The sequence below is a fragment of the Aphis gossypii genome, chromosome 2, assembly GCF_020184175.1.
Source record: "Aphis gossypii isolate Hap1 chromosome 2, ASM2018417v2, whole genome shotgun sequence".
NCBI classification, from domain to species: Eukaryota; Metazoa; Arthropoda; class Insecta; order Hemiptera; family Aphididae; genus Aphis; species Aphis gossypii.
Genome location: NC_065531.1, coordinates 71,745,806 through 71,865,658, shown reverse-complemented (window position 1 = coordinate 71,865,658; position 119,853 = coordinate 71,745,806). Strand labels below are relative to the sequence as shown.

The window sequence follows — 119,853 nt, the reverse complement described above, 5'->3', positions numbered from 1 at the left end:
TGAAAACTGAAATAATTAAACTTAATTTTATATTCGGAGCTAAGCTACAAGCGATATGGAAATATGTATTATTAATTATTTAATATTTACATTAGCGTTTGTTTTAATATACAATGGTATTATTTTTAAATATTATTATGTACTTCAAAAACTTCATGTAGCCACATTTATAAATTGGAAATATTACCTAGGTAGTCCAGAGGTATGCATATTACTTTCACATGGGTTAGAGGTCAGATTTGCGGAATAAAACCTATAGACTTACGTATTAAAAAATAGTATAACCCGTACTTTTTGTCAATAGGTACAAACTTTTCCTTCGAGAGTCAACAGTTCAACATTCTCCCTCACCGCAATTTTAAACCTACGTCTTTAAATTACATAAATTACCTATAAACTTTTAACTTTTAATTGTAACAATTATTAACTTCCTATACACTGAATTATAATGAATAACAAAATGTATAGTAATATTATTTATTTGATATAGGTACATATTATGTTAAAATGTAATGTTATTTATGAAAACTGCATTTTATTAGTAAACACTACACATTAGCATTTTATATTTTTCTCTAACAGGTTAGTTGCATTAATAACTTATCTATTAACATAGCCATAGGTAGTATATACAAAATTCTTAGGGAAGTGGAACTTTCATCTTCCGTCATCATGGAGTAGGTACTATATTATTGATACATGTCATTAAAAAATGAATACAAATTTTCATTATATATTTCAGTCTAGCTTAAATTTAAAATATTAACATTGGTAAATAAGTACTTTGAAGACAAAATTTAATTTATTCAGAATATTTAAAATGATCTAATTCACTATTTTAATAACAAAGACAATGCTTGATTTAATTAGGTACAACTGAAATTTTAAACATTAAATAATAAATATTGAGGCACATAATAACGGGAGGATTGATTTAATTTAGTGTTAACGCTTCATTTTATACATCATTGTGATATATAATATATATTTTTATTGTATATATTTTATTTATATAATGCTATTTGCCTATATTATGTTAATTGTTTAGATAGGCATATGATAAAAATAATATATTTTTCTTAAGTTTTAAACATACTTTAATTTTTCTATTATTTATCAAAATATTATGGTATGTACTTAATGCAATACGTACATGATCATCTTATTATTATAAGTTCGACAAACTTAGTGACGACCCACACACGGCTACACGTCTTGGTAAATGTAAATTACGTTCCGATAACAACATACGTAAGTTATGTAAGTCTATGTTTCTGGCATGTTGTATACGTGAATTACAGCTTCTGTGACGGAAAATGTTTATATTTATGAAGCAAGTCTTACTTTCATTTCAAAATATAGAATATCCGGTAAATTTTACTATTATTGTTTTTAATTAAAATAGACTGTCTACAGCTGTAGAGCGCATATTGCATAACAAACACATGTTAGTTTTCGATAACCGTGCTATACAAGTGTACGTCTAAGTAGGTGATTTTTTTTCATTTAAAATTAACGTAATGAGAAGTAAAATATTATACAATACAATGAAAAGTGACGAAAATAAAACATTAAAATTTATTGGCAGTCATAAATTTCGTTTCAATAAGTTTTAAAAAATAATATTGAACGTTGATATTGTACCGTCAAAACGTAAAAGTGCTTTGTAAAATTAATTAGTCTTAATTCTGTAATCAAAAGTTTTAATGAACATAATCATATACTGCTCGTAATTATAAAATATTTTAACTAGACAAAAATTTAGTAATAATTTAGAAAAGTATAGTTGATGATATGAGAGTTACAAATAATTCTACGTGTATATCAACCCTCCCACTTAACATTAAAAAAGAGTGGTCAAGTGAGTAACGCTCTGCTGTATAGTAGGTCACTATAATTGAAATATTAAATTTGAATCCAATGATAGGTATCATTGTTTATGAAAAATAATTCTGAACAGAGAAGATTTGTCAGCTTAGGATATAATTTTATTTCCAGTGGTTGGTATAAAAGGTGGTTTATGTTTTAATGGCCTGAATACACCAAAATTTAAGTTATTTTATAATTATTGTTACCCAAACTTATGGAAAATCTTGTATTGAATTTTCAACTCTTAGCTACTTATACAACACTTTTTATGAATTATACCAACAAAATAATTTGCAAATATCATGATTTTGACGAATGTTTGTCAATATTTGAACATCAAATGTTAATAAAAAAAAAATTGTGTTAATATATTCTAATAACTTTTTAATCTCTATAAGACTAACTTATGAGGAACTTTGTATTAAATTTTCAAATTTAACTCAGCCAAAAATATTTTATCGATATTTATAAAAAAAAAAACTAAACAAAAACTAATATTTTAAATACTCATGAATAGCATTATTATAAGCAAAATATTTTGAAATTAAAACATGTAAAGAAAATGTCAGTCTAAATAACTGGTGAAATTTTAAAATATGTACGATTTATACTTTTTGAATAATAATAAATATTTAAAATCATTTGTAGATAAATCGTTATCGTTACGCAATTTCGTAAAAAATTTAAAATTCAAATTCTCAATGATGGACACTTTAAAAATAAGTTCTTAGAAAAATCTATAAGAAGTCTATAAATAGCTCAAAAAAATTCAAAATATTTTGAAAATAACATTTAACCGTGTATTGATACCGCTAATATAAACATGTGGTGAAAATTTAAAATATTTACAGTGATTAGTTTTTGAATTGCTATCATTTAAAAAAATTGATTTAGTCGAAAGCTGGTTTTGCGTAAAAATTCCCGTTTTTCCATCACTGTTTTGTTGTTTTTCTCGATTTTTTTAAAAACAGTTGGAAAATGTTTACTTTTGACCTCTATAATATACCTAGGATTGAATGATATTCAATCTGCTATTGGAAACCACCCCCGAAGTTTAAAATTGAAGCATTATTTCGACAAATTATGCTGTATACAGACACAAAAAAAAAACACTCATCATTGTAAAATCAATACATTCATCACTTTCAGAATCTATAATAAATATCTTAATTGTACCTATTCCAACAACGTGCTTTCCCTGTATTAAATCCTATAATTAACAACGTCAGAAAAAGTCAATTCCGGTTTAGAAGTTGGTATCTGAATGAATTAAGAAAAAAATAAAACAAAACATGAGATCATTATATTTATACTAAAAGTAGATAGGAATTACAAACATTTTAGAAATCGATTTTTATTTAGGTGATATATTCGAGTAGATGTAGAAATTATTTTATTTTATAGCCATAATAACTAATAAAATTCATCAATAACTTCCTCCTTCCAAAAAAAAAAAAAAAAAACATTAACGTTTAGATAATTGTGTAAATGTACCTATTGCCACCATCTTAAAAGTACGTAAAATAGTAAATTTACGGTCAGCAGATCACGTTTAGCTCTGTTATTTTAATTACAGTGCCGGCGAAAGGCATGTGCGATCTGTGCGACCGCACAGGGCAGCGAAAAACCTAGCACCAGCACTAGGTTTAAAAATTAGAGTTAACCCTAAACATGAATAATGAATTAATGAATAATGATTTCTTTTGTGAAATATTACATTTAATATAGATAATATTACATTAATAACATTATATATATAAATGGTAACCCCCCCCCCCATACATTAATTCTTTATACGCTACTGAGTCGACCTATTATGAAACCTGATGGGAAGAACACTAAGCACATTATTTGTGTCCATATGTTGATTTTTTACGACAATTCAATTTTTAATTTTTTAAGTTATATACTTATGTGTATATGTACAGCGTAAATTAAAAATAATACTAACAACTCACTTGAAAACTGAATAGAATGTACTATATATTATTTAGGTACCTATCAATATATAGTTATTAATTGAGTATGCCTATTATAATTATTAGATAGGTATTTTATTAATATTAACATTTTTATCCTTATAAAATATAATTTTCTTTTGGCAAGTGAAAAATTTTCAAAACCAGCTTGATTGAACAATTTGGCACTTGACAAGCCAAAAAAGGTTCACCACCCCTGTTAGGTATAGACCATTCAACTTAGTTGAAATGTTTGTCGCAACGGCCAGCGACATTTCAAAGAATATTATAATCTAAATATAATATAATATATATGTAGTTATTTCTATCATATTATTTATTTTTGTGTTAATTATTTTAATACAGGCAATACAACCATAGATAGGTACTTTAAATAAAATTTTTTTTTGCTGTATATTTTAATATAGGTATTATTATCTATTATTTTATATTTACAAATGGAATTGAAAAATAAAAGCATTGGTAAGGATCTAAGGATATGCCTAAGCTTCCGTGTTCATAATTCCGGTTCTGTCTATAGGTACCTATTTACATAATACTACCAACTATAATAAGAATGACTATTGTATTAACTTTTTATCAAATTTAAAGTTTGAATAAGTCTAAAATATATAGGTATCTGGTATAGGTTACTCTGCACATTTTGTTCAGAACTAAAACATTAAACAGGTAGCAATTTTAATATTTTTAGTCAATTTACGATTGTGATTTAACACAATATTCATGTGTCTATGTCTACTATTTCTATTTAATTTAGATTTATTTAATCGTGTAAAACAATACGAATGAAATTCCTAGGTAGGTACCTACCTACCTGTCCTATGTAGATACAATCACACAACATAACAAAATTTGTTGCATTTAATGCTATTCTCATTGAATACATACCTCCCTATCTGAGATTCGATTTTCATTAGTTCCGTAAATCCATGATAGAAATAATAAAATTACAAGAGATAAAAAATTTACTAAATTTAAATAACTATATTTAAGATTATAATAGGTATTATGATTCATTTTATTATTTTATTTTCTATCTATTGTCATTTGTCGTTAACATTTTGAGAACCAATGTCGTAATCAATTTTCTAATGTTCGTTAGTAACTTCCCGGTTATATACATATCACAGTGATAGTGTCATACTGTCATATCGTGATAGCAGCATTTAAGGAGTTTGTCGAGTTTGAGCTAAAACTTAAAAGTAAAAACTAATAGTGCCGAAAAGTTAAAATAAAAATATAATAAAAGAATTTATAAGTTATTAAATTAATAAATTATTTCTACAGTATTCAACTGTTTTGAGCTGTATGAATTTCTTATTATGATTGATTTGCATTTTGCCTAAACAAACGATTGTATCACAAAGTATGCACATAAGTTACATTTATAATATCTTCACAATCAAGCATTGAACAACGGATAAATCATGTTTTTGATAGATTATATGTAATTTACGGTTTGCACTATAAAAACATACACCTAATACTTCTGAGAAAACATTTAATTCAACTGTCAGTGCTGTATTTAAAATTGTGCGTTAATATATTATTTTACATTTGTACATGTCTTTATGCTGTTTTGATGTATGTGATTTATCAATGTTCAAAATATGATTGTTTCAGGCTATGGCTGCTGAAAGGGAACGTCGTTCAAATGCCGGCAATAAACTAGCACGTTTATTGGATGAAGAAGAAGCAGATGATGACTTTTATAAGACTACATATGGTGGTTTTAATGAAGATGAAGAAGACAATGATTTTCATTTTGTCGATGAAGAAGCACCAGATGAAGTTGATTCAGATTTTAGTATTGATGAAAATGATGAAGTGATATCAGACGTAGAAGATGAAGAATTAACTCAAAAAAAAACAAATAGGTGGGTGCACTACAATTACACATTGTTTAATTTTTTGGTACAAATATGTTTGAAAAACTTTTAATTACCTATAAATATTGTAGTATACTCAGCAATAATATACTAGTATTTAGTTTTTGGAAAGCATAAATTAAATGCAAACACTTAAATTGAAAAATTAAAAATTTTAATACCTATTATTCTTTAAATGTTTAAAATTATAAATTATTGAACACATTCATTATTTTAATATAGGCACCTACACTATATTAAAGTATAAAACATTCAGTTATTTTTAACAAATCACAATATACATTTTCTATTTAATTAGTATTCATTAAGTAGTTATCGTAAAACGTTAATGAAAATTAAGTTTTAAAATTATTGTTAATATATGCCTATCTAATAATAATATACATACTAAGTATAATCACTGATATTAGTTTTTACTTATTAGATAATTATTATAATAACAGTATATACTATGTGTACAGTAACTGTATCTAAGTAAATTATTATATATATATTTTATTTTTCACTTTATTTGGTAATGTGATCTATATGATCAAAAATGTTATTTATCTGCTTAGGTTTTAATCAAAAGTATATTTTTATTCTATGATATTTACAAAAAAAAAAAATGCTGAACAATATTTTGGATAAAAGTAAATTAGATGCATAATTCATATAGTTGCATAAATGGTTATGTTGAGTGCTACTAAACATTATATAATGTATGATTATTGCTTTTTAAATTATGAAAATGACAATAGTATTGAAGTTGTGTATAATAGTAGTAATGAAGATTTGGATTTTCTTTCAAGTTATAAGTAAACTATAAAAATATTAAAAGTTTATTGGTCATATGTCATATTGGTATATAAAAATGTTGAGAATCACTGCACTATAGACTTTTTTAATCTATTTTTTTTTATTATTATTATTATTATTCTAACTAATTCATAATTTATCAAATTTATTTTAGATATCAAGAGCCAAAGGCGCCAAAACCTGTTGAACAAAGAGAAGCTCCTAAAAGAAAACGTTCTATCACGGAAAAGGTGGTGGCTGAGACTTCATATGAACGGAAGTCAATACGACAATCAACAGCAGTTAAATCTCAAGAGACAATTGAGCGTATTAAAGAACGTGTTAGTAAAATCAAACGAAATAAACCACTGCCTCCAGAGGAAATGCCTTCACAGCAACAATTGTTGGAAGAAGCAAAACTTACTGAAGAAGAGAATTTAAAATCATTAGAAAAATTTGAAAAATTAGAATTGGCTAGAAAACAGACAAGAGCTAAACCTCGTGTCACATACTTAACTTCTGTAAAATTCCTTAGTAAAGCATATCCATTGTTAGCTGAAGATGATACTGTAAATATCGAAGGTGAAGAACATGACGTGAAACGTGAACGCAGTGAGTATTGTGAGCGAACTACCATCACAGTGAATGAACCTCATGAGTTTGAACGAATGTTCCCCAAGAAAGTAGCCAAACCAATCAAACCACACAGACAGTGTGTATTTACTGAAGATTATGCCAGATACAGAGATCCTTTAACTGGCCACCCTTATAAAAATCAAAAAATATTTTCAATATTAAGATCTGTATACTCAATGCATTTAGATGAAGCATTTGCTAATAAATAAAATAAAATAAATTTACTTTTAGAATTGATCTTAAAATTGTATTTAATAATAAGGTATTAATTAATTATTTTTATACTTAAAAGATAACTTATTGATCATTGGACATTCAAATTTTTTTTGATTGTAATATATTTATAAATTATAATTTGACTTTTTTAAATTCAAATTGTATTTAAAAATTGGTAATTTGTAATAAATAAAAAGTTAATAAACATTTTATAATGTCTAATATTTTGAAGTTGAACTCCATAGTTGGTGTATTTGATAGTTGGCGTTATAGTTGTTTCTCCTAAATAGTGATGAATATGATCCTAATAGTGAATATGTAGTAGAAATTATGTTAATAATTTGAAAAACATGTTAAAAATTAAGTTTATTAGTTATCTGGTATACACATAGGCATACTTAGACTTTGGTCAAAGGATATACAACTAATGAAATGTTTTTTCCCAAAACTATAAATGTTCATTCTAATGTTTTTAAATTAATAATAATAACAAAGTGCTTATTGAAAAATGGTAGGATTTTCAGATTTTTTTATACATATTTTTATGAAAATATATTTATTGAAAAGAACATAATTCTATTAATTCTTGTCATGTATTAATAATAAGCCAATACTGGCAATGCTTATCATATACCTATCTATCTACCAGGGCCCCCACAAGAGGGGGGGGGATTGATGGACCTTGATTACAGAGGCCTGGCTATTTTAAAGGCCTGTGGGACTGTTGACATTTTAGCAGAAATACTTATTTTATATTAAATAATATTGTAAAATAACATTTTATGAAATATGTACATAGTCATTGATTAATGATAGTTAATTTAATATTTAACCATTGATGACGCTGAGCTCAAAGCCTGCAAAATAAAATTTCAACTTAAAAAAAATATACTAAATATAAATTAAAATATACTTGTTTTTTTTCTTTTTTAATTTAGACATTATTGTAATAAAAAAATAGAAGACATTATTAATGTTAAAATGCTTATGACTTGATTTTTTATAATTTACTAACTGACCTGACAGATGTTATCCCATCTTAACAGTAAATATTGAATTTGAATTGGTATAATTAAAAAACAAATATTATTCCAAAAATTGTTGTATAAATGGTAAATTGTATTTTTGGAAATTTTATAAAGGACCCGGACAAACATTTATTATAGGGGCCCTGCTATCTATTTTTTTTTCAGTTTTTTTCTTTTAAAAACTATTATTTTAAGACATTGTTCATATTATGATCTCTAAAGAAAATGTCTTCCTTTAATCTATAGTATATACAAGCCTGTTGTATACCATCTTAGAATACCTATGAATACTCACAATATTACATTATAATATATTATTCTGTATATTATATGATATAGCATATTAAAATAACACAAGGCATGTTTTTTCAAATTATTACCAAAATTAATGAAACAAATGGTTAGATTTGATTAAATATTATTTACTAAAGCTATACTTTAAGACTTAAAGTAAGTAAATATTATTTAACATTTTATAGTGTCAATAATTAAATTAATATTCACATAGTGTTTATCTAAATTTGCAAAAATACTTAAATGCTAATATTTTTATTTATTTTACTATTAAATTTAGATAAAACAATTTGATAATGAGTAAAGTTAACCTATCAACATACTTCATAACCTGTATACTGTATACTGTATAATTTATAACATTGTATATAAAATATAAATGATATATTTTTTGTATTTTAAATTAAAAAAATGTATCTATTGTGTGATATGTAAAAAAAGGTACAATTTTGTGTACCTATACAATTAATATTGAAATATTTAATGATTTGATAAATTATTTCCTTTTTAAAAATTCAAAATCTTTTCAATCTAGTAACTAAAGCTAGAAAAATTATTACTGGATTCCTTTAAAGTTTTTCTCAAAACAATTAAAAAATAATTTATAATTATATAATACAAAAGTATTTATATTATAGTTGTAACTTTTATGTTCAAATGTGGACAAAATGTACATTACAATTTCTAACATAAAATAACAATTTCATCTCAAAAAATTTTAAAACTTGAAACATTTTACTTTTAGATTAATATTTTGAAGTATTAACATCACAATCCCACTAGTCCAGAAACCTATTGTTACTATTCTACGACCTAGGTACCATGTAATAATAAAATTAATATCTAACATTTGTTTAAATGTATTTCATTGAATTCAAATTGAACTCAACTAGCTATTGATGTAGTGATATAGGTACTCAATACCGAGTACTCTAAACCCAATAACCTACTGCAACATACTAAGTTCTACAGATTTTTTTTTTTTTTCAAAAATTATTACCTACTGAATTTTATGATTATTTTACAATAAATTTTATCTACAAGAATATTATTAGAAGTTAGAATCAAAACTCAAGTAATTATAATTAATATTGTATTACAATGATAAAATATTTGAAATTAAGATTTTATTATATTAAGCAAAATTATTTATTGTTATTATTATTATCATTTTTTTTTTGCCTAATATCTGGTACTTTAACTTATACTGGTATAAATTGATATACCTAAGTTATAAAATATATAAGATATATAAGATTCGCTTATATGATAGGCTATTCGTTTGGCATTATTAATTATTTAGCGTCTAATTTTTATATACATTTTCAATGTAACATACTTAGGTTACATACTTATAATTTAATTTATACAACTATTTCTATGCTGTATTTCAATAATAAATAATAATATTAATATACTATTATTATTATACACGCCTAAATTTAATATAATACTTAAATATTGTACGATTGACAAGGCGCCTCAAATAGGCCATTTAATTACACTAATACCATATAGTTGCATTTTCTTCATGGACCATAATAAGTATTATTAATTACACATTAGGTTTTTATTTACTTATCATAATACACTTATTTTAGAAAATAAACTTCAAAATAAATACGAAGAAATATTTAAATTTTATCGGAGTACTGAGTAGATTGGTTGTTGAAGCAAATACCATATTGTGTATTCTGTAAATTCTAACTGTTTTCCCTCACAAGTAAAGCTTTGCTGATAAGTATTGGAAAAATACTTTTAATAAAAAATTAAATTTTTTTTTTATATACGAATTAGAAAAATATTTTCTGTGCTTAATTTAGAAGTACCGACATAATATGTTTTTGTTTCTGTATTCTGGTATCAAATTTAATTATTCGAGTCATAATAAACTCATAAATTATTTACTCTCTTGAAGATATTATATTAGTTTTAAGTATTCACACATAAGCATAACTACCTACTTATTATTGAAGTATAAAAATATTCTTCGGTGGTAATTTTTTTGTGTACTTAATAATAATTATAATACTGCATTGTTACACTAAGATCTACAATGTCTATAAAATCCATGTATAAAGACCATATCGCATCATTAGTCATTAAATAGTGAATAATAATATTACCTGTTCGTGCTATTCGAAAAAAACATTTTAAACAATAAACATAAATCAAAAATTCTTAATTCATTTTGTTAGTTATAGTTTAAAAGTATAATACTCTAGTATATGTTCTCGTATTTATAAAAAAAATAAAAATATTTTTAACTAACAAACATATTTTTAATAGTAAAATCATTAAAACAGAAGATTAAGTTGTTGATTTAAAATGTGTATAAATTATGTATATTATTGTAATAGCTTCTAGGAAAACGTTAGAAATAATAATTATCATATTAATGGTTAAAGGTTTATTTTTATAGGAATAAAATATTTAAAAACGTTTTGGGTTATTTTAAAACATATTAGGAATATATTATAGTATAGGTACTCAAAGTGGGTAATTTATTTGCAATACTACCGATATGTCTGCAGTTATGATTAATAAAAAAAAAACCGTTAAACAGGATTGGGATATGACAAAACACATAGAACAAGACGTGTAGGTACATGAATAAAATATTTATGCATTTTCAACTAATTATTGATTACATTATAATAACAGTATTTGATTAAAAATATATATAATAATATAATATAACACAAGAGTAGAGTGGTCGTACAATCATCCTTCGTAAACAAAACTAAAATCGGTATAACTAGCTCAATAATTATATATTATATTATATATAATATAATACAATAATAATAATAATATAAAGAGCCAATAAAAAAATTTGTTCAAATTTTTATGTTTTTAAAAATTTGGCAAATTATTTTATTATTTAATGTAAATAACGATTTACGTTTCACGTCTGTTTGAACTACCATTCCAGACTCTTATTTGATTGATGATAATAATAATAAAATAATAATATATCCCGTGTACCTTCAATATACATAAAATACAATAAAAAAAAAAAAATAATAATAATAATAATAATAATAATAGAAGATACGAATAGTATCTTTATATAAATTTGTAAATTATTTTACGTACAAAAATCTATCAAACAGCGAAATAATAATGATAATAATTATATTATACATAATATGCGATTATAATATATTATATAGATTGTATAGACTATAATAATATGTACCTATAAGGCTATAAGTACACATAGAAAATGTTCTGATTGTATAGACACCAAAATAAAAAGTGTTTAGAGAAATTTGAAGTTTTTAAATATTACCGATATTTATAATATTAGGTAGGTGGTACATATAGTTTTGATAAATATAACATATAATACTGTTATTGTTCGAATAACAAACATAAAATTAATACCGATCTTAATATTAATGTATAGTGTTACCTATCATACAATGTAATAAGCTGTATAGTATAAAATGGTTATTCGATATTTACAGACTAAAATTAAAAACAGAAAACAAACGCGCACATAAGACATTGATACGAATAATACGTATAACGATATACGCATAACGGTTAGGACTCGAATAATTATTCGATTGGTCGAATAGTACGGAATCGGGATTCAAATTTATTGTTTTTAAAAAAAAATTTAAACGACTATAATAGTAGACTTGTCGGGACGAGATACTACTAAATGCATAATGTAGCCTGCAGTAGGCCACGTGTTAAAGTGCACATTTATTTACTCGTATAAAATATATATTGTACAAAGTCGCGTCGAAATAAAAAAAAACAATTTGGACCCAAAGTTCTTCGTATGCGGCGGTGACGCGGTGACGACGGAATGGAATTTGAAATCGGTAAACGCTGTACGTGTGATATACATAATATTATAATGATAAGTATAGGATCTCCATACACACACCAGCTATTATATATATGCACACGGTTGCGTAATGGGCACAACGATTTTGGCGATGTTACGATTGAAACGTTACGTCACCACAAATGATACATATTATTATTATAATGGGTATACAGATCAGAGTCATATTATATATACGACTCTATACATAGTGTGTATAGAATATAATAATAATATCTATACCGATTCGATAATATTATATGATATAATAATACGAAAATATTATAGACATATTATCTGTATAATATATATTGCATGTATGTATATCTCGGGCGGTAATCATTTTTCATGATATATTATCGAGTCCACATTATACTTAATAGCTATAGTTTATGTATTATATAATAATAAATGGTATATGTGCGCGCGCGTAAACTTTACCTTAAAGACGTTACTTTACGCCCGTAAAGTACCTATATGATGCCCCGCCTACCTACATATTATTATACGACGTATATCGTAATAATATAATAATAATACGTTCGATACGGACGGAACGCAAGAATAATACCTATAATATAAAATATAGTTCAATATTATAACACGTTGTATAAAACAAATAAAAATTTATGAAAAAAAAAAAAATAAAAATAAAAAATCGCCGGACCCTACGCGTGAAAAAATAATAATCGTAACACAATGTTATACACGTACGCCTTTATAAAGTTACGTTTGAAATATCCTTTTACTATATTATTAAAGTGTCAAAGAAATAATAATTGGCTAAAACGACTCGTGTCAACGTATTATCGTTGTTATTATTCACTAATAATATAATACCTATATCGTGTGCGAGTAATATTAACGTATACGCTGTCCGAGTATAACGTATTATTGATAAGTTTTGCAACAGACATAATTTAATTTTACGTATTATCTATTCTACATAATAATATCTACCTACTTATATGTGTATGACGTATATCTACCGAAGAAAGCGAACTGAAAAATAAAAAAACGTAATCGTAATAACATATAATATAATAATAGTAGTACATATCATTTACGATCGGTGGTGGTCTGGCCTGATTGTTGGTAAAAAAAAGAAAAAACCAAATTACAATCGCGTAACCTCACATACATAGAATACATGTTATGATGAATACTTAAAATGTTGCACACCTAATAGATATACCTCAATAACTGTTCACATTTTCAACAACGGTAGTGTACACATAGAGTTCGGACGCTATTAGATTAGTTGAGCAATGTTCGGCCTGCATATGTTGAGTATATACAGTGTTTTTTTTTTTTTTTTTTGGTATGTAAAAACGACTATAACTATATAATATAACAATAATTATTAAAAGTATGTTATGATAAAATATTTTGAAGAAAATCGTTCACTTTTAAATGATAGCGTGAATCGTGAAAAAAAATTATAAAATATCATGCTACATAGGCATGTATATTTTCTATGATTAATAATAATAATATACTATATTATATATTGATCTTCGGCGCTGACCGGTCGTTGGTGTTGGTTTTACGTAGTTTGATTGTCGCGAACACATTCGTCCTGAAATACAAAAATGCACTCATTAGGATACGATACCTATTAATAAAAAGTACAAATATTATATTATAACTATACTAGCTGATCATGCACGGCATTGCCTTTGATAAACTAAACACCCGTAGTCAATTTATCACTTATTTTTGAACTCCATTAATTAATGTGAACTGCAATGCAGATTTTTACCACATTTAAATTAATTGAAATGATTCAAAATGAACGATTCAAATGAATCGTTATGACTCCAAATATAAAATTATATTCAATCATAACAGTTCTTTTATTTTCTGTAACCAATGGCAATAATATATTATAAACAAAAAAATTATTCGTTTTTCGTGAGCTTATCAATCCTTGCTATGAAACCCTTTTTAAGTTATAATATTTTAAAATTTAGCTTTGAGATGCGTATCCGCGAGGTATAGTATAATATAGCTTATGATATTATCCATACGTACTACTAAACTACAGAAACACAAGTACGATAAATTCGACAGTTTATCGCTTACACACACATAAACATTGACTTTTATTAATATTGATAGATCTATAGTATTATGTTATTAGTCACTTAATACATATATATCGTATTTTCGTGAGATCGAAACACAGTACATACACACAGCAGTAGACAGTAGCATTGTTATAGCAGCTTGAAATAAGGTACATTATTATACGGCAGTTAGCGAAATTAAAACACCCACAGCTTTTTCTTATTCTTCTCTTTGCCTTTGTCTCATGCAACGGGGGTACGCTGCACTCTTAATAACAACATTTAATTTCTACACATATATCTGTATATAACCATCATATATATATATATATATATATAATATTCACTTCACATGCCTTCACGTCCTTTTTAAACGGGAGACCACTAATAATCACTTTTACTATGGCCTATTCTTACTATAATTTTCTTCAGAACGTATTTAACTATCACTTTTCTACCTCCTTACCTCCATTCCTTCGCTGAACATGCCGGAAACCCTCTCTTCCCACTACTTATCAATAATTTTCCCCGTTATATGTAGTATTAAGTCGTTTTAATACGCATATAACACGAATAATAAATATGTTTAATAGTAAATAATAATATAATAATATATGCATCGTGAATTATAAATTGTCCACGTTGATCGCGAGAGGAATAATTTAAGATGGGAAATAGTGGAAAAAGTAATATGTATTTTTTTTTCTTTTCGTTTCGAACCATTAACTTTACTCTGATGAAAAAACTAAGCTCAACAAAATTTAAAATATTATTCATGTTCAAAATATATACATTCGAAAGTCATCTATGTGTATATTGTATAATATTATATATATTATATTATATACGACGTTCATTTTACGTATACGTATATCATAGCTATAGAATTTTGAGTCGTTGACGAGTTTTTTTATCTTGTGTGTATTTTTGTTTTGTTAACTTGTACTATATGTATATATTATACATGTATGTAGGTATAATGAATATGCTTTATTTACATTTAAAGTTTAAACATAAAAAGGAAATACTTTCTAAGAACAACAAACGATTGTCGTATGTCATGTACAATGTACGTATAGCAACCGTTAAAATAAAATATTGATTTTCGTTTCAATGATACAAAACACCATTCAAGGCAACTCGACTACAGTAAAAAAAAAAAAAAAAAATGTACACTTAATTGTTTTAATAGGTTTTAACGTTTAAAACACAGTGATGCAATTTTTAGTTGTTTTTACAACGCTGTTATTGTGTAGCTTTATTTGCGGACCACTTTGTCCTGTTCAAATATACCAAAACAAAACAAACTAACTCGAAACAGTATAATGCGTCTTTTTATTATCAATAGAACAGCTAGTAGCTCCATGTCAGTTCAAAATAAAAAAATAAATAAATAAAGCAAAAATAACATTGAATAAAACAGACCATTATGCGCACTGAATAAATATCGGGCACAGTGCCACAGTATATTATCATTTTTATGACGTACAAATAGTAAGTAACTGCATTACTATATAGTTATTTCCTACTGTTACTATACCTACTACTACTATTACTAAGTATATTGCTAACTATTACTAGAACACTACTGCTACTTTAACTATTATACTAAGACTCATAAAATGTTTGCTCCGTTCGCTAAGAATTAATTGATAACAGTAATTACGTTAAAGTTCGCTGTTTGATCGTAAGTCAGAATTTATATCGGATAAAATAGGTCTGTCGGGTCTTGCCACTGTATACGTACAAATGCATAGATACCAGTGTAGAACTACATCATCTGCTTTATACGAGGAGCACCTTAACCGAATTATAAAGACCATTTGTTTACCAACTCTCCTCCGCCAACACCGACGCCGTCTATAATTCGACTGTGCAAATTTACGACGTCGCTTGGTTGTTTATATAATAAACGATGATAAACAGCGTAATAAATAATAATATAGATAGGTATCTCGTATTTAGCTAGTAATAATTTTATAGGTCTGTCGAATTCTCAAATTATACGCGCATGTATAACAAAAATAAATAAACATTACTGCTATACTGCAGTTTCACTCTATCCTATAATAATATGTATATATTATTCAGATTGTAAAAAAATACTGAAAACTTTTTAGTATTTTTCTAAAAAAAGATTATTAAATGGATAATTTCATGAATTATAAAATTGTACCTGATATAAAATATTTGATAAGACTAGTAACGAGAAAAAAAATAATAAAAATAAGCAGATAAGAATAATTGAAAAACGAGATATTTAGGATTTGATTAAAAATACACAAAAGATCGAGCCTGTAAAGAAAAATAAAATAATAATTTTATACAATAGAAAATTCCGAAAATAGTAAAATATGATAAAACTATGTAAAAATGTAGAATTTTAATAATTTTTAATTTAAATAATCATTATATTATACTTTCAAAGAATATGTGATTTAATGAATGTAAACAAAAGTAGGAAGTTTGTTCGTTGTTCAATGCGGGCAATCATTTGTTAATTTCATTTTACAGTAATCGATTTTAATAATTAAATTTGAATGATTCATTTAAAAACAAGATCTAAAGTAAACCGAGTAAACATTGTTTAACTCGACTTATTTTTCGGCATTTCATCAAAACGAGTGACAATATTGTAATAATAATCCGCTTCAGATGCATGTTATATGGTAGAAAATAATTACACGAATCGTTAAATTTTCGAATGTAGATTCGGACTATATTTAGACATTACATGTATTTAAACCGTAACCTTATGCATCTGGACGTATAATGCCGGAAAAGATTATTCATTTTATTGTGATTTGTATAAATTATTATCACAGACTGTAGAATTCAGGAATTTAAATCGATAAAAATAATATTTTGCAGTAGAATGGTCGTTTAAGGTAGGTACCGCTATTACAGTGCACAATGTTTCGGTCACTAAATTTTGCAAGTACAACAATAAAACTGACGGTTTCGCCGGTACTTAACAATCATTATATAATAATATAATATATTACTAGCTTATCTTGTATGGCATTACCCGTGGATCTATATCTTTTTAAACTCCGTTAATTGTAAACTGCATAGATTTTTAACAAAATTATGTGGGTTGTTTTGATAAAATATATGTCTACAATTATATCTCATCATAAAAACTAGGTATAAATTATTCCTGTAATCGAAAATTAAAAAAATTGAAAGTTTTTCATTACACAACTATATTCAACATGTTTGTGTTGAAAGGAAAAAGTAGTGTACGGGTTTTGCTGAAAGTGATGTTGACAAAAGTCTATGAAAATAGATCGAAAACTGTGAATTTGCACGAGGGTCATCCATTTATATATTTGATATATTTATATTTTATTAATTATGGTTATTTTGTACAGCGTTGCCCGTGACAAATTAAGTAACGCCAGTGGATTTAATCCATCTTAAATTCCGTTAAATATAAACTACAGTGTTTTTAACACATTAATTTGAGTGGTTTGGACAAAAGTATAAATTATAATTCTAAAACTAAATCCAATCGAAACGATGTTCGTTTTTCGTGAGCCAACAGATCCTCTAGCGAACCACTCCATAAAATGGAAAATCAAAAAAAAAAAAATCACAGGCTCCGAGGCGCACATTCTCGATTATATATTATTGGATTACCCACGCACCAAATTTCCGTGGCACGAATAGTCTCTGCCGTGGATCGCTTATACACGCGCACCCACACGCAAGCGTATAGTTATGTATTACATAGACGTATTATTATCTCGTAGATGATAATAAGTCACACGAACGCTTTGTTTTTTTTTTTTTTTTTACCTTTAACGCATCCTACTTCTTTCGCTTCTCTCCCCACGAGTCGTACCATCCGTCGTTGTGTGTCGCGTTGATGTACTTGAACGTCTGCAGCTTGGAGCTCTCGAACCGGATGTCCGCGTCCGAGTCGTGTTGCGCGTATCCGTCGTCCGCCGTGGCGGTACGGACTGCGGGCGGCGGAGGCGGCGGGGGTGGCATCGTCATGGAAGTCTGATGGTGGTGACCGGCCGACTGCGACTGACCGTTGGCGCCGCCGATCGCCTGGCCGTTGGCCGTCTGCTTGATCAATCGGGTCCTGGGCAACAGGCTGGCGGGCGCCGGTGCCGAACGGACGTTCTTCAAGTGGTCGTCCACAACGATGCACGACTCGGAGTCGTCGCCGCCGCCGAAACTCGACGAGGACGATCTCCTGCTCCGATGCTGCATCGGTTGCTGTTTGTTGCGGTTGTCGTAAGTCGCGCGCCGCAGCATCGTCGACGACCCGCCGCCGCCGCCGCCGTTCATTATCGTCTGGGTGTCGTCGTCGTCGCCGCCGCCGCCGGCTATGTCGATGTCCCGGCACGAGGCCACCGTAAACTTCTTGTTGGCCACGGGCGTGCCCGCCGTCGACTTGTTGTTACTGTTGTTGTTGTTGTTGTTGTTGTAGTTGTTGTGCTGTTGCAGCTGTTGCTGTTCTTCCGCTTCCGCGGCGTTCACGTCCACCAGCGACCTGTGCTTCCACATGGACATGCCGGTCAACAGCCCTTCGTCGGCCCCTCCCGACTTCTTAAACTTCCACATGGACTTTGTCCTCTTGATCTTCTTGCCCTGAGCGGTGAACCCGTCGTCGTCGTCGTCGTTGTACGCCGAATTCGCTTGCCTGGACTGCTGCAGACCGTCGCCGAACGACGACAGGTGTCCGACGCTAGTGCTCTGCCGCATCATCGTCGACGTGCCCGTATTCCGCCTTCCGGTGTTCATCCCTCCGCCGCCGCCGTTGTACGACGATTTCAGCGTGCCCGTCGACTGTCTGCTGCCGCCGCCGCCAGTCGTCATCGTCATCGTCTGGTTCTGATGATGACCCTGACGGTGGTAACCGCGGTCCTCTTCGGACGACCTGTAATTCGCCGCCGCTTGCTGTTTGGAACCTTTCTTCGGATCTTTGACCATCGTTCTGGTTTAAACATCATACTCGGTTACATTAACGTGCGCTAATATTATATTAGCACCACCAACACCACAACCAACACCATCATCACCATCACCATATATCACAGACACCACGGAAAACCATTTACTGTAACCGTGGTTAGGTAACCAGTCACGTGTTTATAGCTACGAGTTCAAGCCCTCGTATAAAATAGCATAAAATTAGAGGCGCCTTCACCCATCACCGCGCGGGTTAATTTGTGTTATTGCTGCGTTATTACAATATTAAACATGGTATTATTATAAAATAGTACGCCCATTCGTCGAAATTTGACCAGAAAAACAGTCTTATTAGTTCTAACATCAACGTGCTTTAAAATATCACAATTTTTGGCGTTAACACTGCTGTTTGCAGGTACCTATGGCGTTTGTGTTTCTTCTCTCTTTTATATTTATATGACGTCGGCTTTTGATTAACAATGATTTTCTTTAGTAAAGTTATATAAATTAGTTAGGTTACTGCTTTTCATATTCCATATTAATATATTATACAGCTTTACGGTAAAAATTTTTTTAATGCTGATGCAGTATCCCTGTATATATTTTTTTTACTTGACTTGACAATACATTTTCAATGATAATCTATTTCCCCATACTATGTGTACAAGTAAAGTCATTGGTACGATGAAAAAAAATTGCGTATTAGTATAAATTAATATAATATAGATAATAATATCTATTATTGATTTATTTTTTTGTTAGGTTGTGATTAATAAATTTTGTTTGTTAGATTATCCCACCTGTATTTGGTTTGTTAAAGACGATTAAAAACAGGTACGGTTTCTTTTAATCGTGTTATTGTAATTCTACATATGGTACCGATAATTTATATAAATATATTTTACTATTTATAAAATATGAATGTCAACAGCAAATAACGAACACGTGGGTATTATTCTAGTTTATAACAACGGATTTATTTACAATCACGAATATTGATAAATCGTCATGGGGAATACATTAGCTCAAAGCTCGAACAGACTATACATACTATATAAAGCTACATAAAGCAATATGTGAAAATGAGGTTATTGGTTCGCGTCTATATAATTCGCATGACAAAATTATTCTAAATAGTTTTAATAAGCTTAATACACAAACACCAAATAGCTTGATTATAATTGGATTTGATTTGAATAACGAAGTGTTAATTGTTGTTTTTTTTTTTTTAAACTAAAAATATCAAAGAAAAAGAAAAATACTGAGAAAATAGTTAAAATATATTAATTTATTTGCCAATTAGGTATACGCGTGTAAACATCGCCAAGCTGTAGGTATATCAATAAATATTTTAAATATAATATAATACAATTATTGTTAATCGCTTAAAAATGTATTCAATTTAAATTAAATCTAAGAAATTCTACAGATAAACCAATGTGTACCTACAAATAATTTATGATCAAATGAAAAATTTCGATTTGTAATATACCATATACATACTAGCACAGTTTTGAATTATCAAATAACATATTAAAAAAATATTTTTAAATTTTAATAAATGATACCTGAATTTGTTATTAAAATTTACTACCTTTGTAATATTTAAAATTTCATATTGCGTAGTAAACACTAAATATTATTTTTTCATCACTTTTTGGAAGTAATACAAATAATTTAATCTTCAAAGTTTTCAATGATTTCTAGCAATAAATTAATATACTTTGGTATATCAAAAGTAAAAATTAAAATAAAGTAAAATTTCCAGTATTTTTAAGAATTATCAAGAAAAACAGAGTAATAATTAAAGAAACACTGGAATATTCATGAAAAATATAAATAAATAATTTATGATACATTGATACTTGACATTTTCACAAAATTTTTATATTTCTTAGGTTTTAATATAAGTAAGTACTATAGAGTTTTCAAAATATTTTAGATTTCCATAAATATTTATTAAGTTTTTTTCCATGGCCAAAAGCTAGGAAATATAATTAAAGATTCTTTGTAAGTAATTCAGATAGGATTTTAAAAACATAAAAAAAAATTATTTTTTTACACCTTATGATTAAATTAAATTTCGATGACATTGCAACGATTTTTCATTCAATGGTTATACGAGTAGTTATTATGTTATAATTTAAGATTTATTATTAAACATAATAAACATATTTTGAAAATATTATGTTTAATTTTTTGATATTTTGTTTAGCATAATGGACCTATTTAAACTAGATTACGTTAGATTCATCGATGCTGACTTAGATTAATAAAAGCTGGTAATATTATTATGAGATATTGTTGAAAAAACTAAATAAACCTATATCAACTATATATTATATAATAGTAATATAGAAAATTGTATTTCTAATGATAATATAAATAACTTATAAATATCATTAGAAATAGTTAGAGCCTATCGGAAAACTGTCACCGCTTAGAATAAAATTATTTAATAGACCTACTCAATAACCAAGGTATATACTATATAACTTCACTAGGATCATACTATGCGTTTTGTCAGTTATCGATAATACGTAACCGTTCGGTAACTGATCGGTAAACGACCGCAACATCTATAATTATTAATAATATATAAAACGCGTCGTCGGGGCCAGACTAGATCGATTTACGGAACCGTATAAAACTGTCGGTTCCCAACCGCAACATGTTTTTTTATGCGGTCAAACCGACAAAACGCATAACGTGATCCGGTACCTAGTACCTACTATGAACAGTAGAGACTTTTAAGTTTTTTTCTAAAAATTATTTTATTGGTTGTTAACAATTTTGAGATAATATATTATATATTATGTATTCTTTAAAGTAGATCAGTTATTAATGTTTGAATTTTGTTTAATTATTAATTAATCGTTTTTATAGCTGATATTATATTACATAATATTAGGTTCATGCTGTTCTACTTTGTATAAATAAAAATTATATTAATATAATTTTTTTATTCAGTTTTCATTGGACTTTTTTAATCCAAAGTTAGATGTATAGTACACTAGTTTCATGCATGTGTTAAGCGATACACTGAAGTTATTGTGATAATAGCTACGATACTTTGGTTAACAATTATAATAATATTATATTGTATCTACCTTGCGTTTTCATCATCCGAATAGTCGATTTCGGGTGCCGGCGGTGGATCGTTACTGAAACCACTATCGTTGCTGCTGTGCAAGCTCGCGTTTCCGTGTTGGTGATGGACTCCACCGGTCCTCTTATCGACCGCACTTGGTTTACCGGGTGCTGGTGGCAATGTCTGCGGTGGTGGTGGGAAAAATGCGACTGGTGGTGGTATGTGCCCTCCGTACTGTCGGGGCACTACTGGAGCCGGAACCGACGGAGGTGGAGGCCCGTGAGGGTTGATCCCGTAACCATTCGATCTACTGTTTGCCCTGGACCGTGCCTAAGTGAAAAAACGATCTCGTCATGATAGGTATAAAGTAGGTATAGAATTATTTTATAATAATGAGTAATTGAAAAATGCGCATTTTTATAGTAATCAATACTTATTTAAAACTCTACGCGATCGTTATAGTTATCTATCAATAATTTAAATACATTGAAAAATATCATAATTTCCACGGGACGACATTTTTTTAAGTTTTTTGTGTAATAACTTAAACAATTGTTTTAATGGTTTACGAAAGACATAATATATTTGTCTGTCTTAAATGCGATAGGATTTCAAAATAAATTTAGTTGGCATTTTAAACACAACCGTTGGAATTGAATTCGAAGAGGTGCCAAAATAAATACGAGTATAGAAAATAATAATAATAATAATAAAATATACGTTGCTATAAAAGTATGTATTTTTTAGGGTTTTGGCTAATACTATAAAATTATGAAAAATGATAGAAATCGTCTGGAAATAAACTTACTGGATATGGATTCCTGTGAGATAGAGAATCTCCGAATCTTGTAAGTGTCGTCGTTTGATAACGGTTTTGTTTGCCGATCGTTGCTGATTCACTTCTGTTATGGTTCGAGACGGTTGACTGGCCCATGGAGTCCTTTCGTCGATATGACGATGGCGAGTCACTGTACACACACATATACAAATAAAATAATAATATAGTAATATTATGTCATAATATCATAATATAATTATTAATGCATCTGTAGAATGTTTTCATTTTAATGAACTTACGAAAATACCGAGTCGTCCAGTACCGGTTCGGTATATGTTAACGGGAACCAACCACTGCACTGAGTACGTAAATTCTCTCCAAATTGCCATCCTTTGTTCCGTTCTCCTGAAACGTGTAGCGTGACATTATTAATAACCTACAAAACACGAGTTTTTCAACGTTACACTTACCTGATATAGCGATTGTGTCTCCTTCGTGGAAGCTCAGTTGATTGTCACCGCTCGATAGATAAGCATGTGTTGCTTGCACAAGATTTGCACCCTGAGATTCCCATCCGTTATCGACTACAGCCATCGACTTTGGTCTGGATCCATTATTTCCGGGACTCGACCCGTTCTCCACTAAAATTTAACAATAGTTTGATTAATGAAATTCGACATGCGTGACAATGTAACCTAATGAGAAATAAATTCACATGGCTTCATTCGAAATTCATAATGGAATGTTGTGAATTAATATTGAAATATTAATAAGTTTTTGAGCATGATGCTGTGTGAAAAATCAATAAATGTAAATATTGTAAGTCAGCAATAACAACTCAACAACTGAATCCTTAATCGTGGAATAATTTAAATTTTAGAACCATGATGAGTTGAAACAATGCTTAGGGGTGTTTAAATTAATATGTATATTATATGTCATACAAATACCCGGGGTGATCAATAAATATGAATAGGTGTATTAGGTGTAATACATAATTTAAATTATTAACACTTAACCAATTTCAACACCATCCATATTATATGCATAAACACCCTTATAATATTATAATAATATATATTTTTACATATCATAATAATATATATTTTGTACATATCATAAATAGTTATATACTTCTGTTCAGAGACTGCGATGATGCGTTTAAATTGAAATCTGATTTGGCTCTAGAAAGTGGATAATTTAAAACCGGGCTGGATATATCATTCAGGGCTCGAACATCCAAGCAAGACGCGTCCATTGATTTCGTTTTTCTCAATTGAGATGACAGCGAAATCCTATCGTCATCGATTCTTGGAGAACTAATATCGTCATCCAGCCAGAAGCTTACTTGCTATAATATTCATATTGATAATATAAATGTAGGTAACAATCAAAACTTACAGTAAATCGATTTTTTCTACAAATAAGTCTTAATATTTACTCGTAGTTTTGTTGCGAACATGGTTTCAACAGATTCTGGCAATCGTTCACGAGACTTAGCCACGTCGAGCCAGTCATTAAGATGTTCATCGTACATTGACTGAGTGTTGGTATGATACGCTAAACAGTGTTTAACCAACGAACACTGTCTTTCTAATACAAAACCATATCTACGCCTCTCCTGTGTCATGGCCTTGTAAAAAAAAATACACAGTATTTCAACATGTTTTTTTTCAATTCTGTATATACAATTTAAAAATTTTACTATACAATATAATACTAACATTTTTCAAACTTTGTTCGCAAAAGTTATCCAATTTATTTTTTTCTTCTTCTAGGATTTGCATAGTCTGTATACAAAAAAAAAAAAGATTAAAATCCATTGTGATAATGTTTATCAAATATAACAACGACGAGTACTATTCGAAGGTATTATATAGAGGATTTGATTTTGTTTTGTTTATGTAAATCCGTTACAAACAAAACATTTTGCACGTTGTATGATATTTTTGCATAGTAATAATGTGAAAATAGCCCATGATGGTATTTTATAAAACGAAGTGTGTACTTTTCAAACAATGAGCATCTTCAATGGGCTGGTAATAATTTTTATCCCCCGACACATTCGGGCTTTACGGTGCCAAACAAATAAAAACTCAGCAATAATACATTTGAATAATCATAGTTTAACCTCGCCAATGCGTACATCTGTATAACTATGTATAGTGACCGTTGTACACATTTCACATTAAAAAGAAGTGAATATAACAACCCCTAATCGAAATCCGCGACATTTATTGGGCGCTATATTTTACGACAGATGTTTGGTCAAGCATTATCTTGGTATCAAAAACGTGATATTTATTTATTCAGCTGCACCATGCCAAGAATGAAAATAAAATATAGATTCTCATACACATACTATAGAGCGTATCAAGTTTTTAGTTTACAGAGAAATTAAATATACCTCCGTTGGTAGATATTTTACAATACTATTTTTGTTTACCAATTCATTAAAAACAAAAAGTTAAATAGTGTTGAACTGAGTTAAACTAAGTTCAACTATACATAACTTAAGGGTCTTAAGTCGTTTAGCCAAAAATAATAAGTGCATAACTATAGTTTAATATCTTAAAAAACATGAGTATAAAGTTTTTAATAAGTAGGTAAATATTAAATAATCATTATATTACTAATAAGCTAAAATGATAAATGTTACCTTAATTTCTTTATCCATGGCCAATCCTGCTTTGGGTCCAACCTTATGCTTTTTACGGCATTTTTTCATAGCTGATGCAGCCTTGCTATAACTTTCGGATCTTTGTTTATGCTGTTGTAAAAATCGTTTTTGTTCAGACTGAAAATAAAATGATAATATTAATAGAAAATAAAAGTAAAGTTGTCATTTAAATTTCATCTGATAACAACAAAATGGTACCAAGGGGTTAATCAGCGGTCTAAACTAAACCAAAGGGTTGGGTTATTTATTGGACAAAGCCATTTTATTTGCTCTACGCACCTCGTAATATAGAAAAAGTGTATAGTATTATAATATTATATACATATTATATACAATATACATGTTATATACGGCCATATACTATACTATATATATATTCGTTATTCCATCCCAAATATCAGATATGCATTATTATAATAATATGCATTTTTCCACTTTTACTTTTAATGGCTCACATGAATTATAGTAATCGAAACAGAGAAGAGAGGACAAGGGAAACGAATTAACCAAATACTGATACTAATATTACTCATTTTTGTCCGCAGAGATTCGGATGGTAAAAAAATTACACATAGTAACATAAACCAAAAGTAAAAATCCATCCATAACATTATTAAAATAATTGACGCATGTTCATGATAGGCACTATTTTCATCAATATTTATATATTTTATATGTGTAATGCTGTAGCATATTATTTTTTACCTGCACTACTTTGGTATCTTTTTCAAGATTTGTCTCCAATGGCACTAGTAAATCCACGTAGAACGCTTTCAACTGAAAAAAATAACAATAATAAAACAATATTAGTAAGTTGTGTGGATAATGACTATCAAAATATTATTATTTGAACACTTTCCTAACAATATCATAAGCATATTTTTGATTTAATACATTGCAAATTGTATATATTGTTTTCACATAAAATATACATGACAGTAACGCCTTTTACAAATTACTTCCAATATATTATTTAATTTTATATTAACGAAAAACGTATGTGTGACTGATTTTTCAATTAAAAAAAAAAAAAAAAAAAAACAGTAACAATGTTAATACAAATACAAATGCAAATCCCCATATTATATACCATTGTATTGTTTTCCGTTAGTCGTTTGTCATTATTATGGTACAGCAATTATCACTAAAATCAAAATTGTAAAACGTGTATTTTTTTTTTATGATTTGATCGACTATTTTTGAAGTATCTAATTTTTACTATAAAAAAAAAACATATTTTTTTTGTACACAATATGACCATTGAAACATTGTGTACACAATATTGACGACAAATCAGACTTATATTTCAAATAGTATATCGTTACTTATTCATTGATGCATTAAAATTCATTACACAATAGGAATGGTTTAATAAATATTGATCCACGATTCATGATATAGCTAGATTGACAAATATAATATACATGAGTGGTTTTATTTTTATATTTCAGCGTATATTACAAAGATTGATTGGTTAATAATTATTAATTTTATACGAAAGTTGCATATTTGTTTATCATCGAACATTATTGTGGTTTAGTAATCTGTACAAACATAATTGATTATTTAATATATAGTAATATACATACATACCTAAATATAATTTATTATATATATTATATACACATATATTAATTTTAATCATATTATAATTATGAACTTATTCAAGACAAGTTAAATCGCACATAACTAAAATTGTTTTTTTTTTAATCAATCATCTATTAAATAAGTTAGTGTCAAAACTTTACTGCAATTTTAATAATTTAATATACAAAAGTTTAGTAATTGTTTTGTATGGGAGAAATTATGCATTTGTATTTTGTACACCTAACTTATATATTTTATTTTATTATGTAAGTTTTACAGAATTAAATAATAACAAAATACAAGTTAATATAATATTTGTTAAACTAATATAACTGTCTATGTCAAAATAAGAACCTCGCCATGAAATAAACAAACTATGACATTTTTAATGGTTGGCTTGGACATAGTTTTGAAACAATTTTATACGTTTGTAAGTTTTTTACCTTTTTAAATTTGCTCGATTTACTAAGATTCAAATCAATGTAACATTAATATTATCTGTTCTATAATTATGACACTTCGCTAAGTTTAGATACACATATAATAGACGACTAGATTATTATAAAATACTATTATAATTAACAATAAAAGGACTGTGATCGTATTTTAGCTTTATTACGAGGATGCTCATTGGATGCAAATATTTTGATCGATGAGAATACGAAATTTCAAAACCGAGTGAATTGTTTGAAGGGTTTCGTGGTTGACTAATGCGCAATTGTATGGTACTTATTGTAGATATATGGTAAACCCAAAATCGTTTAGTGTGATATAATAATATTATGTTTATGCAATAAGTATTGTAAATATTATTTTATTTAGAACAATCGAATTTATAATCATCATAAATTCATGAATATATGAGGATTTTATCTGTAACATAGTTTTCAATTTAATGCAACATAATAATAGTAAGAATAAATTTTAGATTCTGAGCGGAGCGATAAATGTATTGATTTTACAATGATGTGAGTTATTTATTTATTTATTATTATTTTTAAATGATTTTTTTCTTTGAGTTTCAAAGATGATTTGTGGTAGTTGGTCATTTAGGCGATAAAAAGTAAAAAATTTCAAAAAAATAAACTTTATAAACGGTAATAAAAAGTTAAGTAAAACTGGAGATTACCACGCAAATCAAATTTACGATAAAATGAATATTGATTTTTCGGTATAACTCGAAAACGAATAAGTATAGTAAATACTTGACATTTTCACCAAATATTTATATTATCATTTTTTGTTTAGTTTCAAAATAATATTTTGATTATTTTTTAGCTATTAACAGGTATGGTAATTTTTTTTTATTTATTTTGTATAAATGTTTATAAAAAATTATTCATTGGGTCAGCACTCTTAAAATTTTAATACAATATCCCACAAAAGTTATTTTTATATCTGCATAAAAATATTAAAATCCACAAGCACAATTTTTTGCTATGTGTATTTGAAATTCAACAAAATCGTAAAATATTTTATGCAGTTAAAAATGCATAAAAACATTTTTTTATCTCTAAATTTTGAAAATTTAAAACAAGACTTCTATAAAATATTTTATATTGAAGTAATATTTTAAGTCAATTATTATTTATATACATTTTAAGTTCAAATTTGGACAAAATAACTTACATTTTTAAACAAAGAATATTGATTATTTCGTTATACTTTAAAAATATTATTGATGGCAACTTAAAACTTTTATATACATTGTAAATAACGAACTTGACCAAAATAATTAATCTAATTTTTGCTGTTTTACGGTATTTACAGAAAAATGATATTATGATTTTGAATTATTTTAAGTTGATATATTAATATGATATAAATATATATTTATATAATTAAATACTAATAATATAATAAAAACAATGTTTTTGGAAAAAATGATATCAACCAATTATTATTTATAATAATAATAATAATAAAAAAAAAAAACAAACATTGAAATAAAATGTTTAACTGTATTATTGTTATTAAAATCGTCTGTTTTGAAGTATGATAGTACAATGTCTGGATAAAAACAACCGATGCCCGATGAAGGATTTCGAGAAAGAAATTATGTCCCTCTTAGTTTTTTCTAGCCAACATGTATCGCACATTAAATCGAAATATATTGACCATGGATAAAGAAAGAAAGATAGACGCGTATACCTATACAGACGCTCACATACTCAGATGTAGAGAAATCGGAAAAGTTTAGTACAATCCGAACGTGCTTATATATATATATATATATATATATAATCATTTAATAATAAATTAAATGAACAAGGTTCAGACTGTTGCCATATTGTGTTTTTACCCTCGCAGCGCCATCATTTCCGGATGTACAGGGTAGATTACTACGCCGTTTTTTCCGTGTTGGCTAAAAACTATGAAACCCGTCGAATCGCCCTGTATATAATGCACACAACGTATATCCTCCTCTTGAGCGAGTGCATTATCAAGGAAAAAATAATAGAAAACGTGCATAGCGTCGGACGGAAATTTGAAAAAATAAAACTTTCGACGACTATTTTTCCCCTCCGCTACGCCAAACACCGCCTCCGTCGCCGCAATGGCGGCGGCGTTCGAAGCATAAAAACCACGACGATGCCACGTGGGCCACAGCCTTGTGACGTTATACATGTAATATATATAGTAGTGACAAATAGATTATATATCGAAAAACTTTGTATGATCGATAAAAGTTTTTCATCCCGCGGAAGTTCGAACAGCGTATAGAATATATATGTATAAAATATACGTGATGTTGGACGGAAAGTCGATATGATACGAAAAACTCAAAGTCCAATCATATGATATGACCTATAGGTGATAGGACTCGAGCGTAATACTACATGATATAATAATATACTGCAGTTGTATGTCCCAAAAGCATCATATATCTATGCGTGTATCTTCGTAGAAAATCAATATGTGTTCTATCGTACATGTTCCATCAATAATCTATGTGAAAATATTTTGTCTTCTCTTTTTAAAAAAAACAAAATACTCGTCCGTTATTACTATCACGCTTATTATGCTACTATATGCGATATAGACTGTATGACTCAAATGCACAATGAAAAACAAAGAATGAAATTTTATTTTAAATAGTAGTTTTTCTGTATTATTAAAAAACAAAAAAATAAAATAAAATGTTTTATAAAAATAAATCCTTTAGATATACGTATTTTATCGAGTCACAAAAAAAATATCATTAAGATACCATCAATCGAATATACAGGTAAAGCGTTTTAGATTTTATTTGGTTTGACAATATAATATGTCGATTTACTCAAATATTATTGTATAATACCAGTAATACCACATGACGATATTGATTGAATCGGAACTTAAATATGGTAATTATATTATGTGTCCAAAACAAGTTTGGTGGTCTATAACCAGAATTATATGAACCTGGTTTTATAGACATTTAAAACAAGAAAATATTAATACCTATAGATTCATACTAGAAATCTAAAATATTTAAATACAATTTGATTTTTGACTCTCTGAACAAAAATAACCATTTTACGTTTTCATATTAAAAAAAAAAAAAAGATAATAAAAAATACTACAAACAATGTATAAAGTCAGCATATTTTTCGGGGGTGATTCGGTAAGGTACGCTTTTAACGATGTTTTATAATTCTTAATAAACATTATCTACTCAATCAAAATAATATACGTATTTATGCACACATAACTCTGCGAGCGAGCTTATTAATTAGAAAAGTTTGAATATTGATGTATTATTAATTTTGTTTACTGTTTTGAAATTATATATTGTTAGCGTAATATACGAAAACTTAAATCAAACATTTAAAGTTAAGTTCGTATTTATATAACCATCACTAATCACTTATTAAATGATAAGTTTAATGGTGTTCATTAACGTAGTTATAACTTATAGTAAAATATCAAAGTTGCATTGTTATTTGTAAGTTTTCTTTATAAATACGAGTAAACCGTAGATGTGAATTATACGTTATAGATCCTAAAATCGTTTATTTGGTAATAAAATACATTATTTTTTGAACATTTCATTTACGAGGTCAAAAGTTATAAATTATGATTTAAGTATATACTATTAAGATATGAGTATTATTCGTAATATGAGGTGTGACTTTTTTTTTTATAGTTTCAATATAATTTAAAATTCTTGCGTGTAATATACACATAAATCAGGTATACACCTTGTTATAACAATTTAACACTTTTTAGTCTAGGCAATTTCATGAGTAATATGTACCTATTGTACCTACAATTATTTTACGTACTATTGTGCGTTTAAAATTTGTATCTGAAAAGAAATGAGCAAAAACGGTTTAATTAGCGTTGTTCGCATGACGGTAGGCGGTAAAAAATAAGACTAATAATAGCTATTTACCTACTATATTATTAAATGTTTTATACCAGTCAAACGATTAAATGTTATACTACGATAGTTATCAGATATTGCTTTGATCGTTATAAAAATGAATGATTATATACCATTAGCCAAAATACAGCTACCTATACTATTAACTTTCTACGATTTTTGTTTATACGCGTAATATTGATTCTGTTTATTTACGTCTACTTAGACCAGTTTCTCGACGACGGTTGACATTATACCGAACGCAGAAAGTGCCAATGTTACGAAAGTACACGCTGTGTAATGCGTATATTATATTGTGCATTTAATGCTATATTTTTATAGTTCTATGATGTAGGTACTATTACCAATATTAATAATATATAATGGAAAATAACGTTTGAGTACGATTATTATATCGTTAGAGCGAAAATTATCCATTTATTTTTAAATAAATATAATAATAAGCGAATTGTCGTAATGTCAAATTAGACGGTCAAACATAATAACATATACCTATTATGTGCGCGCAAATTAAGTGACCTATCGGCAATGGCATTGAAACAAATGAAACACCAATTTAATTAAGTATACCGACGCCGCCGATGCTGATCAATAGTTAAAATATCGGCGGAAAGAGTAGTTTCAGAGTGGTAAAGAGACGACAGGATATATTATTATGTTAATGACTGTAACGACGAGTGCAAAAACGAGGGTGACCTATGATCTGTAGTTAGGCCTGAAATTATTACTGTTGTGTGTGTGTGTGTGAGTGTGATAGAGGGAGCGGGATAAATGCCAGAACCCTCGCATGACTATGATAATTCTCTCACTGGACGATTTACTAAACCTGAGGCTGAAATCGAAATGCTTTGTGCATTATTGCATAATGTTGGTCATATTTTTTTTTTTTACTTCTCCGTTGGATTCGTTTTAAATTTCCGTTGAGAGCATTTGCGAAAAAAAGGAATACAAAAAGATAAAAATGCTGCAAGATAGCCACTATTTGAAGGCAATATTAAACTACTGACACAGCAGCTACTGAGTGCAATATAATAAGCGACCCATTGAATAAATATAAATGATATTATTTTTGTTAAAATGACAATCGAAAAATAAAGATGTAGATATTTTAATATATTTGTAGAATATTATAATCGAATTCACACACGCAAGATTTAAATGTCTTCGGAACATGATATGAATAGATCGAATAATTTACATAATATAATAATATAGGTTCACAAAAACGTTATTTTTGCTATGGTTCATGATTGGATAAATATATTTTTTAAATAAAAATAGGATATTAATACGCATCACATGCTGTTCGGTATCGGAAAAGTTTTATTGAATTTTAATTAAATATTATAGTAATATAAACCATATTATTATAGTTATTCCTTAGATAAATAATGCAGCCATCTGCGTGGATATTGAATACACTTTTTTAAATTTATTTATAGGTGACTTTTTTTTCATTCGTATACCACTGTTTTCATTATATTTATTACAGAATTCAATGTAATTTTTCTAACTTCGGTTCATGATGAAATATTAATTAAGGGGCGGATGCAAAACTAATCAATTATTCATAATAAAAGTTTATATTAACAGGTCATCGTAGTAGGATACTAATTTCCTTTTTTGATTACTCGTAAGCATTTCTCTCGATATTCTCATTTTTTTTAATATACTCTTTGAATTCACTTAAAAAGGCTATTTGAATCTTTTAATCTGTTATAATTTATACATTTTACTGGAGGCAAATAAAATAAAATCATTTTTACTATAATGTGACCTCAACAATATCAAAAATTCATGAATTAAACAACTTTACTCCGTTAATTTTACTTTTCCTGAATGCTAAATGTATGATAATATTATTATCTAATAATTTAACCAAAATAGAACTTTGACTAAAAATATAATAAAATAACATAGAATATATCGTATTTATAAACTATTTACTAATATTAACTAATTTGTGTGTTTTAACTTACGATATTTAGCTGTTGCGATTGGATTTCTTTGTAAACCTCAACGATCTGCATAAGTGCTGAACCTGAAACGTAATTAAAAAATATTTCGTTATAGGTAGGTACTACATTTTACCATGACAAACGATACCCTAAAGAGTACGGTATCACGGATAATAATTTAAACTAAAGATTTACAAAGTAGGTACATAACATATATAATATAGACTATAGAACACTCCTGTGTGATGTCATCAATTTGTTTATTACTTAACGTAATAAAACGTGAAATTAAAAATGACGAGGTATCTAATTTATACTGTCGAACTACTTTTATTAATTATTTATATTCTATTAACTACCCTTTTATTTTCATTGTACCAGATTGTGATGGATATTATTGATACATTTATCATATTCGACAAATGCATTAATAGCAATGGGATGTAGATACACAGATTAGTAATTATTAAATAGTTTTAGTTTAAGTGTTGAGTATATAATATTATTTTAGATTAATTAGTGAATGTGAAGTATGTAAATTTATGTTTGAATAATTTAATTACATATATTATTATGAATTTGTTTTATTTTGGTTAATATTTTTATTTGAAAAAAAAAATAATAGTGTTACTTTTAATACATAATACGCCTTTTTATCGCAATTCCAGTTAAATGTATGTAATCAAATATAAATACCTAATTCAAATACACACGATAATAAATAATATTAAATTTAATTCCATTAGTTATTATAAATTAAAGAAAAAAAACAAATATGTGAATAAAAGTAATTTTTTTATAAAATTAAAATTTAATCCAAGTTCAATTGATTATGCGTGAATAAACGTATGTACCGAGTACCTAAAAACTCATGAAATAAAATAACACTCTATTCCGTGTTCCGTGTATTATAATTTATTATTTACTGCAATAATAATAATATAATTTATCGCGTTTCTTCATTTAATTTATTCGTTCGTTTAAAAAAAAATATCTTTTCCTTTGCCAAATCAAAAATATAATTATATTTTATTGTATCTATGTAATCATTTATTTTACATCCATATTTACGACACGAATTTTAAATAGTTAAATCATTCTGTAAATTATTATTAAAAGCTTACAAATGACTAATGAGTCTATATTGATTCAGAAAAATAATACATTTATTATACAATATACATTATACAATATACATATATAATAATTGTTTAGGTACATCACAAACTTCAATAGTTTCATAAAATATAATAACTATAAGTGTTAGAAATATGACACAGATATCACAAAATTTGAACTGAACGTTTTTGGAAGTTTAAAAGGAATTGGACTATCTTAAAAATTACAAAGTTAACATGTGTGATTTATGTACGTTTCATATCAATTTTAAAAATCCCAAAAATTCAAAATATCTATTCAAAAACTATTTAGTTTAATTTTAACTATCTATTTTTTTTTTTTTTTATGTTAATAACGAATTTTCAATAAAACGAGCAAATAATCAGAGTTCTAAATACACATAAATAATTTAATGTATGTCTATATAGTGTCTACTAGAGAGCCTATATAATATATTATTATATGTTTAATATAATATTATATTATTATATATATTACTATAATAGTGTCTACTATACTCTATTAATACTGATTTTATGTTTCTAAAATTTATAAGTATTCCAAAGATTAATGTACATCAACGTTCACGAAATATATAATCATTTTCCTGCTTTTTAATGTGTTATTTATTGACCATTTAATCATGTCAATCGATATCTATTAACCAATTATTAATGAACCATAAAACCATAAATGGGTATTCTAAAAAAAAAAACTCGTAATTCCTACATTTTATTCTCTTTAAATTTTTGCTTATTGCTTATTATAACGAAAACTAATATTATATTTTTTGATAAATATTAACAATTTCTTCAAATATTGTTTATAATAATTCTTTAAACTATAGTCGGATTAGTATTATACAATGTCTCTGTAGAAATAATAATGCTGGCCAATAGTGAAATTTATAATTAAGTTCAAGTATTATTAAAAAATAAATTATTATTTCAAAATTTTTTCCATTAGTAAATCAAATAGTACTCACTTTAAAGTTTAAAGCATATGTTTATTTAAAATATGAATTGGTTGTCAAACGTTAATTAAGCGAACGGATTCGATTGAAAGCTCTAAAATGCGACCAAGCAAAATGGATTATCACAACTCCCTCCCTCAATCTATATCATCCCTTCCTTCAACCATCTGATCGCTTCTTTGGGATAGAACTTAATTACTTTACCAAAACGACGCATGTTTTAATCCTCTTTGAGTGTGTAAGGTGTAAGTAGAGTGGTAAACACACATACCAAAAAAATATCTTACAACTTTAAAGTGTTAAGCTCTTAAGATGTGTCTGCCACAATTATGGCAACATTAATATACTATAATATAGTTTAACACGCATTTACTTCCTACAACGTATCGATAATAATCGATACAAAATATTGAAAAGCATTTTAAAGATATTCCATAATTTAAAAAAAAAAAAATGAAAAATAAAACTCTAATTCAATATGAACGATGTGAAATTAATGTGCAATCCTAAATTTCAAAAATAACAAAATTATATATTTTTTTTTAAACAAGGAAAATGATATTTTTATTTTTCATAATATTTCATCTCACAAACATCTAATATTTTATAAAATAAACAGATACATTTGTGAATCAAATTTAATATTAAATTTAAAAACAAAATCCATTTAAAAACAAAATAATAATATTTGTATAGAAAGACATTTATTATTAATTATTCTTTATTGATTCAGGAAAGTTGTTAATAAGTATTATACACACGCTTTACTAATTCAAAATATTTCATAAAGGTCAGTTGAAGTTTAGAAACGTGTTGTATAACTGGTAACTAAAAATTATAATATAATATATTAAATGATAAGTGAAATCAAAATAAAAAAATAATGACATTTTCTATACTTTCGCGTATATAAATGTAATTTTACACAAACATAATTTAGTGATAAAACACAACAAAAATTACGACAGTACTATATGGCATAAACCTTTCTAATTTCACTTACTTTGTGGTTTACATACTAAACAAAAATATAACAAATGTCATAAGTTCTTTAAAATTTACATATTCCTACAACAAAATATCTAGTTTAAAATATATTTTAAATTGCAATGACCCATTTTTTTTTTAAAGAAAAAGAAAAATATATTATATATCATGCATTTTAATTTTCTGTTAAATATGCACAGAATTTAAAAAATACACATCTCCTATATTTACTTCATAATATGTAAAAATTATTTTTAATATTTTTTCCGAAACTTGCAGTCCTATACAGATATATATTATAAACCTCGTTTGTAATATTATGTTTAATTTGTTCACAAATTTATATTCATCAAATTATTAAAATAATAAATACAGTATTTGACATTTATTTTGTATACAAAAATAAGATAGTCTTGACATCGTATGTATTAAATGAAAATAATATGACTTTTGAGTAATAATAATATATTCAACAATTGTAAATATTCATATCGAAACAATGTACCCACGAATATATTATAATTTATAAGTATTATATTATAATGTCTGGTAAGACAACTTTCAAAATATGTATCTGTTACTGAATAAAAGTCAAACGTTTTGAAAAAAAAAACGAATTCAAAGCTACAAAAATCAATTCTGGTGTCGAACAATGTTCGTGCAGAGTGGGTGCACGAAAAACCGGAAAAAACTACATAATATTGTATTACTCGCGTACATTATTATTATAGAGGCATCGTGCGATAATCAAAGTTCTTTTTCGAAAAAAGCACGTTCATCCGAATTCATAACGTCATGAAAATAATCGCAGACTTTACTCACAGTCATACCTATAGAGAACATTTTTCTATGAATATTTGTTGTAAGTTTAATTTATTTTCCTTGACGAGATTTGTGAGTGTTTTTTTTTATATCGGTATAGGGTGTTAGACTTTTTTATTACACCCCGCACGGCTATGCACGCAACTAAACATGACAAACTTCATAAATACATGTCAGTCGAGAGAGCATATACCTTATGTTGTTCAAAACTTTTAAGTGTTAAAACATATTACGTAGGTATATGATATCATATTTGACAACTCGACAACCATCGTACTGCGCAAAAAGACGAATAGGCCGTTTTATTTGAGGAAGAAAATAATATATTCTGTTATATTATAATGTATGCGCCACAGTTTATATGCACACCACTCGTTAGTTATTTTGTATTGCGTCTATACATCAAAACAAAACAAACAAAAAAACTTTATTATTTTCGTTGTTTATACGGTAGTTAAATATTAAGGACTGTGACTGTTACAGCTGTAAAGCACACTGCATTTGTATGATGCGTTTTTCTGATAATTTTAACGTAACACATTCAGGCGACGGATACAAATAGAGAGAGTAGAAAAAAGAATACGCAAAGGAGAAGATTTACAAATGGGTCGAGACAAATGTCCAACGATCGGGTGCAAAACGATTTGTCCGATTTAGGTCCGGAGACGACAGCGATGACGACGATTACTCAAACCGGACGAACCGCAATTCGCCGACGCCGCCGGAACGGAATTTCGCACACCAACCTCTTCATCATGTCGCTGCCCTCCTCTCCTCACTGTCCGTATCTCTAACGTCGAGACGTCGTCCTGGGGCCAAATATAAAAACTAGACCGGCTCGGAACGTTTGTATCTATTTGTTATAATTTTCGGGCCATTTGCCTTTTGACCGCATACGTATATAGCGTATAAAATTGTGTGTGTGTATGTGTGTCTAGATTCAATCCGGGCTTAGATATATGTACCTTCACCGACGGATGACCGCAGTGAGGATGAAGATTTACATCAATATAAATGGTTTTACGTCTTACCTCTGCGCTGGTGGCTTTAAAACTAAAAAATATTATAGCCACAGGCAACAGCGATGACCGAAGTGTGATTTTCAAAAATCAGTTGTGTTTTTATAATAATTATTTTGTTTTTGTTAAAGAACTTTTCTATTTACAGATCTAATTAAATGAATATTATTTAGAACATTAAAATGACTGATTATTAACTGATGTTTAAAGACACTACTTATAAACTATAATTCTATATGCAATCTTAAATAAACTGGTATCTACCTAGTGATTGATACAAAAGTGACATTCACACATTCATAATATATCATAGTATTATACTATATACACACAATACACATATTATATAAACAATTGTTATAAAAATAAAACTAGGTAACGATAAGAAGGACAGTTAATCTAATAAATTATTTATATTACCTTCTCCTACAGGAGGAATAATTATCAAGGAGTATGAAAATTTCTATAAAAAAATAAGTAGTCTTTCTATAGAGCAAACATTGTTAATCATATATATAGCTGTAGAGGTATTCATTTTCTGGTAGAGACAAATGATTTGATTATGTAACTTCTTAGCTGTCAACTGTCGTGAACTTCCAATTTCTTTACTTGTACTGCAGTATACTGACTATTGAGTCTCAGAAATATATGAGAATGGAAATGATATATTCGTAATATATAAAAACTTCTTGTTTAATAAAAATTATTAACACTGACGTAGATACGATTTGAACTTACAGACCAAGTATGGCCTACCAAATATGACAAGTCTGAGCGAGCTGGCGACCGATGTACACACGAGTTGATACTAAAAACGCCCCGAGTAGATGATCAGTTTAAAGGGACGTTTATGCTATTTTTCGAAGGTCAAAAAATCGTATATAATGTAGTAATATGTTATATATTTATTAAAAACAATTTTTACAGTTATTAATAAAATTACATATTGTTTTAGTGTAAATATTAAATTGATGCAATATGTGAATGATACTTTGTCTAGATACTTTTTACGTTTGTTATTTACACATTCAGTGCGATGATAATTCTAATGCTACTTATAATTTAATATTTAATACGGCTATTTGATTAAAATATGCAAAGTAAATATATACAGTTTATTTGTAAAGGACGGTTAACATCCTTACAAGATTATTTTAATGTAAATAGTGTAACCGTGAAAATATAATATTTAATATTACTTCTTATATACTAGCATAATTATATTATGGTATATCAATATATCGAGAGATATATTGGAATCGTGACAAAACACAGATTTATAGACTAAAATAGAATACAATCAAAATAATTTTTATTATGTAGTGTTATTTAAACGAAAAGTTTTTTTCATGACTATACCTAATTATCTAGATTGAATATGAAACGACTCCGTTAAGAGAAAAATGGTCAGACCGTTATCAAAATTATTAGCTATGTGGACTTCGGGATTACTGTATAAATATTACTTAGTATTATGTATTAATAATTGATATTTTTATATAATATGCAATATTATATTATTATATTCATCGTTTCCAATTCGTAATAAAAAATTTAATCATCTGTCGTATGCAGTATTCGATTTAAGAGCTTCGACAATACACATATTTATAAATTTATAAATAGGTTTTCGACACTTAATAAAATGTCAGCAATAATGACGTTATTTTTATGCAATAGTCTGCATTTTCATTTTATGTTTAGTTATATTCCCCCAATAATTTCGTTTTCACACACGCGATGTTCTATGAAATACACATTCGATTTTAGGTAATATAATATATAATATGTAGAATATAAATTAATATAATAAATATATATATTTAGATATTTAGATAATATACATTTTTTATACCTCTAAATCATGAACATTTAACTATTGTATAATTTTTAGGGAGGATGTTCAATATTTTGATGTTTTACGACCTGCACGACGCGGAGGCTTAATCCTGCACGTTTATTATCTTATAAACAAAAACACCCGAAGGAATATTAATACAATTTAAGAAGGAGTGATTGAACACGCATTCCAATACTAAATAACACAATAATGTTCTAAATTCGTTTACTAGTTAATTATGTATATTGTATTATTTTTTTTAAAAAAATGTTTCATTTCAGTGTTGGCACTTACTATACAAATTAATATTATTTGTTTTTTTTTCAAATGCTAAGCAAATCATTGCATTTAAAACAAATACGGATAACTTTGGTTATTCATTGATCATAAATAAAGCGGCGTACCTATTTTTCTTGTTTTATATTTATTAATTAAGTTAATGGACGTCGATGATCGTAGACTATAGTTTCCATTCGTTAGTTCCACTTGTGTAACTGCTATAAATTATGCGTCCTTGAAGTAATGCGTTTCACACAAAACAAAATGCAGGTATTATATGATTTTTAAATGAATATAAACCCGCGCTTATTTCGTAAATAAAATATTAATCATGTCCGATAATGTCTATGTAACTAATATAATTATAAATCATGCAAATGTATATGTTACGTTTCTTAGTCGAACGATATTATAATATAGTGATACTCAAACCCACATTTACACACATACATAGAAATACATATTAATATGTTTATAGAACTGTGTTATCAACGAGAATAATACTTAATATAGGTATGTATAATATTGAAAACGATTGAAAATGTGATACGCGTGTAGAGTTGTAGACAAGTTGCGATTCTCGGTGTTTATTATAACATTGAGCCTGAAAGGTCTATGCAATTATAATGGCTTAACAAGTATATGTTCCAATAATCTTATGCAAATTTAATTTGGCCGCAAGGTGTCCGACTAGCATATGGGTCAAGTTAAACGGAAAATTTTGAATCTACATTAATGAGTAATCGTCAAAGATTGATTGTAAAGATAATAAACGACATTTTCATTTAAAGCGTAAAACAACAATATTATATTGTATACAATATACAATATACATGCTATTAATACTGCATACGCATAAATAACAAATAGGCCCATAAAATGTTTCTTTACGTTAAATTACATATTGTTGCGTGTTGCGTGAAAAAAAAAATTAAAAATTAAAAAAAAGATAATATGCCTCTATAATATGATAAATGCGTATAATAAAATACACGTATATATCATAATAATATTCTTGACCATAAGAATTATATAACTATGATGAATATGTATATACTAAAATATATATATCATAATAAATGTTTAGTTTTGATGATAATACTTACAGTAATCAGTAATAATCTTTAAATAATTAAATAGTATTAGAAGCCAGTTGGAAGGTAAATCTACTAATATAAAACATTATATATTAGTCTGCTGAACTACAAAATACCTAATATGCTATACATTCATAGTCATAGACTACAGTAAGTTGATGATGACAATATTTCTTCATAAGTTAAATTTTATAATTTAGAAAACACGTTTGTTTTTCAAAAAAAATATTAACTAACTGAACAATCTTTCAACTCTAAACCTTTATCGTGTCCTATCTGTTTGATACAACGTTTACATAATAATTAGTTAGTTTACATATGATATTAAGTATTAACTATTATTTATAATACATAGTAATTATATAAATTATTGTGTAATAGTATATTATCATCTCACGTTTTTGTAATTTTATAAGATGCCTATACAGATAGTAGATACGAAAAAATTCTAAATTTTTAAATATTATGAAACATAGTAACATACAAAACTACTAACAGATAATCGATAAAATTGTATATTTAAAATAGATATAGTTTGGCGATCATTTAAATAACATGATATTTTTTTTGTTTGTCACTCAAGTTACAATTTTTAAGTTTTATGCCACTTTTATACATGTACATAACACACAATTTATTCATAAAATATATTCAAATTAACGGTTTTTTATAATTAGCCACTGGGCGTTAAATAATTTGTAAATCTTACAAACTTCTAGGTTTGACATTTTAATTCCTGTATTTTAAATTTAATTTGAAAATTCAAATAAATTACAATACAGATAGGTATACTTTCTTTAATGCCCTGAAGTCGTGTTGCAACAAAAATAAAAACAAAACTTCAAAGAGTATACATAGTTCCTCATATTAATTATTAAAGTAATGTAAACAAAAAAAAAGGAATAGCATTAATTGGTACTTTGAAATGTTAAACATATTAAAATTAGATATACATTGATGACGAAAAACAGTAACACGGATTGTAGCGAGTAGCAGGTACCCATACCACGCAATAATACTATATTATTGGCAGTTACTATATATTTCGTGCGTTTTATTTCCATCTCATTGACGCTGTATATATAATATAATATGCATTGAATAACCTACGACTATTACGGTCGCAGTTTTAGTACATTCACTTTTAACCCTCGACTTCATTAGGAAAAAAAAAACATTAGCGATGGGAATACGAATTAGCAGAATAATCTAAGCCGTGAATAGGGACGACCTACATATCGCCCGGCTTCGAAGACATTCTTTCTCCGGATTCCGCCAGTCACGTATTGAACTCTGACAATTACAACTAGTTCAGGCGAACGATGGGTATTATAGGTAGGTAATAACAATATTATAATGCATTATAATACAGCTTATGCGATGTTTCGTGTAGGTCGTTATATATTATAAAATGAATGCGTTCAGCACAAATCGGTCTGAGAGTGAACTGTTTGAGTTATCGGTTACACGCGTCGAGACGAATGGGGGCCACCTATATAGAAAATATCGTCAAAAATTCGAAATCAATTTATCGCAAAACGGTAGTGTCTTTCGATAGGTACCGATAGGTTGGTAGGGTATATAACGATAATATAATATTTTAAGAGGTGCAGTTACGCCTGCCGCAGCTGTTGCCACCGAACACAAATAACAATATTATAATGCTGCGTGTATACGTCATAATATATATTGTAATATATTATTATGACTATTATTATAACGTTGAAAACTGATATTTCACGTGTTACCCACTCGTAAATACGGTGGAAATAAAACAATATATATATATCGAATACGCGTCTAAAGCACCAGCCGATTTCTCTCGCATCGTAGTATTGTGTTTTACTCGCGCGGAATATTTTCTCGACGTGGCTCAGCGGAATAATATATTACTTTGTTTTTTGTATTATTACAGGAATAAGGAATATACCTCGACGGCCGCCGCGACGGCGAAACGAAAGATTTTAGCTACACCGAGTAAATAACACTCGACTTGAAACGTTTGTTTAATTCTTTCAGATTCGCACAAGTGATTTATATTTGTTGCGCGGTAAGTCAGATAAGTACTGCACTGCACTTCGCGGAATAATAATATAACTGGAGATTTGGGTAAGATTTCAGGAGCGGATAAAGTTTGTCAAAAATATTCTAGATACGGCTTACTGGACATTTGCATTTAAATATAAGCAAACAACCTCAAACAACCATACACCCTCTACCGACATTTTAAACATTTAGAATTTTTAACAACAAGCAATTCAAATGTTTTATGGTTAGAAGTTTTTATTGAATAGTCCGGAATGGGGCGGGACAAGTTATTGATATAAGCTATAAACTCTAAAATAAAATACCAAAATAGAGTAGATTTTTTTTAATGGAGAAATTGAGAATTAATTTTTAAGTGTGAACAAAGCCCTCGTAAGTTATTTTCCGATGTGTATAAATACTATAAATACTACTTGTGCATTTCAGATAGATGTTATGCACGATCAATAATAATAACCTGATATTACCAACAGTATAAATGAGCCGTAAAGTTTTTTTTTTTTTTTTGTATCTTTATAAAATAATATAATATTTCCATTTTAAATTATAAATATTGTAATTTTTAGCCTGTTAAACATCACTATTTTGATTTACATAATTTATTCTGTTTAAATTTAAATTTGCTGATTTGTTATAATAGCCAATTCATTAGAATATTGTTAATTCAATTGCTTAGTGTAGTATAATCATAAATGTATAATTGGTAAACACTTCATTGTAGTATTTTCATGCTATGTATAACATGACCGGTCGATCATCTGTGCATAATTTATTATATTCTTCACTTAACCATGCTTTTAAATCTGAATGAACTCCAAAGTCAATATAATATTATATACATATTATTGTAGAGTAATAATATGATGTTTATGAGGCTATAGAGGAAAAATGCCAAACACAACAGATCTTTATTTTATTTTTTTGTTTTTATTTTCATAGTTGTTGTTCCCGAGGGAGAAACGCATATTTTGGACATCTAAAGAACTATATTATAGTCGTCTCGACCAGGCGCTAAAAACAATACGGATAAGTCGTGTTCTTCCGTGTAACATCAACAGAATAATACGTTGACGCCGTGCCGCCTCTAGCTGTTGTCTCATTGCCAAAACTCTGACACGACTACCATTTCAGACCATTTGGCCGTTAGTTCGAAGAACGTAAAGTAATCCATTTTTCATTAAAACGCAGCTATTGTGGCAGACGCGTGGTCAAAATTTGAAATGGTCTACAACGATCTATTGGTCGACGCTTAAAGCTCGATGTGTAATGTTGTTTATTCTAATTCAGAACTCATATAAATCACCAGCAAGCCGAATTTTCACAATAAACGACAGTTGGACCGTCGTATTTTTTTATTATTATTAAGATTGTCTTCTAAAAAAAAATGACTGTCGTCAATCTTGTCTAAAAAAAAAATAAACGTCGGTCCACATCTCCTCCCTTTGTGAGTAAACAGCGAAATAGCAAATCCATTATGTCGTCGCAGGATACAACGCTCGTAAAAAGGAAGCTCTTTTAATTATTTTTATGCGCGTGAAAAGTTGATTTTATATAATTTTCTCTTGTAAATAAATACTCTCGCAGCATATATTTTTTTTCACTAAAGTCAATTTTAATAAACTTTTTTTAACTACGAAATAAAATATTTTTATTTGATCTAAATTTTTATGAGAATATTGTGTGATGAGATCCAAGTCTTCGAAAAACGTTTGTTAGTAATACTCCTCACATAATATTATTATAAACTGAAAAATATATTTTCGTCGTTTTATTTGACTTTTGTTGACAAAAATATTATAATAATAAAACTTACATTAAAAATAAAAAAAACATATAACGCTTACTGTAAATACATTTTGTATTGTTGTAGTAATACAATATATACTTTTGATTTCGGATCAGGGTTGTAAATGGGAAAATGTAGTCAATGTACATTATTTAAACAAACGTCAAAACCCGTTGCCACGTGCCCACTACTCGTAGCCGTATCGTGTTGGTCTGACAGACGACGACACAGAAACAGTTATAATATATATATATATATATTATATGACTAGTATATAGAGCGGGCAATGCAATCGCAGAATTTCTGGACAGGATTATAAACTATTGTTTATTAAGGGCTAATGGTTCAACGCCTGCCGTAATGACGTTTCCACGGAATCTCTGGGGAGAGGCGAAAAATATTCCATTTGGAATCCTCTACCCCGATACCCTGACACCTCTTCACCCACGTAAACACGTATCCATACCACACACACTGACACACACACAACGGTATCACCCACTACCAGGCGACCGTTTGCACACACACATACAGTCTTCACATTATTATATATTATATTATATATAATACCTATACGTGTTTGTATGTGTGTGTAGCACCTATATATAGACGATACGAGATGCTGCGGCTCCGGTGGTTTTAATTAAAACAGTTGTACCGAGTAGAGGTACGTATACGACCACGACGCGATCGGGATTTGCCAGGTCGAAAACCACTCCGAGGGTGTTTCGCAAATTCAAGAACATAATATTCGATCGGCTGCGGTTTTTTATCGTCCGCAGTCCAAGCGACGCATTCCGTTCGTCATCCCGCAATAACCATAATTTATTGTAGTAAAACAGCTCGAACAAACATCATTGACAGCGAATAACGCGGCTTCGTAGCACATAATATACGAACTGTGGTGAAAACATTTTTATTAATGGTATAATAATTTATTTATACCAAAATCGAAATCAAAACCTAATTGTTTGTTTTAACAAAAGTCTTATTAAAATTCATTTTATGCATTTAAATTTGAAATCAAATCGTAGACATCCAAAGTGCGTAAAAGTTCACACAAATTGTGTCATACGTATTTGTTTGAAACAATATTTTCAACCCAAATAATGCGATAACGTTGAAAATGCGTTTATACATTATACAACAGGAGAAATGTGAAATAAAGTTCTTATACGCAATAATTTAATGAAAAAAAATTTTAATTCACAAATATATTGCTTTTATCCATTATTTTAGAAGATTCGAAAATTAATATTGTTAGCATATCTGAAGGAAAAGGAGATAAAAATGATACCTTTACTTTTTCACTAAAAATTCAAAGGTGCACGTACCTTTTTTTCCTTTAAAATTAAGTGAAAGGCATTTACGTTGTATGCTTAGGTTATGTATATATATGTTATGCCGTTATGGTGGCTAAAGGTTCAAACTTAATTGAAATCACTTAATTTATTTCCGTCAAAATGTATATAGCGATTGGTTGGAGATAGATCGACTATTTCAATTAAAATCGTTTTATTAAAACACTAAGGGTCACGGTAGCATGTTTTATATCGATAGCTATACACCGAAAAAGTGGTTGTTAATATTGAAGGTAAAATAAGTAATATTATGCGAACGTCGTGATCCTATATTATAGTGTTGTTAATCATTGAAGGTTAGTTAACCTAACCCTGCACTTTTAACGTACTTGAAATAATTATACAGTGATTTTAAAACGTAAAATTCTGTTGACTTTGATCTTACTTGATTTAAAAATGTATTTTCCGTCTTATGATAAAACTATTTACAACCCAAACACATTTATTCTTTCATTTAAACCTAAGGCCAAATACATTTATATGGATAAATTTCTATTCTGGAGAGCTTTTGTAGACAGCCATATAGTAACTTGTACGAATTTTTAAGTATTTTTAAATTATTTTCCCGTGAGTAAGGCATATATCAACTTTCGAGTGGTCGTTTATATAAACGTCTAGGCGTCGTTTGGCTTACACGTGTGGAAAAAGTTAAATCACGATCGCCTGTGTAACATAGCCTATTATTACGTATATACGCGTCCTCACGATCGGTTCTCGACACAGAATAGAATATATTGAATTTATTGACGAGTATAAACAACAACAACAACAATAACAGCAAGACGTGTTCGACACCCGTTCGTTGTTTCCGGTGATTAACGCGCGAATTGTTATTACCCGCGATATTATATAATAGTCACGCGACGTACATAAACCATTCGTATAAAATAATATAGTATCCGAGCAGGTCGGCGCAAGTTACAAACAACCGGAAGAGATTTCCCAAGAGGGTTTTCAGATTCAGCAGGATGTTCGACTAATCCACGCGCATATTATATTATACGTACCTCCTAACTCGCTACAGCCACCGCGTTCTTTGATATCATACGATATTATAATCATAAATCCTTTTAATCGAGAAACGGTCGTCGTCCTTTTTGAAACGAGCGGAGGACCGGTGGACCGTGCGAAAAACGTTCGTTAACACGGTTTGTTAGCGCGGCAACTACGTGACGCGAACGGTACATAATCTCGCCGTAGGTATACATATATGTGCATATGGCGGAGACATGTAGTCCCAGGAAATTTCCGGGATAACTTCATGTTTTGAACGGCGTCTGGACAGCGGGTTGACGGTGTGTTAAGCACAGTTGTACCTATATATAGATATTCTACGTATTTGCACATTTATCCAAATGAAAACTACTTCATCTTAATCACGTCCATATAATAATATAAACAAGGAAATCGTTGCCAATTATTACTGAAGATAAATTATGGACATCCCCTTTTAAATAAATAACATTAAATTATACTCTACTATTATCTCTTATTTTCATTAATTTATAATTTTTTTTTCATTTTATGAATTTTGTGCAATATCATTAGTATACTAGATTAGTTAAAATATTATATATTTATGTATATTATCTAGACATATTTTTTATGTCTCTCTATTCAAAAGTAGTCTTCGGAGGGTTGTAATGGATTATAACAGTGTTCTATATGCAGTTTGCGTCAACTACAAATACAACATTTAACAGTTTCACACAATACAATATAATTTATAATACCTATATAATATATGTATATATACCTCGTGAAATTTAACTGTCTTAGCTACAATGCTTTGCGAGTAGTTTTCGATTCATTGCTACAGAAAAACTCAGCCTTTGATCAACTGAAATCCTCTATGTTCTGTCATAAAACGAAATATTTACTTCATCGACCGAGTACAGCAAATTAACATAATATTATTACTTATTACGTTATCGTGAAGCACACATGGAGCGCGTAGCGTGCGTATTGCATTCTATATAATCGCATCCAAAGGGATCCTTAGCAACTATCGAAGCTATCACGATATTCTACTGGCTTTAATATTTTAATCAACCGATTGATTTCGAGTGTAATATAAAATCCATAAAAATTCCGATTCCATCTTCTCAAACTTGTCCCCTGCCGAGCCGAGGTCTCTGCGTATAATGGCGTTTTAGTGTTATCGAGTGCTCCCTCCTACGTGAGTGTTTGGACATGCGTAAGTATATATAAATTAACCGGATAGGTATATAATATAATGCATGGGGGAACATAAATAAAATGTGCGATCGGAAGAAAACAAAGTTTTATAGACTTTTACTTATATATAATATAATATATAAAAATACAAATAATTCTGCATCCCGAACGCTCGATCGAAAGAGAAACGGCTTTTTATGCTAAAGTAATATCGGCTGTCGTTTACAGAATTAATACGTAGCTATATAAATTTTGCACACAAAAAAAGTTAGATTAAAGTTTTCCATAGTCTGGAAACCTTATTTTGCTTTAATAACTAGCACGTCTACAAGTTTAAAAACGAAGTTTTTGTATAAATGATAATTTTATTTTTATTTTTTTTAATCCTTTTAACCAAAGTAATATAACATACATTACAATTGACCATTGTAATAACTAGGACAGTGAAGTGCGTTCTTTTTAATTCATTGTATAACGTAGCTTTCTAAACAAAAAGTTTGAATTTTGTTACAGCGAATTTATAAATTTGAAACTTTTATTTAGCATTTATCATATTATTTCGATTCTCTAGATTATTTATACGTTTATGATTATTTTTTAAACTGCATTTTTAGGCATTGTAATTAATGTTTTTATAAGATTATATTATAGTGTGTTAAAATTATAGCTCATGTTAAATGTAAGATACATTTTTGCAATATACCGAAGAAATATAAACATATATACATAAATGCGTACGTTTATTATTTTATGGTTACTGTTTTACATTCATACTACACTGCGTTCATTCAGACCTTATTAGTAGGTATGCTAATTTTATGAGAGTATTTTGTATTTACTTTAAAAACAATATTATACCGTTGTAAACCTATTTTATTATTCTTCTATAATTATATACATATCACAAAAATATTGTGTCTATACGAGTATAATTAATATATAAATGTTTTCGATAACAACACTTATAAGTTAAAACTTATTATTTTTATCAAACAAATTTTAAATATTTGATAAATATTTGATATTCATAAAAATAATATTACGACAATAGTTATATTATTTAAGTTTTATACGTTGTTCCTCATTGATGTCATTTTTCGCATAAAATTCACAGACCAAGTTTCTTGTCGCTGTTGTACGATATTCCGTGATTAACAAAACTTATTTCCATAATAACACGTTATGGTATAGAAGAAAGTGACAATTAAAACTTTCCCGTCTTATTCCATACCAAACCTAACCTGGGATTTCATTTTGAAGTTTTAGTGTACGGTAATACCTATACAGGTTCTTTTATCCACTGATTGTGAACCAGGCCACTTATTTAAATGTTTTTTAACCGTACTCAAAATGCAAATTTCTTAAGGGCGCCACATCGTTGATTGTTTTCTCTCAAACTGCAAACGCCTGCAACCACCGGAGACACTGCTAATCCCATTATACACTACAGTACACTACAGTACTACAACACAGAAGAAGTCCATCCGAGAGATCCTTGTCAACAACAGTAGGCCTTTCTTTTAACATTCAGTGCGCTTTGGTTTAGAAACTAAGTAAAAACCATAAATCCGATACCTTTTAGGTGAAAAAAGGTCGACGGGGTCGAGTGGGCGATTCCATATAAACGTTGTGTTTACTCCACTTGAGAGTCCTTTTTAAAAACTAAAACCACAATAGCCTCGTTTTCTTCCCTCATCTTGCACTTACAAAAGCATAAAAGCAAATAAATTGCTACCGACAGTTTGTGAATTTTAAACGTACTAAATGAAAGTAAGCACTTCAGGAAGTAAAAATGTTCTATAAGTGAGAAATCTAGTACCGGCTCACGTGCACCGTTTCTTTTGTCCTACCATATCATTTTGACTGTTTAATCTAACTCGTAGGTGTAATAAAATTTAACTCGAGTTTAGTTCCACTATTTAATACCTACCCCCAACATCAGGGCCGAGTTAAAACTATTTGTGCAATTTAAATTTATTGTTATACATAAAAAATATTTGTTATTATATCCATAATTACATTTGTGTTGTTAATATTGTTACTATTATAGTTATATGTTTCTTTCGAGGAAATATTTAGTTCCTACATCTTTGATCTTGTTTCAGTTTTACTATAAGGATTCCTTAACATGTTTAACTTGTGTGGAAATGCTTATTGCTTTGCATAATGCAATAATATATTCCTCCGTATTCTCGTATTCTCCATATAGCATCCATTATAATATTTTATTTCTTTATACTATTGGCGAGGCAATGTATTTGCTCCGTTTACACAGGATATTCATTTTTTATTAGGCATTCATTTATTTTTATGTTTTAATAATCTTAAATGACTATTTACTTATTTTTTTTTCCAATTACAATGGAAGTGTATTTGCTTTTATTTTTATTATTGATTTAATTTGTACAATTTACCTAACCAAAAGCTGAAACAGACGTTGTTAGTATTGTTATAAGTCTTAGTGCAGATCTGTCGAGTTAGTTTTTTTTTTTTAAATGTTGTTTATTTTGGAAAGTAATTTTCTTTGGTATTTAAAAAATGTATTTAAATTCTATAGTATTTTAGTCCATAAGTATATCGATTTAAAGTAACTAGTTATTTAATTGCAGTAGACTTGATATTGTAAAATACAGTAGTTTTTTTCGCGGTCGGTTAAATGGGAAATTCTGATACAATTATTACTAACGTAAAATTACAATCGGATACTAAGTTTGTTGTTGTTATATTTTATTTCATTGTAAAACTTGTAATTCAATTAGGTATTTTTTTTTTTAACTTGAAATATTATAATAAGTACTCGTACTTATGTTATTAAATATATTTATTTTTATTGTTAAATCATTGTATTGTATATTTTAAACATCATCATATCTCGGATATTTTAGAGCAAAGAATATTTTGTTTATAAGTATTTGGGCGTAGTACAAAACGCTTAATTATGTATTTTTTTTCTGTAAAATATTAAAGCCTTGTAATCATAATGATAAATTACTAAATACATAGCTCACAAAAGTTCGAGTCGTTGTGCAATATAGTTCTACTTTATATTGTTTCGTTCTTAGATTTTTTTCTTCAATCATATGTTTAACATGCGAAAAACTTTAACGGTAATATTATACAGAAGATACGTGACCTACATCACAATTATTTACTAATAGTTTTTTGTTTTCTTCGCTTATATACTTTTCATACGTTTGATATGTCGTTATATTTCGTTCATGTGTACGCCAAAAAGACAAAGGATCAAATAAAACTACGGACCGATGCTTTCTAAGGGACTATGCGGTGATATAATATACTATAATTTCAACAAATAACGTCTTACAATGTCTTCTTTCAAAGTATGAGTAAGTAACCTCAGATATATGTATACACCAAAATATTCAAGTAAAATTACAGTTAAATCCGAACTCTATGTCCCTTATACCTACCCCGCTCCGCGAGGATTCAAAACATTTAGACGGAGTTAGTTACAATAAAAATAAAAAATATACAAATATAATGATTAAATTAATATTAATACTATGTTCAATCAATATGAGTACTACAATTTACAAGGAATCACATACAACACAATAAAATGTCCATTTAATAATTATATAAAGGTAGGTACAATAATAAGGAAAATAATATGAATAGGACGGTATTTGAAAATAAAATATTCATCTAAAAATTAATTTAAATTACTTTAGGCAATTACGTTTCATACAATATAATGTAAGATTTTTTTTTTTTTTGATTATTAAAAACGTATAGAACATAATATTAAGATTGATTTTTGCATAAAGATAACTTTTTTTTATTCAACTTTTGACTTGTAGGTTTTATCTCGACAAAAGTTTATTATTGTACACGGTAAGTAATTTAATAAATGCCGCTTTAAATACTACAAACATTTGAAAATCAAAGTACGCTTTACACAATTAAAAGTGCACGGTTTTAAATCGCAATAACGTAATGAAAACTAATTAAAATTTATGAATATGATTTCTATATTTCTACAATAATTTTTATTTTTATTAAGTTGAATATTTTTTTAATTACTTAAATGAATTTAAAAGTTTATATAAGAAATAAAAAAAATAAATGTTTATAATTATTTGTTTGTTATAACTTATAAGCATTCATAAAATGTATACAATAATATAAGGTACTTACTAAATATTTTTTTATAACTATTGTATAAAAAATGTTAAAGAAAAAAAATATTTGAGTTGTTTATTAAAACGAAAACCCCAAATTTGGATGAATATTATTTCATTCTATATGGTTTTTTTTTCGTATAATAAATTAATAAATAATAAAATATTACATAATTTAGGAATACCAACAAGTAGAAAGTGAATAAATATAAAATATGCAAGTAGTTTTTTTGTGTAATGATTAAAATTTCTAATATTTAAACAGTTTTAAGATAGTACCTACATTTAATATTAATTTTGTTGACAAATTTTTACACAACGTTACATACATAATTTTACTACTTTTACTATTACATATTGCCTACTATGAGTGTAAGCAAAATGTTTGTTAAAAAAAAAAAATAAGATTCGTTTATAAAATACGATAGATAACTACATAATATCCTATTCCTGAATTACTTTATTTCAGATTAATTTATTATAATGTGTATGTAAATTTTTTTTATTGAAAGTATTTTTTTTTATTTATTTGTATATTTATTTGTATTTGTATAAAAATTGACAAGATTTTTACGAATTGGCTCGTAGAACAAAAATTGGATTAACAGATAAAATAGTTGAATGCTTATAAGTTACAAATACATTGAAACATGTTTCCACTGAACATGGGGCTTCTTTAAAGTGCACGACGTAATTGGTATCAGTTTTAATACAGGTCGATAGTAAAGTCTCATTTAAGAAGCCGAATGAAATGCGAGTGAGCTATAGGCTTTCAATTCTGTGGTTATTGTTGAAAGCACTTTTTAGATATCCAAGTAAAAATATCAAGAAACTTTAATATTCAGTATCTCTATATTTGGTAATTATTAAGGTCAATAATTATTTTTAATTTCAGTTAATTTTTTTCAATTATTACAAAATAATATAACAGATGAAATAATATAAATATGAGGTTAATAAATAATGTGTTATACAATATCATAATAATGAAAATAAGGTATCTATATAGTATAATATATATTATAATAAATATCAAATTTATATTTGATTCTGCAGATGCAGTGTAAACCTACTCTTATAATTCTAGGTTTTTGTTTTTAGGTAAGAAAAATATTTGCATAAACATTAGTAATACAAATAAGTTAAGAAACTATTCATAATGTTGACTTAATTTAACGTTTGATAATATTTAAGTAGTATTTTTAGGAAAAATCGTATGTAATGTAAATACTACATTCGTACATAATAATATGTTCATTTACTATACTAAAACATAGTAAGCTAACACTGAAATTTAATAAAAAATGGTATTCCAGATTTTTAATGAAAAAAAAGGGTGCGACAATATAATAAATTGGTGTGTTATCTTTTATCTTTATGGGATATTTTATACAAATAAAATTAAATGAACGTAAAATCAACTTGCATATTATTAACAAATGGATTATAATAATTTTTTCAATAAACAAAACTATTAAACTTCATAAAATCATAAATTATATTTGTGTATGCATAAATGTGTTTTAAAAATACCTCTTGTGTAAAAAGTCAAATTAATATTATTATACTAATAAAGATATTTAACAGAAATTTAAAGTTTAAACTAATGATTGTACAAAAAGGAAATCTGTGAACTCCTATCAAAACTAAACAAAACCAACAACCTTTCTAATAACTGTTTTCAAACTTGGTACAATAATTTCTCGTCAAACATTATAATACGTATCTAATACAATATAAATTCTATAGGAATATTGAATAATGCTTCATTGCATCGTTCGTCAAATTAATGTTAATTCAACAATATTTCACGGGATTGTTTTCGTTATGGTTTTAGGCTTTTAGACAAATGTTTACCTATGTGCAACCGCAATTCATCGAATATTGATTGTCAAACCAGACCACCACAGACATTACTGTATAGACCAAGACCAATATAATTACTAAATAATTTTAAAATATATTTTGATATTTAATATCGGTCTGCTATTCTAAAAAATAACAATAATAATAATAATAATATTCAATTGCGGTCCCCAGCCGATTTTGTTCAGTGACTAAAAACCCGCATTCACGGTGAAAGCAAAAGTATAGTTTTCCATTGGTAAATATAACTAATACCTATTATAGTTATCGATTTTTATATTTTCGCCAAAAAACAAGTGGGTACTCGTTCAACATCAACGTTCACGAGTTGTCTAATTTCCAACCGACTAATCTTCCGTAAGACGACACTAACAATTTCACATTTCAGAGTTATTACAACACTACACGATTGTTGTCACATTCACATATAATAGCCGTACATTTGCCAAGTGTAATCAACTATAAACTGATAAAGAGTTTAAAAGCATATCTTTGTGGTCTAACCCTAAAATACACGTGTTCAGCTGTCACATTCACATATGCGTAGTGCGTACAGAATGACGATAAATGCAACTTCCCCATAGTCCAGTAGTCCCCTCAACGAATCTAATAGCCATCGTGATTTTTCACTGTTCGATAAAAACGCCATTTTTTTTCCAATTTCACTTCTTTTTTACAAATCGAATGACTTGCTGGATACACAATACAATGTAAACCGATGGCCTAGAGGATCTATTCAGACACCACAGTGAACTTTTAAAAAAGTATGTTTACTTTATGTTTAGATAAAACGAAAAGAACGCAAAAAAATAGAAGAAGCAGTTAAAAAGTTAAATTTTAAACGTACACAATGATATATTATGGGTTCAAATAAATATAATTATTTTCGTTTACATTTTACAAAACGAAATACTAAGCAATAAAAATTTTCCTCATTTAGTATAATATGTATATAAAAATAAATAATCGTAATCATTCATATTTTTCTCAGTAATTGAACAATAAAATAAATTGTTCACATTTTGAAATTCAAAATTGTACACTTCAATTTGTATAAACTATATTTGACGTATTATATAAAATAATCAAAAATAAACACAAACCTTTATAAAATAAGTTGAAGAATACAATTATTATTTATTTATATTAATGTAGACAATAATCTAACCTTGCATTTCTACGGGTATGTTAAACTATTGGTTAAATAAATGTAGGTATATAATTGTATAGGTACCTGGTACAAGGTATATATTTGTATACATATCGAATGGGATAATATAAGTAATGTATTATACTAGTAAACTTTATACTCTTGAGTACATAGATTATCAAATGTATGCATATTCACAACCGCTTGAATCTAGATAGTCGGCAGTCTGCAATTTCTATTTACATAAGTTTGATTTATCTCTACTCATCACTTACTTTCTTTAGCTGAATTAACTTACCAAATTTACATTTAAGGATTCAAATTTAACATTATAACATAAATATCCAATATTCCAGTGAAATGTATACTTAAATATGAATATATTATTATTTATTATCAAAAGGTAAATGTTATAATTTATGTCGGAAAACTTTTGGAAATTTCAGTTGAGTATGATAAATAAACAACCCTAGAAGATAATTTATACTCAATAATTTCCCAAAATATTAATATATGTTTAATGAAATAATATTAAAAAAAATAATGAATTAATAATAATTTTAGTTGATAATATTATTATACTACGAACAGTATGAACTTCATCCATATTTATATTTAATAATATTATGATGTATGTTGCAAAAAGGAACGTTTCATCTCATAATAATTCAAATTTTGTTTAATGGCCATACAAAGAACAGAATAAATAAAGCCGCTGAGATAAAAGTAATTTGGCTATGGTCGCTACCATCCAGTTAAAATAAATAAAACTGAGTTCATGACTTTGCAACTTATATACTTTTGAATTTTTACCAAATGTTTTTTCATCATTGTTTACATAATTCAAAACTTCTTCATTGCAATTAAAACAGTCAACAGAAGTTCTTGGTATTAAAAGAAATGGCAAACAAGTTGAACTGTGCTATTTGGGCTGTGTATCTAACCTTTGGCCACACTAACCCTACGACGGGTGGTGCGGCGGTGTCACAAAAACTCTATACCCAAAATGTGTTTTTTCATCGCCTGCCCTCACGTCCATTACGCACAGGGACTCTTTGTGAATTTACGACCTTTTCAGCCCATATTACTGTACAGGATCGTATATTTCACGACAATAAGGTAAAAACTGTCCGACATTTTTTTTCTTCTTCATTCTCCATACTCGCGCGCGCATTGTCAACGGCAGATGTCACACCCGTTCTGCTTTATGGGCCCGGGGATTTGCAATTTAATCTTCTCACGTCTTCTTCACGGCTACCTATATCCTACAGTCTAAGCACCCCTTCACCCGAATAACCGTAGAATAGTGACGAAGTGAGGATTTAACTTTTTTCTGATCATATCTGTCAGGATGGCTGATAATACGGGAGGAGTTTTTCTTATTCATTCTATCAACCAACCCTCCCCCAGCGGCCACTTGATATCTGGGTTTTCTCGGCTGGGTGTGAAAATGGAATAATAATAACATTTGCCTGGGGGAGCTACCCCAGTGAACAAGACGCGTAATAAGCTCTATTGCAGGAAATTTTTTTATAAGCCTTACCCGAGGACGAACCATATAATAATATAATATATTAAAAACCGCAAGTAAACGTTGCACAATCATGGTTGAGAGGTAAAAGATATATTTTTATTATAAAATGTAAATTATTCATACAAATTACACTAGGTCGACCTAACTTGTTATAATTTCTATCGATAATAGTCTACGTAGTTAATTCTATCAAAAGTTATTTTAATTAAGTACAAATAAAGTAATAATTTTTAGTAACACAAATAAAATGTGTATTAAATTTTTTTTATTTAAATAAAAGAAGAACATTTTTATTATTTAAAAATATAATGTGTTATAAAAAATTGGAAAATTGATTTTAATTATTCCACTGCATCAATAAATATTTACAATGGAATAAGAAATGTTCATATAAAAAAATCTTAATAAAATAAAATGTTTTCTCGGTAATACGATAATGATTTATATTTTAATATGCAAAGATGTTTAAGTAAATAATTATTTACTTATACATTTAGTTATACCTATAAACGTATAATCATTTTTATAGGAAGTAAATTAGCAATATCCTATTTTGAAATTTCATGTAGTACCAGTAAATTTTAAAAGGCATTTTAAATAATTGTGTACAAATATTATAAATTATTATAGATTTATTAAATAGTAGTTATTGGCCATATTTTTAATCAAAAATTATATCATAGATTTAATTAAATTCATTTTTAACATATTAATTTGTTTTAAATGAATAAAAAGTAATAATATTATTATTTAAACTTGACTGAAAAAAAAATATATATACATAAAAGTTACAGACAAAAACAACTTTTTAATATAAACGTTGGTAGTTTTTTACAATTGTATAACTTTTATAAAAAAAAAAATGTTATAATATCATTAGTATCCTGTAACACATTTATTTATTTATTTATTTATTTGCGTTTGTTTACATCATAGAAAAAATGTCCAGTAAAAACTCTATCGAATCATCTATAGAATTTTTGGTTACTTTTTTTACAAAACAGATTAGATACAATTTTATGAAATCATAAAAATTACTCAGCAAAATCTAACTATTTTCTCTAATACAAATCAATGTGATGTATCGGATAGAAGAGGAAACACAATATAGAAAAATAAGTCCACATTTTGAAACGCAAAAGTTAATGTTCGTCGAACTTGGGATCGAAAGTTTACACATGGTGTTTTCCCTAGGGGAATAAAAACACAACATGCAGTCATTAAACGACAAAAGCAAACTTTTTATTTTTTCTTCAACAATTTTCACATCAATAGAGAAGAAACTCAGATGTCTAGATCACGATTTTTTCTATTGAACAAATATACATACATATATATAAATCAAATTAATACATTTATTGTCAACAGTTGTTGGTTAAGAATATCTAGTTAATTATTTATTTTTAATGGTTCAAGTTCGAAAAAGAAGTGTATACCACTGGCCGCAATTGTTGGGAACGATTTGGTATGGGTATTTCAGTACTTGTATTAAAAAATTATAAAAAAAACCTTTTTACCAGTTATTCACGATTACGGCTGTTCAATTTTGTTTGGGCAACGACGTTTTATTACCTTCCGCCATATCACAGTGCCTATGTATATCGCTGTAAATGTAATATTTCACGGAAAGTATATAATGTATTCTTTATTCTCTTGTCGCAAGCGATAACGTGTCGCCATAAAACGGTAAATGACTTATTCAACTTGAAACGAAATAAAAAGTACGAGCGTACAATAGTGCATACTTATACAATCATGTACCGACCACATATTATTTAAATATTTTTACTCAGCGGTTTAATGTGAGAATAAAAGAAATGTTTTTGTATTATTGTAACACCAGAATGATTTGAATTTTATTACTCTCCAAAAATGTAATTTATATTGTTTTACTTAATTAAAAAAATAATAATAACAAATAAACAATTACTATACAATATAACCAAAATGTTAAATCAAATATGTTGCATAAGTCATAAATTATTGAAAAATGAATAAATTAAACAATTGAGGAATGACAATAATGATTTTTATTTTATTTATTATTTATTAATATGGGCTAATTATTAGTATTATATTATTAATAAGGTTAATATTTTGTCAAATATTTTAAACTGTAATGAATTATAATAAATAATTAACAACTATGTAAGATAAAAAATTAAAACGTACTCTAAACGTTAAAATTTAACTTTTGTAGCAACTAATAATAATAAACAGATACTTATTTAATTATATTAATATCTAAATGATTATGTTTCATTATATGCATAGCTATAAAAAAATAAATATAAGTACTACGAATCTCATAATTTTTGTAATTTTCAAAATAATTATCATCTCAATTATATAAATTATGAGGAATTATATTATTTTACATATTACGCTAAAAAAGTTTTGAAAGAACTAAATAAATGCTCTGAACTTTATATCTAACAAATAATTTAGAATTACTTCTTAATTTACACATGAAAATAAATTTAATTAATCATATTTAAGCAGTGAAAAAGTATGATATCAATCATTTGTTTGTTTTTATGAATATTATTATTTTTATAATTCCATAACTGATATAGGTAATAATTAATAATTCATAATGTGCCATTGTGAAATAAAAGTTACAAGAATCCTTAAATTGTTGTACATTTTTCTCGAACACATAGGTGTTGTTAAATAAATCCAACCAGTCGTATCCTATTGTATTATATCATATGACATTTATCAGTTAACTTAATGATATCATATTTCTATACTCACTATAACGAGGGACGGTAAGAGCCGTTTACCCCTAGTTGACGAATAGGTATTGGTATAATATGTGTTAGAGTCACGGCGAAACCTGAACTCAGAAATCCCTTAAGTAGTTGTAAGTCTTCGTTTACTACAAGTCGACTACTTACTCCGCTGTTGTTAGTCGCTGTATTTAATTTCGAAACGTTTGGGAGTAAACTGAGAAAAAACCAACCAACTCCCTGGAACTAGCTTATCTTCAGGGTTTCAGGCTTTTATACGGCCTTTGACTCGAAATCACTGCTCTTTCATTATTTGAAAAACACTGTTAGTATGATGGCGCCACAATAAATTTCAAGCTGTTAGGATGGGAAGGGTTGGGGGACCTTTTATCGGTAGAACACCCCAACCAAACAATACATTTGACAGAATTATGGGTGTACGAGATTTTTTTCATTTCACTCCCTCGTATACGCCGATTTCCACAGGAAAACGACGTTTACCCAAGTTGTTACCAGTATATAATATTATTGGAAATAATAATAATAAATATTTCTATTATTAATAATAGGTAATAAAAACAGAAATATTGTTTATATAACTAATTAAGAAAAACGAGTTTATTTTAAGAAACATTTAGGTATCATAATTTAATTATTTTAATGTTAATTAAGAAAAATTTTATAAAAAAAATGTAATATGAATTAATAAGTTTATTGTTAAGTATTATAAAAGTCGATGTTTAACTAAATTTATAAAATTCAAATAGGTTTAATAAAAACAGATAGTAGCAGTACCCATACCGCTTACTGTATTACATACATATCTTATCCATATAATATATATATGACTAAAGCAAACGATATTTTTTATCAAATAAAGTTTTTGTATAGAAAAGGGAAAATAATCTTTACAATCACAAAAACTGACAGCAATACAGTGAAATATTAGATTTTCAAATCTAATCTTATACAGACAATTTCCTCTATTTTTGGTTTATACAGACTATACCAATATACAAAACGATCAAAACTGTAAGATTGTAACGAAATTCTATATCCTTGCACTCGTTAGGTATAAAATAGTTAAATAATAATTTAAGCCATAATTTAATATTATTGTATTTCCCTTGTTTACTCTAAATACAATAATGTGCGCATGCATAGAGAAATTCATTATGGATTAATTGTAAAATATAGCCGTGTTTTAATAATAATAATATACCAATGTCCTTTTTTAACGTACATATTATCAATTATGTATACAAATAATTTCTGACTTAGATTAGACGATCCATTCGAATGGTTTTCATACTAACAGAAACAATATTATTACCTAACAATATAAAGTATATATGACATTTTGAAATTAATTCTATTCTTATCCCATTACGTTTAGTCTCATTTTTTTTTTTTTTTTTAACTATGAAATATAATAAGATAGTATGAAATAATAATAATAATATATTTTTTATTGAACCTTTTATAACATAAAAACATTTAACTATATATACATTTAGATATTTTTTGGGATCGTTAGTGATTGTGTATTTATACTTTTGTTTACAACCCATATAGTATAGAATTAAAGTGGGATACGCAATAGGTAAATTTGTTAATTTTTTTTTTTTTTATATATGAAATTTGTAAATAAAAATATGATTAGCGGAAATATAAATTAATAAAACTTCATTTTAATACCACTTTGTAACAGATTTAATAATAATTTTAATAACCTATACGTCATTTATTTAGCAAAATTCCTACTGCTATCTAATTTTTTTCGTTTTATTTCTATATGTTGTTTAGTATATTATTATACATAATATAAGCACAACTATATTAAATTGTTGAATGATTTTTAAAAACTGTGTACCTACTGTGTCTACAATAATTATAATAAGGAAGTATAACAAAATTAACAAAATTAAAGCAAACTTTACTTGTAAATTATAACGCTGATTTTTAAATTAAATCATTTTAGAATTCAGTAACGATATTATTAGAATTTAAATTATATCACAATCATACAGAACCCATGAGTTGTGCTTTTGAAGTAAAATAGTTTTAAATATAATATAATGCTATTTAAACATTTGAAAATCATTTATTTTACAATTTATGTAAACAAGGATTTCTAAATCAAGAAATCTAATAATGATTAGATCATATTCAATGTGTTGATAACACATTAGATCTACTTATGTCTATTACCTATACAGGGCTATATGGACATCAGTTAATATTTTTTCTGAGGCTTGTACACAAATAAAAATATATTATGCTGTTTTATCGCTTCCACCAAATGATATTATCATTTCGTAAGTTTACATGTAGTGGCAGATAGTACCCAACTATCATATTATAAATTTCATATGAATAAACTCGATAATCCGTCGCATTACTGATTTTTTTTTTTTTTTTGGTATTATGGACAAAAACTTGAAATGAGATTTCAAAAATACGGTCATGTAATGCTACCTATATTACATATTATACTGATTTATTTCAAAACATAGAAAAGTATAATAATTTTATTAATGGAAATAATATATTATATTAATTCTAATATATTTTATACACTTAAAACTTTATTTCATCGCATACTTTTTTATTATCGTTTTTAATGTTTTTAATTTTATTTTCTAAGTTTACTGCATTAACGATTCAATAAATGACAATATATTTTTATTGCTTCAGCTCAAATACTGTTGCAATAAATATTAAACAAGATCGGAACTAGATGACAGAATCGTATACTAGTACAATGTATGTACAATATATATATATATACATATAATATATATATATATGTGTGTACATTTATATACAATATATCTAATACAACTATACACTTCATGCCAATGTGGCCGACAGAACAATATGTTGTGTAAAATTGTGATCCATCGAAGGAATAGAATACAAATAAATTGTCTGAAATTCAATTCTTTTATTCTTTAATTTATTTTTATATTTTTAACATTTATTTTTATTTTTAATGTCACATTCGATAAACAAAAAAAAAAGCAGCCAATATTTGAACAATAGTTGTCGTTGGTTGATTGTTAATTCGACACAGAAACAAGGATTAGGGGTAGAGAAATACGAGTAGAAAATGCAATATTTATCTCTTGTATTTGCATAGCCTTTCGGGAGGAAAACGACAGAAATTAGCCGGTTGCCATTTTCTCGACAAATCGATTTGTTTGCACAAAAACACGTGACGTGTTGTTGGGTGAAAAAATAAAATAATAATAACGTGAACAAATTGTTTCTGGGTGTAAACGATTTATCAATTTGAATATATAGTTAAATGCAATTAAAAATACGTGTGATTAAATATAAAAATGTATATAACTATGTGCTGTAGTGATAAAATGTAATTGGACGTTATCCCTACAATCTCTTATCTCACTCATGTCATCATCGTTTATATCAAAAAAGATAATATTTTATGATAACTTACCAATATCGGCTGATCCTCCCCAAGTTCCTTGCTGAGATTGTTTTGCCAATCTCATTATAGCGTCCGTATATACTTTGGAAGCTGTAGCAGCTCCTGCAGGCAAAACAAAAAGAAAACTCTAATAAGTACAAGGTTTAATTTAATATTGGATATTTAATATTTTTTCTATTTAATTAAAAAGAAGTTAACATATATTTTGCGTAAAAAAAAATCATTACGTCTTAGTTATAAAACATTTACAATGTTAATAATATTTAAATATATATTATTTATTGTTTTGTATTAATATATTAAACAAATTAAATATTTTTTACACAAAATATGAAATCTTAATCATTTTATAATACTACAAATAAGTTAAGGCTGCTTAAAATAAATAATAATTTAAGTTGTTCAGTAAGAGTATTATTATTAATTTAACTATCTATTTTTTGTTAACGAGTCACTATGTCAGCAGTAATATTTTATTGTAAAATAATTTCATATTCTTGGAAAAAAATTCTGCTGATACTAAAATTAACAAATCGTTCAATATAAAGATTCAGCTATTATGTGTGATAGGATATATAATTACATAAAAACCAATATACGACGTTTATACGTTGTATGCATCATATACGTTTTTTTTAACGATTGTTATGTAGTTTTTATAAATATCCTTCTGGGATATTATTTTAGCACCATATACGACGTACAAAACATTATATGTATAATATAAATGATGCAACTACATTATTAATCAGTCACACCCATAAGGTTATCCGAGTCATCTTAAACGTCACGAAGGATATATTATGGAATACAATATGATTGTGTACAACTATACGACGACAACGAAACGCAGTATTTGCACTTGACAGTTTCCTATTTCACAAAAGTGTACGGAACCGAATTTGATTTGTGCGCAAAGGTCGCGTTCATCGAACATGTATACATTAATATTAAAAGGTATGAATAATATACACGATATAATTATAATATGTGTTGTAAGTCAGTGTTAGTGTGTGGTTGTGTGTGTGTGTATGTGTATGTGACATGTGCCTACTATGGGTCGGAGGAAACTGGCGGTTAAGAGAGACCCGCGGCGGTTTATCGTCGTAGAATATTACTATTATAGTGTAAATTATGTATGTAATGCGTGTTAAGACGTTGTCGGAGTTGAAACGCGTTCCCGCAACTTCGGTAGTCGTGTCCCTTTGTACCTATTAAAACTAATTTTTTATCCAAAAGTTTTATGAAATACGACTGAGTGCGTGCGCAATTCGAGACACTGGCGAAACCATTGGTACTTAAACAATACGCGTACATCAGTGAATCGGATAACCACAGAAGTTTTATATTTTGCGTGTGCGAGAGATTCGTAACTGTAATCATATTATACAATAATATATTATGTTGGGCACAGTATCATTGCTCCTGGGCATCGTATTGTGTTTCTAAGAAATCCGGCCATTACAATGTTTGTGTCGGAGTTAGTCGAATCGTCTATTGCGCACGACTAGAAAATCTAAAGTATGATTTTTATTTCTTATTATTTACCCGCGATCATTTTAACTCAAGTTTTTTCTCCGGCATAGTAGTTGTATTAATAGTTGATCTTCGGTAAAAAAAAAAATTATATATATATATATATTCTATATAATCATCGATATTGGCCATAATGAAATCTAGTTCTCCTGCTCTATTCCCGAAATATTTATTATTCGTGAGTGATTTATACCGGACACGTATACCGATTTAGATTTTTGCACCTGATTTGAATTCCTTTCAATTTGTGAAAAATTCACTATGGTTGACTACACTATATGCATGTGAATCAGACCCAACAACCTACTTAGTTACGGTATGGAGATTAAAATATTATAAACGAATAGTAATTTCCGTAACAATAAATGACCTTTCGATACGCCAAAATGGAGTGCTACGTGATTTAATTACCATCAAGGGGTTCTCTGTTTAAAATGCAAGTCTCTGGTATTTTTTATGATTATAACCAAACCTCAGGATTACCACGCATATGAAACGCGATGACTGCCAACGTAATTCCATTTTAAACCCTGCGGTGTTTGTAAAATCACGAGTTCCTTTAATAAGCCTAATAAAAAACAAGGGGTGGTTGCTAAAAAAAAGAAATATATATATATTTATAGCGACCGCGTATACTTATAACAAGAAAAGAAAAATAACAAATTAATATAAGGCCTGCCATTTCAGTAGAACATTGTATTACTACATAACAAACCAGGAAACTTGAAACGACATTGTGCAAATGCAGGGGTGCTTGGGTAAAAACAGGAAAACGCGTAGGACCAAAATGGATTCACCCAACTACTGCTGATGTAATGACACATTTTCATGCATTATAATCTGAATTTTGTGTGTTATATTCATGCACACAAAATCTTCGAAACAATCCAGCCACCCATCCTCCCAGAAAAACTTTACTTATTCTTGACGGTATTATCTAGACTCCATTGTGTACGATAAACAGTTTCCCGCTGAAATCTGACTGCCGATGACAGTTAATTTCAAACACGTATATTGCAACATATATTGCAAATTAATAAATTTTATGACTAAACCCGTGCACTTAACGTTATTGGCTTTTAAAAATTGATATCTTGTCACAATTTCAATTTTGCACTTGTGGGGGAAAAGTAACCCTTATGTTTTGGAAATCATCAGCTATCCGTGACTTTGCTATTTCCTCCCTAGCTTAAAATGTCATCAAAAAATGTTTAGCGTTTCGACAGTTTAAATTTATGGTTATACCATTAATACCAATGGTTTTTGAAGTGAGTGTGTTGAAAATGTCGAAATATTTTGCATAGTTTGATGAAGTAATATTTTTATAAATATTTCAGTGACTTTAAAAGTGAAACTCTAGATGTTAAACTATTTTTATTTTATAAAAAAATATATATTATCTTTTATTTAATTGTGTTTTTAGGAACATAAAACAAGATCAATAATTTTTATTTAACTTCATTGTGTGTTAAGTAAAATCCATCTAGTCATTCAGTAAAATATATTTTATACTTAGATAATGAGCAAATTGTTCATGAACATAAATCAAATTATACTCAAATTATACTAGAAAAAATTATATAATAGTTTTTAATTGTCCAAAAAACAAAAAAATACATTTTCAAACGAATATGAGTGAATATGTAATAAGAATTTGTAAAAATAACATAGCAATGTACTTACTAGAAATATGTATATACCTTTTCTATTAAAAATATAAATGTCTTTATAAATATCAGTTTAAGAGGAAAAATTATAGTAAGTACTTAAATCGAAATGATAAAAATCAAGTGATCATGATACTTATATATTTTTCTATCTATATTAACTTGATACTTATAATATTCATTAAAATAGTGTTATTTGTTACAAAGAGCTTAATAGTAAATAATGACTATAAAACAAATTGCTGACTTTTTATGCTAATACATTTATGTGTTATCCTATAAAAAATTATTAGAAAATATCATGAATTTTTTTATAATAATTTATTTAGTTTTAATATAACACGTGTATATATTATAAAATATTATGTTTTCATCATTATTATCATATAGTTAAATATTCCAATTAATAATTTAGACAATCTCCCTGCATACACAATAGGCAGATACACAACACGTATATGTATGATGTACGCCTTGTTTGAATAGGCATTTTTATTTTTAACGATATTTTAAGTCTAAGTCAATATTGTAAATCGTTTTCGCTAAGGAATAACTATATGTTACTCTTGGTAGGTATAGCCAATCGTTTTTCCATACGCTAAATTGACATTGACACGGGTGTAGTTGAATTACCTATACGATACGCCGCATTGTCGGGGTCCGACATACACGATGCATTAAAATTGATCGATTCACTTTAAAAATACAATCTGATGAAAATAAATATAAAAACGAACAATGATAATAAAATACAATTTTTTTTTCTAATTTATTTCAATACATTTATAATAACACGGAAATTTAGTATGTAATATAACGATAAGATCATTGGAAGACAAATAATATATAAATAAACGCTATCGAGGATTAATACTGTTAACGACTAAATATTTAACACATCAAACAAATTATTTACTATGATAAAAAAATATAAAAACTGATATTATCTTAAAGTAAAGAAAAATATTAATTTTCACCAAACTTGGTAAAAGGTAAACATTTTTCTATTATTGCCCTATAAAAAAGATTATTTGCTACAAAAATAGAATTATATAAATGCGCGAACATTTATAATCGGAAACCACGTTTGTGAAAACGGTCTGATAAATATAAATGTTTATAAAAACAGGACAGAAATTTTATTTCTTACGAAATTTGCGTGACGGCAGCGAACTGCAAGTGACAAATGAATCATCGTAATATGAGAAGAAAACGAAGAGTGATAGAAAAATGAGAGTGAGAGAGAGTGAGAGAGAGATACAAAGAGGGAATGACGTTATTGAAGAGAATAATAAAGCACTCCCCCGCGAATCCATAACGTTTACCTCGGGGGAAATGCAAAAACGTACACATCCGGTGCAAATGAGAACAAATTGAAGTTTCCAAAGTGCATCTCAGAATATATCCTGCTCGGCGATTGCAACAACGACACGATAGTGTAATACTTGAGTATATATATATATATATTATAAATACGCAAGTTTGTCCGGTTTCCTCAGTCGTGTTCAAATTAAATACAAAACCGAAGACTAAAGACAACGACGACGACGAAAACGACTATAGTAGTTATAGTAGACAGAAGCTGATTCCGCCGACTACGACGACGACGACGACGCCCGTAATCGAGTTACCGCCGCGCGTACGAGTGCACCGCCGACACCACTTCGCTACCGTCCGTCGCCGCGAAACGCCGAACCACCCACCGTAACCCGTCACGCCGTTTTCAAATCGCATTACTATTATCATTCCGGTAGGCAGCGGCGGCGTCGGAAATGCACGAGACACGGTGATGTACTCTCTTCGTTTGCATGATTAAATACATAATATCATGTATACATAATACAGGGTGATTCAGCGAGCACGCTCGTTCTTATTTTTCCTCACACAATGAATTTGTTCAAATTTTGTTTTTTGAGATTTTTGTACTACTCGAGGAGTGTCTTGTGGAGATGAAAAATTCTGGTTTTCAAACGATGACTTCTCTCCATTCCAAATTTAAATTATTTAGCAGACACATTTTCTGAAAACGTTGATGTACTCAATATAAGACTCTAACAAGTGATTTTTGAGTTATTTAAATTTGTCTACTAAGAATGGTAATAATAATAATAATACGTTCATAATAGTGAACTTGAAAGATTTGAATTTGAATTGAACTTGCGACTTTTGTAAGTAATTAGAGAATTCTAGTAACCCTATATTAATCTATCAACATTTATAATTTGTAAGAGTTCCCCAAGTATAATAAATACTATATCCGATATTACAAATATTTTATACTTTTTAAAAACTATTACACCCAATATAAACATTTCAATAATTGATAATTTACTCGTTTGAATTTTGAATTAGATAGAAATTAACCACTAAATAATTTACAGTAAAAAGAAAGATTCTCATTTGAAAAGCAATGCTCCATAATAAAAAAATCCCAAGAATTTTAAAATATTAAATTTGAGTGTATTTATAATTCAAAATTAAAATATTAAAGAAAAAATAAGGGTAAAAATACATGATGAATTACCCTGTATATATTTTTGATATACTGTCACAATGCTACATCTATATTATTTTAAGGCACGTTTAATCGACAAGAGAACGTCGCATAAAATTATACATTGTTTGACCGAGTCTTTATTCACAGACTTATTACACAATAACAATAATAATGATGATGATGATGATTATTAAGAAGTACGATCGATTACAAACACCAATTATTCATTTAAACACTCGAAATCCGTATCTGTATATTGTATTGTTATGGTACGGCTTGCGTTTTATTGTTGTTGTATTATTATTTATCGAAAATCATTTCGTTTAAGTGCGACATACAAAACGCGTTCTAACAGTTTGTGCAAGTTTATTTTCATTATCCTTATCCTTTTGGTGATATTTAATTATTTCCGTATATTATGTGTTAATCGAAACGCGTAATATAAATACTAGTGGAAATTCGTTATGATCGCTTGAACGTTTTCGACAAAGCGTGCATAATGAGCCATGACGATGGAAAGAATTATTATGTCGTTTACGAAAAAAATTAAGCCAATTATTTTTTTGAATTTCTAGTTCGTCAAATTGGTGTCATTCAGCTATTAATTTTACTCATAGTAAAATAACTATCAAACAGAAAATTGAAAAACAAATTGAACTCCTTTCGTGAATATATCGATTATTATTAATACTTGGTTACGATACACTTATATGGAATAAAGTATAATGAAGTATTACTCAAAGGTCAAAGAAGCGTTTACAGACATATAGCTTTCAAAAGTAAACATTAAATAATATTTTTTAGGTTACTGTTATTTGTATAAAAATTATTGAAAAATGGTTTAAAACAACAAAAATCTTTAAATACTTTAATATAATACAAAATATAATATTTTTATTTTTTTGAACATCGTTTTGTAAATATTTAAATAATAATTTACTTTGAAATGCAAATCAAATGACATAAAAATAAATGTTTATGGCGTACATTAAAGTTCAATAAATTTCATTGACACTTAGAATATTGTATTTAAACACCATAAATAATAACTCAAAATAAAATGTTAGGAAATATTATATCTAAAAAACTAATCACTATATTTAAGTTTAATATTGCAACATAAAATTATTGCCTGTATAATTACTTATAATTGATTTGAAATTTAAAAGCGTAGGTTAATATAAAATTGAAAAGTTTTCATATATTCTACATTCTATGTTTGATTAAAACGAAATAATGTTAAATATGCTTGAAATATTAAAATATCAACAATATAATATTATATTATTTTTCCATATAAGAACTTTAAGATAGTGATTATGTATAATATTACTAATCAAAAAAATATTTCATATCCTCTATTGATAAAATAGTATTATAACCTTTTGGCCTAGAAGTATTATATTTCAAAAAATAAAGTTGAGAATGTTCCTTGTTTAATTTAAAAACAAAAACATGTTTAACATTTTTCAATAAAAATATGATGACTTTGATAAACATATTGTTAAGTTTATTATTATTATTAGGTAACCATATAATTTGTATATTATAATCATTATAATGTGGTAACAATTAACACCCAATTATTCTACAATATAAAACCTCTATCATCCGTAATATTATTATTTATTTCTTAATAACTGTGTTTATGCCAAACAAATAACGAGTCAATTTTGTAACAAACTATTATAATTAATTTAATAATAATTATCGATAAACATCAAAACTGAAAAATTAAAAAAAAATGTAAATGAATGAAATTCCTTGCACAAAGTTCTAAAATTTTAACAGAAAGGATTATCTGTAGAATATAAACTCCACGTATGGATACTATATTTATGAATGAAATAATAGTTCATTTTAAAAATGTAGATGAATATCTCGTGACTGATTATAAGAAAAAAAATTGATCAAATAAGGGAATATTTGAATACCTACCTAAAATAACGTGAACATTATACATATTCGTTAGAAATATCATATTATATTAAAATAAATCAATAAGTTGATAATTCATTTATTTTATGTGTTCAAAGTATAAATAAAAAGTAATGAATAGTTTAAAAATAAACATTGCAGATTATAGTGTTCCAAGTTCAAAAATAAACTTAACAATTGAAGCGGTTTGTGTGTATTTAAATCTAGACACATTTATGAACTCGGTAATAATGTACCTATTACGTGATCTTATTCTCGTCCATGGACGGGACCATTAAAGGAACCTCTAAAAATATTGATTCAAGTGGTATAACTAGAGAAAACATATTGATATTATGTTTTATAATATGCATGAAAATTGAATAGTGACTGTTAAGGGACTAGAATGCAAATAGTGTACAGAACACGATGCAGGTGGTACGATCCACTCAGCTAAAATGGATTTGTACGAAAATGGTTACAGAAACTCGAGGATTCTTGAGGAAACTCCTATCTTCAAACAGAACTATATACATACGCGACAATAGCTTAGAGTACCTAAAGTGAACTCTTCACATTTTTACACCATTAGAGTTTACAATCGGTAAATACTTGGCATTCTTTTAAGTTTTTATATAATGTAATTTTCGGTTTCGTATATTGTTTGTATTACATAGATACATTATTTTTATTATTTTGAAATATAGTTTTGAAGGTACACGTAAATTTCATGATATTTTAGTTTAAGGGTTTAAAATTAAATGTAGTACGATACTAATAGTAATGCGGTAAGAATTTTACGATAATATAACAAGAATTAATTTAAAACCTTAGTTTTGTTTTAATCTTAAGCTTATTTAATTTCAATTAATGTATTCATATTTATAAAATAATTATAAAAGTATATCATAAATAATAAATATGTTTAAACTTATTTCATATAAAAACAATACATAAATCTAACAAAATATTAACTCTGCCAAAAGCAGTTTGAATCCAATTTAATCATTATTAAATCGTTTAGTTTATATACTGCAAACTATTCGACTGGAATTTAACTATCTATCGATTATGGCTGACACATAATATAATACATTTAAGCTGTAGTACAAAAGAATAGTAGATTATCTGACATACGTTTATTTGAAGCTAGTCACAAAATATATATTTATGTAATAATAACATTCAATTTCAAATTCAAATATCTAAACGCATTTACAGTGAAAGTTTATAGAATTTTTTGGTTTCCATACTAAATTAAAACTATTAATATAATAAAAAAACATTTCCATAATGATTTTAATAGGAAAATAAAAACCGTGTGACCCAATAATTTTTTAATAGATATCAAAACACTGGTAGATAAATATGTCAAATATTATATTTAATCAGCATATCGTTGGGAGTTTCTAAATAAAAATAAACAATAAAAACAATGCTTGTTGGTACATAAATACATGTATGCCTATATACATAAACAGTACATCCATATTTTCAAGTGGGTACAACGCCTACGTGTTAGGTATAATAATAATTGCTCATAGGTTAGCGTGTACCTATTTTTGAGAAACTGTGTCGGTGATGGCTATCAAGAAAAAAGCGAACGTAGCATGTGGGTGTGTTCGTAAAGCTAATTTCTTATCCCTGACAAGATCAACATCTGTACTGATGAAATATGAATGTCACTTAAAATGCCACACCAATGGGAACGTCACGCCCAATCGTCTTCAAAGAAATATTCAAAAAGGGCCGAACAGTCGATTTTCAATGAACAAATGATGGGTGTTTTTTATAAAAAAAGAAATATAACCGTTAATAGCGAGCATTTTTATACAATATATTATATCTATAGGCTGTCTACTAAACGTGTTTGTCTCATCAATAACTATATTTCTTATCAATATTTTAAAAATAAAATTTTTTTATTTTCACACTTATTCAAAATCTGAGATGATTAACGTATATAGAACTTATTTATGTCAATATGTTATTAGTTTGTTTATATAATACGTATTCGCCAACTAGTTATTCACATTTTTGAATGTAGATAAGATGCAATTATTGGTGGGACAAAATGTATGAGTCTACACATGATTGTATTTCATAGACTTTATTCATTTTATTTTTTTAAGTTTCTTTACCTTATTAAAAAAATATAAAATGTTTCATTTATTTTCTAAATCACGACCATTATAATCAATAGAAATATATAGTAATTTTTTTAAAACACTAAGTAAAGTTTATTTAATAAGTAAAATTTATTTAATCATAAATCATTTTTTATAAATTATCAAAATTTCTGCTTTGAAATCGTGACATTATTACAACCTTTTCTGATTTAAAGTGTTAACATTTTATGCAAATTGCAAAAACTCCCAATAAATAATAAATAAATAAGAAAATTATCTTAAAGATATTAAATTTGTCATAAAATTATTTGTTGAAGTGTAAAAATTCTTTTAGGATTTATATACTCTGTAATGAATATAATGAAAAATGACGTAATTATATGTCTAAAATTGTATTTTATTGTTCTTAGATGAATGAACAAATATTGTTAGTTATCGCCTGCATATGTTATTAACATTTATAAGTATCTCAAATTTATTATAAAATATTTTACACACATTTTGAACTATACATTTTTTTATTCAACTCAACTTTAATTTTTATATAAAAATGTTAAAAGTTCATAAGCAACTTTTAATTTTGAAACGAATAAAACCTTAAAGGTGAATTATTTTTAAGTGTTATACGGAACATTTATTACAGAGTACCGGTACAAGTTTAAAACAATTATAAAAATAAATTACTCTGTACTGGATTTTAAAAATGAAATAGTTACTATTAAATGACTCATTTCCCTAGACTAAAATATGTCAAATTAACAAAAACCAACAATAATGTATTTAATATATTATATCGTAGAATCGATTACAATTAGGTATATGCATTATAACAACAAATTAAAAAAAAAACTTTATTTAGGGTGATTACGCTACATTAAATTTTCAAATTAATTTGGGACCATATTATTTTTGGCTTTAGATTTTAGAGGCTTTTCCGAAGTAATGACTAGTAAATCGATGCGGTTACACAGTATGACGTACGTATATCATTGCTATTATATATTAAACACGCTTAGGCAGCACTTCGACACTATTAATATAGGTACATTACTATACCATTACAATATTTGTCAACCGACATTATCCCATTTATTCTTCGGTGACATCCCTATCACGTTATCGTACTCTATCTCCGCTATACTACAGTATAATTACGTTTACTATTGACACGCGTGTGGTCATTCTATCAACTCTGTAAACGCCGTTGTTTAGGATGCTCGTGTGTAAACGAGAACATATTATAAAGGATAAGTTATATATCTATTATGTTTACCATATTGCAACAGACTATGCTTGAAAATAGAAGGGCTCGGCCCGTATATTATATTTGTATTGTATTTCAAATATCGTATATAGGCCCGGGTGTAGAAAACGGCTTTAGCGTCATATTGTTTTCATGGATTGTCAGAGGCCGCACTAAAACCTCCTATTACAATGCTCCCCTCGCCAATGTGGTCTAGTAAAAAAAAATATTGATATTTCCTTTTCCGAATTATATCAATAGCTTATATAATCGGAAAACAGGTTCCGTGGTAAATATCATCCACTGAAAAAAAAGGATAAATTCTATAAGGATAAAAATAATAACAATCTCTGTCTTGAAAAGATGAGGGATAAGTTACGAGAAAGTGTTTATTGTGTAGTGATTGAATTTCTGTAGGGTAATTCAAATGTTGAAAATATGTTATACTACAAAATATTAGTTTGTCAATCATCTATAATAATCTACAATAAGGTGACTATAAATACATTTTTACTTCCAGACTTAATAACTTTATTCATATTATCAGTTATGACGTCAACAAATAAAATTATGTATCTTAAAAACCTATCCTAAATATTATGAAAGCTATTACGAAATATTAAACTGTATATACGAGTATTAAAAATATTGTTAATTAAAGAATGTATGTAAAATTGGATTAAATGAAAACTTTTCCTCCTAATTATAATTATTTATAACATAAAAAATACATTTATAAATAATGTTTTAAGTATTAAAGACTATAGGTCGTAATTGTATGTTAGAGCTGCATAAACATACATAAAAACTTGAATATAAAAATTAGTACCTAATTAATTATATTATATTTTTTTTCATGTATTAAAATATTTTATTTTTTTATAATCTTGTAAATAAATAACAGTCCTATGTTGAAAATATGTAAAACTCGAATGATAAAAAAGAGTATAATAATATATTACTTACATATTTTTTTAAACTACTTATACTTACTAATATTTTCTTAAATTTAAATTTAAATGCTTATACTAAAAATATATTTGTATTTTATCTAGATGAACTAAACAAATTTTAAAATATATTATAATACTCATTACAACTATAATTATTTAAGGAACAAGTGGAATAGATACCTAGTTGAATTTATGAAGGTAAGAATTTTTGACTTATATGTTGTAAACACATAGTTTTGGCTCGGAAGTCATTTCCCAAAAGGGTTAAGTAACCATCGAGCACTGCAGGGTCGTTGTAATTATCACCGTTGTGTACTTTACGTGGTTTAACACTGTGTCGAAAGTTTACAGTAGACGCGGAAACGAGAGGTAAAAGTTTCACAACAATAACTCACCTCATTCGTCCTATCCTATGCGTTTATCCTAACCTTACAAACTATAATAAAGAGATGTTATTTAGAAGTTGATTATTATAATACACAGAAGCATTTTATGTACGACGGCCTTTTTGATAAATGGCCGTGGATGGCGGGGTTTACCTTTGCTACTACTTTTGTTATTTATATTTCTTGATTAACACTTTGTTTCAAAAAAATAAAAATAAATTTATAATAAAATAATAATACCCATCCAAGAAGCCTTTCTTTAACTAATGCTTTTATCTTTCTTACAACCTTAGAAGCGAAAAGTAATTTTCTTTGGACGCCTATCATATTTGGCGCTTTATTAGCGTGACAGAAGGTCGAAGGAATATGTATTTTCTGGTTAAATACATTGTAAAGAGTTTATCACACTACAGAAACAATTTGTTTTAATAACGGTCTGTGATTATTTTTATGATGTAATTTAGCCAGTTTTTATTTTTTGTGGAGAGAAACATGGTGGGAGTCAATGTGTTCATTTAAAGCACTCTTTGATAGAAGTGCTTTCAATCTCCATTAAACTTTTCTCGGAGGCTGTCATTTTAATATCATAGTATCATTAAATGTTGTGTGCATTATGAGGCTACTTAAAAATAATTATATTGTGCTAAATTATTAGTAATTTTGAATAAATCTATGCAATTCAACGTAATTTACGCGTTATTATCAACATTTTATGTAAGTTAATACCTAGTAGCGTTGCGTAAAACTAAAATGTTCAAATATATGATACCTCGCATCATTCAAGTCAATTTAAAACACATCAAAAAATATATTTTATGTTAGGTAGTTTTATTTGATTCAAACATTTTCCTACTAATATTAAGTAGTTTAATTATTTGTCATCAAACAATTATAATTATACTGTTATAATTATTTTTTCCTTATAAACTATAAAACTAATAAACATTTTGAAAACTAAAATATTTAAAATGATTAATTTGTTAATAAAAATTAAAATATATACATCACCTATTCTATTACAAATACACTACGTTATTTCGTGTAGATAAGCTATGTTTAAATAATAAAAATTCTATAACTATTCTTTTTTTATGTTGATAGAGATTTTAGTTATTTTATCTCGGCGATTATGGTTTTATAGGACATGGCGTATACGTTGCTAAAATTCCCAGCTGGTTATCCATTCAGGTACTAGCAACATAACCGCTAGCTAAACACCATCGCCGTCAGGCAACTGGTGCGTCAATTGAGCCACGCAATGCCCCATAACTACTCTTTAAATGTTAGTGTATTTTATAAATGAAATTTATAAATTATTAAATACATAACTCGTTAGTTTTAATAACTAATAATACAATTTGAGGTTCAGTATAATGTTGTTTAATTATATGAAAATTATTAAAAATTATTTAGCATAATTCTGTAAAGACTAATTTATTTTATTGTTCGTAATAAACGCTTTATTGTATAATAATACTGTTATAGTTTATTAATGTTAGATTTAATTGTTTTATCGAATAAATTGATACATTATATATGTATATAGTATGTATACTAGCTATATATATATAATCAAGTTGTTATAACCGTAATACAAAATACCTAACTACAAATCATATTCAATTAAATATCAATATATTTTAATGTAACTTGACTTATTAATTTCCTGCTCTAAATAATTAATTTTTCAGTTAATTAATGATTTACTTAAATATTTAGTACTTGCTTCTTACGTTTCACATAAAATTAAACAACATGATTTTTTTTCATATTTTTTTTTTATGGAATTTTCCGAGATAAAATAGTAAATACCTCAGAATAAGCATAAACATTACACAATTTAGTTAGTACTTTTTATGATTTAAAAAATAACAATAACGTATTTAAAAAAAATTTTAATTTTACTTTAATTTTAATTTTTTCATAATTATGTTATATAAATTAAAATATATATATGTATAGACAAATACTGAAATACGTATAAAATAATAATAAATGTATTTTTATTTGTAATTAATATTTCTTATAAATCACACTTAAATATTTATATCAACATATTCTTTAACGAACAGACATCAATTAGGTAGGTACTTATTAGTACAATATACATGTTTTAAAAGACTCGCAGTAATAACATACATTACAACATATTCCTCAATAATTGCTTCCACTCAAATTTATTTCAGCTGTGCATCTTGTACATTTACCGATTTTATAAAATAACATACAAAAGTACACAGATGTTAATGGTTAAATTATTCCAGTTCTTCTGTTAAAATGTATCCAAAGTATTAAGCGAGGGTTTTTTCTATGTGAAAAGGGTGGTTAAAAATACTTAAGCGAAGAAATTCGCCCTCGTCGTTGACCCTGCTTCTGGATAATAAAAGTCATTTGGCTATGAAATTCCAAAGGGAAACAAACTGGAGTGGAGTTAATGCGACAAAGAATACTACTGTAAAGATGCGTTTTAATTTCCGCCTTGAGTATTTTTCGAAAAATTCAATTCTACAAGCACGCTATTTGTCACCCACCCAACGGCTATGGTCCATTAGTCAAATGTTATTTTACTGTGAACAAATGATGAACTTCATTGGCTCCTATTTGCCATTAATATTAATTTATACCATATGCCATTAATTTTAAAATGCAGAGATGGAGAGAAAATGTAAAAACTGCTTCGATACGAACAGCTCAGTATTAGATGAATTATATTTGAGAAACTTCAAATTAAATTATTTATAATAGTTAAGTAAAAATAACATAATAAATAAAACTAACTGATAAATCAATAAAAATAATATTTATGCACACATAGATAAAACATAAAAACTATCCGCCGCAAACTCAAAATACTCATTTCACTTACGAATAAAATATATTCGAATGCAATACATTAAACTTAATTACTATTATAAGATATGTTTTTAATAGGTATTAATAATTTATGATATTATACACACACACAATTAAATATAATTTGAAATATTAAATATTTGTATTAAAATGTATTCATAATATTTACAATCAATTAACTGTTAAATTGTTTTTATATGAATTATTAAGTGCACACGTTTCAATAATTGTACAATTTAATATGCATTTTAAACTATCAAATGATTTTTTTTTCGTTTATTGGCGGAAATTTTATTTTTTCACTTATACATCAGTTACTTCGATTTAATCGAGTCTATTGAGTTTATCATCACAATGATAAAGATGAAAATACAGTTTGAATTCGCAAGGTAATACGGTTACTATTTTTACCCTCATCTTTCTTCCACCCATAAATCCGAATAATGGTTATGTCTATAAACTATAGAATATCGAAACTCTTTTGTTACTAAATATCAATAGAACATCAATATTGAATTCTGTCAAAGTATCACGAGTTTCTATCATTTTTCTTTTTCTTTTTGTATACAATTTAAAATGTTATTCACATAATATTAAATTTTAATATTTTATAAAAACATATACATATATTTATTACTTACATACTTACTGTGAATAAGTCATGTAAAAGGTTATCTACTTTACTATATACTGTTAAATAATATTTCTCGTATATTAAATTATTAAACACAGCTTAAATAATGTACGAAGGTGAAATTTTTTTATTATGTTTTTGTCGAGTAAAGAGATGAGAAATCACTCGCCATAGTAATGCCAGTGTTGTTTGCTTTCGGTAAATTTATCCCAAGGGAATACTACAACAGGGTCGAATGCAATTCATTTATTCTTCTTCTTCCTTATTTTTCCCTATCGCTTGCATTGAAGTTTAAGGGCAAGTTTCTCGTTAGAATGTTTTCATCTACAACAGAATCGTTTTCTTTTTATCGCAAAAGGCTCATCTTTACCCCAACAGTCTTTGCTTGTTTTTTTTTTTTTAACGAATTTGGTTTCGAATTAAGTTTATTCGAGTTGAACGCTCTTTAAAGCGTTTTTAATAAGAATTACCTGAAGAATAAAGCGAGTTACAAGAAAAAAAACCAAGACTAGGATTATCTCCATGGAAAGTAAAATAGGTACCTACATATTACGTGTTCAACAAAAAAAATCGAACACTATGTTTTGTGTTGAACCTTATGATGAATTTCAAGAAGTTTATTTTTGTAAGCTATAATGCTTACAAGAACTTATTTTTTAAATAAATAAATACTAATTTAATTAAATATACAATTCGTCTTAAATTACATGACATATTACAAAATATAATTAATATCGAGGAAAATTATTCCACTTTTATAGCTGACAAAAAATCATTGATTGAAAAATGTAATGAATTATTTTATCAAACTCGAATACTATAATATGCGTACATGTTTAATATGACATTATTTTAAGTTAAGTTTTAAAAACAAAAATTTTGTTATTACCTAATAAATAAACAGTTAATTTAAATTAGTTATACCAAACTAATTTGACAAAATAAAGCTTCTAAGTATAGAGATAAATAACTTAACTCCAAAACCTTATTAGCATTGTTTTTTTTAATATTATACCTTTAATATTTTTGAAATAACAAATATATCACATACAATTATATTTTATAACCACCCTTATTAAAAATGTGTTCAAAATGCAATTATTATTTATTCTTCAAACGATGACATTTTTATTTTTCATTAAATCATAAGAGAGAAATTAAATTTTTGTTGTCAAGTAATATTACAGCTATAATTATTATTCATTAGACATCTTTACAAATTAAAAAGTCAAATGGAATTATTCGAACGTCTAAAATCTTTTTGGAACAAATATTTTCAAATTACAATCTAATTAATTTCATACTTCCATACCGTTAAATTTAAACTGGTACAGTTTGGTTTTTTTTTTAAATAAAGTAAACCGACCAATACCAATGAACTAAAAACTTAAACTCAACTATACGAGTAGCTAGATTAATAAACTAAAAAACAGAAATAAAAATGGTTATTTATTTTTCACATGTATATATTATGAGAAAATATTAAAAGGGATTGCTCAGCTGATACTGCGGGTGGTTATTTTTGATACCATTTTAATTTTTGTTTAATCAAATACAGTAAACCTATCTATCATGGAAACGGCCGGGACCGTATATTTTTATATATTTATATCAATGTATTATTGCTATAATACGATACTACAGATAGTATTTTAATTTTAAATATTTTTAAAGTATTTAATTTTCATTAAAACAATAAAAAATGTTGAGACAATTATTCTGTTGAATTGAGAATATCAATTGATTCTGTCTTTAATGAGAATTATAAAGCATAAAAGCAGTTTTTTTTAGTTTTTTCACCCGGTAAAAATAACTTTGTTTATTGCGCTATGGTAAAGTTTGACAGTTTAAAAGGTTTTTAAATCAAAAGTCGTAGAATTTTTTCCGCGTCAATTTTCTCAACCCATTCTCCCTTCCACAGTGACACACGTAATTCAATTACTTCTTTTCTGAGTTTACCCTCTTTTCACATAATTATTATAATTTTATTAAAACGTAATACATCATATGTGACTGTAAGCTATTCAAAGAACATAAAAAAAATATTAATTAATAACCAAAGCATTGTTTTTAAAAGTTGATAATTTTAGTGAGTAGTTTTATAAAATTCAAAATTATTTATGTTGTACAACATTTTTGGATTGAAAAAATACACATAAGCAAACAATATCAGATTAAATACACTTAACTTAAAGAAAGTTCATAAACTTATATTAAAAATATAATCGAGATATATAAATATGTTTTACAAACAAAAATGTTTGATTAAAAATAAAAATAAAAATGGATACCCAACTATTACGCCTAAAAATTAATTTTAGGTTTTTTCGACCAAACAAATACATTTTATAAAATAAAAACAAATCGTAAGCCATGTCCAAATGGCTACGTCTATTTATTATAAATCCAACAATATCAAATTAAATAGATTAATCATAAACACTAATTGACTCAGAATAGGTCAACATAAAGGTACTTAAGTAGTTCCCATTAAATAACAACTATCCTATCATAGCAATAATTACTAATTAATAAAAATAATAATTATAAGTTATGACATTAATGATACAATATTCTTATACTATTCATCTGTCTTGTAACACTTATAACTATTGATGTGTTTGAAATCAATAACATACTTTTAATTCAATTTATGAAAAATTAACATTTAAACATATTTAAAACATAAGTAACGGACCGTAATTAACACTTTGATTATCATTTATCATATATTATAATGAGACTTCTAACAAATCACTTAAAATATCCATAAAATAAATTAATACCTATAGAAAATATATTTTAAAAATCAACACTACAATCATTAATTTATTTTTAAAACTACTGTTTATCATATGAAATTAAATTAATTTATCATGTATAAGTAAACAACTATCATCCATTGGCTAAGGATTATAAAAACATATATTATAAATATTAAACCCAATACAGTATTTTAAATTCGCTTAATAAATTTCCGTAATTCAATGAAGTAAATACAGAAACACATAGAGATATACACATATGCTCTTGAAAATTATATTATTATTTGTACTTTGTAGTAATTTTAAAATTTTGAGAGAAAAAGTTTAGTATGGAACAGACGGAATCGTAATAATAATAATACAAACAAGGGGAATATATCAATCATCCTCTACCCCATCTAGACCAATGACAACATTAACTCTAGAGTACGATAAAGATGCTCGTGCATACGATATGCACGCATGTCATCAATCATACTATGTTGATAAATATTTATGATGTGTCTATATTTTCTCTCGCACAAACCAGCAAGAGTTTATACAAACGCCGAGTTTGGTCCAGAGAAAACAAATGGGGGATAATATAGGAAATATATTATTGTTCAACCAATATTCTTTTTTTCATTTATTTAATTTATATTTATATTATATTATTTGTATACATATTACATTATTTTCTATAGCAGTATTGAAGAATAAGGACATATCCAAAGGAGTCATCAAATGGGTTGCTGCTTGTTTACGAAATGTACTCAAAACTATGTTGGATCCAATTATAAATCCTGAGAACAATTTAGCCAACCCGTTATCAAATGTATAAGCTTAAAAGACTGTTTTACCATTACGGATATCTAACTTTTTAAAATTCACCCGCATATTCTATGAACGTAGGGGTTATAATCTTCTTATTTTTTGTACCATTTCAGTACGAAAAATAAATGAAATTTGCTAGTTATTTTGTATGTAAGTATATAATTTATTTTATTTAAAAATATGTTCAATATTATAGATAGTAATAGTTAACGTGACAATGTATTAAATTATAATATTATTATTACTTATTAGTTATTAATCATCATTATTTTTTATTTTAACGTGACATCATCATAAACCTAAATGTTTAATTTAATAAATGTTTTTAATATTTTTATTTATCTACTATTTTCAAATAACAGTTTCCCTGAAACAACAATTCTAAGGAGGTATATAAAAGACAAATATTGTCGATTAAGCTATTTTCTTGTGTTAAATAAATCATAACAGTTAGAAAGCAATTAGTTATTTTATTATACCTACATAAAATGTTAAGCTATTTTTCACAACACTGCTCAAGTAATAAAATTAAAATTACAACTATTTACATAACCACCAAATTTTCCATTGTATTTATATTTCATACAAGCTAAAATCGAGCTTTCTTAGTTGAAATAAATATTGAAGTTAAATAAAATAGTAATAATAAAATAAAAGATTAAAAATTGTAAATGCTTATTATTATGATTTTAGATTGTTTGAACATATAGATTTATTTAAACTTAAGTTGTTCGCTAATTTTAAAAGATAGGTACAATGTACACTGTATTAAACTTAACACTATTGTAAAATTTTCGTAAAATAAAGTTAAGTATAGAATTATGTCTATTTATTTTCATTAATATACTATTGTATAAAAAAATAACCATGTCAACATCAAAAATTATAATTTTTACACTAAAATTATATGTATAATATAACATTAAGTAATTTGAAAATTGAACTTTTATTTATTATACTATACTATACTATCCTATCATAATATCATTATTATTTCTTAAGTTCATAGTATTTAAATGATATAATGTGATAAAAAATTGTAAAATACTTAATTATTTTCTATTACGTGTTTAAATATATATATATATTACGTATTATACATAAAAGTATCGTATGTCATTAGTTTAAATGTTTAGAATAGACTAACCACAAAAATTATCATCATTACATATAATTTATTACATTAATACCTATTGCTTATAAAATGTAATATATAAAGTGTGTTATATAAATATAGCTATTTGCATGTTGGTAAGTATGAGTACTAATGACCGTAAAATATATTTTAAAAATAATTAATAGATTAATCTACCAAAACATAAATCATAACTCACCGTGAAGTGCCTTTAGGTATGCCTTTCCTGCATTTATCATTTGTCGAGCACCTGGATTGAACTTCTCCAATATATTCTGAAATCAAAAAATGATTTGTTAAATACTTAAATACATTTATCCTTATTTGTTGAATGAAGGAATTTGTATACGAGTATAGTATAATCAAACGTTTTCCCAGTAAATCACCAATACGATCGTTTACATGTTTTAGATAATAAGATAATATTATCATCTAAATTCAATTTGTATTATTATAATTTTTAATTTTTTATAATTTTAGTATTACAATTTCAAATAAAAAAAATGTTTTATATAAATATAATTTAATACTATATAATAATAATACTAATAAGTAATAATATAATTCTTCTGGTCCATAACTCCCTAACTATTCAACAACCAAACTATTTATTTCAATATTCATATCTCATACTAGAAGACACAGTCATCTGTTTGTATCATCACGACCCCTTCTCATTATTAGATCATCAAACACGTTTATAGATACTATATACGTAAATACATTAGCTGCAAGAACTATGACTAGAAATCCTCCTAGTTATCTCATAAAAACTTGGTTAAACGAATTATTACAATAAAATTTCATAGGTAAAATTATAGCTAATAATTAACTTCTTTCACAAAAATATAATACGAGTATAGATTTCAATTACCAATAAGCAAAAATTATGCTCATTAAAAAAATATATATATATTGATGTATGATCAATATTAATTATTATATTACAATAAAAAAAAATTAAAATTAAAATAAACTGAAATAACATAATAAAAAATAATTTATAAAAATAAAAAGTATTATAGGATACGAAAACTGATATTATTTTTTAGATTTGGAGTCCATTATAATTGCATTATTGTTTTCAATTTAAAGGTTAAAATAATTTTTTAAATTTCGTTTTTTGAGAAAATTTCAGGTTTACTAAAACATACATTTAGTGCTTTCAAAATTGTTGTCAAGAAATAAAACATGATGGTAATGTCAAAAATAAACAATATATTTACTGTTCCACTTTAAATTTTAAAGAGAAAATATAAATTACAATAAATAAATTGTTCGTTAAAACTTTAAATAGAAACACTTCATTAGTATGAACTTTTAAAAATATATTTCCTTAATAATTGCATAATGATAATATAGTATACAATATTATATTACACACTAAAAATGTATTAGAAATCATCGAAATCTATGACCTTGACATTGTTTGGTTATTTAAACACGACATAAAAAAACTTGTTTATAATTTTACATACTAATATTTCTAATTTAATTATTCTGTTTAGCATTTCCTAATGTATACACGACTAGAACCTTCAATAATTTTGGTAAAAATATAGTAACTGCTTTTAAATAAAAATTTAAATAATTAAAATAGAATACAACTAAAAATAATAAGACACTTAAAAATTAGGTTGAATATAAGAAATATATCAAATCAAGAAAAAGTGTATTAAATAGATAGGTACTGAAACATCGTATGTTTACACTTAATCATAAAACACAATTTAGGTTAAAAAAATAGTTTTTCAACTTACACACAAAATTATTTTATTTTGTTAAAAAATGAATTATTAAATATTTATATAGACTATTTTATAAATGCTTTTAAAGTAGCTAGGTATTATGATTTTTGTTTTATTACTGAGTAAATTTAATATATTTATAATTTATAAATATACATACTAGTATGAAATTAGATATTATCAGAAAATTATAACTGGTCTGAAATAAATCTAAATTTCAATGGTTCGTACCTACAAACATCAAAAATAAGTAAATAATTTTCTAAAATAATATTACTAAAGCTCTGAAAACTACCGAATACAGATATATTTCAATTGTAATAAATTTATTTTATAAATAATGTTAACTAATGGGTATATAACAAACCAAACATTATTCCATATATGGAACCCAATCGTTGATTAAATAATTTGTTATTTCACTTAACACTCAAAAAAAGGAAACGTACTCGTGTGTATTCCTGGCACGATTTCAGAATAATAATAAAAAAAAAAAAAATTCGTTTAGAAATACCTCTCACCAGCCCATTTGATTTTGCCTTTCCCTAGCATCCAATGGTGTTCCACGTTCCAACCAAACGAATTCCCTGCATCCTTGCGACTCGACGCCGCATGTCGTTTGTTTTCCAGAAGCGACAAGGGTAGTATTCTCATCCAACACCGCTGTCATGACTTTTTGCTCCCCGACCGTGGGTTGTACCACATTCACTACAGTGTTTACCCCAAACATTGGAATGCATACATTATGCATATATATATGCATATATATGTGTGTGTATGTGTGTGTATAGATTGTCGAGCAGATCGTGTGACCTATCTTGTTGTTTTGGTTGGGTTTCCTTTTATTTTCTATTCTTTACATTTTGTGTCGTGCAATCGGAAAATAATCACATTGTATTATACATATATGGCATCATAAATTCGTAAAACTGGCAGGCTAAGGGAATGTAGTTGTAATTTCCGCATTTTTCTCTCGTTAAATTATTACTTTATGTACCGTCTTCCCCGATAAATTTCAACATAGATCTATTATGGAATTGACTATTAATCACCTACACGTTCAATGGTAGATTAACTATGTGAATAGTGCGCTCATCCTAATTCTGAGATATATCTCACTATATGGGCTATAAGTACTACAGCTATATTATCGTCACAACTTTTTCCTGTATCATTTACAAAATTACACCCAATACGTAATATCGTATCTACGTAATATTGACTAAAATATGTAAAATTTGAAAAATAGTTCATTCGGTTGAGAATATAATTTATTAGATAAATATCAACATACCAATAATGTTATTATATTATATGTAACGATTTGACAAACAATTTATTAATATACAATTTAAAACGCAACTATTGATGATGAACACTATTTGCATCTCACTGTAGTAGTTATTCACAAGATAATTATTTCATTTATATTTATTTTAAATTGTGAATCAGATTTAATTTTTGACTCCAAAATGTGTAACAATATTTATAAAAATATTCAAAGATCTAAACAATATTATATTTATTAGTCAATACCATTTTATATATAAAACAATAAATAATCAATTTAGCATGTACGTTGTTTTTTATTAACTTTCACGTTAAGATAATGTTATACCTACATTTTAACTAAACAATAATGGAGTTTATTGTAACGTGTTATTATGATTTTTATATATTACGCTAATAATACTAGTTTTAATAATAATAAATTCATATCATTAGGTTGACTGTTGAATCATATAAGACGTAATCGCCAGAATAATAAAAATAATACTTTTTCTCACCCATAATAGAACACTTCTAAGGTAAAATACAAAATGTAACAATTTTATGTAACTATATAATTATATATTCTAAATTATAAAAATTTCTTATGAATTATATTATTATTTTATAAGTTATTGTGTTATTTTGATAGTTATACTTCCTAAAGAAAATGTCTTATAATATTTTATATATTCCCACGTTAAGTAGGTAATTAATCATGTTTAATTTACCACATTTAAAATATTATAGTTTTCCAGTATAATTGTGTGTAGTAAATTAACTTGATAACTTAAAAATAAAGAATAATTTTTGAAAAACATAACTGATTAAAAATCAAATTTGATTCATCGCATAACTTTTGATATTTTTTTAATAATAAAATATTGACATTTTTACATACATAGAATGAAATAATTTATCGTACATTATTATACATTACAAGATTTTATATTTTTTTTAAATGCAGATAATGGTACTTGTGTAATAACTAATAAGTATATCACATACTTTTGAAAATTGAACTTTGGTGTCATATGTCTACATGATCAAATTTCATCAAGCATTGCTCCTAAGATTAATTAATTTTAATATTATATTTCAGAGCAATAATAAAATAAAAAATAATATATTATGATAATATCTATAACATTAAATAAATATTTCTGATTTTGTGAGCCCCCTTTGTTAATTCCATAATGACCAGGTGATGTACCTCGATATCAGGAATGAAAAAAAACAATATTAGATTAATAGAAATATGGAGTGTTATTTAAGAACATGCTAATCTCATAAAGTCACGAACTTTTATGAACTCATCAAAATCCTATTAGATACAATTCGCATAATTGTAAAATTAGGTTTACAATTTCTATTGTAAATTTGTAAATAGTATATTAAATTGTTAATGGTTGTAAATATTTCCCCGACAAACATTCGGGTTTGACTGAAATACACTTACTATTTAAGAAATTTCATTGTTCAAGTTTAGTGCACGCCTCTGGTGATTAATTGGTGTGTGTGTGTGATTGCATGCAATTCGACTTCAATAATAATAGAACGTGATGAGAAAATCGTAATCACCATATCGTCAATAAAATAAAACTACGTATCTCGGATAAGTTCATTTTATCGAGAAAATCTCACAGACGTTTATTCAGATATGGATTTGTACCAAGTCACGAGAATATTTGTAAATATTAACATTTTGTATTAATAAAATTCTCCTGCAGTGCACTTAGTATCGGTGAATCAATATTTAAAAAATAAACACCTAAGAAACTGTATACCTATACTGATGGTAGTATGGTCTAGAAATCAGCACTCATGTTCGTTCATGAACTTTCTACTGTTTTACATTCCTAAACATGAAAAATACCATATTATTATCACTAACGTGTTGACGGACGGTCAGCAGTAGCTCATAGTTATTGATATTAGATGGTACTTGATTGTTAAATACTGTAGAGTAGATACACGGTACTCATTGTAGGTTGATTATATAGTATTATGATGTACGACAAAACATTACACAACAAATACTAAACAATATTAAATTTACAAACCACATAAAAAAAAGTAAACAAATAATGTACTGTCTGCATATTTTGGAGAATCAGAGCGAGTGAAAGAGAATAATAAAATAATACAATAACATTTAAACTATAATATATGTTGATATATCATCGAAATACCACTTCATAAAAATACCATTAGAAGTAATGACTACTAAAATTATAACCAAATAACTAAACGAGTTTAAATCTTGACAGTAAATTAATTTATAAGGTATAATTTACAATATTTTTATGAAACAGAACATTGTACATTTATTTAATGGGTTTTATACTTATAATCTAATATACAATTACTGAATAACAACATTGTAAATAATTAATTCGGCGCTTTTTAATTAATAGAAAATTAAATTAATTATTTCTTAAGATTTAATACATTTTTTTAAGTAAGTACCATCTAGTTTTAAACATTTCGATATAATACTTAAATAAACAGTAGAGTACGTATGGTCACAGAAAAGGCAATCGAATTATAATTATATACAAATATATATAATACATACAAATTCAAATTTATTTTTACTACCTTTATTTATTATGTTAGATATGAATGAACCTACTTATTTAAAATCCTTGTAAATATACCAACTATATGTTTAATATTATTTTAAGATTCAATAAAATAAAATAATTTATGATTGATGTTTATATTTGTAGGAAGTTTTGTATCATGCATACAAAACTTAGCATTTCCTTTTTATAGATATAGACTTCAACTAACAAAATTAATCTCCATTCATTCTATTTAAAATGCCTGTACTCAATTACATCAATACTCTACAATTCTATTGAAAAACAGAAATCAAAAAGATTTTGTTATAACTTATCAATGTATCCAAAATTATTAAATATATTAGTAGGTACGTAACTATACTAATAATAATATCATAATATTATATTCTAGCAATATTTTGTACAAGAAACTGCAAACATGATTATAAAAAGAAAACGAGTTATCGATAATTTCAATTTTAATAAAATACATTTTAAATTATATTTTACACTTATTGGTGTATGTTTTTTTATATTATTCATGTGTTGTTTATAAAATATATATACATATGAAAATATTTTTTTTTTATTCTTCGAAATTATTTAGTAGTCAAGTATTAAAAATAATATTATATTATAATTGCAACGTGTTCAAAAGAATATGAGATGGATATTCAAAGAAATGTGATATGCATCGTTTGCACGGTAGTGATTCATTGTTCTGTTCCTGCAGAATTTTCACAAATAATCAAAATTATACTCAATACTCATCATATTATTTTTTATACTTAATATTTGAAAATTATGTTTATCATTTAAATTTGCTATTCTCAAGCTTATGTCATTTCAATTCACCGAAAAATATAATACCTATCATTAATAAATCAATTATTTATATTTATTCAGTATCTACATTAATATATTAAATTAAACTATAATATATAAAATAGAAGAAATATAAATAATTGTTTCATAACTATATTATATCTATGCATTAAAATTTCGAAAAACAAAATAAATTGAGTAAACTATCAAATTGTACATATTCATCCAATAATTCTCAATACAAATAACAGTAGCCATTAAGCTATATAAATAATCTTCGAATATATTTAAACCTTTCTTATTTATTAATTCATGTTATATAAATATAGATATATTATAATTCTAATCCATTATTTTAGAAAGTGTTACATGTGCGTATAAACATAAAATAGCTAAGATCCTAAATTTCAGTTCTCGAATCGTTTAAGATGAGTAGTTTTTCAATAAGATGTACAAAAGAAGACTTCAACTAGTTTAATCGTATCATCGTTTTCTACGTTACCCTACACTTTTTATTCGTATGAGATTATAAAAAAAATTAACAATTGAGAACGATGTAATATGTTTGTGTAAAGAAATTTTCTCCACTTATAAAAGTCAATGATGAATGAGCGAAAGTGATTGATCAATTGATATTTGAGTACACGAAAAATAATACTTTTACGAATTTATAATAAGTACATTTAATTATTTATATCAAAAACTATCAATATTCAATACTAATAATTTAAATATTAGCATACGTATTTACAATGTACAATATAATTTCCCTTCTGCAATATACATTTGAATTCAATGTTATTTACAAGTCATTATGTGCTCATCAAAGTAAACGTGAACAAAAATATACATGTATTATCTTCACATTAAGTTTGAATCATATAATTTGAACGCTTTTCTAAAATATAAATTTCTACAAACTCGAATTAATTTAATATTTTCTTTGTTAAAATATATATATATATATTATGAACCTAATAAATATACACAACAGTTACTATTTACTAATTGTATTCAAAATAGGACTACACTTTATAATATGCTTTTATGATTATCAGTGTTACAAACTACTCCTTTTTTTAAATTCAATACAATCGTATTCTACTAATTTTCATAACAGATTTTCATCGTGTATATTTTGTATTTATTTATCAGCCAAAATTTCATAAGTTCCCCAAGTGTATTCGTTAAATAAAACAATATGATTTATGAGATCTAAAATAGAATTTTATTAGTTCTACTGACATTAATATTTAAAGAAATTATTTAAATAATTATACATAGAACATACTACTGTATAATATGTACTATATTATAAAATATATTTTATTTATTTTTAATAAGGCAATTTAAATTACACGGTCATTTAAGTATATAAATAAATTTATTAGTATAAATAATAAAAGTAACGTATATTTTAATCATGTAGCTATCTGAGCATAAGATATATCATAATAATATAGGTTGAGTGTTTTTTTTTGTAAAACATTATCTATATATAAGTCGGTATTAGTAAACTTGTAGAATTTATTATTAATCAAAAACCGAGAAATTAATCTATATCTATATGAATTAAATATTTTAAATATATTTAATCAATGTACATAATAATATTTTATTTTATATTATATCATTAGTAATTAATAATTAATTCACATTAAAAATCAAATATCAGAAACTAAAATATTACAGTAATTCATTGGACTGAAAAAAATTTAACTACCATCGAGAGATTTGACTATTTTAACTTTTTAAATACATATCTAATCACTGGTTGTGTTACTTATTGATGGCTTTATTTTAAAATATAAAAAAAATAATCCAAAAAAATATATTCATTCATCATAAATTTGTTTACAATAAATATATTTCATCCAAACACAATGAATATTAATAATAATGAGTAATAATATAAATACATTTACAACAGCAGATTTCAGATGCGTAAGAAATTAAGTTTTGAATTATATACTAACGTTTTTGCATTTTTGCATCAAATAAACTAAACATGTAGGTATGTATGTATTTTTTTTTTAATTATATGAATGTATCGTTTTTTTTCGGATTTAAATGGTAATACCGTAACAATTTCATGATGTGTCCATGACATAATACAGTCGAAATGAAAGATATAAACACGCAGTATATTATAATATGTATAACGTATAATTATGCGGGAGGCGATACTATTTTCGTTCATTCCTATAGTCGATTTCGTAAAAAATGTATTTTAATATTTTCTAGTCGTGCAGATAAATTCGATATACAAGGCCATACCCTTTTGACAGTGCCCTATTTTACTATATTCTTTTTTTTTTTTTTTAACATAATTTTTTGAGAACGTGTATCGAGGTACTTAGACGATTGAAGTGATACAGACATCTAGTATAAGAGTATTCAACACGGAAGAAAGGTGTCAGAATCGAACGCGTCTTCCTATTTATACGCAGCACTTTCGATTGCCCTTTATATTTCGTATTCCACGATCGTTGTTTCCGTCCTCCGCTGCTCAACACTTGTTCAATCCCAATCAAACTCGCAATGATATTTTGTGCGTGCGGTCTCGGCACGTTTTTCCACCTCATCCATCCTACCACCTCATTCTACACTCTCTAGGGACCAATATCGTCTCGTTTGTCCGTTTATATGGGACACGGCGGCTGGACAAGTGAGCCGAGAAAATCCCTCGCTCCACAGACCATCATTGGTAGATTTCTCACAGGCCGGAGTTATACCCAGCACGTCTTGTATATATCACTCAAATAAATTAAACGCTTTTTCGAGAGAAGATATAATCCCATTGGTGAGATTGCTATTTTTCCCCATTCTTTATTATATGGTCACCCTAAACTGCATATAAACAATATTATAATGTTCAATTTCTCAAGAGATGATAATAAACTTCAAGCAAAATCTCAAAATACTTATTTCGATTACTACAATTACTATAATATTAATATGTATGTAGTATTAAAAATGAGTCGTTGGTCATTTTATTTTTATTTTTATTTTTGTAAGTAGTATATAAGTAGTATGCATTTACTATTAAAAAAATATTATACCTACCTTATAAATTTATAAAAAATAATTTCTAACTGAAAAATGTAATATTTTAACATAACTATTGGGTAATCGGGTAGGCATTATTGTGTTTATGTATTATGTATATATATATATAAATCTAAAACTTAGAAAAACCATAATTAAATGCTTAAAATGTATCTTTATTTTTTTTTTTTTTGTCAATAATAAAGTATAAATTGTTTCTAATATGCCAACATTCTATACTTTTCATTGATTATTAATATTAAAGTACCTAAGTTTATATTTTAAAAATTAATCTATTATTTTATTTACATAATATTTACACAATTCTATGGACTTGTTATAAAATATACTAATTTTTACACCATAATTATTTCTACACTAAAAATCTGATTTAACTAATTGTTTAATTGTTAATATGAAATACAATTGAATAAAAGTCAATTATGTGAAATACATATTTTGTTCAATTGACCTAGGATTATTATTTACAAAAAATGTATATTAGCTCAATGTAACATACAATGTTTTTACCCTGCAGCAATATTTAGAGATCAAAAATTAAAAATTCACTTCACGAATACTACGCAATAGTTCATTTGTTTTTAAAATTGGTTTTATGCGGTTTCTTAAAAATGCATCTATAAATACTATGCTTTAACCCATTTAAGTGAACTGGACAAAGTTGAAATTGTTTAGATATTATAATAATTATGTGTGGTAATCGTTATGAAAATATTTCATTTTCTTGATATTCTTAAAAAGTTTTTTTGGAGTTTAGAATTATATACTTAAAGAATGTATACTATTGGAGAAAGTATTTTCAATTAATGTAATATCGACAAGTGGTCTACTGAAAACTAGTAAATCCAGTACACATCTCATCTGCATATTATAGAGAGTCTATAGAGTATTTGAACCGATGTAATACTGTTACTATATTATAACCAAAAACTAATTCTATCTCATCTCTTAATCTATTTATAGTCTAAACATATTTACAAAAAGTAAGATATAGTATATGTTAATTTCAACAATAAACTAAAAGTATAGAAAGTCCCAGGGAAAAAATATAATTTTATAAGAAAATAACTATTATTATTTTATCTCTTAACCATTGATATATATTTTTTAATTAAAATTTAATCCAAACGTGAATGAAATTATTTCAATACTCAAACGCTGAGTAACTAGTCAAATTTCTTTCCATAATTCTATGGTAAAAACCACATTCTCCATTAAGTTGATAATCTTATATTAATAAAATCCAATAAATTCTTAAAAGACTGAATTTAAATTTTAACTAAAAGAAATCATATTTATATTGAGTATAAAAAATAATAAAAAGGGCAACATGTATTATGCATTAATAATATCATATACATTTTTAAATATTTTAATTAGAGGGACGATATATTAATATTTTAACCATGAATGTTAAATAATAGTAAACTACATTCGTCAGCTTTAATAAACTTATAAGAAATACAAACAGAATATACTACTAAAATGATGTATGTATGTTCTATGTAGACAGACAAGGAATATTATGCATTTTTTACTTGCCAAAACAACATCAAACATAATTATAAACACATTCTTGTCAACAATAATTTTTTAAATATTTCGATAAATAATAATGTTTGTAAAGTGATAAAATCTATAATTATATTATGTAATTATTTTGATTTCAAATTAAAAATTGTATACAATTCATTAACCTTAATAGTTAAAAAATATTTTTGATTTTTACCTGATTACTACTCATAATTACTAGGAACTAAACTAACAGTATTCAGACGTTCATTTTATATCTATTATAAATTATAAATAAGAGATGCATATAAGTTGACACCAACATTTTTAATAATTTTTAATATTTTTTATCATATTGATTATTTATACATATAGAACTATTGTTTTTATTCTATTCCAAATAGTGTTATTCTAGTCTTATGTATATACAAGATATTCGAACAGTATTATCTATAATATTTATACACAAAAATAAATATTGTAGAATACAAATATTTAAAACCAAAGTAATAGAAAATCCAAGCATATAAAATGTTTACGAAATGTCTTAAAACCACAATATTACAAAATACGTCCAAACTTCAAACAGAAAATTGATGTGTTACTAATATCATTATTTCATAAGTTAAAACATTTATTCTATAAGTTATGAATATCATATTATTAATAATTAAATTAAAAATTAGGTATAATAATTAATATACTATAATAGATGCCTTATTCTTGCATCTTAGTAAGTAAACTATACAAAGAAAACCCAATAGGTACCTACGTTGCTATATATTTTCTTAACAACATCTCTAGCATAAGAATACTTATAAAAAGTATTATGTATTATATAGATATGAGATTAAAATAAAGTGAGATAAATATATTACATAAGCTTTGCGAGTAATTCCCTAGAGAATATAACAGGGCAATATCTATCTTAAAGGCCTTAAGTGATATAATTCATAAATGACATAATTTTCATTCATTATTTTTAAAAAACTCCAACCTATAAGTTATGTTACTATGTATTGCAAGTACACGGAACCTGATTCCTTGTCTATATTACATTTTTGTATAGTCCATCTAACATTTCAGTTGAGTAAATATATAAGTAAAATAATATTTAATTTAAATAAATAATTTTAATTCTATTTTAATTAATTCACTATTTATTATCCAACCAAAAAATAAAGATAGTACTAAATCTCTGAACTATACTCCTTTCATACCAGATTATGAAATAATTCCAGTTTATATTTTTTAACAAAAAAAGAAAATAAGCTTGTTTTTTTAAGAATATAAGAGTTACACTTGTACAGTGTGTTTAAAATAATTATTAAGCTCTTATAATTCCGTTTAAAGAGTAATAAATACTTTTTAATTTTTAAAAATTAATTAAACATCGTTTAAAAATGTTATTATGTATTAAAAAGTTAAATCAGTTACCCTTTTCCCAAAATGAAATATTCCAAAAATAGCAAATACACTAATAAATGAACAAATAAAACACTATGAAAATTTTCTACGTGAAGAAAAGTCTAGTTTACAATTTTCAATGATACTCATGAATCAGTTCATATATATTTATATATTTTAAGGTAGCTATTATATTTCAAAGTTATTGGTAGGTAAATTCTGAATCTCAACGTGAAAAATGTATTTTATTTTCAATAATTTCATCATTATTTACTTGTTTATATATTCCAAAACAAATGTACCATACAACCATATCTCTCAATATGAAAAAGAACTCTAGGGATTGTTGAAGTTCTCTCTACCCACTCGTTTTGAGTGGAAAAATCACGTTTACCTCGAAGGCATAATATGACTATATGGGTGTGTGTATACACATGTACTTGCCGAAAGTCGCAAGGGGAAAGCATCCATAAATCTAGATGACATTTCGTTCGCATTTTTGTTTTGAGAAAATTGGGGAAGTAAGCAAAATATAAAACCATATGAAACCGCTTTCTTTAAGTTCCTCTTTTCTTTTTTTTGAAAATGAAAAGCTTAAGCATTTCTCAATTTAAATATCCAACGAACAAGATCAATGGCGTTAAAGGAGAAAATTAATTCAAACCATAACTTTAATTATATTTTAGATTGATAAATAAAAATATAATATTTATATCTTAAGATTTTTAATTTTAAATCAAAATTTTAATAATTGTTTAGTAATAATTAATTTTATTTGATTTCTAAGCTATATACAAATTAATTATAAAATAACCGTGACTAAACACAATATTCCAAGAATTACACTAATTTTTGGTAAAAAAAAATTATCCCAGTCGGAGGATTAAATAAAATTAATAACAAACAAACACATTTTTTACTCGTTTAAACATATTTAGAATATATTTTTCCTACCTATATGAAAAAGTGTGATATAGACATTATTTCTACAATTTTTATAATATTATAGCAATCAACAAATCTAATCGACAACAAAACAAATAATTACATGTAATAATCAAGTAATAAGTTATAGTATATAAACTAAAGTATAAACCAATTATCAAAATTATTATAAAATTTAAACGTTAATTTAATTCAATGAAAATGTTTTTTCAAATAAAATTGTAAAAAAACTATATAGGACATAGAAATTGTGTATTGATTACCACTATGCAGTGGTGGATCTAGAATTTTGTTGTATTGATATTTTAATGTAAAATTATGTATTATTAATTACGAGTATGAAGAAAAAATGTATAAATTTAAAAATAAAATAAATTTAACAAAATATTATTATATAAATATAAAATGAAAAAAAATTGTATATGTATACTAAGTAATAATTTATTATAAAAAATAGAACTGAAGACGTCTATATTCGAGACGGTCACCATTAATGAAGCCGTAACGGTCTTTGTTTAGTTTTATTATTGACGATAATATAATCGTTATTTATTACGTAGATACCAATGAAATTAATATAAATTCTTTTTTTGAGAGTTTTACAACACAAACATTTAAAAATGGCCCAAATTTATCAACCTAGGTGCTAAGTCCGGGTCTATTACCTCCCTTAAATCTAGCACTGGCACTATATATACATTTTAACAAAATACATTTTGATATATTGTGTTAACACAATGATATTTAAAAATTCTTGTTGAATTTCATAATATTTTCAAAGCTTTTCTTTATATTTTTCTTACGCATGCATAGAAAAATAAAGATAAAATTAAAAAATATTTTTTTAAATAAACCAACTTAATTTAATTTCCAATTTATAGATATAATTGTATACCTACTTGACACTTTAAAAAAAACTTATACAACTTATGTTAGGAAATAAATTTTCAAAAAAAAAGATTTAATAAAAAGTGTAAATGAAAAAAATCATTGTAAAACCAATAAGTAAACTTTATTCAGAAATCAGAATTTAAAATAAAAATAATTTAGTTTGTAAGTGAAATCAGCAAGATGTTAAAGGTCATACTCTATTGTTTCCATAGTAGAATATATCTAAAATATATTATTTCTACCTCTTATATATATGTTTTTTATTGCTAAATTATATAAGTATTTTTTATTTGGAAATTATTCATAATGAAAATTAAGCTTTATTATTCTCATACCCAATTGAACATAATTCATAGGGTTAACAAAGTAATATTATTTACTTCTATAAATTGAACGACCTATATAGTTAAATACCAAAATAAAAAAGTGAAAGGTGAAAAGCTGTTCAAATTCATTTTAGACTAAATGTATTCATAGATAATATACAAAAATGACTTTACCCATCTATTGTTATTATTATTGCAGAAGTGTAGAAGTTTAGATATAAGGTACATTTTCCCGAGGTCACAAAACCTTTTATGGGCGAGACACCAGAATTAACGTCGAAATTGCACAGACACTACTGCGCATTTCTGACATAGCCTTCACTGTTGATGTCTATCTTGATTCTGGATCTTTTTTAAGCATATGATAATCATATAGTATATTATGTCTATATTCACATTTAAATTATTGTATAACAAGTATTTTAAAGAGCATTTATTCTCTCTTTTTAATCTCTTTTACTCAGTAAACTTTTCTAAACAAAAATATTAATTATAACAAATAAACTATTCAAAATTCAACTTCAAATGGTATCTGTTATTTTTTCTTTAAGGAAGACGAAATAATATAATATAGTAGTTAACAACTATACCTAATTTGACCTTAATGAAAAACAAAATATGTTTCAGTCACGATTTTCCTGCTCTTTAATAACTATGTTGAAATAAAAGTTGACCTTACAAATATTTTATAAATTAATAAAAGATATACTATGAGTCTTGCTATCACTTAAGTGCAAATAGAATTCTTCGAGATTTTTATTTTGTATTAAAATTATTTTGAGAATAATTTACTACCTACTAATAAACTTATTTTTGCTAAATTATTTATAAATTCCAATTTGATTTAAAATTCTATTTATTTAAAAGTCAATATACATAGCTCTTAATTAAATTATTAATTTTGTAAGTTGAATTAAAAGTATAAAAAATACAAATGTGTTTAATTTCCCTACATTTTAACGTAGCGTCTTAAAATGTGTGTTTAAATCTTTGACATTATAGTATACTTGTATTTTTTTATGTACCTGTATTAAGTATTCATGTACTTATTACTACGCAGAATTTAATTTACTATACAAACATATAAATTTTCACCTTTATAAAGAAATATATATTATATATTATATAGAAAATATTCTATATAAATATGAATAAAATTCAGAAATTAAGTTATACGAACATCAATTCGAATATTTCAAACACAAAACAATAAATTAATAATCAAAATATGACTATTATGCATAGTAAAATATATGTTGCATTTAAGATTATATAAAACAAAATATTGGCACGTTGTCGCACTCGTGTATCGATACAAATACTTTTTACATGATCTATGAGTATAATAGTGCCTATAATCTACTATAGAAATATAGATGTACATACTAAGTTTATGTACTTTGTCACAATTTGATGATGTACAAAGAAAAACAGGAAAAAAGCAATTGAGAAGTTTACAGTTTATGTTTAACGCGAATCGTGACTGGAATATTATGAATATCAGCATAGTCTGACCTAAAACTAGATGACAACATACTAATGAAGCCTTGGGACTACGTATCCAAAGCAAACCACACCCATATACACTAAGTGTTTCACATATTCATCGATCACCAACATAATATGAAACAATATTTATAGTCTTATAAGAAGTTTATGATACTTAGTCGAGGTTCCAAGTTAAGTATACTTAATATATGTTAAATATATATATATGTCAATACATAAATGAAAGCACGAATCCATTTAAAGTTTAAGTAAATAACATTTTTAAATGAAATTTTAATAATTCTATGGCCCATATAATATGACTTTTAATATTTAGTAAATTATACACTCTTTTTTAATTATATTATATTCATCTAACAACCAATACGGATAATATTGTCCATAAACTACGATCGTTTCTAAATTTTAAGATAAACCTATACTAAACTTAATACAAAATATTTTTACATTATCTTGAACAGTTGAGCGTACCCTATCATTTTACTTTTTTTATGCTACATATGGTTTAGAATTAGGTGGTTTAAAATAATAATAAATTATTCATTAAATAATATATTTATAGATTTTAATAGGCAGTCAATATTAATTACTATAAATAAGTTACAAATTATAATAATACATTTATCTTTATCCATAGGTCATAACTAATTGAATAAAACAAGCAATATTTTATATTTTTTCTACACGATGGTTAAGGTTATTAGAATTAACTAACGTCTAAGAGTATAACAATAAAAATGTAATACACTAATACATATATATGTCATGTGAATATATTGGTAGAGTATATTATGTTTGCTTCAAATTACCAATGCATAGAACGTCTGCAAGCCAAAAACAAAAAATAAAAAAACTACAGTTAGTCGTTTGTCGTAGCAGTTATGCATTAAGAATTTTAAACTAAATTTAACGAAATACTTCAATAACCATACTCAGATGACTATAATTTGTACATAAAATATGAAATAAAATAAATATTAATTACAGATAATTAATTACTGAAAATATATAAAAAAAAAAAGCTAAAATTAAATTAAACTTTTAGTTAAATATTCTAATTTTGATTTTGAAAAGAAAAAGGTACTTTATATATAGAGACGTATCTATTATTGTGGTAAAATTTAAATTTATTAAAAGGATATATAACTGATAAATTTATTACAATATTATTCATTTTAAAATTTATATATTATATTAATGGAACCAAATATAAATTGGAATATTTGATAAAATATTTATTATTACTAATCATATCTATAAGTGATAACTAATTAACATATTTACGTATAATCATTTTTAAATATAATATAATAAAAGTAATATTAAAATTTACAGATATATTAAATATAAACATAGGTAGTTTTTAAATTAATAATAGCAAATACCAACATATATTACAAAGTATGCAACTATAAAACATATACTATAATTTAATTATTAACTTTACAATAGAAAATATAAATCATGGTACGAAAAGCGTCTTGTAGTATGTGTATATTTTAATTCCATAGATTTTTTACCTAGGTACTTATATTAAATAGGAAGCTATGATAAAATACGAAAATACGTATTCTAGGTAAATTATGTAAAAATACTTCACTATATAATATGGTTACCAATAAATAAATTAGTAAATATTATAAAATATTACTTTATATAAAGTATTTTATAATGTTCAATAACGGACAATTTATAAAAACCTTATTGTTAATAAATACTTTAACACCAATACATTCAAACTATTTTCAATTTTCATGCCAACTATAAATAACTCTTTTACCCCACGGAAATTGCCCACCAACCAATTTTCAATAATTTTAGGTTTAACAATGTAAATTAGAAAATAAAAACTTTCACTTCACGCCTAATACATATAATATAATATTTTTACTAAGTCTGTAGACGCCCATTTTTCATATATATGGAGGTTAAGCAATCAATCAAAACTCTTACAATATGACAGACATAAAATAATCTTTTTATAATTAACACAACTCAACAAATATTGTATATAAAATACCACGAGAATATGATAAAGAATAAACTAAACATTAATGATTTATTATTATGTTTTACTGTATGATTGTATGAAATATATACATTTCTACCAGTAAATTTAAGTTTTTTATAAAATGATCTAGTAATATTTATTATTTAAACATTTAAACACGCAACTAAAACTTTTTGTACCTACTTATATTTTAATTTCAATAAAAACATAATTTTAAATTAATTATGTGAATAATATTAAACAAATAGGATCAATTAAATATAGGTACCAAAAATAATATAAAAAATAAACAAATATAAGTACCTAAAAACATTTATATTTTTTTTATGAAACATCCATTTCGTTGATATGTTTTGTTGTTTATAGATAAAATAAGTTTATCTATGCACTCATCATAGCATCCCAACATTCTAGTAATATCTAGCAAGATAGCAAAGTCATAGCCAGCATTTTTTTTATGGGGGGGGGGGGGGAAGAATAAATATGTTTTTTTTACTAAAAAATTTTAAAACGTTAATTAGCTATTAACAAAATATATATTATATTGTTTAAGCTATAGATTTGGTTTCACGAAAGTTCACTAAGATTAGGAATCGCTCATATAACACAATACCTATACGGCTATATACCCAAATATAAAATATACCTTATTATTTACTTGTGCTTTGTAATCCCAGTGACACTTAAATTATGTACAAATTTCAAATATAATAATCATTAAAAACCATTCAATTTTATTTTAAGAAAAAATTTTGAGTCTGAACCTTAACCCCCCTCCTCCCATGACTGACCTTGCATACTAGGAAAAAATTTAATTTTTTTATCATTATGTACACGGAATTGCCAAATAAACTTTTTAAAAATTTTAAATTTTTAAATAAAAAAAAATCATTTTATTGGACTAATATTTGAGTTTTTAGGTTTTGACACATAAACAATTTACATCAATTTAAAGTCAGAAATACCTAATGTTATTTATAGTACCTATATAGTTTGCTGTAAAATCTATTTTTACTTTTTTTTAATATCAACTTATTATTTCAGATTTACTATACAATTTAGATTACAAATTTATAAAAGTGTTATAAATTCTAACTTTTAACTTTTAACTATTATTTACGAGATTTCAAATTATCATAAAAATAGTGATTTATATTATTGCAGGTCAATAATTTTAAAATATTATAAAAAATTATATAAATTACTAAAAAACAATTATCCATCCACATTTCCCAATATTTATCAACTATAATTACAATATGATTTTCCAATAACCAACAGATGTATTTAAATTATTAAAACTTAATCATAAGTATCATAATTAATATTAAGGTTAAAAACTTTAAACATTAATCTATTTTATGTAAATATAATAAGTATTATTAAATAATTTACGAGTGTAACTCTAAAAATTATTTTAAACTTAATTTAGGCAGCTAATAACCTATAGCTATAACTTATTTGTACTTAATATAAAAGCAAAACGAAATTTTATTTACGCATTAATTTATTTTTAATTAAAAATACTTTTAGCTTAATATATACAACTAATATTTACACAACTTTTAAAGACATACGGGACTATAGTGATTAAACACATTTTTAATTCTTCAATAAAAATTGCATACCTGCAACATTACATAAATGTGTAATACATTTAAATACTTTTGGACAATTTTAAACTATAACACTACGTAAATGTAATGTTCAACAAAATTATTAATAAGATGAGATAATATTCTAATATTGCCGATAGTAATATTATGTATAGGTCCTGTATTTATACAAAACAGATAAAAAAAAACTAAACGATACGGTTATACGACGACACATGGTTGTACATAATATACCTAACGTAAATAAACTAACCGTTAAATTCTGACAAGTTATATATGCAAGACACTGGTTTAATGGTGCATTAGAATGCATAAGACATTGTGGAACTTGGACGTAGGTAAAATCTTCAATTAAGTATAACGGTGTTTGATAACAACAATAGAGCCTCTATAGGTAGGTCGATTATTGGCTACGTTATCTTTTATAAAAATTGTTAAACGTACATGGTTACCTACATAATACATAATATATTATGTTACTAATATGATTCACGGCCAATCGTTTATATCTATAATATATTCTAAAGATAACAATTTTTATTCATATATTTTTTTTTCTGATTATCCTCACTATATTAGTTAGTTTAATGTAATGACAATTATTTTCGTTATAAGTTAAATATAAATATTTTAATTTATTATCATGATTGAGCATTAAATACAATATTCCTGAATAATTACTAATTTATAAAAATAAATTTAATACTTCATTATAATTTATAAAAATAACAAAAAGAATAAGTTAAATTATTATTTTATTATTGATCATTAAATAATCAGAAAATAAATTTAAATTTCATCCTAAAAAAGTTGCAGAATGTATACTTTGGGCAAAAAAGAATTATAATTTATTAAAGTATTATATTTTAGGATATTTTTCTCATTACAAATTCATTGATCAAAAATCTAATTTATTATATCGATATTCAGATATTTATATAATATAATAGGTAGATGTATAATATTATCATTTATTATTGTTGATGATTGGTTTCAAATAGCTATGCAAATAAAAAACCATTCAGTAGATAGGTATATTTACGTATTATAATAATGGACTTGGAATTACATAACTTTTCTATTTCAACCATTTTATCTAATCCTATTTTCTTTTATAAAAATTATATTATCAAATAAATTCAATTTAAAAGACTTATTATAGTTACTCATAAATATAAATGTATAATATATTAAGCACGTATTTAATTATTAAATTAAAATATCTAATAAATAGGGAACGATATTGTAACAATTAATGCTATTTTAATTGGGAATATGATAGAAAGATAATTTTTATATGTAAATACATTTTAAATCATTATTATTTCGATGAAGTTAACTTTATATATTCCATCATCAGTCATCACTTTATATAATCATTTATTTTTCTTCAAATGCGTTTACAAATATTACAATAATCAAAATAGAACATTTAAAACACAATGATAGAGAAGTGCCTAAGGGATTTATCAATTATTGAATTAAAATTTTCGAAGGCAGTTTAAGAACCAGTAACTATAATAATATTAGTATTCTTAGGTACCTATAACAGCCCCGGAAAGTGAGATTACGTTCATTCTAAGGACCACCTCAGGCTCTCTAAATATAACTCACTAAAGCTTATAATTATTACACTCCTGCAATCTTAATAACCCGGTATATATATATATATATGTAATAGAATAAGTAACAACAAATTATTAAAAAGAAAATAGGAAAGAGAAAGAGAGAGAGAGAGAAGGCAAACTGTTCCATACAGCCGCCCCAGCAGGTAACATTCTTGAATAATAATTTTTTACCAGCGTTTAGCTCGAATGGAATCTGCGGCACTCCCAGCCGACTGGACGACCTTCAAGTGTCCGTGCGCCAGGTTCACTTGGTATGGTATTTTGTTTTGTTTTTTTTTACGATATATTCGCGTGCAGGCACATCGGAGAAAATAGGGTCGTGTTTATATTAATATTAAACACAATAAAAAAAAATCGTATACACAATGTCCCCATATAATAACAATAAGGTTTTTAATTGCTAATTGTTCGTGGTTATGCCGAAAATTGTTCAACGTCTTATATTGATGCCACGTACACCCATAGCACAATAATCACATGTTTTAACCAGAGCAATATGAGTAGAACCAATACGATGACCATGACAATAGATATTATACTTATATTTCAAAAATTCTAGAAGAAATGTTGCTAGAAATAAAAATTAATTATTAAAGAGGTTTCTATTTAAAATTAAATTAAGTGATTTAAGAAAAGCGAAAAAGCAATAAAATCTTTAAAGACCATCCTATTCTTAAAAGATTGGTTTTCTTAAAACATCCACTGTAGCTTATAATTTTATTAAATAATGATTAAATATTATTTTATAGATATACCTACTAGTATATTTTATAATACAATGTGTTAATTTCGTTGTAATTGTAGTGCTGTTTTGTAATTAAAATAATCTATTATAAAAAATATAAATAAATTTACTACTAAAAATTTGTTAACTGAGTAAGTAGTATACTGGTATGAATATATGAACATTTCTAGTTTGAAAAATAACATATTCATTTATTATCATAACTTTATTCATTTCAAAAAAAAAACTATTTAATTTTTTTGCATTATGGACATTTATAACATTATTATTTTAGTAATATAATTATTACTTAATTCTTATATGATCTGACATTTATAAAAAATGATTTTATATCTATAAATATTTACAAAATATATTTTTCTATTTTTACAGGGTTTAATGTTGATAATTATTATACTAATACTTAACATAGTAGGGAGGTCAGAACCTCCAATTCCTCTAAAATTTGATTACTTTTTAAGTTTTACTTAAAAGTAAACACTAATGTAAGCATACATAAAACTCTCATAAAAAGTTATCTAATAATATAATATTTAAGAAATTAATGTTCATAATTTGTAGGAATAATATTTTTTATAACAATTGATCATGAAGTATCACATTTTAACATAGGTAATACTAAATCCTATGTCAAATCACTATTCTTTAAAGTTACTTAATATGAAAATTATTATCTAATTTACTTGTACTTTAAAATATATATTATTATACTTCATTAGGTATCAATTTTATTATGATAGAGATTAAAATACAAGTAATAATTAAAGTTATTAAATTAATTAATAAATAATTACTAATAAGATCTGATTGATAAATATTTAATTACAATACGATGGATATTTAAGCATTTTTTATTTTCATTTAATTCATCTCGAAATTAAATACTGTTCAACTTTTACAGACTATTAAACAGGTAATGTATAGTTTTAGAGTTTTCTAAAAGTTTTTGCTATAATATTTGTCAAATTAGGAAAACAAACAAAACTTTTAACTTTACATAGTTTTAAACTTCTAATTCTCACTGATCTATACCCTTATTATGTAGCTTAATAATTCACATGATTTTTTGTTGTTTTTTTTTTAATACGCCTAACCAAGTAACTAACTGTAATTGTGTTCAAGACTGAATAAGTATCATTGATAAAGTATGTCTATGAAAGTAAGAAAATATCTAATTTCCTTATTTCATACTCCTACGTTGTAAGACTGAAAAAAAAGAGTAGACTAATTATTAAACATAAAACTAAATAACATATTTAATGATTTATAGGTCTTAAAAAAAATTTTAAAATCAGCATACTTATACTTAAGTTGTATGATTTTAGTATTTTATATTGATTTTAACTACTAGTTAAAATTATCAAGAATACAACGTAGAGATACTGTGTATAAGAACCAAATTTAAATAGACAACAAAATATAAAAATAAAAAGTATTTTACAATGTAGCATTGTTTTCAATACATATTTTAATATAATTTTGTATCCTTATTTCTTAGCATATTAAAGATTAAAAAAAAAGTGTTATACCGTTAGTCGATTGGTGGTTAACCACATAATATAGGATCAATAACATCATATAAATAATAGCCAATATCATATCAACGAATTTCGATTAACTATAAAAAAAAAATCCTTCAAATGTTTAGTTTGTTCGATAACACAATAACAATTATTATTAGTTATTAATTTATTAATTTATTTACCAAACAGATCAATAATACATTGAAATATAATATCACAGTAATTTTACATTTTCAATAGTTCAATATCTACTGTTTTAAAGATATATTTTCTTTAATAACAAAAATAAATAAATATTGTACTTCAATATTTAGAATTTAGACTTAACTCAAACATAATTCCAATATGATTTTGAGTGTAATTTATTACAAGAAAAATAATTATACTTATTCAATATTATAGTTTTTACAAAAAATTATAAACGTACCTATTCAAAACGTCTCTCTGGATTATCGAATTATTAAAATACTGATTCTTATTATAATAACTTGAAACAGTTTTATGAGTACATAGTCATTAGAGCCATTATATATACAACTTGTATTAAATTAAAGAAAAAACACGTTTTCCAGTCTGGAGATCAACGACTTTGAATAACATATTATGCATTACTGCATTGATACGTAGTAACATACCTGCATATTCATCACGTAAATTGGTTATATTAAAATACTTAATAACTTCTTCAAAAATCACTATTATAAATTATATAACATAACATTGACTGTATAGAAACCTTTTTATTAATTAAATAATAATTTTAAACACGTTTAAATATATAGTGAACCGATGTATAAAACAATATTTATGACTATAAATAATTATTCTTATTAATCATTATGATATTGATATAGCTATAAATAAACCAATACTTATATTCTCGTAATAGTTAAATTATTAAAAAATACATGATAATATCGTATTATTTTAAAAATAATACACAAGTATTGATAAAAAAAAAGAGTAAGAACACTAAAAAATAAATGGTTTTTTTACATTGTTTTTCAATTTAAATATTTCACATAAAATTCTATCAGAATATAACATTATTATTAGAGTAACATAATATTTTAAATTCTGAGTTTACTAAGAAATGTTTAAGTTTTTCAATTAGTTTTGTACATGGTAGCGCAAAAATGCACTCTAAAAGTTTCATACAGTAACTTTTTGACTCAAAAATGACATCCAGTTCATATTTTATACTCTAAAGAGGTCAGAATTCAGTATTCAATATTTACAGTAGTTCTAAAACGAAAATTTGCAGGAAAGCTATAAACAGAGCTATATAACATTACGTCTTAGCATATTTTGCTCTTTTAATATTAAATCAATGAAATTTCGATTTTAACTCTGGTTAAAAACTTTAAGTATTAGTGGCTTACCACCTTTAATCAAATATATACATCATTATTTGTATTTGTTATTTTTACTTAATATTTATGTTTGTTTTCAAATTTACAAGTATATATTATATTTATACGTTTACACTTTTTTACCCGAAAGCAAAGTATAGCAACAAATTCCAAATACAAAGTACTTTTGTATACTGTTCGTATAATTTTATCCTTTACTTAAATATATCTAAATGTTTGAATGTTTAAATTAAATATGTTTTCACCCTCAAACCAATTTTCTGATTGCGAATAACCAATTAATAGACCGAATGAAAAATATCGACCAATTTGAAATCCAAATCTCAGAGGAACATATATTTTTATATGGCCTGACAAAAATCTAAAACTTATACATATTATTTACATTTTATTTAAACTGACAGATTTTATTTTTGGTTGAACATTTAACACTAAAAAAAATATATTATATACTCATACCTACTGGTATAAACACAAGGCGTTTAAGCTACAGCCAGGATTCATTAGAATGTATGCTATGTAAAGTATAATATACCACATCATGCTTAAATAAATTTGTGGAGTTTTTAGAGCGTTTTTCATCATATAACTCTTTAGTAACAAACTTAAAACTTTACAAATACAATAAATTTTAATTTACCATGAAATCTCACGTGACAACAAATCCTTTTTTTTACTGTCCACTCGTCGAATAACGAAAATAAATTTGGGATCGAAAATTGACTGTGAATAGTATAATAATATCGACACATTATTCATTATAGTGAAACAAAATAAACATGAATTCGATGAGTATAGATAAACTAGTATAAGGTAAGTTATAATTTAAAATTTGACAAAGAAAAATTACTGGTAACAAGAAAAAAACTAATACGATTATAATAAGATTAATATGGTATTAAAATAGTTTTTATGACACTACCCCCTAGCTAAAGACAGCTGGAATTTTCGCATTCGACTATTATATAATATTCGTTTTTGCTTATAAAATTATATTTTTTCAGAATATCGACTGCTACAAATACATTATTTACTTATTTTGAATTAAATGTGTTTAAGAATCCAATTTCACTAATAATAGGTTATAACAGTGTTTTGAATATGATTGATTACAGTGTATATAGGAATAGAAAATGAAAAATTAACAATATTTACGATTTACAAAAATAACGATTAATAATACAATAATTAGTGCTTAACACTAAATAGTAATATATTTAGTAATTGATAACCAAATCGATACCTACGTAAAATGTAATTTAAAAGAGGATTGATTTCTAAAAAATGTGGTGTTTTATATTTATTCGACAAATACAAAAAATAAAATAAGTTATAAATTTATCTCATGACTATTTCAGCAAGTGGGAATGCATATAAAACGTATAACATTCGATCTGACGATACGTTTAGGAGCAAAAATTACAAACTCGGAACCGGAGGAACAATCGATATTATTTTGAAGAACATTAATTATCAAGTTTTATTCGTACAATTTACTACGGGCGTTTTCACGACTTTTAAAAAACTTCGCAAAATTACACGCGATAGGTAGGTATCCAAGTGAGGTACCACCTGCAAGACGTCGCAAGACGTAAATAATCATTCGTCTCCAATCGAGTGACCACTATAATTATAATAATATTATTATATACGTCCGTAAAGCGCCGTACCTTGTAGATGCCGTCTACGAGTTTGGTGATCTCTTCGGTCTCCATGGTCACTGCGCTACGATAATGTTATCCAGTTAGAGACGCACACACAGACACCCACAAACACGCGCGAGAGATGATCTCTAACGGGAACGGGCCGGGAAAGCGGTCGGAGACGCGCCGGCGAGATGATATTATTATTATTATCCGATGTGGCGTAAGGCCACCGGACGTTTAGTTCGTAACAACGCTAAGAACACTGCAGCTGTCGGCGACGGCCGCGGAAACGCGCATCGGCACGACACGCGTCGAACACGGGCTAAGGCCGGTTTAGTGAGACGTATAACCTGCCGGGGTACACGGACGAAGGGCGACAAACCGTCCGGCGAGAATAATATAACGACAATATTATTAAAAGTCTTTTAATATCATACAATATACGCGTGTGTTCTACGATAACGAGTGCGACGGGTGTTGCGACGTATCGTCGTTACGCGGTTGTTGCCCGGTGTATCGTCGGATGCGCGACAGTGAACGGCGTGCGCGAACGGTCACGTTGCCACTGACTACGATGATATTCGTACTACGGCACCGCGACTCGACACCGTAACGGCCGTTCTCCGGCGGATCGGTTACACGCGCGCGCCGGGTCTGCCCGCGAGTACGCGATCGTCGCCGTCACCGTTTGGGTAGGAGAGGGACGCCGCGACGGTGCCGGTGCCGTCGTTTCACAGCACGCGCGCGACCGCCTACGCGTACGGAGAAAAACGACCATGTACCTATATCGTTGCGCGAGCGGTACGTACTATGATATTATGTGATACGCGAGGTATATGTACATCAGCACATGACGTTGTTGTTGTTATTATTATTATTATTATAATATTATATATACACACAAAACCCGCCGAAGATGTGGCCGCCGAGATGCAGTATACGTAAAATAATATATATATATATATAATACCGTCCACATATTCATATAACGATGTACCTACGTTTTGTATACAGAGTGATTCGTCCGGTAAGCTCAGCCCCGATTTTTTCATCAATAACAAATTTATTCGATTTATGATTTTCGGTATTTTTAAACGTACCTAAATAATAATATGGCAGTGATACAAAACTCGCGTTTATCAAACCACAAGAACCCCCCCCCCGTTACTTTTTTACTGAAAATAGTTTAGTGAATATTTTTTTTTTGGAAACGTGTAGATGCACTATTTGAAAACAAACGGTTTTTCATAATTAATCAAAACTAACGATAATTATTCCTATAAAACACGTTTTCACATAAGTATAAAATATCAGATCAAGTATTCGTTATACGCTTGGACCGTTTTTATAAATTAAAAATTACAAATGAATTAATATTGATTTTTACAATTTTAAATGCACTATAGTATCCATATTTTTCAAAGTCATTATATATTATAGACCTATTACCCTTAAAACGCTAAATTAAACAACTCAAAAATTTACCCGTTCGAATTTTGATTTTGAAACGTCAATATTTTCAGAAAGTTATTCGATGAATAATTTACAGTAAAAACAGCGAGTTCTTACATAAAAAAACAAAATTTTTTATCTTTAGAGCACACTCCTTGAGTAGTACAAAAAGACTCAAGAATTTGAAAATATGGTCTTTTTGAAGGTACTTTGAATAACTGCATTTTTATTGAAAAAAAGTGGTATGCATGCTTAGAGAATCATTCTGTATACCTATATAAATTCGGTGTCCTTCAAGTGCCAATGACGACAACAGCATCATCACACGTATCTCGTGTGTTTGTATTATGTACCTACGTCGTGATATTACAATATAACATAATGTATCATTATGTTTGTTATTGTTATTGTTCAGCGGTAGCCCGTGATTATGTACCGGGCTAGCAATGGACCGTCGATATTATAATATCGATATTTTGACCGTCGCAGACCGCGTGAAACCAATCGCTATCATTCTCATCATTTGTTCCTATCTATGGGTCATAAGACAATATCAGAGAAGGATTTGATTAATTAGCAACCGCCCTTAAAATGCAATTAGCACCCCCTCCAAAAAAAAATTCGAATTCCTTAACCTTAAATTTACTACTTGTATAATTTGTATTGTACTACTTATTTATAAATAAGTAAAACTAAATTAACTATAACTTTTTGTTTACTGGTAGTATAAATTCTACCAAATATCTACCTATTTTCAGACCTAAATTTCAATACATTTTTAAAACGCTACAATTATGTCATAAAAATCAAAATGAAATAATATACATATCGCTTTTATTTGATAGATCAGAGATGGAAGTAATGGCTAATAATTTTAAATAGAAAATTGATTTCAAACATAAAATAATAATAACATAATGACGTATCTACAGTTTATAGTATTTAGGGAAGTAGGACAACAATTATTTTTGATTAAAAACAATTTTAGTTTATGATATCATAGAGAAATCAACCCTTACTCAATCCCCTCTTTATCCCAAACATAACAGAAACGAATTAAAACAATATCAACATTTTAAATGGTTTTTTTTTACTTCGAAGCACAACTGCACGCGTATATAAACAATAACATGTTTACAAGACTGGAATAAATACAATTATTTTAGAAAACATTCACATTAAGTAATATACTAATAAGTTACCCTGTTTTTTTTTATTATATATACATACACCATAATTTTATCATTATTATGTGTTAGGAGTGTATAATATGATTAACTATAAAATACTTTTGTTTTTAAACACTAAATACAAACGCTTCTGGTATGAAAGAATAAAACAGTTAAACCTATAAAATGACATACTTAAAAGTGCTATGTGAGTTTAAACAAAAAATATATAAGTATATAGATATCGACAAAAATAAAATTATTTTTACTTTTACTGCAATCTACTAATGGTATCAAAAATAATACACATCAGGATTAAATATACACTCCGTATACATACTCTGTGGCTGTGAGTATATTATTTGCAAGTTAATTTTGTAAATGTTTCATTTCTTTAACGTAAATTTGCAACAATTTCAACATTACTATTATTTATTCATCATATAAAAGAAACACACATACCTACATACATATATATACAGAAAGAGATAATTAAAATCTATCTAACTATTAAATAAAATTGTTAACCAAAGCTTTTTTTTTTAATATTAATATAATACATTGTGTTTTATTGTTTTTTTTTCATTTTTATTATGACGTTTTCAATTCGTGATTTCTCAAAAATATCATGTTTCAAAAGTATTATATTAAAAATAATATTCTCATTATGAAAAAAAATACCTATAACACTTTAATTGTGTTGAAATGCTCCAATATTTCCATTTTACTCCACAGATGTCTCCCTTTATTCTTTGATTGGTAAATTATTTATTTTAACGAGTACACAACTATATTTGATCAATGTGAATGCATACTACTTTAATTAATTAACGGTTATTGGGTCATTATGTTGACCAAATTATTTTTGTATTATTGTATATTATATGATCATTTATTTTAATGTAAATAATACAAATTCATAACAAATATAAAGCTTTTAAAAGTATATATTATAACTATTCATATTTTAGTAAGCTATACTGAACGACAAATAAAAGTATGTAACTAAAACCTATAATAATCTACATTCTAAAAATACTAATTACCTACTTACTAAAAAGTTTTGAATTGTATTTTATGACAATCACATACATATTTTAAAAAAATGGTACTGCTAAACACAAGTTAAGTAAGTTGAGGACAACACACGTGTGACGTGGGCGAAGCGTCCTCTTAAAGTGTTAAAAATTATAATGTTATTTTCCCCTAACACTTATATTTTTTTTAAATTGTTTGTCTGTGTAAAATACATATTCTATATAAAACCGTAGTAATAATACCTATGCATGTATACAAGATTAGTAAGTATTTTAAATTTTAAATATCATAAATCTAGTGTAGGTGCATATTGGATTGTAAATTATGTAATTATATAACCTAGTTTTAATTTAAATAATTGAAAATAATTTAATCAAATTCGAAGCGATGAATGTATGGATTTTACAATGATGTGTGTTTGAAACGTTTATAACTCAAAAATTAATAAACTTGTTGTAACAAACCTACTTTAAGTGTTTACAAAATAGTAATACTGACATTTTCTAGATGTGATTTAGGTAATTTTCAAAATATTTAAACTCCTTTTGAACTATTTACAGATATTTAAAAAATACATATGACTTTCGATTTATTTTGATAACTTTTTGAATTGAAAAAAAAACCAGTTTAGCGTAAAGCAGTGTAAATATTTGAACAAATTATTTTATTTTAGTTGGCACAACTGCGTACCTACCTGTTTTTAAATTTATATGGAAAAATTTGTTGTCAACAATAATTGTTATAATTGTTATAAAAACCGTGCATTTGAATTGTTTTTATATTCCATTTTATCGATCTCTAATTTTAAAAATACTATAAGTACTCATATATCTGCCTCATTTGATGCATTACAATGGAAAAATTAATATTTCCACTTTTATAATGATAAAATTAATATATTTTCTCTATAAATTAACTTCTTCATAAATCTTTATTAATACTTATACCTACCTAGTACCTAACAAACAAAAATAATATTTTTAAAACAAAAAGTCCCAACTTAAGATTGTATCGCAGCTGCTGTAACATAACTATTATAACGTCACTACATTGACTACCTACAGTTTCTCTTGCCGCTAGGTTCTTACAAATAGTATAGTATTACTAGTATTAGCACGCTTCATATTATGCATAGCAGTTAAGGAAATATTTATAATTATAACAAACAACAACAATACCTATTCAGCATTTTAAACTAATAATGAACTTAAAATATGCTTGAAAATTAAACTAAATTTGTAAAATTTAAAAATAATAATCATTCAAATGTACTTATAGATACAGCTTTTTTTAATCATGAAGTAGATATTATTATTGTCTATATTATTTAAAGTGTATAAAAAAATACTTTCGATCTTGTGTAATTTTTATGAAATATTATGGTTGTATTTATTACTATTTTTTTATCTTTATCGCATATTTACGAGCTCATTTATTAATGTATGAAAAATCACAACGAATATCACAATACATGGGTCAGCCACTCTAAATATATAAATAGTAAATACAGTGGGAGTTTTGATTTTTATATTTGTAGTATAACTTTTTGAATTCGCAGAATACGAAATAATATCATTTTTCTTGTGTATCTTACATACTTTTTAATATTATTCTTATAAATTATATTGGATTGACATGACACATATATTTATTATTGAGAATTCTAATTTTTGTATTGATTTAAATCGCATATACCTATATATATATATATATTGGTGACCCTAAATTGTTGGTAGCTCCCAGACTACAGATTGCAAAACACTTTCTTAGAAAACAAGTAGAGTTCGTCGACCAAAAAAAATAAATTACAAATGTTCAAAAGTATAACTTACCTTAAACAAATTTCGCCAGTATATATTCCATCGCACTGAATTAACAATAACGCCACTAATTATTTTAATACATCTACGATAAACGGTTCGATCGAAAATTTGTCGGACGCGAAGAAAACAACCACGACGATGGCCGTTTTCCAAACTGAACGATCGACAGAAAATATCGCGGTTATAATAATTTATTGGCCTACTGCAATAATAGAACAATCGTCGTGAGTGCTACCTTTACCAATGTACCACGGTATAGTACGAATTCATACTTTTGAATAGGTGGAACGTTTCCATGAATAATATTCTTATTATCTATGATCTCCCCGTATATTTAGAAATTAGAAATTCCCCGAATTTATCCCAACCACAGCTCGTTTGGAAACTTGCCGCAGCTACAATTAATTTAATTGTATACGATTCACCGGTACGGTATTTCTTACATATATATATCTACTCTAAAGTGTCAATATTTAAAAATAAAAATAATTTTTTCGTTAATATTGTATAGCGTTTGACGCAATCATTTAAAAAAAATTGCCTAAAAACGGTATTAGCAATTATTTTATGACATATAAATTATTATAATATACGCATAACCTGAATCAAAATTGTACAATAATTTATTACTATACATCGTTTGATGAGCTAAAAGTTTCGTAACGTTCTTCATAGTTCTTATCATAATTCAAAACTATTACAAAATCGTTATCATTTTATAACACGATGTAGATAAAATATATTATGTTTTCTAGTCGCTAAATGGTGGACACGGACTAAAGACGGATTTACATCCATCTTATTCCGTGATCATAGTCTATAGTTTATCCATATTAACGTGTTGTATTCTAAATTTGAATAAATCCTTTAAACATTCGACAGATTTTTCCACTGTAATAGAAAATTCAATGTATTTATGTACAAAATCGTGGTTAGGGAAAGAACTGACCGTACGAGTAAAATAAGCGAATATAATGTTATACCTATTACATTATCAAAGGAATAATATTTTATGAACACAAGCATATTCTAATACCTATATATTATGTTTTTTCAATATGTAAAATACAGATAACTGTTATATGTATAAATAGTACATAATATTAATTAATTATATACACATAAACCACGCTCCAATAAGTGGTGTTTTACTAATTACTATATTGATTAAACGGGCACGCTTTCAACGTCATATACATTAGGTAAGTATGTCTTTAATATAAATACGACGTATTTTAATGGTTCTGCGTAGGTATATTCTGATTGCTGACTAAATAATATACATAGCAATTAAACGTATAAATTAGAGTCCGTCAGAGGACACCCACAGCACAGGCTCCAAAAATATTTATATAGGTAGTTACAAAAATATACAAGATGGTATACCTATAGCATAGGTACAAGCGAATATCTTTTTATATTTTAATTTGTTTAAAAAATATAATAATTGTTGCAACTATTTTAAATAACTTCATTAAACTAACGTCACGGAAACATATCGATTAAAGTTAACTCTTAAACATTTTTATTTCTATATATATTATATATAATACTATAACTACCTATGTTTATAGTTATGATAAATATTTTAAGTTGCCATACCTTCGCTTGTTTCAATACACGTGTAAATGCGCACCGTAAATTGTAACATAACTATGTTAATATGTTATACACGACATTGCCGAAGCGATTAAGAATGTAAATTGTTTTATATTACACAAGAGTTTATTTCCTTATTATAAAAAAAAAAAAAAAAAAGTTATAACAATAATAATCGGCTTAAAATTACATTAAGAGTAAACGACCCGCGAGACCCACAAAGTACGAAATGTATGCAACGCGTACATAATATTATATTATTATTGACATAATATTATTATAGACACGTACCTACCTTTATAAGATACCGGAATTTGCAGTGAGATATATACCTATTGACCGTTATTTCGTGTTTCGTATGCATTGAACCACGCGCACTCCAAACGGGTAATAATAATATTATCATATTATTAGAGGTACCTATGTTATTTGATACATGTATATGATTATTGGATAGACGGTATAACGTTCACACGGAAGAATATTATGAATTATGATTTATGATAAACCTACCTACATTCTAGACATAATATATTATATATGTATGGTAACTACCTATATACCGTCGTGTTTTTGCACATAACTACGTTATTGCTGAAGGTATAGATAGAGAGGACATACTAAACATTTTTGACGATAAAAATAATTTATAATATACAATACGTATACCTAAATAGTCAGGTCCAGGTGGTCTATTTTTGTATTACTGTGCCTACGCGGATAGTGATTCATTTAACTCAAAACAGCCATTATTTCAACAAAATATATTAATGCTTTAAAAAAAATTATTTTTACTTAATTTTCGGTCGTTACAAAACAACTTTTTTGAAAGAAAATTAATTTTTTACAATCTAAAATAGTTATCGTTTTTTAAAGTTTTAATTTTTTTGATTAGATACAGTACCTATATATTTTTAAATCTAAAGTGGAATATATTCTATGTATTTTGATACGTAAACATTTAATTGCAGACGAACACTTATAGTTCATGAGTTATAAGTTCATATATTTAAACTTTAAAGTTCAGTGACTCAGATTTAATTGCCAATTGGAAATTAATATTTGAAATCAAATACTTCAAACACAAACATTTAGAAAATGTCGAGAAAAATCAAATTCTATATCGGCACTTTAATATAAATATAATTTATATATTTTTATAAATTACCATGCTGGGATAGGTACTATTTTTATTTTCCATGAGACCCTCATCAGTTTTCATGATTTTATAATCGTGTCATTATCTGACTAAAGTTTGT

At 26.5% G+C, this 119,853-nt stretch overlaps 2 protein-coding genes and 1 long non-coding RNA gene across 6 annotated transcripts; 2 read left to right on the top strand and 1 right to left on the bottom strand.

Annotated features, from left to right (window-relative positions):
• Positions 1-4,990: 4,990 nt before the first annotated feature.
• Positions 4,991-7,581, top strand: LOC114121769 (vacuolar protein sorting-associated protein 72 homolog). Of its 2 annotated transcripts, none has more exons than XM_027984227.2 (3): positions 4,991-5,214; positions 5,472-5,725; positions 6,690-7,581. In XM_027984227.2, exons 2-3 carry the CDS (start codon positions 5,475-5,477, stop codon positions 7,357-7,359), a joined length of 921 nt encoding a protein of 306 aa, XP_027840028.1. In that variant the 5' UTR covers positions 4,991-5,214; positions 5,472-5,474; the 3' UTR covers positions 7,360-7,581. The 2 variants fall into 2 exon arrangements, with proteins under 2 accessions (XP_027840028.1, XP_027840027.1); XM_027984226.2 differs by having other exon boundaries at positions 4,992-5,381.
• A 10,821-nt stretch (positions 7,582-18,402) lies between these two features.
• LOC114121770 (uncharacterized) lies at positions 18,403-117,029 on the bottom strand. 2 transcript variants are annotated; one of them, XM_050199834.1, is made up of 14 exons: positions 117,005-117,029; positions 85,103-85,178; positions 64,385-64,477; positions 34,012-34,073; positions 26,782-26,853; positions 26,056-26,193; positions 25,121-25,186; positions 24,838-25,029; positions 24,531-24,747; positions 23,867-24,037; positions 23,696-23,801; positions 23,427-23,586; positions 22,638-22,948; positions 18,403-19,552 (listed from the first exon to the last, which is right to left on the bottom strand). In XM_050199834.1, exons 2-14 carry the CDS (start codon positions 85,140-85,142, stop codon positions 18,415-18,417), a joined length of 2,766 nt encoding a protein of 921 aa, XP_050055791.1. In that variant the 5' UTR covers positions 85,143-85,178; positions 117,005-117,029; the 3' UTR covers positions 18,403-18,414. The 2 variants fall into 2 exon arrangements, with proteins under 2 accessions (XP_050055791.1, XP_027840029.2); XM_027984228.2 differs by lacking the exon at positions 117,005-117,029 and adding an exon at positions 111,538-112,294.
• Positions 43,383-45,553, top strand: LOC126549721 (uncharacterized). 2 transcript variants are annotated; one of them, XR_007603834.1, is made up of 3 exons: positions 43,383-43,461; positions 44,042-44,235; positions 45,112-45,553. It is a non-coding gene; the product is annotated as an uncharacterized LOC126549721 (long non-coding RNA). The 2 variants fall into 2 exon arrangements; XR_007603835.1 differs by lacking the exon at positions 45,112-45,553 and adding an exon at positions 44,248-44,382 and having other exon boundaries at positions 44,042-44,176.
• Positions 117,030-119,853: the final 2,824 nt, after the last annotated feature.

What these genes read in the sequence shown, in the direction of transcription:
- LOC114121769 (XM_027984227.2), top strand. Translation starts at nt 5,475, where the DNA reads ATGGCTGCTGAAAGGGAACGTCGTTCAAATGCCGGCAATAAACTAGCA. An exon ending in ACTCAAAAAAAAACAAATAG is followed by an intron (nt 5,726 to 6,689) that starts GTGGGTGCACTA and finishes AATTTATTTTAG; the next exon opens with ATATCAAGAGCCAAAGGCGC.
- LOC114121770 (XM_027984228.2), bottom strand. Translation starts at nt 111,582, where the DNA reads ATGGAGACCGAAGAGATCACCAAACTCGTAGACGGCATCTACAAG. An exon ending in CCATGGATAAAGAAATTAAG is followed by an intron (nt 25,187 to 26,055) that starts GTAACATTTATC and finishes TTTTGTATACAG; the next exon opens with ACTATGCAAATCCTAGAAGA. An exon ending in ATCGCAGTCTCTGAACAGAA is followed by an intron (nt 24,038 to 24,530) that starts GTATATAACTAT and finishes GTTAAATTTTAG; the next exon opens with TGGAGAACGGGTCGAGTCCC.